General features: G+C 51.1%; 1 protein-coding gene across 1 annotated transcript; it reads right to left on the bottom strand.

Moving 5' to 3' along the window:
• Positions 1 to 40,494: 40,494 nt before the first annotated feature.
• Positions 40,495 to 96,137, bottom strand: LOC105185340 (uncharacterized). The gene is made up of 5 exons (XM_025301441.1): positions 96,120 to 96,137; positions 94,069 to 94,159; positions 93,852 to 93,893; positions 62,649 to 62,765; positions 40,495 to 40,601 (listed from the first exon to the last, which is right to left on the bottom strand). The coding sequence occupies exons 1-5, from the start codon at positions 96,135 to 96,137 to the stop codon at positions 40,495 to 40,497; spliced, it is 375 nt and encodes a 124-aa protein (XP_025157226.1).
• Between the last annotated feature and the right edge of the window lie 48,042 nt (positions 96,138 to 144,179).

The raw sequence follows: 144,179 nt of genomic DNA on the forward strand, positions 1-144,179 counted from the left end.
GAAAGAAATTTCCGACTTAAATCCGCATCGGTCACGAACCGGTCCTCCTCTTCCGGAAGCGAAGGGCGCGATCGGGCAGCAAATGAGAAATCAAAAGCAGGCCGCTATCTCGAAGACTCCGGAGCGCGAAATCGCCTTCGTACAGAAGGTCGCGATGAAGAGAACTCGCTTCTCCGCGCAGCTACTGCGCTTCCTGAAGAATACTATACGGGACCGTGCTCGGGGCTCGAATATCGGCCGATATCCCCGAAGGATCGCAAGAGCGCCAAAGCGCGCCGCGCGCCACGGCCGGCCGATTAGAGCGCGAACGGTATAGCGCGCGAAGAGAAAACAGATACAGGAGGCGCGAGCGCTCGCGCTCGCGCGCGCGCGCGCGCGCGCGCTCACCGTGGAGACGCGCTGGAGCGGATGCTGCGAAGAGGATCGCGGAGTGAGCACCGTCTCGCGTCGGGGCTGACTACCAGCCAGCCAGCCAGCCAGCCAGCCAGCCAGCCAGCCGTCCGGCCGGTCGGTCGGTCGGTCGGGGTCGCTGACTCGAACGGTCGCCGATCCGTCAGTCGATTACTCCGGGGATCTTACGTGAACATGGAAACAGGTTCTTGGAATCCGGTTCTCGATTCTACATACGACTCTAATCAACGCGGCTAGATTGCTGCATCGTATAGGAACGCCGCGCGCGCGCGCGCGCTGGCGCACTAGCGGCGCTGAACGCGCTCGGTCGCATGCGCGTTACCTCGTTATTCCCCGCGGTATAACGCGCGAGAGCGCGAGAGCGGCGAGCGCGTTTCTCGGCCGGGCCGGCCGGCCCGTTGAGATGGATTTAGGGCCGATTTCACCGCGCGCGTCGGCATCGATTTTCTTCTCTCAGCTTCGACTCCGGCTCTCTTTGTTCTCTCTTTCTTTCCGAGCGGGGATTCGACGTGACGCGGAAATCGACGGGGCTACCGGCGGCGGCGATGGCCTCGCGCTAACGGAGCTTCCGTAATAAGCGGACATCAACGGCTGAATGTCCGATGAGCTGGCGCTCTCGCGCCGGCTTAATCGGACAGTCAGGCCTACGGAGACGAAGAAATCAGCGGACAATGGATATCCGATGAAAGAACCAGCGGGTCCCTCCCCCCCCCCGCCTCAAAAGTTGGAATTTACACGAGAGCCAACACTGGATCGCCTGGCTGCGTTTTACGAACGCGTTTTACGCTACCACGAGCGTAAAGACGCCGCCGGAGCGACGTGATATCGCCTCGATATCGCCTCGACATCGCCGAACGCCGGGCGGAGAGCGATCTCTCGAGATCTCTCGGCGATAAATTCCCAGCCGGATGAAAAAAGATGTCGCCGAGCGGACCGACACGCGCGCTTCCAAGAGGCGCTCCTAATTTCAATCTGACCCCAAACGGCGATCCGGGACGAGACTTATTCCCCGACCTCCTCGCCTCCTCGCCACTTCGCGGAAGAGCGGCCTTCGCCTTCAAGTCCACGTCACGACTGTTCGAAACGCGTCGCTCGGCATCGCGATTCGCGGCCAATCGCCCGACAGCGATCGGGGTGTGGTGCGCGGCGACGGCAGCTGGCGACTTTGTTTGCACACGTGGAAACATTGTTGAGCATTTGCGTGCGCGTCTCTCCCTCCCCCCTCTCTCTCTCTCTCTCTCTCTCTGTTGGCCGCGTCGAAAGGTCCGAAACGAGTGGATCACGCCAGCCAGCGATTTTACGCGGCCGCGCCGCGCCACGCCACGCCATGGTAGCTGCCAATTATCGTTAATTGAAAGACCGAAGTGCAACGCTTCTCGCCGCGACGGCAGCTGCCGCGACGGAAACGGTCTTTCCCGGCCAATTCCGAATCCTGGAGGCGCGCACGGGACTGAGCCCGGCGGGGCCCGTCTGCGAGCGTCGTCGAGAATCGCGGAGCGAGCGCGAACGGCGCGCGTTTCACGCGCCTCCCGCGCGGCAGTTTCTTTCCCGCGGCCGCGGAGGTGTCGCGCGTATTCCTTTCGCGCCTGCGAACGCGAGGATCAACGTTACAACACCCCGCCCGCCCGCCCGCCCGCTCGCCGCGCCGCCTGTTTGCACCCGGCAAAAAACCGGAAACGCTCGCGGCTACACGGCGCGCGCGCGCGTCGCTAGCGAAGCGCGACCAATTAACGTCATTCTGACGCTTTACGATAATGCCGATTTACATTAACGCCGAGATGATACGAGACGACCGTAATTTAATCATGCATGCGTGTGCACGCTACCGACACGCGTGCTTCTCTTCTCTCTCGGCGGCCTCGCGATCGCGACGAAGAATACGCGGCCCGTCACTGTTCACGCTCGCTCGCTCGCATGTTTCTCATAACGGTTCTCGCGTATTTTCCTTTTCTTTTTCAATCGATCAAGTCGAGCATCAAATGCTCGCAATTGTACGTCGTAACTCGTGAGCCGCGCGCGCGCGCGCGCGGTTGTGACAACAGCTGAAGTGACAGTGACTGCAGTGATGAAGAGAGCTGATCAGAGGTCGCGGCACTTCCTCGACGAGTTCTCGAGACGAAATTTTCACCTAAAAATTTCACTCTTTTTTTCGACCTCAGCTGTCTAACCTCAGCATTTATGTGAATACTAGATGACCGTTAGAAATTTAATTTATATTGCAAGTAATGTTTTACCAATCGTAGGTTCAAGCGAGCCGAGTTAAGCAGTCAAGCCAAGTTAAGTTGCTAATTAAGCAGAATGAAAATGGGTTAATTAGAAAATGAAGACAGGCGGGTGTAGGCTTTGAAGTATCAGATTAACGTTGAGTGGAATATCGAGAGTAGGATCAAAATTTCGTCTCGCAATTTTTACAACGCAAATTACACGCTGAAAACAGACTGTTGAGAAATAAATTCTCCCACAATATAAGGACGCCACAGAATTGCCACAGGAAATTCAGAACACACGGAAGATTGGTAAAAAATATGTAAAACGCCAATGTTTATCTCTACCGCGTGCTGTGACAACTTTTGTCACACAACTCGCGCGATGTGCACGGAAAAAATATTGTAGTCAAAATTCGTTAAACTACATCTTTTTCTTTAAATTTCTTTCGTACGACTAGACCGTACCTGTTATAGTACAAATTGTCACAGAGGAATAACAAACACAAAACGGCAAAATATTCAAGTAATTACGATATCGTGTAAACAATTAAACACCTGCCAAACGATTATAAGCAAATGTCGTAAACAATATACCGTAATTTTAAAACTTCCACGAACCAGGATCGCAAGAATGCCGGAAGAAAAATGCCCCTCCCCCTCCCAGAAGAAACTCCCAGAGAGCAAAATCTCCGAACTGAACACATTCGCTGCTTTCCAAATTCCCGCCAGAAGAGGGAGGGGAGGGGGAGCGGGAGCGGCTTTGGCACGGCTCTTATACCGCGCGTCGTCTCCGTTAACACAATCGCGGAAACGGAACGTCCACCGCGGGAACTTTCTACACTTTCGAGAGCTCGCCGCTCGCTCGCTAGCTCGCGCGGCGAAACTCGTAAAGAACGCAGGCTCGAAAAAAGAATGGCCGGTTTATCGGTGTCAATGAGATGCGCGCGGGACCATGGTCGTCCTGGACCAAGGTCGTCCACCTGCCAGGTTATCTGTCCGGCGCGATCCAATGTCTCTCACTAGTCCGCGACTGCCTCGGAATACGCCGAGCGCGAGCGAGCGAGCGGCCCGGGCACCTCGTTACGACGTGGACGCCGGCTCCGTGCCGGCGGGCCGTCGCCGAGAATGGAGACATCATCCTCGATGATGCCGCGGAATCCGAGCGGAGGCTCTTCCTCTCGCCCGCCCGCTCGCTCGCTCGCTCGCGGTGCGTTCCGGAAACGCTCTTCACGCAACTGACGTCCGCTCATTGCTTGTAGCCGGCTATTGTAACGAGCGCTTCGCGCCGTGAAATCGGCCACGATCGAAACCCGCTAGCGGTCCGCCCATCTCGCAATATCCCGTTATCGCTGTTATCAGAACGACCGAGGACGATGAAGGCAAGAGAAGGCCCTCCCTCGCCGGGCAGGACTCGAGGAACGTTTCCGTGCGAGTGTGCGTCCTCATTCGGAATCCTTCCGCGGCAGACTCTCACGACAGGCGCGATTTTACCGAAGCGCAAAGTAAGAGGAGAAACACGTGTCAGGCCGCCATCCGCGGCCCCGAGAGCCCTCGCGCACAATATTTCCTTCGTCGCGAGATAATCCTCTTTGCGCGACAACGGAGAAAATTGCGATTAGCCCGTGCCACCAGCCGCCGCCGCCGCCGCGTATCCCCCCTGACACACATACACTGCCCTCCGCGAGATGAAAATTCGTGCCAGATCCGTGTACGAAGCGCGCGGCATGAAACGCGCCTTTGGCCGGGCCGGCCAGTGCTCGCGCAGATGTACCGGCAGGTGTTATCGCATTAACGCAATTGCGCGGTCAAAGTTGTAATTTTCACGCGCAAGCCACCGGCTTGCATCGACCAGAGAAAACGACTGCGACAGATATACAGTGGCGCCGGCGCCACAAAAGCGCACGCACTCGTGTAATATGCACGAGTAAACTTGCAGATTAGGTCAAAGTGAAGGAAAAAGTCCTGTGCCACCTCCCCCCCCTCCCTCCCTCCGTTTGGCAAAACGGGCCGCGTAAGATTCCGAGTTGTTAATTAAAAAGTTTGCGAACGATTGCGCTCTCTCGATTCCACGCCGATCTTCTTTAATTAACGACTCGGAATTTTGCGTGGTCTCTTGCAAAGCGAGAAGTTGAGGGAACTGTTTTGTTCACTTTGACGTAAGCCACAAGCACAGACGTCATTTGGCAGATGGAGCAGGCAGCAATTCACAAATCTTCGGCCAAAGGCTGAACAATGTATTAAACCCGAAAACTACGCGAACTTTGGTCGTTCTCTAAATTTTTGTCAGGATATCGACATATTCATCCTCCTTGGAGGGTAAAAGCAGAGGTAACTTAAAATTTTCAAATGTGCAAACTTCGGTGGACGTTGCTATCTTTTTTAGGATATAAACACAACCGTCACTCCATATTCAAGTTTGTGCGAGAAGAATTGTTTAAAAACATTGTTGTAGAATCTGAGAAAGATCGCGGAAAATTTTCTCTGATTTAATCGATGAGGCTTACATCACTGGCCACCTCGTATATGTGTGTGTTGGGTCTGTTCGTATTTTACATATTTTTTTCTACTTGTACATATATACAGGGTGTCAAATTTCAAACGTAACAAATCGAATATCTCGAAAACTAAATGAGATATCGAGGTCAGGTTTTTTTTAAGTTGTATTACTTTGAGGAGGACTCATTTTGATAAAATAAGTTTGGCTTTGACTGGAGATGTGAGAAGGTGAGATGAATGATATCTCTTTCTTTTTTAATGGAATCTTAATTTCTTAAACACCTACGTTTATAATCTTTGTCACGACGAATTTAATGGCTACACGCTCAAGATAATTGCGGATCAAATGATAGAAAAGAAAGATTCAGAGAAACGCAGAAAAAGAACATACTTCGATGACAATGAAAACAAAAAATAAACTTTAATTAAAACATTTTATCTTCGTATCGGCGCGGCGTAAGATATATATTCTCTTTCCACACCATGTATATAATTTTATCCTTGTTTTTATATCTAATTAATGTACACACACACACACACACACACACACACTCGGGTACGTGTGCGTGTATTACCTGTTCGCGTTTAGAGCGACATAAATTGCACGGAAGCCGGCTAATGCGGTTATCCGCGTTACTACCTAAATCATAGTACGCGCCGTGATACCGTCGATTGCTTGACGACCGTAGCTTTCCTCAGTTTTGCATTGGCGTACCCACCGGCGCCGATTAGCAGCGGACTTGGACGCTTTGCTCTACACCCGAGAAATTTACATGTTACTTTCTAAAACTCTCTCCGGTGTGCTCTTCGCTGTACTCGCACCGTAGATAATTACCGGTCGACGTAACACGAACACGTGCGCGCGCGCTCGCACTTCGGGAGGAGTTTGCAATTCGCCGATCGTCAAGATTCGCGAGACGCCGAGACCTCCTCGTGCTCGCCACGCATGCTTCGAATTTGGTCAATCAATTAAGACTCGCGAAATCGAGATCTCGCGTGCGCGCGCGCGCCGTTGTGTAGAGAAGCAGATCCAAGAAGGATCCGGCAAGTGGATCGTGTCGCGTTTCAGCGCAACCGTTTCAGCCTTTCGTCAGAGTGGAAGCGCACAAACAAGTGTAAAAACTGGAACAGCAAGGTAAACACCCCAAATCAGCCACAGTGTTCCAATTTGCGACAATTGTCTTCGCTTCCCTAATCAGCCGTGACGATGACAATCGGGACAGCGGCACCTCGTCGTTGGCAAAATTAGAAAAGCACAATCGAAACCCCGAAAGCTCAAGCTTCCCTTACTTAGCGCGCTCAGCTTAAAACACACGCGTGTTATTAATCTGTCCATTGATTTCCACGACAAAGTTACTCGCGCGCTAGGTTGAGGCAGAACCCCTCTCGCGAATTCGAGAATCGAGAAGGAAGCTGAAGAAACGAGGTGGGAAAATACGCAGCGCGATCAAACGCCCAGATACACTCGAACCCGATACCCAACGAACGGGGCAGCGACAATGGTTCGCGCCTGATACGCGCACGCTATTACTTATCAATTTACTTTCAATTGGGCCACTCGCCTAGAGCGAGCACAGTCGGTTACCCCGCTCGCGGCTCAAGAATAATCGATGGTGATTGCTCAATTACCCAAGCCTGCGCTTGCGTTTTCCTACGTAAACTTCCCGGGCCCGACGGGCTACCATCGACGTTGTTGCCGAGGGAAAAGGGAAATCAAAGGAGGCGGCTACACGCATGTCGACACATATCTCTCTCTCTCTCTCTCTCTCTCTCTCTCTCTCTCTCTCTCTCTCTCTCTCTCTCTCTCTCTCTCTCTCTCTCTCTCTCTCTTTCTCCGAGACTTGGCCGTCTTCGCGGCCGTCTTCGCGGGTCCGAACTTGCGGGTCAAGCAGCGCGGCGCGAGGCGGCACTGCTCATAAGCGCGCCTCCTGACGTCCTGTCCGCGAGGACGGGCGATTTCGTGGCCGTCGACGCAGGAGGCTTCCGACATGACCCCGGGTCGCACATAGCGCCCGAGTAAACACGCGCACGGCACACACCGGCCGTCACCGGCCGCGAGAGACGAAGCCCGCGGCGGCGTGGCGCGGCTCGACGCTGCGCCGCGCCGCGCTGCGCTACGCGTCGCCGTCGCGCTCGCGTACACATACCTGCGCGAGAGAAGACGGACAATAACAGGCGTTACCGGTGTGCGCCGCGCACAACGTGGATGTTCGCTCGGAGCTACGGAGCGTGTTGCACACGAGACCGGGAGAGCCGGAGGAGGACGGAGAAGCGAGAGCGCGAAGGAGAGACGCGGACAATCGTGATCTTTCCAGCGCGCGACAGCGCGAGGAGAAGGAGAAACACGGGAGGGCACCGAGGGCGGAGGGGGCCGAGGGGGGAAGGGGCAAGAGAGAGAGAGAGAGAGAGAGAGAGAGAGAGAGAGAGAGAGAGAGAGAGAGAGAGAGGCATCGTAGCCGTTCGAGCCGGTGGGAAAGAAGAGCCCGAAGAGTGGATCGAAGATGTAAGGAGGCCCGTGCATCACCTGTGTCGACCCACGGGTATCGCCGCTGGCGTGCCGGTGTGGAGTGGCGGGATGAAGGAAACGGGGAGAATAAAGACGGGGGGAGGGAGAAAGAGGGGGAGAGAGAGAGAGAGAGAGAGAGAAAGGGAGAGAGGATCAAGACACAGGTAGGGAGGAAAGGAGGCAAAGGGGACCCCGGTCGCAGGTAGGGGAAGCGTGGGCCTGACGTAAGGATAGACTTGGGCGAGGGGGGCGCGACGATCGAGAGGGTCGAGTGAGCCGCGGCGCTGCGTGTGTGACAAGTGAGGCCCCGGGAGGTACCAGCAACCACCACAATCGCGCGTGGACGCGCGCATATGTGGCCGTCCGTTCGCGAGCAACGGACGGAAAGCGATCGACCGACGACGACGACGATGACGACGACGACGACGACGACGACGGCGGCGACGACGACGGCGACGGCGACGGCGACGGCGACGAGGAGGACGACGGTGTGACGAGGAGAGAAGAGAAGGGGCGGCGGTCGGGGTGAGAGGGAGAGGGAGGCTTGAAACAGGCGGCGAGAGGGACAGGGTATTCTCTCTCTTGTATACCGCGAAGGTAAAGACGGCCAGGGCAGGGCGGGAGGACCTTCTGGAAGCGAGAGAGAAGCAGCGCGCGCGCGGCTGCCCTCCGGCGCTCGTCCGACGGCATTCCTTCCACCGAGCGAGTCGCCTCTTCATTCTTCTTATCGGCCTCTCTCCCTCCCGCTCCTTTGTATCGCCGGGCGTCCTCTCCTCCTCCTTCTCCGCTACTCTGACTTCTTTAAACTTCCCCTCCCGCCCTTTCCGGGCCCTTCGTCCCTGCACCCTCCTCCACCTCCTCGCTCGTTGGCCGCCCGGCCCCACCTGTCAGCCGCACTCCGGTCCCAATTTTAGCCGGGAAAGACGCCTAAACACCCGACTTTGTCACCTGCCATCTCCCTTGAACCTCGCCGCTCCTTCCCTCCCTCCCTCGCTCTCTCTTTCTCTCTCTCTCTCTCTCTCTCTCTCTCTCTCTCTCTCTCTCTCTCTCTCTCTCTCTCTCTCTCCCTCTTCTCTCCTCTTCCTCGTCGTTTGAGAGAACGACATCCGACTCGACGAAAATGACGAAAAAGAACAGAGGAAAGAGAGAGAAAGAGAAGGGGAGAGAAGAGCGAGGGGGGTATCCCTATGTCCGCTTTTCGCTCGCGCGTGAGAGAGCGCCTCCGTGTCTTGTTCTTTTTATCGTGTATGCATGCGCGCGCGGTCCGTGCCATCGATACGTCGTCCGTGTGCGCGAGTGTACGTTCAATCGGGCGCAAAGCGCCGTCGTGATACCGCGGCCGGCGCAAACAAAAGTTGCACGGCGAAAACGACCGGGAGAAGCCGGGGAGAGGCGAGGCGTGAGAAGAGTGAGGGGGAGAGGGAGAGAGGGAGGGAGGGAGGGAGGGAGGGGGAGAGAGAGAGAGAGAGAGAGAGAGAGAGAGAGAGAGAGAGAGAGACAGAGAGAAAGAGAACGAGAATATATCGCGACGCATCGTGGATGCTGAACGATAATCACTTATTACGGGAAATTTACCGATGAGACAGCACGCGACGTGGCAACATTCCAGCCGTACGCGTTAATCGTCGTGCCTGAAGCGCCTCAAAAATGTCATAAGAAACCGCCTAACGGTGAAAAACAGTACCTCGTCTCTATACGTTCGTTAGTATCGCGGCGCGTAGAAACGACGAGCGAGCGAGCGAGCGCGAGCGCGAGAGAAAGAGAGAGAGAGAGAGAGAGAGCGCACGAGCGATCGTACGCGTGAAATCCGAGCGGCGCGCGGACGAGCGAAATGAAGATTTTCATGGTACAGCGCGTCCGCGAGTGGACGCGGTATTTTCGCCGCAATTAAAAACGTCAGTAATTTCCTTAACCGACCCCCCTCGCGTGGAGAGCGCCTGCTCCTCCTCCTCCTCCTCCTCCTCCTCTCCCTCCTCTCTCGCCCTGCCGCTTCGCCGCCGCGCGCGTCTCTCCTCTCCCGAGTCGCGAGAGTCGGACTAAGTCTCACCGAGACGAGATAACATCGAGCCCGCGCGCTCGATAAGTTACGCAAAACCCCAGCCGCAGAAAATGCAAAAAACAAATGCGTTTCCGACGGCAGATCATTATACGGCGTGTTATTTATTCTTGATGATCATGAAATACCGGTTCCCCCACGGGGCACGACCGGGCGTGTACAATAATTAACGTACGATAGCAATAACGATAATTCGAGATCTCGCGCAGCATTCCGGCGCTACCGGACACGCCGCTGCGCTCCTTCATTCATCGATCTCATGGCGTTTACACGCTCCGCGTGCGCGTCTCTCTCTCTCTCTCTCTCTCTCTCTCTCTCTCTCTCTCTCTCTTTCTCTCTCTCTCTCTCTCTCGCCCGCTCTTCTCTGCCCCGACTCGCGACGGCGACGGCGACGGCGACGGCGGTGGCGGCGGCGTCTCGGCCGCCCGCCCGCGAGACTCGCTCGTGAGAGAGCGGTATCGGCGTCACGGTGGCGCGTTTCGATTCGGTATTATCTAATCGCGAGCGGCATGCCGGGGCTACCGCGCGAGATCGTACTACGCTATCCGGTCGGCGCGTGGTGTCATCGCGCGCTCCTTCTTGCACTGTGCGCGCACGTACACACACACACACACACACACATACACAATGCGAACAACGCGGAGCACGAACGCATATCCCACACGTACGCTCGAGCGCGCGCGCGCGCCGCGGGTCGTTTCCTCGGCGGATTTTTACTCGCGGCAAATAATAAATTATCGGGCCGGCCGTGCGTAATCGGCTCGGAATATAATCTGCGCATGGACAACCGTATCGCGCTGCGGTAGCAGCGGAGGCTCCCTCTTAGCCTACAATCTGTCTTACATATTCATTATGGCTGCAGGGTGAGCAGGTATTATCTTAGATGGTCGGTTTGGAACAACGTATAGCTTGTAATTTTCAGAGGGCTTCTCTCCCCCTCTCCCCCCTCTCCCCCCTCTCCCCCTCCCCTCCTTCTCTCTCTCTCTCTCTCTCTCTCTCTCGGTCGAGCTGCCTCTCTATCCTCGCTCGCGTCTCTCCCGCGCGTCATCCCGCCGTGCCCTCATCCTTCTCTCCTACACCTCTCCTCTCTCTCTCTCTCTCTCTCTCTCTCTCTGTCTCTCTCTCTGTCTCTCTGTCTCTCTGCCGACGCTCTCTGCCGACGCTCTCTGCCGACGCTCTCTGCCGTCGCAACCCTTCCGGCTTCGGCGTCGTGTACCCCGACACTCGATCTAGCCGTCGTTACCTCCGTCGTAATGACAGCGCGCGCGCGCACGCGTACGTACAAATGTACGCGCACGCCTCCGCCCGATAATATCGCGCTCTCTGGCCGTAATTGCCGCCGTGCGCGCGTCTGTCCGCTACAAAGACCGGGGTGACGATCTCGGAATTCCCGGAACCCCGACAGCGGGGCGCCTCGCTCGCCTCGCCTCGTTGAAGAATCTCCGTATTCCCCCTCGCCGTCGCCGTCGTCGTGGCGTGACGCGTCGCGCCGCGTCGCGTCGTCCGAACGCTCTCGCCATATTTATCGCATCGAGAGACACTTTGTGGCGAGACGGTCGCGACGCCGCGGTCGTCGTCGGCAGTCCTTCTCTCTCGATGCCGCGCGGATTCTCGCGAGATTTCATCCCCTGATACGAGTCGCCTCTTTCTTCTTCGCTCGCTCGCTCGCTCGCTCGCTCGCTCGCTTTCCGTCTCTCTCCAGCGAGCGCACGCGCGCTTTCTTCCGACACGCGGGATTTACCGAGCGATTCAGATATTTCTATGGAGTCCGCGGCGGGCGACGATTGGGTGGCGGAAAACGAACAGCCGTTTCCTCGGGGGCTTAAGGACGGCGATTCCCTCGAGACTTCCCGGGCAGGATTACTCTTCAATTTTCAAGCCTCGGCTGGCGCATTTTCTCGACACGACCACTCTGTGCCGGGCGTGCTCTCGTGCGCCATAGTAGCGGCACTCGGCGTATAACGCCGTGTACTTGTAGTTGCGCAGGCAGGTTAGAGAGAGGTGCGCCGCGGAGAGCAGGTGCCAGACCAAGTGAATGACTGCTGGCACATCGAGCGACGGCGACGTCGAAGGTGGCGAGGAAGAGCCGAACAAGAGAGCGAGAGAGCGAGAGAGGAAGGCTTAGCGAGAGTAGCGAGAGCGAGCCGAAGAGCGCGGCTCGTGTGAGCGGATAACGCGAGTTTGGTGAATGGGGCGAATGAAGTGAAACGCTCCAAGTCGATGGCGCGTGCAACGAGTGGGTGATACGCTTTCTAATTATCGGAATTAACTCGACGGGAACGGAAGCGGCCGTCGCGCGCCGCGCCACGTCGGCTCTCCGACGCGAGTCGTAACGCGCGATCATCCCCTCCCTCCGCGTTTCTCACGCGGAGAGACACCGCGCGTAATTCCTTACCGGTTTCTCGTACACTTTTCCCCCGTAACGACGCTAGTACGAAATGCGAAATGTCAGCAGCGTTTTTCATTTCTCCGCTTCTTATTGCGCGCGCGCGCGCGCGCTTACGGCGGCGCGGACGGATTGATTAGAAAGCACTCTGTCGTAAAAGTTCTCATTAATTTCACCGGCTGCTCGCACCCGTCTCGACGCATTTCCCCCCGCTATTTTTCATCTCAGTCGCGCGGCCACCGGACGAGTGCGCGTCCTCTGCCTCTTTTCCCTCTTTTCCTGCATTCGCCCCTTTCGCAAAGCCGCTCTTTTGACCGCATTGTTTCCGCATTGACACGATACGCCGAGAGAAAGTACCTGAAAACGCGTCTTCGGAGAAGGAAATGTCTACAGAGCGAAAAAACGTCTGCTATAGTGACGTATTTATTTGCATCGATATGCATTTTCACGCCGAGGAGAAAAAACGTGCATTCTCCCCGAGGAGGCAACTGTTTGTTCCGGTAAATTATTTATTCCAGTTTACTCGAGTAAAGGAATTCAGCCTGAAGGAGAAGTATCGCGTCGGCACCGGACGGGCAAATATCTCCTGCACATTTCCCCGTCCATTCGCGCGCAGAAACACGACGGTTCGCCCGAGACGACGATCTTCTGACGGCGAAAGTTCTCCCGCCGAGGTTAATCGATGCCGCCGGGTAGACGGCCGGGACGGCGAGCAGCCGGAATCGGGGCACACTTGTCGTACGTCAAGGCGCAGGGTGGAAAGTGCACCGGCAACAATAATCAATGGAGTTACTGCATTGGGGTGTGGCGCCCAGTACCGGCGCCTCCGACGCTGTCCGACGTACTTCGATCGTACCCCTTGCAACCTCCTCTTCCTCCTCCTCCTCGCCGCTCCCTTCTCTTCCTCTTACACCCCCCGCCATCCTCTCATTCACTCGCCACCCCTCCGGGGTAAGTCGTAGGTTGGTAGGTAGATAGGTTGGTAGGTAGGTAGGTAGGTAGGTAGGTAGGTAGCTAGGTATCGACATCCCGTCTTCTGTCTCGTCGTCCTCCCGACGCGATGCCTCCGCTCCTGCTCCGCAAATTACTGCGCGCGGAAAATATTTGCCGATCGACGACGCGGCGCGGGCGCGCTCCTAGCCCGCCAGGATTCATCGCGAGCGTTGGCTGCGCCGAGACATCCTGCCTCGACCGGCGAGTTTCCAACGCGAGTTTCGCGCCGCCGCGTCGCGCCGCGCCGGTGAAATTTTTCGGGCGAGCCGCCGCTCTCTTATCCGCCCGATTTCCCTTTCACCGTTTTTTCTTCGCACCTCCCTGCCCCCCTCCCTCCTCCTCCTCCTCCTCCTCGCGCGCGCGTTTTGAAGCGGGGTAATTACGGATCGCCGTGGCGCGCTGACGAATTCGCCGGTTTCCACGGCGAGGCCGAGGTGGCGGCGGTGGCGGCGGCGGCGGCGGCGGCGGCGGCGGCGGCGGTTTCAGCCGGTGCGCGCCTCTGGCCTCCGCCGGGACTGGTTCCGGCGAGGTGTGGAGAACGCGTGTGGGAGGAACGCGCTCGCTGGTGGACGCGGTAGCGCGAGCACAGTGCATTGCAGGCTGCAGGTGCAGCGCGCGCGCGCGCGCGCGAGCGCGCGAGCGCGACGGAGCGGTGGAGGCGAAAGAAGTAGCGTTGCGCTGGTCAGCGCTGACACGCCCGGTTGCTCATGCTTCCGGCGCCACCACCGGGACCATGCCTCGGTGGTTGTATCTCCCGAGTCCCGAGTGCGGCGCCATGGAAACCGCACGACCTGCCTTACGGCGGGGATCTATCTATCGCTCGTCTCAGGCTTGCCGCTCGACGTGACGGAGGCGGACAAAAAAGTGTAATAGCCGTGCGCGCGCGCGGCGAGCACGAGCGATCGCGAGCGATCGAGGGCTATCATTGTGAGCTGATTAACCCCGGAATTATCGTGATAAACGCGCGACACGGCTCCGTCAGCCGCGACACGCGCGCCGTGCCGTTGGTTCCTTCGCCGGGAAACGACACTCGCGTATGCCACGTCCGAGTGAGACGGCTCTCTTTCCGCAGACGGACGCCGCGGATACTTCGAGTCAAGCGGGAGTACTGATTAATGACTACTGATTAATGACTGATTAATGACTACAAAGGCCGCGAATTTCCTCGGGCGGCCGCTGACAGATTGATAACGCGCGGGCCGCGCGGGGAGACTCGAAAATGGCGAGGACGAAAGTCCGAGGACGAGAGTTCCATGGACGGCAATTGAATTTTGCCCGCGAGTTTCAGACATTTCGATCGCATCTCGCTTTCGGCGATGCTCGTCGCGCGGAGAAGAAAGGCCGGTTGGAGTCGTCCGCAGGGCGACGGTGAAGAATCCGCTCGAAAGCGAATGAGAATGAACGCGAAGCAGCCGCTCGCGCCATCGCGGAGGATTTCGCGCAGATGGCGCGGACGACTTTGTCATTATTCAACTTGCATCGCACTCGAGTCGAGTCGATCCGCGCCACGATTAGATACCGACTAGATCACTGATAATCGCTCAACAGCTTTGCGATATCCTATAGATATCAGATCGGTATCTAAATATCGAGTGCGCGCGTCGATATCGACGAAGGATCCGGTCTTTCTCGAGTCCTTCGAGACTGGGGCTCGCAAAGTCATATCATCGATGTCGACTCGCGATCACTCGCGAGTTTTTCTCAAGGCTTCCTCGCGACAAAGTGCGCGCCTTCGCTCGAGCGAACCCTCTCCTGCGTGCGTGTCTCTCTCTCTCTCTCGAGTAAACACGCGTGTTCGGCGCGTAGCGGCGGAAATAATGGCGGCAACGCGAGCGACGCACCATTTCGTCGATGATCCGCGCGCTTTCCGCATTGCGCGCGATTTATCCCGAAGGCGATTATCGCTCGGCCGAGGCGTATTTCACGACTGCTAATTGGAGATCGACACACCGCGTGCGACATTTCAAGAGTATCTCTCATCTGCCCTCCTCCCCCTCCCCCGCCCTCTCTCTCTCTCTCTCTCTCTCTCTTTCTCTCTCTCTCTCAACTACCGCGTTAATAATTTCAAGTGCAACTCGATAATTGGTACTAAGTGCTGCGCGACTTCGCCGGTGAAACTTTTTCTCCCCTTTACCCCATCCCCTCTCCTCCCCCTGCATCTCTATTCATTAAAGCCGCTAAACGCGGACGATACGTCTCGCCGGAGCGTCCGTCGCGGCGGCGGCGGCGGCGCGAGTGACGGCGACTTTTAGCAGAGTCACCGTTGTCACTGTCAAGCGCAGTCAGCGCAGTCACCGCCGCCGTCGATATTTAAAGCAGCACCGTCATCCCCCGGCTGCCGCCGTCGCCGCCGCCGCCGCCGCCGCCGCCGCCGCCGCCGCCGCCGTCGCCGCCGCTGCCGCCGGTCCACATAGCTCTCTCATTCATGCCTGCTCTCCATTCAGCTCCCCCGATCGAGAACTACCTGCGATCGCGCGCACTACCGTTCGCGGTCCTCTCCAGCGCGGGCCGGGGACCGTCGTCGCCGCTGCGCGCGTACACCGGTGCTGCATTATTTATAGACACCTCTAATCGCGCGCCGCGGGACGCGCATAGCGGTAGGAATCATTCCGACGCTCGACAATGTCTCGTCTTCGCCGGCACCGCGATTGTGCGACGTGAGATGACAAAAAGTGCCGCGGCGCGCACCGATAAAAGGAAGCGGGAGGAGAACGCGTACCCCGTCGCGCCGGTCGGTCGCGTATTCGCACGCACACAGAAAAAGAGAGAGAGAGAGAGAGAGGGGGAGCGGGGGAGGGGGAAGGGGGGGGAGAACGCGCCTTGTTCCGCGATCAGTCGCGAGAAGGGAGATAGGCTCCGCGCGGACAAACGCTCGTCCGGCTAATTAAAACGTACAAGTTCTGATCTATCGTAGCGCACGCACACGCGGACGCGCGCGCGTGTGAGGCATTCAAGCGTCCGTAACAAGCGTGTCTCGAGGCTGTTATTAAGAATTGCAACACATCGGAGAGCCGCGCGCTTATTGTCGCCGTGCGCACAGGTGGAAACTCGTTATGAGGCGCTTGTTACGCATGACGCAACGCGGCGATCCGCGGCGAGAGAATTGCGCGCGCCATTGCGCGGACACGGCCGCGCGATTCGCCCGCGATATAAAAGCTATTATCCGATGATATACATATATATATATTTTTTTTATTTATTTATATATGTGCGCGCGCGCGACCGAGCCGACTTGCGTCAGCGCGCATCGCCGCAGGATGATGTATCGTCGTTAACCGCGCGTGATGCGCGACAATGACGATTATATTATCGCCGCGCGTTCTCATTATTTCGCAACGCGTTTGTCTTTCCGCTGCACGATGTGAGAAATGCAGCCGGGCGACGTCGTGCGATTGACGCCGGGACGACCGATGATTAACGACCGCTTCTCGTCGGAGCGGCCGAAATGACAAATACGTAATGCGCGAGGGAAGAAAAATGTATTTCCCGTTGGTTTCCTCCTTCAACGGCGATTAAAGTTGTAAGATCGAGGCCGAATCCAATCGTTTCTTAATTTCGTCCAACGTCAATTGCAGATATAAGAGGCACTGAATTGTAAATTTAATTTTTATCGGAGGCACTTTTTCAGACTTCCTTGATAGTTTCAGTGTCAACAAGCACGAATTCTCTTTTTCTCTCTCTGATGGATTAGCTCGTTTTATGATCAAATCCAATCGTTTTTTAATTTCGTCCGACATCAATTGAAAAAATAAAACGCACCGGTATAAAGGTAACTTTTACCAGATCCTGCAAAGAAGTCACTGTGAGACTCCTTTGATGATTCCGGCGTAAACAAGTGCAAATTTCACGAGGATCAGCTCACCATCACCAAATCCAACCGTTCTCCTTTTTTTCGGTTTCGTTCAGTGTCGATCGGAAATAAAAAATTTATCATTATAAATGCCAGTAAGGCACCAATTAAACGTCCCAGTGGCCGAACACATCCTATAGTATCCGAGCTACTTAAAAAAAATATATATTTACTATTTATTTCAACAATAATGAATGAAAGTAATAATTATTGTAAAAATAATAATCTCTAATATTTGACGATTAGTTAGAGAAAAATATATCCAATTTGATACTTTCGTATTAAAATGAAAATTAATTAAATAAGTATACACCTATGATTTGGGGCAAAATAATGATCAATCATTAATAAATTCATTAATGAGATAACATCTATATTTATATTATTTCTCGTTAGCACATACTAATTTTCTAATTGCGGTCAGACACTGGGACAAATTATATCCGAACATTGGACCATAACCTATTTCAACTATCCGGTCACTGGTTCATTAAATGCGCTTCATTATTTGTGTAAATATTTCATCAATAATAGATATGTACATTGCTTTAAATCACTTTTTTTGTTTCTATTTAAGGGAATCTTGAGTTTTCGAATAAGTGCAAATATTCGTATCGAAACTATTCTTAATATTATATATTGTATTTTTTGTGACGACCCACGCTTAAATGTCCGGTTACTGGGGGCATTTACCGTAATGTTCCCGGGAAATCACAATACAAAGAGAGGAGTCATTTGTGCCTCCTCTGGTAGCTGCGCAGCTACCGTTAACGAGCAGAAATTTCGCGAGGATTAGCCCCCGCGATCGTCCTTTATCTCTCCGACGACCGGGAGAGAAAAGGGCAACACGCGGCGAGAGCTCCCGGCGGGAATATTCAAGTTAGAATTCAAAGCGTGCGCCGTTCCCACGTGCACTTCGGGGAGTTTTTCCGATTCACGATGAGTCGCTACTAACTCGAGCGCGCTCGGTAGCGCGCCCCGAGGATCCAGATTGCGCCGCCGCCGCCGCCGCCGCCGCCGCCCGGGGGCATTACGCCAGCACCGACGCATTGTGCGCTCGAAGAAAGAACATTTTTAGACGCGCCACTTAGGGCGCGACGGGGTGACAGGCGAACACGAATCATCCTCGAGCCCCGACATCCCCCTTTTCCATTGTCGTGGAAGACACGCTCGTTGTTCGGGGCGCTTTTAGCAGCCCGGCGCGCACCGGACGTACAAATGGCCGGCGGAGAGAAAGATAACGAAGCGTCAAAGGCCGATCGCTCGGCGCAACGCGATGACTCGTTTCCTCCTTCTCACTACAGCGACTCTCTCGGTATTCTATAACAACGACGAGAAATAACAAACGACGCGCGCCACTTTGGGGAGCGACGTTTCTTCACGCACTCTCGGGACTCAGCCTTGCGCTGATGATGCCGACTTTGCGGTCGACTCTGCTCGGAAAAGCGTGAACACACTTCGAAGCTTCGAATAGTTCAACTCGGAGACTGAGTTTCTACAAACTCCGTTCGAAAATGCCGATGCGCGCTCCTCGTGTATTAATTCTGTTCATGCGGAGTGCGATACAAGAAATTAATTACGCTCCTTCGCGTTGATATTATTCGAGTACAATTTCACAAATATCTCAGACGTTTCTTTCCAATCGAAAGAGCAAATTTAATTAATATCACCTAATCAGTTGAATTGATAATAAATAAACAGACGAGCAAACGGATGACGAAGCTTCGAATGTAACACAGGCCGCAGAGCTCCGGACGGACTTTTCGCAGCCACACGAGCACGCGTAATCAACGACGATAGGTTGTTAGCTCCCGTAACGCGGATCGGTGTAAATGATCTATTTATATGCAACGTCATGTTCGCTCTGCAGCGCGGCGCTTGATCTCGCGCGGGACAACTCGCGCGCGCGTCTCTCTCTCTCTCTCTCTTCAGAAGATAACACGACTCGTACACGGCTCGAGCGAAAGAATCGCGAAGATATCGTTCGACTGACTCGCCGCGGGAGGACTCGAGCTGCTCGCGTTTTATTGCTCAGAATGATCTGCGGCGTGATTCGGCGACGGGCGTCCGAGTGATACAACAAGGATTGTCAATTCTCCAAGGAAACCTGGCGATAAGAACGCAGTAAAACGGTTCGGCCGAGAACCACCGCCGCCGCCGTCGCCGTCGTCGCCAGCTAAAACTTCGTTTAGCATCGCATCGGGGTGAAACAAACCGGTCGCGTGCGTGTTGGCTGCGTGCGACGAGAGCGAGCGGGGCAGAGGGTCAATCTCCTCGCTCCTTCTTCTTGTTCTTCCTCCTCCTCGCCTTCTCTCTTTTCCTTCCGCGTAAGCATTTTCTGCTTCTTTTTCGTCGTCATCTTCTTCTGCGCGCGCCTAACCATCTCTTCGCTCTCTTCGCGGCGATATCCTCCTGCTGCTCCTCGGCCGTTTCTTCCCGTGCCCGCAGGACAGTCGCCATTACGCTGCACCGAAATATCAGACCGCTGCCACACCGCGAATGTATTGTCGCACGGTGGTGCGTGCTCGTCCGCGGGTCACACGCGAGCTTAGCAGCTCCCGACGAAGAACGTGACCGACGTGCGAAATATGTATTTCGATCGTCGGCGAACGAAGGTGAACGCGAAACACGTTGCTCGTTAGCCCGGTTGTTACCGTCGGAATGCCGCTTCGCTCGCGTACGCGCGGCAAAATATTGGTCGGAAACGTTCAGCGTCGCGTCGCCGGCCTTCTGCTCTTTTCACGTGCTCCGGGATGTTGAGTGTTGTATCATCGCAGATCGAGAGATCAATTTATTGTTACTGAGGAACCGGCCTAGTCCGGCCGCTTCGTACGTCCCTTTGTGCTCGCGCTCGCGCAGACTGAGGGGATTGTAATGTCGCGGAAAATGACGGCGGCCGAGTCGAAATTCCGGTTCTAACACATTAGTCTTGCAAGTTCCATCGGACTCGAAGGACCACTGGAGAATCCTGGGATATGAAATTACACGTACTAGCTATTGTCCTACCATACTGTGGTGCTTGCTCGCGATTGTCTCCTCGCCGTGTTGTTTCATATTTATAATTATTTAATATTCGATCATCTAATATTCTCCATTTAGTCATTTCCGACGCTTGACTTCAGATAGCGATATGTATTAATTGCTTAACTAACCGAGCGAATGGAGCGTGTGAGACAAACAAATGTTAGGCAATCAAATAAATATGGCGGTGGAATGGGTAGAAGAAACAACAATGGGTAAAAGAAAAAACACGTTTTAATCTCATCCCTTCCAAAGTTTTTTTCTTATTTTCCTTTGAATGGAAGGTTGGATGGAATTTTAAGGCTTTTAAAAGAGCGAGAGAGAGAGAGAGAGAGAGAGAGAGAGAGAGAGAGAGAGAGAGAGAGGGAGAGAGAGAGAGAGAGAGGAGAGAGAGAGAGAGAGAGAGAGAGAGAGAGAGAGAGAGAGAGAGAGAGAGAGAGCTGACTCTGGAAACTGTGAAAGCAATGACAGTCGTGTGTCTAATAATGCGTTGCTTTACGAGGAGATTTTCATTTACAATGGTAAGATTGTTCAGAAATGATGAAACGAGAGTAGATATACAAACAAGATTGTATCGTTCGTAATTTCTATGTTTACATTATATCGCAAGGCTGATGTACATAGTGTAAGACGAACAGAATAAATAAACAACAGGGAGAGAGTCCTTGTAGACACGACCTTTCTTCGTTTATTTACTTACTTTATATGTACACACAAAAGAGCCGAATAAATAGACGAGCGGCTCGAGGAAGTGAAAAAATAAAAAAATAAGCTAACGATAACATTAGGATGAGAAAATAATTGCGGTTTTTACGTATAAAGACGCATATATCAGTTAAAAATTATATTTATTAAATCAATCATCAAAATAAAGATAAAAAATAAATCAATCGGTTAAGTCAGTCAAATATAATAAATTAACCGGTCAAATGAATCAATTTATCAAAATAAAGACCACTGGCCTGCGCACATTTCTCTCAACGAAAAACAAATTTGTTTTCTATCCCTACAAGATAGAATTCTGGAAAAGATAACGGTAACTCTAGAAAAAATCGGCGCCAAACTTAAAATGATAAAAACCCGCAATTATTTTCGCATCAATCTAACACAATGTAGATGTCTATCCGTTAGGGTCGAGCAAGATCTGAAGACGCACTGAGTGCCAGGACATCCCGAGTCAAGTTTCCGTGTAATTACTTCACGCGATAACTGATTAAAAGTGACCAAATGGCGATCCGAGTGGGAAATGCACACACTCGAACCACAGGCGGGCAATCGGAGATCCCCGAGGGGAAACGCACGAGGAAATCACCTCAGCCTAAAGCTTACGTTTATCCAGCACCAAGAGGTACAATGGACCTCAAGAGAAATCCAGATTATACCGATCTCCCGGGAAAACGCACGGCGAGTGCGGTCTGGCGACTAAGAAAGCTTCTGAGCTTGCCCGGTGTCAAAGGGAAAACGCACGACATCGGTGTTCGGAATTAAAAGAAGTCAACTAATTGTCACGCCCTGATCTGGCGAACGAAGTAAAAAGATAAAGCTCGACCCCGGTCACACGATGGACATTATATAATAATGATTTGTAAACACTCACCAACTTTCTGCAGGACGACAGCACATTTCCCTCGGACGGCACATCTTCCTCGGACGGCACACGTCTTCCTCGGACGACACATTTTCTTCGGACGACACATTTTCCTCGGACGGCACATCTTGCTCGGACGTCTAACAACGACTAACGCACTACACCTATCGCGGCATTGTTTTTATAATCCGCGTCCTTGTCTCTACACTCTAAAGTGTAAACACACCGCTTCCCCCACCATCTTAGTCGATTACTCACCGTTATCGTTATTGTTTCTCGGCGCTCCGAATGCCCATTTCGAACTTTCATCTGATAATGTTGTCACTATTGATGATGTAAATAATAAAATTGGTATCATCAATGTGGTTGTGTTTTTCTAACAAGATCAAAAATTCGCATGGAGTGGAATTTTACGCATGGAAGCCTTTAAGGATCAATAAATATCAAATGGATTACGAAAATGTCGGCTCAAATTTCGACTCCAAATTTCGGCTACTTTCTTGTACTCGGCGAGTTCGTTGGACATCCGTTAGAAACGGAAATCTCCTGTACAACAAACTCGCTTTGAAAATGCGTGACATCCCAGCGTCCTGCGTCCTTCGTCTTGGCCTGCTTCGGCCTAGCATCCTGAGCTAGGGATGCCGATTTTAAATCGATTTAATCGAAGATCGATTAATCGGAGCCTAAAAGATCGATTTCAAGTAGATTTTCTGGAATTGAATCGATTCAAGGATCGATTTGTAAATTCTGAAAATCGCCAACATTGAGATTTTCGCCAAGATTTTTCCAGTTTCTACTAATAATATAGTCTTTCTTTTTAATTCTTTTAGTTGTAACATTCGATCTCACTCAATGGCTGCACAATGCACATTACGTTGCCTTTAAGCCGATGTCCCATGGGCGAAAATTTTCAGCGGAACAGAATGCGCCAACCAATTACAGCCACTCCATATAATAGTATACATTGTATACATGCATATGTATATAATAATAAACGTGATTTTTTATTTAACAACGTTTAAAACGTTAAAACCCTTGATTGACATTTAATCAAACTAATTAAATCCTTACTTAACACAAAGATCTTTTTCTATCTTGTTCTGGCCACACATACACACACAACCAACCAAAAGAGTACCATCTGTTTAATTTCTTTAATTCGTATTAAACTTTATATAAATTACACGAGGTCTACTTTAGAGTGTAGAAATTTGTCAGATAGTATACCTTAATGAGTGATTCACTCTACATGCATACCGATTAAAATCGATTTTCTGAAATCGATTCTTTATAAACCGACTTTTTAAAGATCGATTTGTTTCTCCGTGATTCGAATCGACCTTTAAATCGATCTGTTTGAAAAAAAAATCGGCATCCCTATTCTGACCGTTCTCTGTCGCGACTGCTATCATCCGATCAAAGACGCGCAAGTGCCAAATTAAACGCGATGAGAATAAGAGGCTAGTTGAATGCAACGAGAGCCGACAGGATATTTTCGTCACTCGAGAAAAAGGAGAACATATCGGCACGCGTGGTATATTACAAAAACATTCGGAAAACGCGACGCGCGAAGGTGCGCTTGACCATGAAGACCCGAGGGGTGTTTTAATAAAAAAAAAATAATAAACGAGATTCTTTTCTTCACAATTCGGCATTGGGGAGACAATAGCTCGCGCAGCGTTGTTTGTACCTCGGGGTTCCCCATTGGTTCCTCAAGCTTGATGAAATCCGCGGGGTTTAATTAATAACGTAAAACCACAACGTCCACTCGGCCAGGCGAGTGAAATCACACGCAAGATAAATAATCACTTGCGCGAAAAGCACCGGCGAGTCTCATGCTTCGCTCTGCCTTTCTAAACCGATTCTGAAAACTTTTAAAACGTAGTCGCGGTAAATCGATGAAATTAAATCGTCGATCGGCCGGTCTCGCGCCGGCGCACTCGGGGAATTTATCGCCATGAAATTAACGCTAGTTGAAAAAAAGGGAAAACCATTAAGAGAGAGAGAAGCTCTCACCCTCTCCTCTGTCTCTCTCTCTCTCTCTCTCTCTCTCTCTCTCTCTCTCTCTCTCTCTCTCTCTCTCTCGCTCACTCGCTCGCTCGGCCTCTTCCCATCTTACTTCCCGAGAATGGGATCCTCGCAGCACGCGCAGCGCAACCCGAAACTTTATTAACAGTCATTAACGCTCGATCGTGCGGCCGGTAATAGCTTTTAATCATCGATCGACTCTACTTATCTCCAACAATAGGCGAGGGTACCCCCGTACGGAAGAGCGCTCAGTGAACTTGGAACGTGACGTGCGACGTGCACGCCGGCCAAGGTGCGCACGTGTGCGCGGGAATCGCCGTGAAACGCTAACGTTATAATAACGGTCGTAACAACAGCAAGAAGTCGTAATTTAAATTGAGTTTCTCGCTTGTCTGCCCATAATAGCTCTATTGCACGCCACTTGAGCGAGAAAGAGAAAGCGCACGGACGATAGGAGGAGAACGGCGGCGAGCGTAAAGAGAGCAAGAGAGACGGAGGGAAAAGTGCGCTGGGCCCGGGCGGAGGCAAAGAGAGATAAAGAGAGCGAGAGAGAGAGAGAGAGAGAGAGAGAGAGAGAGAGAGAGAAGAGGGCGCAGGGGACCGAGTCGAGTGGGTGGGTGGGTGTGAGAGGTATCAGCGCCTGCGGCTGGGGCGCGTTGATCTAATTGATGGCCGGAGTTGGGGACAGAGTGAGGATATGACGCGAATCCATTGTGTGTGGCTCGTATTATTATAATATACATATATATATGCACGCGCATCCTCTCTCTCTCTCTCTCTCTCTCTCTCTCTCTCTCTCTCTCTTCCCCCGCGCGTACACATGTGCCACTGATAGCACCGCGAGTGGCGTGGCGACGAGAGCGACGAGCGAGAGCGGCGAGGGAGCGGAACAGTGAGGAAGAATAGGGACGGCGATGCCACGCTACGAATGTAACAATCCGCCGACATTGTTCGGCCGCAAGCAGTTAGGGAGCGCGGTTAGCGCGAGTCGGACACTTTGCGCGATACCGTATCGCAGTGCTATCAGTAGGTCGCGTCGCAGGGCACCGCGCCGCCCTCTCCCCCCTCCGCCGCGCCGGCGTGATCTCAAAGGAACGACCGTGACGAGGCTGACGAGTCGTCCTGATGGGAAACGTTCGCTCGGTGTGCTCCCGTTGACGCGGTTTCAGTTTGGTGAATGATTGGGTCCTCGGCCGTGCCGGTTCTCTCATCGTCCTTTGTCCTGGGACTGCGGGGAGGCAGCGCGAGCTCGCGGAGGAGCTTCGTCGCAGGAGCGGACACGTGCCGGTAAGTCGGTCTCGCGCATGTCGCGCCGGGCGCAAAAGTGACGCGAAAATTGAGCGAGATCGCGCAAGAGTGCGATTCCGCCCGAGATGGGCGGGCCTCCCGTCCTCCGGATGTGTCTCGGGTACGCCGCCCGCCCCCGCCGCCCCCGCGGCCGCCGCCGTTGCCTCCTCCATGCACAGCCCCGGCGCGGAAACTTATAATGAAGAAAATCCTCGAGACGCGAGAGCGTCTCTCTCGTCGTGCAGGAAGCGGCGATATAAAATCATTAAAGGAGCCGTGCAAGTGTTCTCCCCCTCCCGGCGTCTCTCCTGCGCGATGCACCGCGCCGCGCCGTTCTCCAGCGAGTTGATATTCCAAAGTGTCCCTCTCGTTTCAGCCGAGTGGATCCCACTTTGAGACTCGTCCCCGCGATAACATCTAACGTTTAATTGCATTCGACTCCGCCGCCGGATATAACTTTACTACCGGAAATTAACGAACTTTGACTATCGGCCCCGGCTGTACGCTAGAGAGACGGCGGGAGGGGCCGGGGCCGGGAGAAGGGAGAGAGGGAGCGAGCGAGAGAGCGTGTGCACGGGCATGGATTTAAGAGCGAGATCGCAAACGACGCGTCCGAAAATGGCATCGCGATCGTGCTCCAGTGATCGGCCGGATCATTAGCGAAATCGGGCGTGGATCGTCGCGCGATCCGATAATTAATATCTCGATCGTTAAGGTGAGAGAGGCCGGAGAGAGAGAGTTATCGCCGTTTAACGCCGCGCTCTCTCGCTCTCCCGCCTATTTCGTCTCTCTCTCTCTCTCTCTCTCTCGCTCGCTCGCTCGCTCGCAGCGACTCTCGGCCGCTTATTTCCGCGAGTCTCCGCGATCGATCATCCGGTAACGGATGCTCCTTCAATTTTAGACTTCCCGACCGCGAGGCGAGGGAGCCGAGAGAGAAAGAGAGATTAAGAGTTGCGCGCTCCCGGGCGTTAAAGCCGCGAAAGGGGGTTCGGCCGCTCATAAAAACGCGTCTATCTTGCGTCCCGAGAGAGAGAGAGAGAGAGAGAGAGAGAGAGAGAGAGAGAGAGAAGCATTAGCTCCGCGAAAAAATAGGAAAAAGGAGAAACGGGAGAGCACGTCCCGACGAGCGCGTCACTCGTCGACGGGAGCCGCGCCGGCGAGCGCGCGATATCGTTGCCGAGATCAGCGGCGGTGGCGCGCAACATGACCGCGAGCGCTGGCTCTCCGCGGCGTTCGAACTTATCGGACACCCGATGGGCACTGCCGGGGCCCGAAATAATTGCCCGCAGTGAAATATAAATGATACCAAGATTGTGGAGCGTCCGGGAGAAACGGGACGGGATGAGACGCGGACGCAGAGAGAGAGAGAGAGAGAGAGAGAGAGAGAGAGAGAGAGAGAGAGAGAGAGAGAGAGAGAGAGAGAGAGAGAAAGAGAGGACGGGTTACGCGGGCGCGCCATGGCGTCGTGGTGCGCGCGGTTCCTCGGCGGGCGGCGAGTGTGCGTGCGTTCGTCCGTCCACGTGCGTGCGTGCGTGCGTGCGTGCGTGCGTGCGTGCGTGCGTGGCCCGTCGACCGGCTACTTGGTACGCGAGACGTACGCGCACGTAATTGCGTGCCCGTCCTGAAATTATTCATCTCCCCGACCACGGCTGATCCCAGGCGCGCACCGCACCGCACCACGCACCGCACACACGGAGCCGGCCGGCCGGCCGGCCGAGCAGCCAGCCAGCCAGCTAGCCAGCACCACCGCCGGAGCCAGCCCTAGCGGTATGATAATGCATAGAAGTGCCAGTCATTATACCTATACGTACCCGGTGTATCCAGTGCCCATCCTACCTACTCGGTACGTAGATTACACCACCTCGAGCCCCCCGCCCTCTCGGCTGCCCCTCGCCGAGCCGCCCAGTGACTGCTTTGCCCCCCCATCGCGTTGCATACACACGCGTATATATACGCCGCGAACGAGCGAGCGAGCAACGCGCGCGAGTTACACCTACCTATCCACCTCCGGAGCGGTGCTCCGGACGCCGCATGTAAGCCTGGGCGCGAACGCACTTACCTCGTGTATGCCCGCCGCGTTGGGGGTATCGCGCGAGTCGCGTCGCGAGGAAAGCGGGCGAAATTGGATTTCCAGGGAGCGCTGAGGTGGTCGGGTGGTCGGGAGAGAGCGGGAATATCCCGGAACGGCCGTCGGGAGGTGAGTCGCGAGGACAATCGGCGACCGGGCCTCGGCCGCGCGGTTATGTCATCCTCAGGGACGGTCCAGCGGAGTCTCGCCGCTTCCGGTTGGGTTACCTCGCGCCTCAGCCGCGGCGTGCTTGTTTGCGCAGCACCGGGCGGAATCGCGACAGTAACAGTGCGTCTATGCATTCACCGTGTATATCGCAGTTGCGTTTGAGGGGGAAGGGGGGGCAGGCTTGTGGAGAACCCACCGGCGGAGTAGGGAGTTTCTTCTGCTGGGTTTACGTCCTACCGTATGCGCAAACGGAGCTACGTGCGAACTTGAGGCTGCTCCGCTGTCGTTGAAGAATCCCCAACAACGACACCTTTGCAGGCTGAAATTGGCGGGAAATCTGTCAAGTGTATCGAGTAATTTCTACGCAGGCGTGTTTACTTGCTTAGGTCTCGCGCCAAGTGTGATAAAAACGGAGCACATGTTTATATGAGACCTACCGGTACGAGAAGTACGAGAAGAACGGCGCGCTCGCGCCGTTAAAGATGCTTCATCAGCGCATCGTTGGGCCGAACGTGATCGACACGCTTTCGGAGCTCGCGATCTCTCCGCTCAGGATCAGCCCCTTTCCGCGACCCCTGACTTGGCGATTCTTCTCGAAACATTGCGGTCGTGATGCACAAATTACCTTGAGCCTTTATATCCTGAATTAATTTACCCGAGACCTTCTTATGAAATTGTTGTGCGATTAAACAGCTTTCGGCATATCACAAACATGAGAAACAGGAAGATAAATTTTATAACAGTTTAAGGTAGTACTTGGTAAGTAATCGACAGAAGCGTAAGGTAGGACTAAAAGGTAAGAAAAAAAAAGTGTGAGGTAAGACAAAAAGGTGAGAAAACAAAATTCGGAAATGCAAGAGCATTTATGTAGAGCGGTACTTTGAAGTGCCGTCAGAATGCGAAGGGTCAAAGGGACGGCGCGTCCTGAGCGGAAGTAGAAGGCATCATCGTAGAAGGCACTCTCCGTAGCCACGAGAGCGCATGACGATATTCCGAAGAAAATCCCGCAAATGGCCGTCCGGCTAAATCTGCCTCGTTACTCCGTCCGTAATGGGGGATAAACCCGCGGCCGGTTGGATTTCATCCCGGCGGATGAGCGCTCACGCGAATCGAGCCGAGCGCTTTATGATTAACCGAATTCAACTTTCGCGTCGAGTCGAGTCGCCCGGCCAGAGTCACGTTGTTGAGCGCCTTCCGGCGGCGGCGGCGGCGGCGGCGGCGGCGGCGGCCAGGTAGACGCGCGCAGAACGGCGTTGCTTTGCAGTCATTAAAAGTCACTTAGGATAATATCCGGTTGATTCGCTTTTAACCCGAGTACTTTTTCGAGTAATTTATCTCGTATTTTCGCGGGGGCCCTGCAGCGCCTGCGCCTGCGTGGCTGTCAAAAATGAATATTCCGGCGCCCACCCCCTCGCCGAGCGCCCCGGATGGCATTCCGAGGTTTTGCGCAACGTCGGAGGCAATTTAAATTTGCACTCGCTGCAAAGCGGCGGGGCGGCGAAGAGGAGGAGGAAGAAGCGCGTGTGTGCACGCGGGCCTCGACTCTTTCTTGCGCGCGATGAGAGCGCGCGCCGTCGGAAATCATATTAAGACGCCGTCGCTACATTGTGAACACGCGTGCGCTACATGGGCAACCTGCAAAATATCCTCTCTCTCTCTCTCTCTCTCTCTCTCTCTCTCTCTCTCTCTCTCTCTCTCTCTCTCTCTCTCTCTCTCTCTCTCTCTCTCCGACGGGCAAGATTGATGGGACGCGTTTCTCGGCGGAAACATCGAGAGTTCCGATTGTTCCGTGAATCGCCCCGAGGTGGAGGGCGGCACGGGAGGGCAGGAGAGACCCCTCAACCCCATCGTGCTCTTTCTTCTTTGCGAGAGAACGAGACGACCACGAGTAACTACGACCAACACTCTGCTATCTCGGCTATCTCGCGAAATTAACGTCGCCCTCCCTCCCTCCCTCCCTCCCTCCCTCCCTCCCCTATGCCCCTCTCTCCCCGCCCCCAAAATTATGCCGCCTCCTCGAACTCGTCGTTCATCGCGCGGAAACAAATCGCGTACCGGCAACGTCATTACGCCGATGAAAGAAACCTCGATCGCCACGGCGGGCGGGGGAGAGGGGAGGGGAGGGGGGCGTGAGGAGGGAAAGGGCGTAAAACCTTCGCGGAACGGAAGTTCGCTCGATTCGCGATATCCCGACGCCGCGCGGCGTGCCGGGCGGCCGCTCCTTTCCCTTTCTCGCGTCCGCTTTGTTTCTGGTGCCCCGAAGATAATGAGCACAATTACGGCGGGGTTTTTGTTCTAGAAATTACACAGTAGTGTGCGGATGCATGTCTGTGGCTGATTGCTACGGCCCCGCCGCCGCCGCCGCCGCCGCCGCCGCCGCTGCCGCCGCCGGACTCGCGCGATACTCTCTGCCTCCTCTCGCGCGTTTGCGTCCTTACTCGTCGGCGTGTGTGTGTGTGTGTGTGTGTGTGTGTGTGTGTGTGTATGTGTGTGCGTACCTGCGAGCCGCTCACGGAGACGCGCGAAAGCCCCGGCCGGCCGGAGGATCGCCGGCGAGATTCTCGCGTACGTGTGCAGCGAGGAAGTCGAAAGGACGACGACGACGACGACGACGACGACGAAGACGACGTGGTAGCGCGAGTCCCGAGGAGTGGGGGCAGGGACACGGAGTAAGCTCTAATTGCATTCAATAAAGCAAATAATAGCAAGCTCATTAGAGCGAAGAGAGAGATAGAGAAGGAGGGAGGGAGGGAGGGAGGGAGGGAGGGGGGAGGGAAGGAGAAAGAGAGAAGAGCTGGCGAGTTGACCGCGGCTCGTATGCCAACCTGCCTACGCTCTCGGACGAAAGAAGAAGAAGAAGAAGAAGAAGAAGAAGAAGAAGGAGCAAGAGAGGAGCAGGAGCAGGAGCAGGAGGAGACGAAGAAAAAGGAGAGGAGAACGCGCGCGCGCGGAGGGTGAGAGCGCGCAGCGCTCGAAGAGGATGGGAGAAGCCGCGGGAGAGAAGGAGGAGAGAGGACAAACCGGGCAGAAACCAGCGATCGTGCCGTCGTATCGTCGCGAGAACCACGCTCCAATGTCATTTATTGTTCGCGGCGAGCGCGCCGTTTGCCCGGAGACAGACGAGGAGAGCGAGAGAGCGAGATAAAAGAGAGAGCGAGAGCGAGAGAGAGAGAGAGAGAGAGAGCGCAGCCCTCAGTCCCTTTCCCGAGCGCTCGGCTGGCCGGCCGCTTCATATGAATGGGCCGCAGCCATGCAACCTTCGCGTCCTTCGTTAAGTATTTATCCCCGTTTATTATTATTCGGTCGTATCCCTGCGTACGCGCGCGCAATACAACCGCGCGCACAGCGTGGCGTGCATCTCTCCGCGATGCGCATCGGCGAATCGATGAGTAACGTTTCTCGCGCGCTCAACACAGCGCGTCGTTTCCCCCGCGAGCGAGCGAGCGAGCGGGCGCGCAGCGACCGGCGCTATTCCTCCCTCCCCCGGGCCCCTCTCTCCCCTGCCCGTTTGCTTGGAATTCACTCTTCCACTCGGAAATTACAATCGCGCTCGAGAGAGCGCGTTAAGACGCGGCTGTACGCTGTTGCTAACAACGCGGAGAAGAGGCTGGCTTCCCTCCTTATGCAAAATATGCCCCGGTGAAGCATCTCCCTCTCCTACCTCCCCCCCCCTCCTCCTCCTCCTCCTCCTCGTCTCCTCTGTCTCCGTCTCTCTGGGGCTTTAATGCATTTCTCAAGCGCGTACTTAATTATTGATACACAGACCCAGCGAGACGAGTCCTGGCACGACGCCGCCGAGAGGCGCGCGCGCTCGCGAGGGTCATTAGCGACGTTGTATCGAAAGCTCCGCGAGACAATTACGCGGACGTACTCCACTCGCGCGGCCGGCGATGATCGATTCGATCGTCCGCCGCGCGCATTCCGCGGAACTCGGTAGACTCGAGTCGAGTCGATCGATCGATCGATCGCTCGCTCGCTCAGTCCGCAGACTATCATCGAGCGAGGACTCGCGCGAGGATGCGGCGCGCTCGGCAGCGCTCGTGAAATCGGCGGCGGCGGCGGCGGCGGCGGCTCGCACGAGCGTCAACATTGACAAATCTGTTCCCCGCCCGGCGATCCGTCTTCCGCCGCTCTTTCACTTATTCGGCTTCGTTAAGCGCGATGTTGACCGCCGTTAATTCATCAAACCGCGCGCACACGCGCGGCGAGGACGTCGCCGGTGAGCGTTACCGTTCCCCAATTATCTCACCCTCGGCCATTTTTCCGTCTCAAGCTCCCCCCCCCTCCCCTCCCCGTTGTTGCAGTCTGTAATTATTATAGGAATACCAAATTATTATGGACGCACCTCAGCGGACAACCGTCTCTCCCTGGTCTTCCAGCGGGGCAAATCCGAAAGGTCCGGAGGAAGTGACACGTACAGCTGAGGTTACGGGTGTCCTCCTTTGGGAAGGGATTCCTTTGGGAAGAATTGTCCTTGTCCTTGGCGAGAATGTTCATGTCCTACGAGGGTGTTACCTGCCCCTCGCCACCGCATCGAAGGAGTTATTTTCTTTTTGCTCCTCAAACGTGCTGCAATAGTGACGTATTATTATAGTAACGTTTCTGTCAGTATGCTTTTAAAATAATACATATTGAAATATAATATATGTACGAAGTATACAAAATATGCAGTTGAAAATTGACGGCTTCGGAAAGATGGCAGGCGCATTGACTTTTCTTCGCTCATCAAAATTCTCGCCTCAAAAGGTCGACTTACAAATCTGGTAACTTTACGTAAAGCCCGTATCACACCGGTAACGGAGACTGAAGACCGCGAGAGCGCTAGAAAGCCGAATTCGAGCTTGACTCGTCCCCCAGTCGTCCGAGTCCCATCTTCAACGGCCTGCTGCGGTCTTTGCGCAGGGTATCCCCCGATTACGCCCAATTGGTCCGCCGAGAGCCGGCGGGCTGCGAGCCGGCGATTCCAATCGGCGCGCGGGACCACAATTTCTTTTCTGTCGCCGTTTAAGTGTAACACGGACGGGCAGAGCGGCGGGCGATTTCCGTGCCGCATCGCCCGGAGTACGGCGGGCACGCGTCTCCGCGGGCGAGGGACGCGGACGTCGGAGGAGCATCGACGAGGAGGCCTCACCGGCGCCGCCGTGAGGCCCCGATGGCGGTCGATCGAGAAGAGGCCGGAGAACGAGGAGGCTGCGGCGGAGGCGGCGGCTCGAGGGCGCGAGGGGTGACGCGCGGGGAGAGAGCGGGAGGCAGGGAGGACGCCGGCAGCCGTCCGGAGGATCGCGTCCGCCCCCGAGACGCGAGTAAACGTCGGTAAGAATGGCGATTCGGCTAATGTATTCCGCGGATGTGCGCGCTCATTATTCAGCGATAATTAATTGACGGCTATAAATAAGCGGCGCGTCCGGGCACCGCGTAAATAAATGGTTCGCGCGCTGCGCAATGGTAATGGTGACTTTGACGGACCGTTTAAACTGGAATAAAGCAGGGTAACTCGTTTCCCCCGGGCACTCCTCGGGTCCGGGTCTGCCCATCGCCCGGTAACGAATATAACTCACCTGCCACGCCGGCCACGCTCTGCAGCGCGTCCGAGAGAAGCTCTCTTTCTCTCTCTCTCTCTCTCTCTCTCTCTCTCTCTCTCTCTCTCTCTCTCTCTCTCTCTCGCGCGCGCGCGCGCGCGCGGGCCTCACAGATATTTACTCCTTCGGGACTCTTTTTCAAATCCCGCGACCCCGAGAGAACGAGCGAGAGCGAAGAGCGAAGGGCACTCCGGGCATTCCCTCGTTTCCTCTTTCAACCCCGTCCTCCTCCCTCCCCCTTCGTCCGCCGAGACTCGCTGTCTCGGACGCGCGCGGCGAATCTATCGCATTGTCTCGAGGAGACCGCACCCCGCGTTGAAGTTCCCCGTGACTCTCCTAGACTCCGATTGGAATCCTCTCAATTTGTCGCACCGACATTGTTTATTCGAGTAAGAATACCGCTCTTATCCCAGATATGGATTTCCTTGTTTAGAAACGAAAGAGAGGAACGCCACCCGAGCAAAAAATTGTTAGGGCCATCCTCACGAAGCATAAGGCCTCGATAAGCGTGAAAGTAGGACGCCTTAAAAAGGGATGCCTCATTATTACCACATCAGGTCCCGAGATGGATCTTTTAGAGATATCTTATCCATAGATTTTAAAGCAATAAGGCTTTGATCGGGAAAGCTGAGAAAAGCCTTAGAAGGATTTTTTTAGGGATGCCTTAGATTTAATAAACAAGACCCTGATAGAGGGAAAACTGTTAAGGACCTTAGAAGAATCTTTTAAAGATACTTTAGATATACAATTTTATTAGTTTTGTTAGTTGTCATATTCATTAGTTTCTCCCAAGGATTTTTCTAGTATTGCTTTTGTTTTGAAATACAGCAATCTTTAATAAAAACAGTAGCGAGATTTTTATGCATAAGAAATGTTATATTTTATTATAGTATGGTATATTAGTATAATATGCTACATTTTTAAAATAAAAAATTCTTGTTGCATACTAACAAGGTTATAAAGAAATAAAGAAATTACAGTCTAAATTTCTTGGAATGAAAAGAACGAATATCATTACTCAAGCAATAATAAAAATATTTCCTTATAAGACCCTATCAATATTGCCTTTTAAGGCCTTGTTGATATTGCCTTATAAAGCCCTTGTAATATTGCCTTATAAGGATCCGTTAAACCATTTGTTACTCAACTTGTCTTTTTATCCCTACTAGAGCCCGCGATTAATGTTAGGAAAAAATAATCAGGCCCTTACCAGAGTGCCCTATTAATTTTTTTACTCGGGTACGGAGACTCCTCGCGATTCCCCCCTCGATCGGTGCCTTCGGTATTCCTTTGTCAAACAGAACATTACATTGTTGTACCGACTACTGCATTCGATAGAATAAAATAAAAAAATAAGAAAACGCAATACAGAATGTGGAGACCAGAGAGAGAGAGAGAGAGAGAGAGAGAGAGAGAGAGAGAGAGAGAGAGAGAGAGAGAGAGAGAGAGAGAGAAATATCGAGGGAAGCTTTGGGTCCCCACTGAGAATCGCGTGCTTGAAACGCTGCGCTTCATCCAAGCGGAATCTACCTGGAGAGAAACCCGACACTCACTTAGCTGCATGAGCTGCCAGATGAGTCCTCAGGAATTTCCCTCGCGCGAAAAGTCGCCCGCGGATTCGTCCGGTGAGATCACATATCGCGTATCATTGACGCCGGAGCGACTTCGCGGCAATCTCTCGTTAGCATCTGGCACGACGCATAAAACATTTAATTACGATGCTATCGCGGGCGCGATAACGCGCGCCGTATTGTTGGCGCTCTCTCTCTCTCTCTCTCTCTCTCTCTCTGTATCTCTCTCCGCGCCCGGTAATGACCGGTGGCTTCTCTCCCCTCGTTCACGCCCACCGGCCGCGTCGTACAATGCGCGATTAATCTCACTCGTAATAAGCACCGACGAGCGCTTGTTCGACCTTTCGGTCAGCCGGGCGAGTTAGCGAGTTAGAGCGGCCGTTGATAAAGTTATAGCTCGCACGCGATTTGCGGCCGACTCGCGGCGGCGGCGGCGCACCGGAAGGATGATATAGCCCATGATACGCGATGAAAGTTGACGTTTTTATAGACGAGTATGTGGCAGCGTGAAAAATAATGTCCCTCGGTCGTATCATCAGCAGCCTCTTAAGCGGCGGCCGGCGCGCATGCCGCGCGTAATAAACGCGCGACGTGTAGTCGCAAGAGCGTGGATTATGCTCCTCCGGAGTACGACTCGTACGCAACGGGCCTTACCTTCGATATTATTACGAGCAAAAAGGAGGGAAGAGAGAGAGAGAGAGAGAGAGAGAGAGAGAGAGAGAGAGAGAGAGAGAGAGGGACGGACGGGGAGGAATGCATCCGAGCGGACGCGCGGTCGGCGAGGAGCACCGGGAGTCTCTCGCGTCAAAGTAAAGCAGCTCGCAATTTCTGCCTGGCATTATCGCGATATTTGAGAGCATTCCGAGCGACGTAGTCGTAACACAGCAGCCGCGCGCGCGTGCATCGCAGCTCGCGCCAAGGTCGCGTCGGATTAAGCGGGCGGCGGCAATGACGTACGTGTCATTGAACCAGCGACGCACCGCCGAAGCCGCTGATTCTCGAGTTCTTACGACAGGTAGCCGCGGCAGATACGCCGGGACGGCCAACAAAGTCCAGCCCCGGGGCCGTAATTGCCACGCGGCCGCGGCGCCATTATTATTTCATAGCCGGCGCGGCTCGAGTCCTCGCGCGGCCGAGGGCCTAGATGGCGATGAAAATTACAAAGTTTCCGCGCGATCGATCTCGATCGCGCGCGAGCGCGCGGCCGAGAAATCGCATCCCGTAGCCGGCGGAGAGAGCCGATCGTCGCCGCGGAATGAATATAAATCTGCGACAATGCGCTGGATTAAGGCCGAGTTCACACCAGCCACGTCTGCGCGACGCGACGCGACGCGCCGCGTCGCAAGCAGGACTCTGTCCGTTTCTCGATCCTGCTCGGTGGAGCATTCACGTCTCTCCCGTCTCCCAACTCATCGTAGCGATCGAAAGTCCCTCTTTGTTTTCATGCTTGATACGATTTTGCAAGTCGCATGAGTTTATAATCTAATTTCCTCTAATAAGCGAGACTCAAACGCCCGGCATAGGTTGATTGCCAGAATAGAAGTGACTTTAGTCTTTTTCTGGTTTTTTTCTTTTTTTTTTTTTTTAAATAAATGCAACACGGTTCTCTCGGTTTAGCGCATTGGCCCGTCACTTTTGACGTTGCGTTAAAGTGTCATTCATCTGCCATGGCGGGTTTACCTGCGTGATCTCGTGCGGCGCTTCGCGCTAATGTAACCTCATTTGCGGACGCACCCCAACCGCTCATTTCTTCGATATTAGTCGTTTCACGAATGAAAATTACGTTTATTAACGTCGGACGTCGCGCTGCCGCGGAAAACTTTATTCCGCCTAACAACACGTCATTTCGCGGTGTTTCACGACGGAGAATGTTAACACAAATTTTTGATTTATTTTTAGCCCGGAGATTTATTTTTAAATGCAATATATTTTTCCCTAATTCTAACGAGGTTCAGACAGAAGCATCTGTGCTATAGAAAAAAAAAAAAAAAAAAAAACATTTCACGAAATTCCGTTTCTCTCACGACAAGCACACGAACAAAGCATCCCGCAGAGCCAAATTTTCCCTACCGCCACACATCTCACAGCCCCGACCTATCAATCAAGCGAAACAAGAAAAGAGGAGACAATAATCGCGACAGGCGATCCGATAAACGCGGGACGAATGTTTCGCCAACAAGCATCCGATCAGCGCATCAAACGAGCGTGTCGTCGTCTCAGCGGCCATTCCGGAGAGCATTTTAAAAGAAATGTGGCCAAGGTTCGAGGACAGACTGTCGTCCGCGGGCGGCTGGTGTGAAGGCAGCCTTAACCGACGATTAATGCGCGGATGCGCGTGCGGACGACTGGGCCGCGGGTCGATTATTAGAATTCAGGAGAGCGGCGTGTCGGGCCGCTCTTTACGCGCGTGTGTGTCCCCATTCGGATGAAACATGGCGGCCGATCGAGATACCCTTGCGCGACTGGTGTTAAAGCGAAGATCATTCCGCAGTCCTTTTAATTGGCCGCGCCGCGCCGCGCCGCGCCGCGTCCGGCAAACTTTTACTGCCGCGCGCGCGCATGTCGGCCCGCCGTTTCGGCGAGAAATAATACAATGAATCGAAGCGTTATCGGACGGGATCTCGGCCGGGACACGGAATCCCGCCTAATAACCTCTTCGCCGATCGACATTGTTATGGCGCGGTCATTAGAGGCGCGTCCTCGCGGCGGCCAAAAAACGCGGGACGCGCCGTCGTTTAACGGCCCTTACGCGGCCGGGCCTCATCGGCGCGTACTTATCTCAAGGGACTTGAAAATCCGGTCGCATTAAGATATCTATCGGAACAACGGATGTGCGCCATTAAACTTTTACTTTATTTAGTGCCCGGGGAGCCTGCGCTCCGCACGGCAGTCTCCGGGAAGGTAGCGCTGCCTGCCGGCGGGCCGGCCGGCCGGCCCGCCGGCGGGTTGCAGAAAGAGAGACAGAGACGAAGAGCGGCAGAGAGGGGCGAGAGTGAAAAAGGGGAGGAAGAATGACGGCGCGCGGGCTCTGTCAGTAACCTCCGCAAATAGAATCCTTCTCTCCTCGCCGTTCCGCGATTGTTTTTCAACGTGTAATTATTATTTACGTTTGCCGCGCTAATGGCCGCTCTCCCCTCCCCCCCCCCCTCTCTCTCTCTCTCTCTCTCCCCCTATCAATTTATCCATCTATCTGTCTGTCTCTTTTCTCTATTTTTCTCGCGAGATACGACGCTTAGAATCGCTAATGCGCGTTTTACCGGCTCGACTAATTGGATCGAACGGCGATTAAACGCGCGACACGGTCGACCGGAGCCGTCGCGGTACTCGCGCGGTAGCTCGTCGGCTGCGGGGGTAACGTCCTCGGCGACCGCCGCCCCCGAGCATCCCCCGATGCCGCTCGCGAGTCCGCCGGACGAAATCGCGCAGGAACGCGCGCGCGCGATTGTTAACCGGCTTATTTCCTACGGCCGTGAGGCGAGCGCGGCGGACGCGGCGGCCTAACCAGAGAGAGAGTTACGACCCCGGAGTTCGTTATGCATGCATAGGCGCGAGCATAAAACACTGGAATCGCGCGCGCGCGCCCAGCTGCGACATTCGTCGCCGGGCTTTCCTCCGTTTCCCGCCGACGACACGGCGCTGCCGCGCCGTCGACCCTCCGACGCGCCCGTTCTCCTCCACCTTGTGGCCGAGAGGCTCCGTCCGGGCCGTGGCGGAAGCACAGAGGCGAAGGAGCCTCGCCTCGCGGCGACGACGGGCGTCGTTATTCGCGCTGATTTACTCGAGGGTTTGCCGCGGATTTACGGATCCACCCTTGCCGGCCGCACGGGCCGCGCGCGCGCGCGCGCGAGAGAGAGAGAGAGAGAGAGAGAGAGCCCTTTCTCGTTAGCCGCCCACATTATATTACCCATCGAACGGGCATACATCATTTCCTCTTTACGTAAGTATCTATAACAGCCCGAGAAACATTCGCAGCTCGCACGCTCGGCCACGCCGCGAGAGCACTCGGCGTGGGCCGGCGCGGCGCGGGTGAAGCGCTCGCGACCGCGCCGGAATTGATGTACTGCGTCCGGGGAACAATGCCTCGTACCGGCCAGACGACGTGCTGCATCGCAGCCAGGGCGGGGGGGGGGGAGGGGGGAGGAGGAGGAGGAAGAGAGCTCGTCGCGGAGGGCGCCCACGTCTCCCGAAAATGAAAGACACGAGCGACGGTGTCCGGCCATTGTGACACGCGACACGCGAGCGCTGCGTCGCGATTTACGTCGTTATATTTAGCGGCTTGATGACGAGACGGCCGCGCTGCTGTCGGCCGTTCCGTCGCCCGTATCAATTTATTAGCGTTATCGCTATCGCGCGCCGTTGTCCCGTTCGATCCCGTTCCTTCGCGCGCTGCTTGGCGCTCGTCGACGCTATATTTTTCTTTCTCTCCCTCTCCCTCTCTCTCTCTCTCTCTCTCTCTCTCTCTCTCTCTCTCTCTCTCTCTGTGTGTGTGTAGCGATATTTTTAACAACCTTTTCGGCACGAGCGTCGACTGCAGTCGACAGCCGCTCAGCGCTCACTTATCTTGTTATTAACTCTCCGTCGGTCTGTCAAGCTACGTCTGTTAAGATAGCAAGCGCGATAAGTTCGGAAAGCGCACGCACAGGAGAGACATAGCTGTGTCTCTTATTTTGATGTTGTCGATCAGATCGGGGTCTCGCGTGGTTGCTTTCCGCGATTAGAAGGACTTATTCGCGGACATTCGGCAGTAACAAGTTGCTTTTAATTGCTGGGTCAATTTCGACACGGCAATGTCCGGGAGACACGCGCGACGATTGGCGCGGCTTTTCTAACGTGATCAGCGATGCTTGTACGTCAACATAATTTCTCGCTTTTCGGTCGCAGTATTTGTAGTTCTTTCATTAAGTGGCGCAGCGCGTGAAAACGCTTCGCGCGGTAAGGTTCTCCCCATCCAAAGATGTAAAACGGACAATAAAGCGAAATCTGCATTTTGCTATCTCAACGCAACGCAATTTCCTTCACAATACATTCGTTACCACTCGGTTCAACATAGCTGGACTTTAACCATCCCGAGGACTCTTGAAATACTTTTCCAGCGATGCAGAAAAATTAATTCGTAATTCTGAAAAAATGTGTCGAAGTGAAGAATGGTCCACCCAAAAAAAACGTAATTTCAAAACAAGCGGAATTTTAGAGGATTTTATTCTTATATATACCTCAAGCAGCCTCAAGAGGATTCCTCTAAGATTAAGAGAAAAATATTATAAACAAATTATTCTTAAAGTTAGAAGGATTATTTAGTCTTTTTTTAAGAGGATTATTATTTATTCTTACTGCTTTATTCTTACTGATACTAGATAATTTTAAAAAATTATTATAATGTATAGCGAAAAGTAATATGTAATATGTATTATGGGAAAAATTTTTTCGGATGGATCGTATGAAAAAGAAGAACCAGTCATCTCTCGCTCTCTCTCTCTCTCTCTCTCTCTCTCTTTCACATCTCCGAACCGGAAACTCACAACCGTCGATGGTCGTGTTCCACGTGACCAGCAGCTCCGCGCCGAAGGGGTCAACCTCCGGGACGCGGCAGGCTGGGGGGTACCGATTGGAAATCACTCGCGCGACCCAACACCGGCGGTCTCGTCGGCGGAGTTACGCTAAATGTGGGCTCGCGGCTTCATGGCGTTCACGGTGCATTGTTACACGACCGGCGATCACGATGTTATCTGCGGGCCCGACGTTGTCATGAATTGCAAGACGCCGGCCGCCGCGAAACCGCGGGCGGAAACGGGGAGGTCGAGACGAGAGGAGGAGCTCGCGCGCGGCGCGGCCGCTTCTCCTCAGCCATCCGGTCGATTATCTCGGCGCTGCCGTCGCTCACGAGGCGGCATTGTCTCCGCTCGACCGCGGCTGCGGCCGATGCTTAATGAGACGTCCGATTGCTCCCAATTATACGTACGGCCCGCTAACGAATCGCCTCGTATAAATCTCCGGCCGCGCCATTATGTCGCGCGAAATTTATGCGCGCCGACGGAATCGCACGCGGAACCTGCGAGCATACCTCCGAATCATCGTCGTCTCGGGACCATCCCCTCCGTCATGATATCCGCCATGATTGCGCTCAAGTCGATACGCTCTCGATGAGCACTTGGAGCACCTGTGGCCGTCCGGGGCGCGCGCGCAAAGTCAACACCACGGAAGAGGAGGGGGAGGGGGAGGGGGAGGCACCACCGACTCCTCCCGGACGTTTGCTCCATTAAGCGTCTCATCAAGCGAGATCTACAACAGAAGTCGTAAAGTCGTGAGGGAATTGACGAATCGCAGTCGATTATCTCTTAAAGAGCACTCCTCATAAACTATGTTTATAGCAAAGTGCGAGAATTGATCTGTTTTGTCATAATGTCATCACTGATAGTGCGAACAAATACCTCTGGCAAGGAACATCCGTGAAGTGTGTGTCTCCGACTTCGATACGATACTTGGTATATTTGTAGAATATAAAATAAGAGACCCATATTTTCTGGTCGGCAGTGGCTCAGGTTTAAGGAGTGAAACTGCCCCTCAAAGTTCCATCCCCTTTATGCTATCTCGATAATTATTGCAGATAGGAGAAAGTGTTTTAAAAAAAAATTATACAATTTTTTATGCCGTACAATTTTTGTTTAAAAAGACCTTTTCTATCTGCAGTAATTATCGAGATAGCATAGAGGAGATGAAATTTTGGGAGGGCACTTTCATCCCTTAAATCTGAACCACTGCCGATAAAAAAATATGGATCTCTTATTTTTGGCAATTATTTATATCTTATTACTCTACAAATATGCCACCAAGTTTTGTCGAAATCCTAGATTCCACACACTTCGCGGATGTGAGTTACCTTTGAGGAGCCGCGCGCTGAAAGAGTAACTCGCGGAAGAGACGGATTGCGTTAATTAATTACCGTTACCCAAAAGATGCAATCGCGTTACGATCGCCGTTGTTAAGAAGAAAAAAAAAAGCAACATCGTCAGCAAGTATAACCTGTAACGGTAACACGAGAAACGCGTAACTCGCACCCCCGCGCACACCTCCTCATGCCAGCGAGACCAGCGAACGGCACTCGCACACTCGCGCGGCGTTCACCCCTCGCTCACCCCTCGCGGTCCAGGAAGTAGAGGATCCTCCGCGGCAACCTTCCGCCGTAACGCAGAAATTTATCGCCGGCCGCGAAAACGCGTCTTACTGCGGGAGGCGTACTCGCGGACGACAACAACGAATAGGTACTTAAGTCCTGTAAGATGTTCGGTCGGGGAACAAGCGTGGATTCTACCGGTTCTTAATAATTGCGGAGCCCGGCTCCTCTCTCTCTCTCTCTCTCCCTCCTTGCCTCTCCCTCTCTCCCTGCCTCTCTCCTTCGCTCTCACGAGGGCTTATCTCCGCTGCGAAACGCTGCGAAAGCCAGTCGGCTGCGCACGGCAATACCGGGATAGTCCTCGCATACCTCCGGCCGATACACTCCCGACGCCACGACAAAGCCAGCCAGCCGCCGGCCGAGCGCGCAGCTTCGTCCTTTCGTTTCTCCGCCTGCGATACGCAAACGCTGCGACAAGTAGAAACAAAACGCCGCGCGATTGCTCCGCGTCGCGAGAGCACGTCGACTCGCGCGGCGGCCCGCTCCTTGTCTCCACACGCGAGCCGCGTCGTCGTTGCGCGTTGCGCAATCCGCGAATGTTCCCTCAAACCGTTACGCACAAGCGCCGCGCGGTAACCGCTCGTTAATCACTCGTAAGTGGCTATTAATAGACAACTCATTAATAGCCCCCGACGGGACGAACTATTATCCTGTTGACCGGCCGGCCGGTCGGCCGGTCGGCCGAGCGAAAATTACCGCCGCGATCATGTTATTTCCTATCGCGCGAGCGAGCCAACAGTTACATGTCACGATCTCATTAGTCGCCTATCAATTAGACAAAGCGCGCCGTGACGAACTATCAATATCCCCGGCGAGTAATCCCGCTGCGTGGGACAGACGGAATCGACAGTATGGTATTTTTATCCCGCTCCGCGGCGCGCGCGCGGGGGTCTAATCGCGTCAGTCACGAGACGGAGGACCTTTTAACCGTGAAGTCGTCCTCTCCGCTCGGAGGGAACGAGACGGAGCGATCTATCCGAGGACGCGGAAGACGGCTGAAGAAGAAAGAGTCGCCGGGCAGGCGGGGGAGAGACGGTCGACGCGAGACGGAAAGAGAGAAAGAGAAACACCCGGAGAAAGACAGCGACTACGAGAAAGAGAGAGAGAGAGAGGAGAGGAGAGAGGGAGGGAGAGAGAGAGAGAGAGAGAGAGAGAGAGAGAGAGAGAGAGAGAGAGAGAGAGGGAGAGAGAGAGAGCAGGAGACACGAGACGAGAGCAGAGGAGTTACGAGAGAGTCCTGGTCCGCTTGACAGTGAGGTGTCGGGTGGTCGGAGCCCGGCTTGCTGTCAGCTTGTCAGCCTGTCAGCCCACGCACGTTGGCACCGTGGCGACCGGCCTCGTGTGGATTCACACACCGACACCTCGCGCCGCAGCCGCACACACGTCGGACGCGCATTGTTACATACGCGCGCGCACGAGCTGTTCCGTATGCGCTTGGAGTCGCGGGATGCGACGACGCGATTCGCGGAGAGAGAGAGAGAAAGAGAGAGAGAGAGAGAGAGAGAGAGAGAGAGAGAGAGAGAGAGAGAGAGAGAGAGAGAGAGAGAGAGACAGCCGTGGCCGGTCATTAGTCGCGGCACCGTCTCGCGCGTCTGTCAATCTCGCGGCCGGGCCGCGATTCGTCGCAAGAGTGCCCCTCGCGCTTTTTCTCTCTCTCTCTCTCTCTCTCTCTCTCTCTCTCTCTCTCGTCTTGCTTTGTCCCCGCGGTGGAGACCGCAGAGAGTCGCGCCTGCCTAATAAATCGCCTAATAAGTCGCCTAATAAGCCGCTCGGACGAAAAAAGCTCCATCTCTCTCTCTCTCTCTCTCTCTCTCTCTCTCTCTCTCTCTTTCTCTCTCTTTCTGACATTCTAATATTTATGATTATACATATGTTTAGAAACATTAAATGATATTTTCGTATTTTATATTTTATATCAATTTTTTCCAACACTTGAGGCAGGAGAATAGTACGGAGAGAAAAATATTTAGTCGGATGAATCACGTTTTTGGTAAAAAAGAAATCAACAATTTAGAAATTCTGTCTGGAAATGCCAGAACTCTGTGTTTAAATTAGCCAGAGATCTCTCGATACCTTGGATCGAATTCTGACAGCTTGAGCAGCCGGAATTTCATAGTCATTCGTATCTCTCCAGAAAGTTATTTCACTCGACTAAACATTTTCTCTCTCCGTATATTTCCTCCTCTCTTTTATCCTCTCTCGACGTGATACGCGCGGAAACACCCAGCGAAAAGAAACTCTCCCGTCGGCGTCTCGTGCTCGCGGACACAACTGATAGGCTACGCGTCCGGTGCGATCGCGCGTGTCAATCATCGACACGGCGACGGTGGTCCATTCTGTTCGGCGGCTCTTAACGAGCCTTCCGCGCCGAGAACGAGAGAGAGAGAGAGAGAGAGAGAGAGAGAGAGAGAGAGAGAGAGAGAGACAGGTGCTGGCGCGGCCGATGCCCTTAGGAAATCGGAGGTGAAGGGACACCGTGTGTGTCCGCGAGGAAACGCAATCACTCTGAATGGACTCGATCGTACGAGCGCGATAACCGGCTGGCACCGGGGTCGAGGGATTAGATGATTCTTACGATTGGAATTCTGCCCGGCGGCGAGTAAGCGACGCGATTGTAGATAACGATTAACGGGGAGAGCGCCGAGAGATCGATCGGCTCGAGCTTACTCAATTTTACACGCAAAATCTCCGATTTTGCGCGACCCGTCTCACTGCTGAGTCGCCAGCATCGACGTACAATTTAATTAGCCTTCAAGTCCTTATTAGCGTCAAAGCGATGAAGGGTTTGATATTTTAGGCTTTCGCACGATTTGCTGAAACGTTTGAGAAACTTGAACGCGGCTTCCCGGTGTTGCGGTGCCGCGTCCAAGGATTTGTCTCTGAAGCTTCGTGAGCCGCGATGTGCTCACGAAACGTCGAAAACAAATTCGTGGAAGAACGACACCAAGCTGCGAACCAGGTCAAAGGACGCATAATGGATATCGGGAAGACGTAGCACCCGAGAAAGAAATATTCTATTTGTAAAATAATTTTTCCCATAGTCTCATATTCTGAGTGAGATACCTTTTACAGAAGAAGGATAATATGTTTGTTCTTTTGACTATGTTTCACACAATTGGTTATGACGGACATCCTTGTAGCTATTGGCTCCAGTTCTACTTGTCGTAGAACTGGAGCCAAAAGTACACCTATATATACATATTACTTTTCGCTACATACATTATAATAATTTTCTCAAATTAACCAGTGTAACCGGTAAGAATAAAGTACAGTAAGAATAAATAATAATCCTCTTAAAAAAGGGATTTATTAATCTGCGTACAAGAGGAAATTTATATTAAAATCAATAAGATTTGCATTACACATGATATGACATATAATCCCTCTAACTTTAAGAATAATGTGTTTATAATATTGTTCTCTTAATCTTAGAGGAATTCTCTTGAGGAATCCGTATATAATAATAAAGTCCTCAAACATTTTAAAATGATTCCGCTTGTTCTGAAATTACTATTCCTCTCTGAGCAAGCAATGTTTGTCAGAGCCATCGCAAAAGTCCCGTGCCACCTCCAGTTGGCGAAGAGTCGGATTTTTTCGCAGGTATATCCCAGCCGAGTAAGACCGGCAATGCGGCGTCGCAATGTTCGCGTTGGCGAACCGTTGGTAGTCCGCGCCGTCAGGAAAAATCGGCCGCACGCAGCGGACGCGGACTTTCGAGCGCGTTGGAGCCCGCGGCCGCGAGCGGCAGGCTCGGCAAAAACCGGCGGCGGTGTCGTGGTTGTATGTGCACACATTGTGCGCCCCGGCCGGTGAAAATTAATATCGCGCTCGCGGCCCCGCGCTATCGACCGATCTACGTGCGCCTTTTCATTGTGCGTAATCGCGCGCGCGCGCGCGATCCAGTTTTCCAATGGCTCGACCTGGCTGCGCGCGCGCGCTCTGACGTCAGTCGCGTTATTTCCATTTTTAATGCAACCGGTTCCCCGGCACCGTGCCGCGTCGCACCGAAATGCAGCAAGGCAAGGAAAGAAGCTTGCGCTTGCCGGCCGGCTTGCACGGTGCGCCGCTAATGCTCCGAGGCTGGACTGCACTTTCATTACAATTATCGTCCGTTGCTACCGGCCGAATGGTTACGCGCTACTGTACTTCGGAAAGTATATAATTTGTCCGTAGAGAGGGAGGAGTCCATAGCGCGCGCGCGCGCGCGCGCGCGGGAGCGCGAAAAACGTTTACTTACGATATAGCGAAACGGTATATTTAGGGGAACGCTCCGTAATGATAAAGACCCGCGCGCGCGCGCGCGCGCGAGATTGTCTCGAAGATGAGCGCGCGGAACTGCGGCAGGCGAGCGCAATTATCGATAGTATATCTCGATGATATCGGAGTCGACGCGTTATCATGTAGCGCGCACGGCGCAAAAAGGAGCGCAAGACGCGCTCGCGAGTCGCGCGAGTCTTGCGGCATTCCAGCCGGCCCCGGCGATTCCGGCCATTACGCGAGATTTTCTGCCATTAAGGCTCAATCTTGCGTGGAATGGAGGAAGAGGTGCGCGTTACGCCTCCGCGTGGCGGATTTTTCGCGGGTCCCTCCAAAGTTGCCATTAATTTGCCGCGATTGCGCACGCCGCTCGGCCAATTAATGACGCCCGCGGTAATTAACAGCTACGCCAGTACCGGCCGTCGCGCGCGATTCTGCTCGGCTCGGCTCAGCTCAGCTCGGCTCGCCTCGCCTCGCCTCGCCTCGGCTCATCGCCCGTCGTGACCGCGTATCGTCCGCTGGACCGAGGAGAAAGGAAAAGAGATAGATAGATAGATAGATAGATAGATAGATAGATAGATGGATGGCTAGATAGATGGATAGATAGATAGAGAAGAGAGGGGAGGAGGGGGGGGGGAGAGAACGTCGTCGCCGCAAGTGCTTTCCGTCTGCGCGATTCCCGTTGTTTGCACGTATTATCGCGCCGCGGAGATCTCGCGCGCTCCGCGCGCGCGTACGTCCGCCTGATCCGCGGGGATTCCGAGTCGCGGGGTTCACGCGCACCCCCGAACGTATTATTATCCGGTAACCCATCTTAATTGACCTCACCCTAGGCACGAATCGCCGGTAATCGGCGCGATTAAATCGGCCGATCGAGCCGGCGCGCGAGCTACGTATATGATAATTCAGCGGGTACCCGAAGCCGAAGCGGTCAATGGTCGCGCACCTGTTCTCTAAACTTCCACTCGCCGCCACCTTCTCTCTTCTTCACTCCGTCTCTCCTTCTCCCCGTGTGTCTTCGGCTTTCTCACTCGCGCTGCGTCCTCGCTTGCACGTTGTACGCGTACGGTCGTTCCTCTTCTTCTTCTTCTTCTTCTGCTTCTCCTGCTTCTTCTTCTTCTTCTTCTTCTTCTTCTTCTTCTTCTCCTTCTTCTTTTTCTTCTTCAGCATCCTCCGACAGCCTCTCTTCCTCCGTCGGGTCAAGGCACGTCTAGGCTGTTGGGAGGCCGTTTACCCCTTAGCCCGCTACACAATACGTCCGCAGCCCCGCTTCTCTCTCTCTCTCTCTCTCTCTCTCTCTCTCTCTCTCTCTCTCTCTCTCTCTCTCCCGGCCACTCGGCTGTTGGCGTATCGCTGATAATCTCGTTTCGTCATTACGCGATCGCGGATGCGCGATAAGAGACGAGCGCGCGGTGCCGCATGAGGCAATCGATATCCGAGCAAAGTGCATGCTCGCTTCATCCTTCGCCGGCCGATTGAAAAGTGCGAATACCGCTGAGAGAGAGAGAGAGAGAGAGAGAGAGAGAGAGAGAGAGAGAGAGAGAGAGACTAAATGCCACCCGTGTGCGCCGCGCGCGATCCTTGCGCGCACCCCTCCGCTCTTCTCACTTTTCTCTCCCTCTTGAGAGGGTGGGGGTGGGGGGGGGAGGAAGGACGACAATGATCCGACGGCCCGCGCGGACACGGTAAAGTCAGGCGTCCCCGGGAATAACGTTAGAAAGCGATAAGTGCGGGCAAGCGGTCGCACGACGGCGCCGAGTCACTCGAAGAGACTACCGCGCAACGCACGACTCGCCGGACGATTTGTCAAAGCCGGCCGGCCGGCCGGCCGGCCGACTCGTTACGTAACGCTACTCGCATTATAGATAGATCTTACAATGCACGACAAGCGCGGCGCGATACGCGCCGATCTCGGCGATACGGCGATCGCGAGTATCGATGACCTTTCGAGCGGCATTCGACGGATCTAGCCGGCGGATTTACATCGATACCGCGTGTAGTTGTGACGTCTCGCGTCACGCGGCTCTGAACAATCGCGGAACAAGGCGTGGGGCGTTTTTACGCGACGCGCGGCGAACATTGCAACGCTCCAGCCCCGCGTCGGTGTGAGCGCGCGCGCGCGCGCGCGCGCGGCGATTAACATGTCGCGATAGGCACGTTAACAACGTCACCGCGCGACGTAGCCGCATACTTGTTGCGAGAAAGCAATCAAATCGTACGCGACTTCGGCGAGGCGTACGAGCACGATTAATTATCCTTGTCGAACGGTTTTCACCGATGCATCGTCCGCCTGCGAAGATTAATTGCCTCGAAAGCGACTTTCTGGCGACAAACGGCGCGAGCGACGTCGTTAACGCGCCGCCGCCGCCGCCGCCGCCGCCGCCGCCGCGAGACGGCGGGGAAGATCCTCGTCACGCCACGTCAAATCCTCCCCCCGGCTACGGCCCTGCCTGACAATGAGCGAGACCCGAGCGACGATCAATTATCAATCAACTGCGAAACACTCGCGCTGTGAATTCATCGTTATAATTGTATCCCTCCGTGGCGGAGGGGGAGCACGCGCGGATTGGAGTCGGTGTCGGCAATTGATGTATCCGAGGCGCGCTTCGCGAGCTGTAATTGCACGTTTGCGCGTTGAAGAGTTCCGAAGCTTCCGACTCCTCCATCCGACGGTTTCGCGGCAGGATTAATTTCGAGGATCGCGTCAAAGGAGCTTCGAGCATTCGGACGTCGCAGTAATATTAATCTTTATTCACGGAAGGAACAATATACCACGATAAAACGACAAGATAAAACGACGGATCAAGTGGAGAAATACGAAGGAGGTTGAAAGAAACGAAGCCACCAATCTAAGCGCGAAGTACAGGTTCGCTTTGAGAGCGAACGCTGTTGAAAGGATCGACGTAATTAGCATCGCCGCGGTACTCGACTTTCGGAAATTTTCGCAGCGATTACGCACAAAGCGCGATGCAGTATATATACTCTCCTAATTCTCCAGAAACATTCAACTGGACAAGCTCGAGTACGACCGAATAGCCTAAAGACCCGAATTAGCTCCTAGATCAATCCGCCCCCCCCCCCCGCCCCTCTTCGGGAATATTCGCACCTGGAGCTTCCGAATAAATCAGTCAGGTGGCAAAATCGGATCTTTCTCTTGAAATGAAATTTCCTTCCTCAAACACAAAGCCTCAGATATCCTCCTCAGCTCCCAAGCAACAGCGCCGAGATTCAGATCACCAGATGCTCATCATCTGCGCAGCGCGCGCGCTCGGTAATTATATCGATACGCATATTCCGCCATTAAGCGCGCGCACCACCCCACGCGCACACACACGCGCGCAATCGAATCGAATCGACTTCGCGTACTCGCTTTCATAAATACACGCGCGCGTATAAAATCGCGCGCGCGAGCTTTATTCGGGAGCCGGCATGCGGCCGGCTATATCAATTTGTAGACGCGTGTGCGCTCACGCACGCACGCACGCACGCACGCACGCACGCACGCACGCACGCGTGTAGCCTCGCTCGCAGGTAGGACTCGTGCGCGCACGCGAGAGAAACACCTACACGATACCGTCCGGTTCCTCGCTCGCTCGCTTGCTCGCGCTCACGCTCACGCGCGGATCCGGGGAGCCCCTTGTAGTCCCGGATCCCTCCCGCCCCTTGGCCTCCCTCCGCGGCCGCATGCGTTATAATCTCGATATCCCATATATCCACGTACAAGACATGCCTCCCATTTTAAATATACCATCGTGTAATTCATAATAAATGACTTATAAATGCAATGTACTTTTTGTGTCGGGGCATCGCGCGCCCGTTGTGCGAGCGACCGCATCTCGGGCCCACCTTCCCCTCCCCCTCCTCCCCTGCCCGTCCCGCCATCGCCGCCGCCGCCGCCGCCGCCACCGCCGCCGCCGCCGCCGCTGCGCCGCGCCGCCGCCGTGTGTCCGCGGTGGAGATACGCACACGCGGTGGTAGCACGCATGCCACAGCCAAGCCACCGATACCCCGATGATCCCGGGATCCTTGCGCGCGTCTGTGTTCCTTGCTTTATTATGTGTAACGCGCATTATACGACGGCCTCGCAGCGGCGCGGCGCGGCGCGGCGCGGCCCGGCGCGTCCCCGACGTCGCTGATTTAGATAAATCGGAGACGGCCGTGGCGGAGGTCAGCCCGCGCGTACCTCATCGCGGCGCACCGGTCGCGTTTCCGAGAGTCGCGCGGCGTTAAATCTCGCTGCTGTGCCGGAGGCGCGCCTCGTCTCTCCCCTCGTCTCGCCTCGTCTCGCCTCGTCTTGCCCGCGCAATTTCAGCCGGCGAGTCCGCCGCTCGGCTCTCCCACGGAGCCGGACGTCCGACGCCGGACGGCGACTCCGATTCGTGCCGAGCCTCCGTCAAAGGACGCCCGTCAAAGGACACTGTCTCGCGCGCGTCGGAATGTTCTCTCGGGGGACCGCCAGCACCGAGAGTCCTTCTGCGCACAACCGTTCCTATTAAGAAGAGAAAATGATATGCAGAGGCCCGTGCGCGCCTCCGTTGAACTTTGGTCTCGGTGACAATGTCGCGACTCGTGCGTCTGACTCTCTCTCTCTCTCTCTCTCTCTCTCTCTCTCTCCAGAGAGAGAGAGAGAGAGAGAGAGAGAGAGAGAGAGAGAGAGAGAGAGACAGAGAGAGGCCGAAGGACATTTACGTGAAATACGAGGATATTGCCGCTTGGCGCGCACAAGCCGAGCTCCTAGTCGGCGATCCGGCCGCGACGTATCCTGCAGTTTGCTGCGTTTATTAAACATCTAACAAGTGCGCGGCTAAACGAATCGCGCACGGGAGGAGGCGCAGGCCAGATTCTCGTCCCTCCCTGGACCCCCCTCGGCCATTCATGCCGATGCTTAACGCGCACGAATTACCACGGCGGAGAGAATAAGAGGGAGGGGGGGAACGAGAGGGAGAGAGAGAAAGAGAGAGAGAGAGAGAGAGAGAGAGAGAGAGAGAGAGAGAGAGAGAGAGAGAGAGCCGGTCCAACGGACGTTTGTATTTCTCGCGTCCGGTTTCTCGCGCGAGTCCAGGACGCGCGCGCGACGCTGCGTGACCGAAGCCCGCGCGTGGTAAAAGAGACGCGGCGAGATTTATCGAAACCCGATGCGGCGAACGCGCCGATATATGTCCCGGACCTCGACGCTCGAAAACGCTCTCCGAAGAATCGTTCCATACTGAAAATAAAGGAGCTCCGTCTCTCCGCCTGGCCGCGCTCTCGTCGACGACGCGCCCGGTGTGCCCATGTACGTGCGCAGAACGCGCGCGCGCGCGCGCGCGCGCGAGAGAGAGAGGGAGAGAGCGCGCGTAGCAGCAGGGGTGCGATTAATCGTCGTAAGCAATCGCTTATATCCTGGAATTTTAATTCGCAGTCAGTTAAGCGCGCTTGTAGCCGCTAGGAACGAACAAAACGTCCTCGTCGTCCGCGTATATTGCGAAAAGCGAGATTCGAGCTCGCGCCGCAGGCTCGAGAAGCTTCTCCGAGATACACCTAGGCGCGCGCGTATATACGTGCATCTGCCTGCCTGCCTGCCTGCCTGCCTGCCTGCCTACATCTACTCGCCAGATACCTACGTTTGAGAGATCCAGCTAGCTCTCGCCTCTCCCGGCCGGCACCTGCGCTCGCGCTCGCTGACGCGACGAAGCGGTCGTACCGGTCGGTCGGTTGTAAAAGTGTCAACGGCCACGTACACCGGCTTAACTCGGGGGGCGAGCGGAAGGGGGGGGGGACACCGGCGCGATAACGCCCGTAATAACGCATCTCTCGCGCGATTTTCGAAGGTGCTAACGACGTCGAGTGAGCGAGAGGAGATAGAGAGAGAGAGAGTGAGAGAGAGAGAGAGAGAGAGAGAGAGAGAGAGAGAGAGAGAGAGAGAGAGAGAGAGCGAGAGGGGGAAAGAGAGAGAGAGGGACAGCCTCATCAATGAGGTCCGATATCGGAGCGGGGCGTGTTGCCCCGCGCTGTCCGGCCGCTCCTCCTCGTCCTCGTGATCGCCTTGGTCGATCGCTTCGTCGTCCTCCTCCTCCTCTTTCTCCTCCTCGTCCTCCTACTCACGTGACACACGACTCGCGAAATGCACGCACGATACCGGCGCGGTGTATCTCGCATTATAATAGGTGGGACGCGCCCGCGCGCTCATATCGCGGTAAGACGGCGCGTCCTGCGCAGCGGGGCGCCCCGCTAAATAATGCAATAACGTAAGAATTATGGCAACTTAATGATACTTTATGTATAATTATGCGCCCGTGCGTTGCGGGGCTCGCGGATGCCGACTCCCCCGCCGCCCCTCTCCGTTTCGGACGGATGCGGGTGGTAGGTCCGCGAAGGACTCGTTTGCTCCTTCGGACCGTGAGCGGTTATTCGATGTGTTCTCCTTCGCCCTTCTCCCCCGTCCCCGCCCGGATCCGCGTAAATGTACCGCGCTTCCGTATCGTAAAATGGGAAATCCTAACGCTGGAAGGGAATAGAGAGAGATCGTCCTGCGGCGGGGGTGATTTTTCGCGCGAGCGACACGCGCGGAAAATGCATGCTAACGTTACTTGTTACACAAGTGTTGCTCACAAGTGTTGGAAAAGTTCGTAAACCCGCGAGTTCGTCCCTCTCAAAAGTTCAGCAGGATTTACTCGTGAGGCAAGTAAACTGTGGGAAATCAGGAGGGCAGGGAAGTCGAGCGCGGAGTGAATCTCCGATTCACGGGAGGATAATACGTTTGACACATCCCAGTTTTGTTGTCATTAAAATTAAACCTTTTCTCAGGTATTAATCAAGGCTGCGAAAAATATACCGCCTCGGCCAGAAGTCGAATCCGGACTTTCCTAGCCCGAGATACATTCCGAGTCGCGGAGCGTTCAACACTTTTCGCGATTATCGCGATTTCGATTCAGATCGAAGCCAAAGTTTCATTCTTTTTCCTACTTTTTCTCGCAGTATAAGTTTTATAATATTCCTGAAGAGAGCATGAGAGAGAGAGAGAGAGAGAGAGAGAGAGAGAGAGAGAGAGAGAGAGAAAGAGAGAGAGAGACAGAGAAAGAGAGAGGGTTCTTGACGCGAGCTTTCCTCGGACTCGCGACGGGTTTTGTTTTAAGAGCAAATATTCTTCTGTTCTGGGGACAAACTCCAGCGAGAGGAAGGAAAGTAAACTGGGTGATCGCGTCTGCCGACATTTTCCTCTGCGCATCGGGAGACACGAGCGATCGTAAGTAAGGGCGTCGGAGAGAGATCCCAGATTCCGAAAGCAGCGCACGGCTCGCCGCTCACGTGGTTTACGGCGAGCCGGAATAATGATCGTGCAATTACGCGTAATGAAACAATATTGCTTTACCGCCTGGTAGAATGCCGCGGCGGTTTATTAATTTTTATGAGATAATTTCGAGAGCGAGAGCGGGCGGACGCGCGAGCGCGCACACTCGTGCGTTTAATATCTTCCTCGCGAATCCATATAATTTGCCGCCTATCTCGGCTACCACATATTACAAAGTCTCAAATATGTACACGCGAGGACGAAAGGGGGCTTGGCGCGAGTGTGTCACGCAATGTAACGAGTGGCCGCCCTTCGAGGCTTTGACGAGTCCGCTGACTTTGTGCGCCTTTTCACGCGAAAGGAAGGCGCCGGGAGCGGTTAATTTAAAACATGTTATATGCAAAGTGGCAATGGTCCCCGCTGTCGCGACCATCACTGTCGATTGCCTTAAATATCCGTCGATGCGTGTTGGCCGGATTCAAAGGATCGGTCTCTTTATCCCCGTCGTCGAGGCGAAAAAGGCGGGAGAAAAGGGGAAACAAGAAGAAGAGGAAAACGCGAGGTAAACCCGCGAATACTTTATCGCTCGCCCGCCCGCCCACGTCCGCGCGTTAATAAATCTTCGAAACGTCCGATGCATCGCGCCGGAGAGCCGCCGCGGCGGCGGCGACGCAGAGGAAAAAACGAACACGGCTAATCGCGAAATTAACGGCTGCTCGCACCTGCGGAGGAGATTTGCAATGCAATCGGCGCCGTCGGTACCGCGTCTCGGAGCGACCCGACCCGATGGCAGCCGACCTCTGACTCGGCAAACATATTGATTTATTAAAGTGCACGTATGCACACGTACACATTACCACGCCGGGTGTATCCCGCCCGCCACTGGCAGTGCCGGCTAATAGGCGGTTATTTTCTTAATAGATTTCCGTTGCCCAAAGAAATATTTAACCGGTGCAGCATCGCGCCGGCGCCGCCGCCGCCGCCGCGCTTGAAATTGAAATTGCAGCTTGTCCGCGGTTACAAAGTCCGGCTTATTTGCGGGCGCAGAGCAGCCCCGGTCCGCGACGATAACGGCCCCGGTCGCGCCTCGAAAATCCGCTCGCCGCGAAGTCGCGCAGCGATGAGAGCGCAGCGATCGCCGACGCCGAGAATCGAGCGCTCCCGTCGTCAAAATTCAACACCACCGCCCGACCGTCTCGCACCGCCCCGGCTTCCTGTCGAGACGCAACACGGACCGCATTTCATTGCACCCCGCGCCCCGTCGCCGCTCGGACGCATCGGAAAACGAACTCGTGAGACGCGATCTGAAGCGCAAGATCTATAAAGTATCTTATTAGACTCGGACGCTCCACGCCGACTCGGAGGACGTCGGGCGGGCTCGCGAGGGGACGAGATCGGGGGTGAGCGAGCCTACGAGGAAGAGAGAGAGAGAGAGAGAGAGAGAGAGAGAGAGAGAATAAGGTTGGTAATTTATAATGTGTAATATGTAAAGTGGTAATGGACGGCCGGTTGTAGCGGTTCGATGCAAGCTGGGACTTGAGGTTGAAAGAGAGTCTCGAGGCAGGCGAGCAGGCAGGCAACTGGCCGCGAAGATGTTGCGAGGGGGCACCGTGGGGCGAAAGAGCGGGAGGGGTCCCTCAGGGGCGTCGAATGGGGTACTCGGCCCCGAGAGCGTAACGATGGGGGATGAAGGAGCGACGGAGACGACCTGAACGCGAGGCGCGACGAAGAGCGAGAGAAAGCGCCAGCTACAAGCGGGTAGGACGAAGGGAAAGAGAGAGAGAGAGAGTGAGAGAGAGAGAAAGGGAGAGAAAGTGAGAGGGGGAAAGGGGAGAGAGAGAGAGAGAGAGAGCATCTCGGAGAGCCGCCACTGCTTGCGTGTCGAGCCTTAATGAATGCAAACCACGATCCGGAGGCAGCCCGCTCGACCTGTTGTTTTCCAGTCCAGATAGCCTATAATTTTTATTGTCACGGGAGAAATAGCAGCCTGATGGAGGCACGGCTTATCTCGGTCCTCGTTTTGCGTCCCAGCCATGTTCCGTACGTTTTGTTGCCCTCTCCTTAGCCCTCGCACCACTGTCCTGCCTGCTTCACCCTCGCTGTCGGCCTTTCCCTCCAGCATGTTGCTCCTCTCCGCGCGCTTTCTCACCCTTCCTTCCTTCCTACCTATCTACCTACCTACCTACCTACCTACCTACCTACCTACCTACCTACCTACCTACCTACCTACCTACCTACCTATCTACCTACCTACCTACCTACCTACCTACCCACCTACCTACCTACCCACCTACCTACCTACCTACCTACCTACCTCCGGCTCTCCCGCCGTGTCCGCGATTGCGATTCCCCCGTCTCATTTTCGATCCTCCTCGATCGACGCCACCGGACGTTACGCACGCACGGCGAATACGAGATAGCGTATCGCGTGCTCTCGCGCCGGAAAGCGCGCGAGGATGCGAGGATGCGCCGCGCAAATATATCTCGCGCGTACGCAGGACAGCGTGTGAATTCGAGCGGCCGATTTCCCGCGGCGATTTCCCGCATGAGAATCGGCGTCTCGAATGAGACGCTTTATCGTACGAGAAATCGCGAGAGAGCGCGCCGGAGGATGGGCCCGGTCGAAAAACCTGTCCGCGAGCAACGGACACGCTCCGATGACAAGATGAAGACGACAGGGTGACAAATATCCGCCGGTCGCCGCGACCGGTCACTTGTACGAAGAGAGAGATAGGGAGACGTCGACGGCGCGGCGGCGGCGGAGGGGCGAGGGAGGGGCGAGGGGCCTATCGCCTCGCTCCGAAGGCGCGCGTAATCGTTTCCGAGGAATCGCATCGGGGAAGATCCGATGAAGACACGTCAGATCGCCCATAACGATTATCCGCCGGCGAGCCGGATCGTTGGCCGCGTGCGGTGTACAAGCAGCCTTGTTATACGCGGGGAGATGCGCCGGCTGCTGCATTGTCGGGTATGCCGGTGGTACACAAATGGTTTCACGGAATCATACGGTGGCGAATGACGGTGCTGATAATGACGACTTGCAGCGAGTACACGAGTGAAATAAATGGCGGCCTGCGAGCGCAGCCGCTTTTTCAGGGAATTCGATATTCACGCGCGACCGCGAAGACGCACCAAGACAGATTTGCGATGCGCAACGCAACGCCGAGACCGAGCCGTGTAATTCGGGGAGAACTGGTTCGTTCGCTCCGTCGCGATTTAAACTGGATTACGAGAACGCACGTCGTGGACTGCGCGGAATACGCACGGAGGCCGCGTCGCCGCGAATCGCGGATTCATTAATAATTCGGAGAAAATGAGTTCGTTCTAATGTTGCTGAATTTTTCCCGTCGGACTGAACGAGAATTGGGTTGTGGGAAAAAAGAGAGAGAAAATATCGTTCCTAGGAGAAGCTGTTACTCGCTTTACCTTCTTTTCTTTTGAGTGCTATTTGCTCCTTCAACAAGGAATATTCTCTTAATTGTACTCTTAATTTTCTAACTGCTTATATAATTTTATTTTACTTATTTATTCGTATTTAACGCTTTATACGAAGCACGAATCTGACTTCGATGACGCGACAAGCGAATATCGCGGACGATTCTCAATTAAAGTCGCAGTGGAAAGGTTAAGACGTAGACGCGACAAATCTTGGGAAGCTTCTACCACCGTGCTTCTCTTTCCAACATTACAAAAGCATATCGTAAAAAACAGAAAATTTATACACACACACACACACACATATATATATATTTACGATTTTTGTCTGAATTTAATAATCTCGAGGATTTTAATTGAAAATCCTCGATCGTAATGTCAAATTCACCGAGCAGGCAATTCAGAACGTAAGGTAAACGTCCAAATGGCCGAACACGTCCTAGTATCCAACTGCTTTGAGAAAAAAAAATATTTACTATTTATTTTAATAATAATGAATGAAAGTAATAATTATTGTAAAAAAAAGTTGCAATATTTGACGATTAGTTGGAAAAAAATATACCCAATTTGATACTTTTGAAATAAAAATTAATTAAATAAGTATGCACTCATGATTTGGCAACATAATGGTCAATCGTTGACAAATTCATTAAGAGACAGCGTCTATATTCATATTATTTCCCGTTTGCACATACTAATTTTCTAATTTTCTAGTCAGACATTGGGGCAAATTTTATCCGAACATTGGACCGTAATCTGTTCCAACTGTCCAGTCACTGGTACATTAATGCGCTTCATTATTTGTGCAACTATTTCATCAACAACAGATATATACATTGGTTTAAATTATTTTTTTTCTATTTAAGAGAATCTTAAGTTTTTGAATAAATGCAAATATTTACGCCCAAACTATTCTTAATATTGCACGTTGCATCTTTTGTGCCGACCTGCGCTTAAACACGTCCGGTTACTTGGGACATTTACCTTACTTTGAGCTAGTTTGATACTTGCGACGAGAACGCACGACGCAGAGAGTCGTGCCGGTGCGTGTATAAACTCGTGAAATGCTCGAAACAAGCAACATTCACTCGAGTGCGGTACACATTTTGCCGCGCGTGCAGCTGCTTTCTACGCAATCGATCGCCCTCAATTATCTCAGCCGAGTTTCGACGCGACTGAGCAACGGCCCGGCGAGTATCTTCGCTCTTCGCGGAGACGCCGTCGCTCGTCACATCGAGAGACTTTCCGCCCGGTTTGGCTCTCTCGCATACATAGGCACCTTCTTTTTCCATGCACCGCACACACCGTTAGCGGCGTTAGCGAGGCGCTTGCTCGAATTTTTACCAGCTGCGCCGTACGTGACGCTCCGCACACCCATTGTAACCGATCGCCACATCGGACCGCCGCTTCCGTGGGGCATCCGAACTCACCACGTCATTTGTACAACTCCCGCCATTTGGATATAATGGAATCCTTCCGAGGTCCGCGCGCGCGAACACGAAGCGAGCCCGACGTAAGTATCTTTTAGACCAGGTTCTAGCACATGTGTGCTCGCGCGCGTGCAAAGTCCATTCCGCCGAGATCGGCGTCATCATCATCATTATCGTCATCATCGTCGGCTTTCCACGCGTGTGCGCGCCTTCTCCTTCTCTTTCCTTCTCTCTCTCTCTCTCTCTCTCTCTCTCTCTCTCTCCTCTCTCTCTCTCTCTCTCTCTCTCTCTCCCTCTCTCCCTCTCCATCTCTCCTTTTCCTTCTCCGCAGCCCGCCTCGTTCTCTCTCTCTCTCTCTCTCTCTCTCTCTCTCTCTCTCTCTCTCCTTCCCTCTTTCTGCCGACGCGGCAACATGAAATTCCAGCGGGCGAACGGTATAGCGACCGCAGGGCAATCAGCGTTAACAATGTTTTATTGTTACGTCACGGATCGGGTTGGTTGTACACGTACACGTACGAGACGAACGGACAGGCGTGCATTAAAGCTTATCATAACGGTTTGCCGTTAAGTCGCCGTCAGAGCGAGCCCGCAGAGTAGTTCGCGCAGAGGAAAGAAAAAGGCGGCTCGAAAGTTGGACCCGACGCGCGCGCGTTGCAGGACTGAGCACAATGTTCCGCGCGTTGGGATTGACCGGCCCCAGTCGTCTCGCGGATGTGTGTATATATATATGCCTGTACGCGAATATCCACCGAGTGGCCGAGAGCAGGTCGCGGACACGCTCGATTAAAGCTGACCGCGCCCGCGCTCGCGTCCACGAAAATAAGGCGCGCATTCCCGGAGCGACGGAAAACTATTAATCTTCCGAGGCAACAAACGGCAACGCATATCTACCGGCATGCAGGATGCGCGCGACGCGAAGGTCCTTGCCTCTGCGCCTTTGCCGGCTCGAGTTAATCGCCGTCGCGATTTCGCGCGATTTTCCAACGGGGGATGCGGCGAGCGCGAATATCTAACGCTAACGAGTCAACACACACACACACACACACACACACACACAGAGAGAGAGAGAGAGAGAGAGAGAGAGAGAGAGAGAAAGAGAGAGATTTTTATGAATGCGCAATTATAAAGAATAGAGAGCGTTTATGGCGAAATATATACAAAGTTCGCGCAATTATGCATGATTACAGTTAATAATTACTCCGTGTAATTATAACTTCGTACGATTGCATATATTCATGCATGTCGTGCAATTTTCAGGCAACGGAGAAACGAAACGTACGTCTGTACTTTCGTGTCGTTCTGATTTCACAATTTTTGCCGTCCGTCACGTGTGCATTGTGTCTCGCGAAATTAATACGACGGCACGATCAGTACAATCGCGTCTGAAAAATCCACGATTAATCCGCGATATTTTGCACGTACACAGAAATAAATGTGTTTTTTGTTCCCTTCTTCCGCTGAAACTCGGCGTGCGAGAAGAGCGCTGCGCAAAAGATCCTGCAGAGGATCGAGAAGTTCGTTGCTCATCCTCTCTCTCTTTCTCTCTCTCTCTCTCTCTCTCTGTCTCTCGCACACAGAGGCTAATGTATGCCGCGCGAGATGAGCAGAGGTGCGGGTAGGGAAAGGTGGGGGAGTCGATGTATAAGGGTAAAGGTGTAACGGGACCCCCGAGGATCTACGTATTCATCATGCGCGACCTTAAGCGAGAAAAAAGTGACAACCAATTTATAACCGAGATAATTACAATATCAAGTGCCGGGCTTTTAATATATGCTTAATAACCGATAATGAGCGTATTGGCGGGTCGTTGAACGTACGCCTCTCTCTCTCTCTCTCTCTCTCTCTCTCTCTCTCTCTCTCTCTCTCTCTCTCTCTCTCTCTCGGGGCCTCTCTCGCAGATTTCGTTTACGGGACGAGAACGATATTTCCCGTTCTCCTCCCCCCCCCTCCTTCCCGCGCCGATGCGTGAGCGAAATAAATTCCGCGATGCATGTGCCAGGTATTTCGCGCGCGCGCAGGATAATGCCGGACAATGCGAGAGAGGCGAGAGACGGTAATGGCGTAATTCACACGAGCGAGCCCGAACCGCCGAACGAGCGATCCCACGGCGGAGAACTAATTGGCAAACATTGACGGGCGATATGTTGTGGCGTGTGAAGTGGCATAGTGTCCGAAGTGACCTGTGTTGACAGGCGGACCTGCGCCGTCCTCGACTACGGCATTTCCCGGCAAAAGCCTGGCCGTTTCCACTCGAGCCGCGGCCGGAGAGATGCGCGATTTGCGAAATTGTGCGCCGCGAGATACGATCTCTCTCGACTCCTCGACCGGCGGAAAAGCCGCGTTCCGATATTTCTGGTAGTTCGGTATTTCTGAAATCGACTGCTCCAAAGTTTTTCAGGTCGCTCCATTCAGCGGCGGGCTTTGAAATTCGAAATTCAAGGTGGCGGACGCGGTAATGCGCGGTCGACTTAAGACTGAAAAGAATGTTAAAGCTGAAACGTTGTATCTTGAGATTTTTGAGGCCGCGCTTTTCAACGCGGTGGATCTTAGAGACAAAAATTCAAAACGACGAGTAATCTTGCAATAACATAGATAAAAAGGAACAAAATGTTTTCCGCATATTATATAACTTATTCTAAACGATGCTTATTCGTTATCTCGCTACTTCACCGATTTCACATAAAAATATTGTGCACTTCTGCTAATTTCACTTCCTCTCATAACAAATGTCTATAGTTTTATTCTTAATGAGATGAAATTAGGATTTTTGTCGTTGTTTTATTTCATGCATTATTTTGAGTTTGAAAATTTTCGACCCTGTGTCTGTAAATTATAGAAATTGCTAAACGCAAAATCTTAACGACATTGCTTAACCTTGGAATACCCATTTTCCGCCAGCTTTTGCGAAATCCAGCTTGTTAACCACAACTTTAAGAACCACGATGATTGTAACGTCGCAGTTTTGTATCGAAAACGCGATTTCATCATCGCTATCACGATTTTTAATCGCGATTCTTTGCGCTTGCAAATACGACTTTGAGCGGCGCGCGATTGGCTGAAGCGCAGGCGATTCTGCCACAGAAAAATCCAATTGTACGTCGCGCTGCGTGCGATTCAAGACAGGAAAATCAGAATGCTCGGTGCAACGTATCGCAAAGTAGCACATCTCCAATCACGTTGCCATCGGAGAGTTACGCACCGTCAGTTTTATTCCGGGGACGATCGGCCGCGCAAGAGTTCTTAATTACTCGCGATCGCCTTTTTGTCGCGACCGTTAATTGATCGCGCGGCCGTGAAATTTCCACGCTCAAAGCAAGCCGGGGATCCTCCTCCCTCTCTCTCTCTCTCTCTCTCTCTCTCTCTCTCTCTCGCGCGCGCGCGCGCATGCTCGCATATCTATTTATAATCTTCCGTCGCGCGGTCGTCGTTCCTCCGCCTACGTGGCAGTTCGAAGTAAGTTGCCCTAATATCGAAAGGAAATTCGATCAGCGTTTCGTATCGGCGCGCCGCCGTCGCCGCGGGAAAGCATTTATTTGCATAGGCGGCGAGAGCGCCATCAGCAAAGGATTTCTGTAATCCCATGCAAATTGTTAAAGTTGAGCCATTAGCGAAAATTAATGCGATTTTCTTGCGAGGCGCGCGCGCGCGTGCCTGCCTGCGTGCGCGTACACGGCTGAATATAATATTGATGGCTTTGACACACGAATGGGGAGGGGTAGAGGGAGAAGGCGAGAGCAGGAGGAAAGAATGTTCGATCGGGGTGCGAGCGACGGCAGGGGTTCGTTCTCTCGCACGTCCCTCGTTTATTATTAAATTATCGCCGCGGAATCGTAAGCAGGTGGCGTGTGCGTGCGTATGTGTGAAAGAGAGAGAGAGAGAGAGAATCTTCAAGCGTAAGCATTCGCATTTGTTTCCGTACGTCGCATGCGCATTATGCGAGATAGTCGCGAGGGTAAACAGAAGTCGTTACTCTCGCCGCTTACCGCGGCGACACGCAGCGTCGAGTGTCGAAGTTATCGTTATATCCTAATTTCGTCGCGTTTTACTGCGCGTCGGGCGCGATACGATCGCGATACGCGTTACTACGGGCCCAGTCGTTTGATTACCTCGTTCTCAGCGGCCGAGCATTTTTATGCCGCAATGGTCGCTTTCCGCGCGCGCGCGCGCGCGCGCGCGTCCGGCAGAGAAACGCCTTAATGCCGGGCGTTGAGCAACGTGTACCTTATTAAAATGTTGCGTGGGAATGTATACCTTCGTGTATCAATATTTCTCCAGCAGGGATCAGGCACGCTGCTGCAGAGACGCGCGCTCGTTTTTCCACTCGTTTTCCGCTACCTGTATCCCGCAGAATGTCGCGAGAACAATCTCCTCAGGTGCATACAGGTGCGTCTCGCAGCGTCTCGCGGCAAGAAGACGAACGCAGCCTTCGCGCGGCGAGATCGGCGCCGCCGCCACATTGGAACAACGAAAAAACGATGTCGCGCTTGGAAATGATCGTGGCTTGTAGCCACTACCGATCATTTCTCCAACAGCGCGGCAGCCAAATAAATCGCATCGATTTCGAGGACACACTTTACAAGCGCCCGCCGTCTGAAAGCTCTAAATCACTTCTCGCGCCGATTTTTCCGACAACTCATATCGACAACTCCGGCCGTGTCGGCCGTGTTCCGCTACGAAAATATCACGTCGCCGATTAGATACGACAGCCGCCAACCGGTGGCTTAACCAGAAAAATACTCACTCGCGGGCGCGAACGTATTAACCTTTTCGCGATCGTTGTAAAGCGGACGATTTCTACTGGGACAACCATATGTCCCAGTTTTCGGTCGTAAAAGGTTATGTGCGCGAGTATCGAAGTCTATTAAATTACCTTCCAGTCGAGAGCCTGCCTGGTCCGGACCGGGGATCCTCCGCTGCAGCATTCGCGTTCGTCGAGAAACTGCACCTCCCCGGAATCGCACCTGCAGCTGTGCGGCCTTCGTCAGATCTGAAACAAAAGAGCGATTCTCTGATTAGTCGCGCAGTTACACGGCACCAACGTGTGGAGAGTGCGGGAATTCGAGATAGCGAAAACGATGAAAATCGAATTTCCACCCCGAATAGGAAAATTAATAAGGCTCTGGTAAAGGCCTAATTATTTTTCCCTAACATTAATCGGAGTTTCTATCCCTACTAGGGTACTAGTAGGACAAGGGCCCTACAAGATATGTAACAAATGGTTTAACGGGTCCTTATAAGGCAATATTAATAGGGCCTTATAAGGAAATATTTTTATTATTGCTTGAGTAAAAATATTCGTTCTCTTTATTCCAAAAAATTAAGACTGTAATTTCTTCATTTCTTTATAACCTTGTTAGTTACCACAAAAATGTTTATTTTAAAAATATAGCATACTTTACAATAAAATATAGCATTCTTTACACATAAAAATTCTGCTACTGTTTTTATTAAAATTTGCTGCATTTGAAAATGAAAGCAGTACTAGAAAAATCCTTGGAAAAGACTAATGAATATGACGACTAATAAAACTAATAAAAATTTGTTTTTAATTGCGATATAATTAAAAAATCTTTAAAAAAACCAGATAGAGCGTACTTATTAAAACAATACAAAAGTATGACAATTTTATTACACGCATCAGATCTTATTAATTTTCTATAACAAACCTTGATTTTATATATTTAAAGCATCCTTAAAAGATCTTTCTACGGCCCACATCAGTTTTCCACATTAAAGCGTTTTTCCGTAAAATCTAAGGCATCCCTAAAAAGTCCTCATCAAAGTTTTCCTTATCAAAGTCTTATTTCGTAAAATTTAAAGTATCCATAAAAGATCTATCCCAGCGCCTGACAGTGGTAATAATGAGGCTTCCCTTTGTAGGGCATCCTACAATTTTTGGCCCTAACCTAATTTTTTGCTCGAGCCACCCTCAAGATCTGAGCGAACGCAGCCACTGCGCTCTAAATGCAGGTGCGTTATTTCGGCTCTGAGACACTTCCTGTACGTCTCTCGCCGTTAGACGTATTAGCTCATGTATAACTCGTCGTCTGTAAGCGTATTAAATAACGTGACTCGAAACAGAGCGAGAAAGAGCTCACAGGCGAAGCAATTGCGAAGCAACGTAACGCGAGTGAAATCGCGCGATTCGGAAAAGTCGGGAAATCTACCGACGGAGCCTCGCATCGGTGATTTGTCACACCACAATCGCTCGGCAATCGCTCGCATACGTGTGTTATCGGCGTCTCGACGCCACGCGTCCTTCAGCCGGCAAGACACGCCTCGCGGCGTCGCATTACATTCGCCGTTCATTAATTTAACATTCCCCGCATCGTGATATTATCGTTACGCATTATCTTATAAATATACATAATTTCTACCTGACGCTCGAGCGTCCCGTCCAGAATGTCCATCGCGATAAGCGGCGCTCGAGCTTGAGCGTCGGCTCGGGGGGGTTTCCTCGCGATTCCGCGTTGACGGCGTCCTCGCGACGAGGAAATCGCGTGACCGCGGCGAAAGTGAGAGCGAGTAAGGCGACCGAGTAAGTTTCGTTAATCGCAAGCACGCCGCGCGTTTCATCCGCCGCCGCGGCCGCGTTGCGGCCCGCCGACGTCACGCGGCACGTCGCCGCGCGGATACTATCAATCATCCGTTTTAATTGCTAGACAAATGGACGTATTAGGTACGTGTCTCGGGAATATAAATAGTACCTCGGGCTCTCTCTCTCTCTCTCTCTCTCTCTCGGGCGCGCTTAATATTCTATTAGCTTAGCCGCGTCTCCCGCTCTCCACCTTGCCGCTCCCTCCCTTCTCTCGTACCCGAGTTTACCAGTTAGTTTAGTGCCTGGTAGAGAAGAGAGAGAGAGAGAGAGGGAGGGAGGGCGAGAAAGAGAGAGAGAGAGAGAGAGAGAGAGAGAGAGAGGTGGTCTTGCACAACCCAGCAAGTACAATAGCTTCGTTCAGTAGCTTTTTTTGTCCAGCGTCTTCCCGTCCGGCCGGCCGGCCGGCTCGTCGAATCCAGGAATCTTTATGAAAGGCATAAACGGCTATCTTCCCTAACGGTATCGTCGGAAATGGTATTCATAATTATACAGTTGCGACACACGCATTATTTGTTCGGAATTGTAATGGCCACGAGAGAGTTCTCTCCTTCGGCTGAATGAGCCTGCGAGCGGTATAAAACGTTAATCGCCGCGCGCCACGGAAAGATGTCTTTTACGACCGATTATAAATCGTCGCTTTCTCACCGCGTTACTCCCGTCGTCCAGTCCAGTCGTCGGAATAATTATATCCTGCAGCACGAACGGGTTAATAGTCGGACACGATGATAAACCGATGGCCGTTGATTGATCTTAACAAGCGGCTATTGTGATATCTCCTAGGAATGTTGGCGAATCGCCCGGCGGAATTTCCTCATTAAACGGCGTGATTACGAAATTCAATTCAACGCGACTCACGCACGCACGCACGCACGCACGCACGCACGCACGCACGCACGCGGGACGAGCTCGTAAGAGTTCGCTACGTGAGAATTCGCCGCGCGCTGCTACAAGCTCGTTTTCCGTGACGCGTCTCGGGTAAAACGGCACGCATGTATCTGCGCTTCGCGTCGTCGAGTGTCGTCATGATGTGATTGTTTCCCTCTTTCTCTCCTGATCTCGCGACCTCGCCGAGTCACGCTCTCGCCGCCGCGTCTCCCGCAGCGAAAAGTTTCGCTGGGAAAGTGGAGCGCGGCCACTCAAATTCGAGAAAACCGAATGGATCAGAAAACATTTCCTCCTTCCCGCCGAGTTTTCCATCTGATTCCTATTCTTCCCAGGCAACGGAAAATTCAGTTGCACCGACGGGACTGTTCTCTCTCTCTCTCTCTCTCTCTCTCTCTCTCTCTCTCTCTCTCTCTCTCTCTCTCTCTCTCTCTCTCTCTCTCTCTCTCTCTCTCTCTCTCTCTCTCTCTCTCTCTCTCTCTCTCTTTCTCTCTCTCGCTCTCGGCGAATTTTCCGCTCTGAATCGCCGAGCGAAGTACTTTCGCTGAAAATCGAAGGCTGCTCGATCGAGACACTCGCTCCGGCGACTTCGCGAGCGGCGGTATTCTCGCTAACAAGCGCTTCGGCTGAAAACACCGCCACTTCTCGCTCCGGCGCGAGATTCCGCTCCGAGAAACTTTGGGGAGGGGCAAGAGAAGCGCGCCCTTTTGTCTCCATCGCGACTTATTATCCTCCCTCGAACTTGACTTGCTCGTTGCGTCATCGTCGTCTCGCTTATCGACGAGACGCCAGCGCGACCGCAGACGCAGGGAAGGAGAGAGAGAGAGAGCGAGAGAGAGAGAGAGAGAGAGAGAGAGAGAGAGAGAGAGAGAGAGAGAGAGAGACACACGAGTCTCGAAATGAGAATGCGTCATTGTTGCCGAAAACCATTTGGGATCCAGCTGGAAGCAAATATACCTGCAGTGTTTCCGAGAACGAGGCTAATAACAGTGCACCTCTTCGTCTTTCATCGCCATCACGGCGCTAATGCACGCGTGCAAAGCTGCGCCGCTGACGACAAGCAGTCGTGCCTTTCTCGCCCTGATATCATCGGTCCGGCAATTTTGTTGTCGATCGAACCCGACGTCATTACCGACCCTGCCGGCCGAATTGCCGCGTCGAAAACGCTCGGCGTGAAAGAGTTGCGCTTCCTCTCGCAAATAATGCAGGTTCGTTGGCCGGCTGCCGACGTTCTTTCCTCTCTGTCTCGTCCGTTCTCGCCTCTCTTCCCCCCTTCGGCACCCCTTCTCGCGCCATCCCTCGTTGTCGTTGTCTCTCTCTCTCTCTCTCTCTCTCTCTCTCTCTCTCTCTCTCTCTCTCTCTCTCTCTCTCTCCCCCCCCCCCCCCCCCCCCCCCCCCCCTCTCTCTCTCTCTCTCTCTCTCTGTCTGTCTGTCTCTCCCTCCTTCTCGCTCCACTCGCGCGACCCGTCGCTCCGACTTGGTCTCCGCGCCGGAGAACAGCCGAGTTTTTGTCGCCCCATTGTCAGACCAGGGTTGCTGCCTCTTCTGCCTGTTCATTGTGCGAATTCATCAACGTATTCATTCATTCCGCCGGTATTGTCTCACAACTGTTCTCTCTCGCGCAAAGTCCGTTCCCCCGTCGCCGTTTCTTCCCGCCGCCGCCGCTGATCGCCACTTCGTCGTTATGTCGCGCATTAATAGTGGAGTAACCTTCTCTCTCTCTCTCTCTCTCTCCCTCGCGCGCGCGCGCCCAGCGACGCGGAGGAATAGAGGAAAGGACAAAGAGCAAGATTCGGATTACCGGAAGAATAATGAGACGCGGGTGAGCGCGTGGCGTGCGGGATAAAAGTCGCACTTCGGCCATCGTGTATGAGTCAATGCCACTCGGCGAGATCGCGACACATCGTCGTCGTCGTCGTCGTCGTCGTCGTCGTCGTCGTCGTCGACGGCAGGAGGAGCGTTTTGAACTACGCACCTTCGATTTATCCTTCAATTTGTCATCGTCGAAACGACATTGTCCCGCTTTACTCAATAACCTGCCCTGCTCCTCCCGCTCCCTCCACCACGCCGCGCCGGCCGGAATCCCTCGGCGTTTTCGCGCCGCCGCGCGTAGGTAGCTGCGTAACGACGTCCGACGACAACTTCCTGGGGCGAAGTTCGCCGCCCCGCGGTAGCGACGCCGGCTCCTACGTACGTCGGCTCGTGCGAAGGGCCCGAGCACCGACGCTCGGAGGGTGTGTAGGCGGGAGAGAGCGGCAACAATCGCATTTCCCGAGCGGAGAATTATCGAGCCCACGCAATATCGCTGCGGATATTGTTTTCGCGCTGCGAGGCGGCGCGCGTTTAGGGTGCCGTGCCGACGACAATAGCGCGAAACACGGTCGCGTGTGACACGGGCGGGCGAGGGGGGAGAGGAGGCAGGGTAAACGAGAATCTGAGAGAGACAGAGAGAGAGAGAGAGAGAGAGAGAGAGAGAGAGAGAGAAAGTAAGAGAGCGCAAAAGGGCTGCTCGCAGGAGAGCGAGAAGGACGACGCGCGGAGCCGAGGAAAGCAAGAGCGAGAGGGAGAGAGGAAACCGCCTGTGCGGCGGTGGGTCGAAGGGTCGCGTTATTGTCGTCGCGGTGCGAGGCATTCTCTCGCAACTAGCAGTCAATCAGCGCTCGCACGCGGCAGTAGTGCCGCGCTCGTTCAGTCAGTCAGTCAGTCAGTCAGCTTGCTTGCTTGCCTGCCTGCCTGCCTGCCTGCCAAGCCGCCAGGCCAGCAGCCAGACGCGAGCCCAAGTAGTCTCGATGCTTGCCGACCTACCGAGCATGGAAATACAATTACCACACCGGGAACACTATGCCTCGCAGCGCAGCGCCATTACGACCAGCAAGCACGGCCCCGCCGCCGCCGCCGCCGCCGCCGCCGCCGCCGCCGCCTCTCCGCTCGTAATGACGCCTGATTGTATAACGCCGGTGTGGGGGGATATTGGGTTAAATAAACAATATTAAATCCGCAAACGGGATTCGCGTCCCCCGCTCCAAGCACCACCACTACCACCACCACCACAAAGATGACGACGACGTCGACGTCGATGTCGCCGACGACGAGACTCGCGAGAAGAGGGTGAATTCTTACGCTCGCGACTCGCTAAGCCGCCAAGCCGCGAAGCGTTAGCGGTCGGGGCGCAACGAGAGCCTCCCCTCGATCTGCAGCCTGAGAAGAGATCGAAGAAGCGCGCCGCGGTGATTTATGAGAGAGAGCGCGCGCGATTTTCGCGCGCGCGACTGAAAAATGTCGCGTTTTCTTCCCACTCCTCATCATCCGCGCTCTCGAGCGTGTAGCGTGATTAGCGGCAATCACTTAGCAGCGGCGTCAATTCCCGCGCAGCCGGTTAATTCACGGCTCACGGCGGAGCAACGCGGAGAAGAAGAAGCGTCTCGTTCCACACGAGTGCGGACGCGGTCGCGGCCGATTCCTCGCGGGGGAAATGTCGCCGTAAACGCGCCGCGCCGGCTTATCGCGCGCGCCGCGCGAACTCGCCAGCACACCTCGGGGCTCTCGCTGCTGTGTGCGTAAATTGTTGCTAATCGAAGGTCCCCGCCCGGCCGCTTTTACGGCCCGCCAGAGAGATTTAACGTCGGATGCACTTAGGCCACGATTCAATTAGAAAACACATCGGGGCCGCGCGTAGTAAAGATAATGGCGGCGACGGCCGCGTATTCTCTCGCGCGCGAGGCGAATCGCCTCGTCGGCTCCGAATGCGCGACGATGAACATTCGCGGGAACTCGCGCCGTCCTCTTCGGCGCTCGGCTTGCACCATCGCTTGCTTCATCATCGTCGTTTTTCCGATCGATTCTCACTCGCCAATCTAATCGCGCGAATGTCTCCTCGCAACGAGACCCCGAGTAGAAAAATTAATAGGGCCTCTGGTAAATGGGCCTGATTATTTTTCTCTAACATTAAGGGGACTGGAGGGTCAGATTACTGAAAAATCGTGCTTGTTTTTTCATAATATTTTGTGACGAAAAGTGAATGAAAAGTGCAGGAATGAAAATTTTTGATATATTTATGTAACATATGAAGAGTAGAAAAATGTTGTTCATTAACAAATATTCATATAAATATACCACGTCCACTTAAATTTTAAACGCATTTCTTTCGAAATTTTATTGTTCAACTTTTTGCAGTGATTTCTCCGAAACTGAGCTTCGTATCGATTCGAAATTTTAAAGCAATAATATTTGTTCATCTGGCTCTCAGGTGAACCATGGACAACTCCGTCAAAATATTTCATTTCGGGATATTAATTTTTTTTATTGCAAAAGAACTGAGAAATTTGAATTTTTTCCTAATAATAGTTGCCATTTTGTTAATTTTGTTCGATTTTTTTTTCTAGTGGTTCGCCGGATAATGATAAACCTCCTCAAGATTTCTAGCTAAAATTCGCTCTGATCGGACCACCGAGAGCCGAGATATCACTGCAAAAACGACAACTTGAAAAAAAAAAGCAGAGCATATTTCAGCTATATATATCGTATATTTATATGAATATTTGTTAATAAACAAAATTTTTCTACTCTTCACATGTTGTATAAATATACCTAAAATTTTCATTCTCGCACATTTATTCAGTTCATCGCAAAATATTGTCAAAAAGAAGCACGATTTTTCAGCAATCTGACCCCCCAAAGTCCTCTTAATCGGGCTCTAGTAAAGATAGAAATAAGACAAGGGCCTTACAAGATGTATAACAAATTGCTTAATGGACCCTTATAAGGCGATATTATAAGGGCTTTATAAGGCATAATAATCAAGTCAACAGGGCCTTATAAGACAATAGTAACAGGGGTTTTATGAGGAAATATTTTTATTATTGCTTGAGTAAAAATATTCGTTCCTTTCATTCCAAGAAATTTAGACTATAATTTCTTTATTTCTTTATAACCTTGTTAGTATGCAACAAGAATTTTTTATTTTAAAAATGTAGCATATTTTACGATAAAATATATAGTATTCTTTACACATAAAATTCCTGCTACTGTTTTCATTAAAGTTTGCTGCATTTCAGAACGAAGGCAATATTAGAAAAATCCTTGGAAGAGACCAATGAATATGGACCAACTAATAAAACTAATAAAATTTGCTTTTAATTGCGGTATAATAGAGAAATCTTTGAAAGGACCGGATGGAGCGTACTTACTAAAACAATACTAAACTACGACAATTTTATTACTCGCTTCAGATCTCATTAACTTTCTATAAACTTCAAAACTTGATTTCGTATATCTAAAGCATCCTTCTAAGGTCCACATCCGTTTGCCGTGTTAAAGCGTTATTTCGTAAAATCTAAAGTATCCTTAAAAATTCTTCCAAGGCCCTTATCAGTTTCCCTCGATCAAAGCCTTATTTCGTAAAATCTAAAGTATCCCTAAAAGATCCACCTCGAGGCCTGATGTGGCAATAATGAGGCATCCCACTTTCAGCCTTATCGGGGCCTTCAGCTTCATAAGAATGGCCCTAGCAATTTTTTACTCGGGACGTCGCTTCCCGCCTGCGATATTGCCGCCGCGCGAGGACCACGGCTAACGTTCACGGCCTAACCAGGATATGCATCGCAAGCGCGACGTCCTCTGGTAACATCACGATCAACATTGCTATCAATACCGGGAAGAGTCTCGTAACTCGCGCAGCTGCCCGCGGAGCGTATTATTTACGCGAGGCTCCGGGCACCGCGCGATTACGTTAGCGCGCAGGGAAACAAAAACGCGTCCAAGGACAACCCTTCATTTGCCTCATCCCTGGTGAGCGCGGCTGACCGGGTCCTGTAACTCATACGCGCGCCGAAAGAAACCGCGCGGCTCATCGCGCTCGGGTGCAACAGATGTTTGCGCAGCGCGCGCTCTCTCCGTAAACATCATCCTACCGTCTCTCACCGGAGTGGTGAGGATATATCGGAAAAGCGAGAGCGAGCGACGTGCGAGCCACGGCGGAAAGAAGAGCGCCGCGTCTCGTGATCGGCACACACACACACACACCTGAAGACCGTGGGCCGCCCTTTTTCTCCGCGACACGCTATAACGCAGCGCAATCTCGCAGTCGCGGCACGAAGTCGGTCGAGGCAGATTTGGGACAGGCGGTCTAATTATCGCCGACATTATTAACCTCGATGGTAACGGGCTGCGCGCCGAAGATGAAGGCTGGGTGAATGCTTGTCGGGGGCGGAGGAGGGTAGGACGAAAAGACGATAGATGGTTGCTCGGAGACGACGTCGAGCCAAGGAGCGTTCAAACAGGGGCAAGGAGAAGGAAGCCCAGAGGCTGCCGGCTTCGGCTATAGACGCCGCATTATGTCTTCGTCCGCCTTGCAACGCACCGTGTGACGTGACGTGAGTGTTCCAGACAACCTAATTACATCACACAACATAGCACACCGTCTCTCTCTCTCTCTCTCTCTCTCTCTCTCTCTCTCTCTCTCTCTCTCTCTCTCTCTCTCTCTCTCTCTCTCTCTCTCTCTCGCGAGCGCGCCGCCTCGCCCGCGTGCACACAGCCACCTTATAAACCACCTTTCCTCCGGGCTCCCGCTCCCCGACCGGCATCCAATCGTCTCGCGACACCCTCTAACCGACGTCTCTCCTCGGATGAAACACTCGCGAGCTGTATAACGCGTCAGCCAGACAGGGACGCGGCGCGGCATTCCGAATTCCGAGACGTTGTCGCAGCTCGTGCTCGCACGCGAGCTCGCAGAGTTCCCGGCCCGAGGATGCGAAAAGAATTGTTGCTCAAGTGAAACTGCCATCTTCAGTTCCTTTCGTACAGTCGCCTGTTGTTTCACGTTGTTATTCACTTGTCGGAACGATGGATTGATTTTTCTACGCCACCAAGACGGTATTCCGAGAGATGTTGTCTTAACTCTTCTATCCTGACGGCATTCAAAAGTAGCGCAAAAGTATGTTTTTGAATTTTTTTCTGTGTCTTATTTTATATTGGTGCTTGTAAATACCGTCTTAGAATTTAATCATTACATTGTAATGAAATTTATCTTCCTATTCTTTATGTTTATAATATATGCCGAAAGCTATTTAATTACACAAAAGTTTAATAAGGTCTCAGATAAAATTAATTCCGGACATAAAAGGTTAGGATAGTTTAATCACTGAAAATCGCTCCTCTTCATCGCTAGGAAATTCTTTCCACGCGAAGCGGACGATATTCTTCTACTTTGAAAATAAAGAATGAATCCCTGCCCTGCCTTAGTTCTTAATGGTTATTTTTTATTTGCAAAATTGAAGATTCGCGTGGCCGCCAACGATGAAAAAGTAGTCTTCGCAGCTGTGTTAACCCTTAAACACTGAGACGGCGGTGAAAATTCATCCGATGAAATTTTTCAACTATTGCCACTAGATATGTTCATAAATAGTTATAGCTCATATATATTGAAAAAAATTATAGAAAAAATTATAGGTGAAAATTCAGTCGTCCTAGTAATAGGAGGAGACAAAGACATCCTAATGTTCAAGGGTTAAGGATAGGACAATTCAGGATATTTAATAGTACAAATATATATAAAATAACTCATCGTCCTGTAGAAAATGCGTTGAAACAAAAAGCGATTATATTGCAAAATGAAAATAGTCCTTTCGTCTTGTCATCATTTTTATATGGTCTCGGTCTGGAAACTTTTGCATCTTACTACGTGTGCATAAACTACGCCCTCTTGCGGCAAGTTTGAAGACAAGATACGAGAAGGCAGTGTTCCTCTTCCACAGACATGCTATCTTCATTTAGCTTCCTCCAGTAAGAGTCAAGTTAGACGAAGGTAGAATGTCTGTGGTATCCTTTGCAGAATAGCTCAGGACTTTTCTTCTTCGCTCGACCTAATCTACGAGCTAGTTTACCCATCACTCTTCTTTAACCCTTTAACGCCCGACCTTTTTATGTTTTCAGAATAAAATTTGAGCTTTCTTGAACTGAGACTATAAGTAGTGATAACCAAGAAAAGAGTATCAAAATTTTATATTGGTTTTTTTATCGCTATTTTTATCGTTCGTTTTTTGTTTATTGTAAATATGACTTGGATTCTAAATGCATATACGAAATGAGCAACCTATACAGAGAAAAATGAAGGGTAATCTATACGACAACTCTGATAGTCAGCTTGACATTTTTTGAGCTGAAATTTTACTATATTTGTGAGTGAAGTTTATCATTCAGAGCGTCAAACTTACTATTTCAGAAGAATATCTTACAGATCACCACTTTGATGGTCAATCGTCCCTTCATTTTTCGCCGCATAAAAAACTGCAAGTCACCAGGTTTCACGAAAATAGGTTGATTTCTGATTGGTTTTTGTGCCCACTATATTGGATTCACCATTTTGAGTTTCCGTATTCTTTTAATTTCACATTTTGCATCTGAGAAAGCTTCCGAATGTATGAAATTATACCAGATACCAATCTATTTGTTTATAGTGCACTTCTAAATCTCAGTAACAATGCTAACTATGCCTACTTGAAATTTGACAAAACATGTTGTCATTAAAACTGAGCTGAAAACAGACTAAACCGAATCTACATACAATCTATATACCATTTTTTAGAAGAACAATTCACCTTTACAGTGGTGCGAAGAAAACGAAAATATCTCCTCTTCTGACCAAGTTATGGATTCTTAAATGCGTTTCCGGTAGCTACAGTTAGCCGGTAGGCCTTAAAGGGTTAACTAACGACTCAAAATTTCGCGCGGTTTCATTCGCGCAGAATTGCGAGGAGTTTTCTCCTCAGTCTGACCTGATCTACACGTACACGAGTAGACTTTCATACATCATCGTCAGACACTCCGTGTGCGAGTTTACCATCCGAATACAGCCCGCGTGGTGGTGAACAGGTTGGCTCGAAATCGATAAAAGACGAGGACGGTACGCATCGGATCGCACATTACGAGACACGACGACAAAGCGGCGACTCGGGGCAGCGAACTGCGTCCGCTGTTTCGCGCGTCACGTGCGGAACCCGATCGTCGTGAATGGGGCGACCCCGGGCGAATGGGACGCCGCGCGTATCCTCGGCAACAAACATCGCGCATAACGAGCAACCATGCAGAAAATAAACACGCGGCTATTATGGCTACACACGCGCGACAAGGGGCGTGAATGAGCGCCATTCATCACGCGAATGATGAAAGTGCATCGCGTCGCTGGCCAACAAGGCGCCATGCCCTTTCGTTGCACTTTCGCCCGTCTATCTAATTGTAAATCGAGTCAAGGGCGTCCGCGATAGGCTTGAATCTTGGCCGACGTAAGTTATCGCCGACGTTATCCGGCGCTCGTAATGCAGTCAACGCTATGGGAAAGTACGTCTGCCCGCCGCTCGAAATCGTTTAATACCGCTACGGTGTGTACACGGAGAAAGAGAGAGAGAGAGAGAGGGAGGGAGGGAGGGAAGGAGGGAGAGAGAGAGAGAGAGAGAGAGAGAGAGAGAGAACCCGCGTTCCAGCTCTTAGCGGTCGCCAATTAACAGCTCGAACATCCAAAGGATCGCGAGGAAGACGCATACACAGCGGTTATCTTCCACGCCTTTTACATTCTTGCTCGGCCTTATCAGCCGTATGGTTTATTGCAGGCGATAAATTAATACCCTTTCCTCGGCTGACGATTTGGCCTATCGAGCGCGTTTCGAGCCGTCTCCTCGAAAGTACCGATAGAGGAGAAGTATAATTAGTCGGCTAGCAGCTGCATGATATCGGATAAGATTGTGCGGTTTCTCTCGATTATCCTCATCGATTAATATACGCCGATTGTTCGTTCAAACGTGGGATCGATCACTCATCGATGACGGAATAAATACAACGCTACCCCTGTGGTGAAATATTAGGTCTAGTAAGTATCGTTCGCGGCTCAAGGAGCGTTACTAGACACGAGAAGCAGTGATTTCTATGTTTACATTATATCGCAGGGCTGACTTGTTCATAGTGTGAGACGAATAGAATAAATAAACAACAGGAAGGCAGTCCTTATAGACATTATCTTCCTTCTTTTATTAATTTGCCTTATGTGTACATATAAAAGAGCCGAGTAAATAGACGGGCGGCTCGAGGGAGTGAGAAAAAATTAAAAGATAAGCTAATGATAATATTAGGATGGTGCAAAAATAATTGCGGTTTTTACGTACCGAGTATAAAGACGCATATCAGTTAAAAATTATGTTTATTAATCAAAATAAAGACCATTGGCCTGCGCACATTTTTCCCAACGGAAAATAACTTTGTTTACTCGTACAAGATATAATTCTGGAAAAGATAACGGTAACCAGAAAAATCGGCGCCAAATTGAAAATGATAAAAACCGCAATTCAACCCCGAATCAAGTTTCCGTGTAATTTTACCTCACGCGATAACTGATTAAAAATTACCAAATGGCGATCTGGGCGGGAAATGCACACGCTCGAACCGTGATTGGGCGGTCGGAGATCCCCGAGGGAAAACACGAGGAAATCAACATATCCCAGCCTAAAGCTCACGATTATCCAAGATGTACAATGGACATCAAGGGAAAACGCACGAAATGTCCCTCTCAACTGCTGATTCAAGTCAATCCAGATTATACCGATCTCCCGGGAAAACGCACGGCGAGTCCGGTCTGGCGACCAAGAAAGCTACTGAGCTTGACCAGCGGTGTCGAAGAGAAAACGCACGACGACGTCGATGTTCGGTATTAAAAGAGGTCAACTAATTGTCACGCCCTGATCTGGCGAACGAAGTAAAAAAAACAAAACTCGACCCCGGTTACACGATGGTCATTAGAAGGTGATGATTTGCAACACTCACCAACCTTCCGCAGAAACGACGATGGCACACGCACATCTTCCTCGAACGTCCAACAACCAACTCGCTACACCTACCGCGATGTTGTTTTTATAATCCGCGTCCTTGTCTCTACACTCTAAAGTGTAAACACACCGCTTTCCCCACCATTTTGCTCGATCTCACCGTTATCGTTATTGTTTTTCGGCGCTCCGAATGCCCTTCGGATTTCCATCCGCAAGACTCATACTTCGTACGGCATAAATGGTTAGGTATTAGAAGCGAGAATAACTTCAACATCTTTATCATACCTACGCGTTTTTCTTCGGAAGTACGCGCAGCAATAGATCAACGGTTTTGTCGTTGACAGTATTCTTTAGGGAAGAGGGACACAAAGAGAACGAACGAAGGGAAAAAAATATTTGTCTCACAGGATTTTCATACATAATCCATTTTTCGTCACCAGTTACGATTTTGTGCAGAAAAATCTTTTTTTGTTGTCTGGCGAACAAGATGACACGTGATCAATCGGCGATCTTTGTTATCGATGATTAACTTCCCTCCTTTCGGTATCTTCCTCATACGATGTGAACGATCGCAAATAGCTTTCTGCCTTACTCCCAGCTTTTCCCAGCAAGTTCCGGTTGTGTTTGTGCCGTATTCTTAATCAGTACATTCTGCAACTCCTCGTCTTCAAATTTTTTTCCCTCACCGGAGCGCGGCTGATCACGAAGATTAAAATCACCATTTCGAGAACGTTCAAACCAGTTTCGGCACGTGCGATCGGTCGCAGCATCTTCACCAGCGTTTTTGTTCAAATGAAATGCGAAATGCATCGCGTGTCGAATATGCTCTTTGTTGATAGCCATCGGGATTGTTCCGATTGTTCGAAGTTATATGCATCAAACGCCAAACCAGGTGTCATTTTGAGAAGTTAAATAGCCCAACACTTTAAAGCCACAGAAAAGCGGGAGAATATTCCAATTTTCAAATTTTGCTCCGAGCTATGTGAATTTCATCACAGACAAGTAAGACCTAATATGTAGTTTAGTTGTTGTATACCCCTCCCCCTCCCTACTACCCCATCGTTAGCGGTGTATTAAAATTATTATTAATTACAGGTAAAATTGTTATTTCACGAGGCTCTTCGAAGAGCCTGATAACTGAAGTAGTCACGAGGCGCGTCACACGTATCGATCGGCTGCCAAGCGTGGGTCCGATTTCTGCCGTCTTCCGCGTTTTATCCATCGGCCGACTTGCTCGTCCAGCCGGTGGAGAAGCGAGCGTTGCATACTGCGAAATGAATAGCGACGTCAGACGCAAATTTACTGCCTCGTGGCTGGACAAGGCGCGAGCTGCAATTTCCAGGAGGGTGAGAAGCCCACGACGCGCGATCGAGCGATCAGTAACGATAAGTGGAACGTGACCTCGTGATGTAACCCAGCTGAGTAGAATGCGATTAGCGCGTCGCGCGATTACGTCGAGCCGCACGGGGGGATGGGAGGAGGGGCGGGGAGGGAGGGCGACGCACCACCGGCCGTTGTCAACCGTCGGGCTGAAATCGGCCGATTAACGCGCTGATCGATGCGCGCCATCGATGGCGTGCCATAAATATCACGAAACGTGTACGCGCGCGCGAGCGCCATTATAAATGCGCTTCGATTACGCGGCGTCGGAGAAATTATCCGTCCGTGGGCCGTCCGTGATAGCGAGACGCGCGACGATTGAGAAGTAACCGGCTGAAACGTGTATCCATCACTCCCAGCACGTATCCGATTACCTGTATCTAAGCAAAATTATGAATGCCAGCGTAAATCGTCTCCTATTAATACAGTCGGCTGATCTACGAGCTTGCGCGCCGCTCCTCGGCAACTCTTTTGCGTTTTCATGTTTCACGGTCGCCACCGGGTAGCAGCATCCCGCTCTCGCCACCCACCCCGCCCCCTCTGCTCTGCGCCTTTATATCGCCTCGTAATTAATGCGTATCGCGCACGGATAAAGTGCATTAGTAGCCGTCGCGTTTATGGTCGTAATTTATAGCCCAATGACGCATTATGATAACGCATCGTACCTATGTTGCCGCGACGGATCGGCGCGATTGCGCCCGCCGTTAGCGTCGTCCGGGGCGGCCGAAAGAATGTACGACGAGAGAGAGAGAGAGAGAGAGAGAGAGAGAGAGAGAGAGAGAGAGAGAGAGAGAGCGTCATATGCGAAACATCATCGCGGGCCCGACATGTTTTTCGACGTGTGAATCAAGCCCGTTTCAAAAAACGATCTATTCTAACGAGCAGCGAGGCCTGCGTTAACAGCCATTACGTGAGAGACGCGGCTCTCCCTCTCTCTCTCTCTCTCTCTCTCTCTCTCTCTCGCGGGAGATACTCGAGTCTAAATTTAGAATTGGACTCGAGTCGCCGGGTTGAATCGTGATATATGCGACGTTGCATTCGGGACGTCGCGATTCCGCTCAAACGTTCGGGTCTGACCGCGAAAGGAAATGTGAGTATCTCACTTGAGACGTGTTTCGAGCAACGACTATTAATAAGGGCCCGCGGCTCATATTAATGGTCGTCGCTCGCCAGAGCCCAGAGAGATACTCAGATCTCAATCTGAGGTTAGATGTGAGAGTCTCCCGGCGGAAGCATGGTCGAAAATGTGAGATGCTCGGGTCCGACTTTCGATCCGAATCTGAATGTGTCGCGTGAGACGAGCCTCAAGTGACGACTATCGGCGCAACATTGTATCGCGAGGATGACGACGTCGCGGAGCAGGCGATTCGATTCGGACCGAAGATGGAAAAGTAAAGCGGAATAGCGACGAGCGATGACTAATGGCGAGTGGAAGCTTAATTATGCACGCACCATCGCAATAGTACCCGCGCGCTTACGCAATACTGATAAATATCGACTTTTTTGCGGGATATGAAGCTGTATAAAAGGCAGCTAATGGCGGCGAGTTTCGTCTCATAAGGAGGTCTGTAAAATTTGCGACTTAAATGGTTGGTTCTGGGTTAGTAAAAACATTGCAGAGTGTGTAACGTTTCCTCTATGCTGCAAAACACTTTGTATGTGTGTGTGTGTGTGTTATGTTCCACACGGAGGAAAAAGTTTGTGTGACTGATTTTCTCTATGGGGCTCGCCTTTGCTAAACAAAAACTCGACGATGGGAACGGAATATGAAAAAAGAGTGGTTAATTTTTATTAAGTATTATTTTTTAAATTAGAAGGGTTATATATTACATAATTATATAATGCAAATCTTATTGATTTTAATATAAATTTCCTCTTATACCTAGATTATTCAATCTTTTTTTTTTAAGAGCATTATTATTTATTCCTACTATACTTTATTCTCACTGGTTATACTGGTTAATTTGAAAAAATTATTATAACGTGTAGCCGAAAGTAATATATATATATATATATATATAGATATGTACTTCTGGCTCCAATTCTACGATAAATAGGCACGAATGAAATAAGATCATTATGACAAATAAATTTCCAATCAGTTTTGTTATGAATTTCATAGCTACAAAAATGTTCATTACAATCAATTGTATGAAACATAGTTAAAAGAAAGAATATATTATTCAACTTCTTGCAATAGATTATAAACTGTATTTGACCAAATATGGGTGAATTATCTTCGTTATATGTTACAACAACACGCATACCTTTTTTAAAAAGCGTTCTAAATATTCTGAGCCATGAGCATATGATTATTTTTTCATTCATGTTTGGAGGTAGAGCGTGACTGAACAAAAGAAGCCGACACTCAAATCAACATATTCCTCTTCGTATAAGAAAATTAATTGATATAAGAGGAAATCCTCTCTGAAGTAAGAGGAAAACAGTTGGAATAATATCTAATAAATTTTAGACGAATGGTTCACTTTAATCGCTTTGTCTAAAGAGGAATCCTCTTTCCGTAAAAGACTTCGCTTAGAATATAAGATGGAAAAAATCACTTTACAAATTGAATATCTTTTTTGGGGTGAAAGATTCCTGTAGAAGATTCTATTCTCTCTCTCTCTCTCTCTCTTTCTCGCTCAGTCGAACATCCTCAATTATCCCGGTCGTGTTTTAAGGCTTAATCACCGGCGATCTCCTTCTTCGGAAAAAAATACATTATGCGAGAACAAAAATGCCTATCGGTTCACTTCGATTCGTCAACGTCCTTTGAAAAAAAATGAGAGTCATCGTCGTGAGAACTCGAGTCATTTTCACGAGAAATTACAAACCGGTCGTTTCATAGCGCTTGGTGGCTTCTGTGTTGAAGCAGCCTAATGCTCAGACGAATGTTTTCGATCGGGATATCGACAGAGATACCGTAAATTCGCCATTACCGTAAAGGTAACGACGTCTGCTCGAGCGGAACGAGTGTTCCCGAACGGATGATTGCGCGGCGGCGCGAAATCATCGAGAATCACGTCTCGACGCTCTCTCGGTGCGCAAGAGTCGCTTCCTGCGATTAAACCCGCGATCGATCTAGCGCTAGAGAAATTAAGCGATCGTTCGGACTTTCGTGATTTCCTTTATGCAAATTTCCTTAATGCACGCGCCCGGGCCTTCTGAAATTATTCATGTTGCGTGCGTTATTAAATTTACGTTCACGCGCGCGAGCGCGCGTCTCCCTTTCCTCGTAATTATCCCAATATTAATCTCGGCGCAAAAGAGCGCTCGCGTAGGCACGACTCCGGCCGAATCGCACCGCTGCGGCGCGAGATATCCGGAACAGCGCAACCTGTTCCCGCAACACGTTTGGCCGGCGGGTAACGCAGCCCGTTACTTTGCTTACCTTAATAAAGAAGTGCGCGGCACGAAGCGGCGAAATATGTCGCCCGATATAAAAGCTACGTGATAGCGCGACGTGCACGCCGCATGCCAGCGAGCGAACGAATCGATGCGCGTTCCCGGGATCTCTCAATCGTATCGCCGTATAAGCGGCGAGCAGCGCGCGCGCGCGCGCGCGCGGGATAACGCATTATTGGAGAAAAAATCACCCCCTCTAAATAGATTTTAATGAAGCACTCGACACGCGCGTCCAAAAGCGGCGCCATGTCCCACGGCAATCGCCAAGAAAGTAGCGCGTTGCGCGTCACGTACGTTTTCGCGGCCGCCGCAGCGGCGGCGACAGCGGCGATAATTACTCTATCCTCGCCTTGCGTCCTCGTGAAATATTTTTCACGCGGAAAATCGTCCCAAATGGGACGGCGCCCTGCTTCTCCCTTTCTCGCTCTCCTACCATATCTCTCTTTCTCTCTCGTCCTGCGCCGCTGCCTCGGCCCTGCTCTCTATCTCCGTCCGCCGCGCGCGGCGGCGGCGGCGGCGGCGGGCGGCGGTACAACGCTCCTAACATGGTAAACTCTCCCGCGGGTGATCGATGTTCCTCCAGGCCGGCGCGTGTATATATCTCCGTGCGTCACATTCCGCGAGATCCGTCGATCGGTGTGCGCGGAATATAATATGTAGCGCCGCGATCCCGTATCGGCGCCCGGCCGGTTTGAGTCGCGGCCGCTCCGCTCCGCCGCTCCGCCGCTCCGCCGCCGCCGCAAGAAATTACACGACGACGCTGCCATTCCTGAATCAGGCCGCACGACGGTAGCCGCACGTCCCGACAGTTTGATTAATAGCCTTAATTAAGATATTTAATTGCTTTTATTTTTATTTCCTGCGCCGGGCTTGTACATAATGGCGTCGTCGCGACAGCGCGCCTCGGCTAGGGCACGTCGGCGGTGTCCGAGGAGCAGGGGGAGATCGGGCGACAAGGAGCGAGCCGGGGGGAACCTGGAGGACAAGAGGGGACACGACGACGACGAGGGCTCCTCTGTATTCCCAGAGGCGCCCGCAGAAAACAGCGTGATCTCGAGGAACACGTCATAAGCCTCGTGCAGTGCCAACACACTCGCATTAACACACACACACACACGCATGCCCGTCCGTCCGCGCGATCTCGCCGTCGCGGCGACGTTAACAATTAGTCCTGAATTGTGCCCGAGCCGAAGTTTTGCGATCCTGTTTTCGACCGCAATGTTCCACTTGACGGCAATTTGATACTCTGAAGCCTATTCTGATTGTGTCTAAGCTAACAGCTTCGTTGGGACGCCCTCTGAGGAACCCGCGAGTGACAAATTGTGTCACTCGAGTAGGACCTTTATTTTTCTTTATAAATTCAATCTCCATCAGTCATCTAGAATCTATAAATGTTAGACGGTATTCGGTTCGAAAATAGGGTAGAAGTGTCAATTTGATTATATTTAAATCCACAACAACTTGCACACACAGAGATGCTCTCTTAAGAACCCGCAAGCGGAAAATTGTGCGTTTCCATTCTGCTATTTTGAGACGTCGGACAGGATTTTAGTTTTTTGTACAAATAAAATCTCCACTATAGTAATCTAGAATTTATAGATTGACAGTTGAGCGAAAAAGTAGAACCAAAAACTTCGACTCGGGTGTTTCCTTCAACGTTAGCAGGGAGCGCGGCGTGAGAATGATGGACCTCGTCGAGCTCCAAGCGGACAGAGTCGCCGCCGTCCATTAAGCGAAATCTACGATAGAAGTCGCTACAATCTACAATCTACATACAATCAAAGTCCCAAACCGTAATGTCGTAAGAAAATCGGCCAATCGCGGCCAATCATTGTCCTTGCGACCGAAGGATAATCGATCGCGATCGGTCAATTTTCTTCGGACCTTACGATTTAGAACCTTACGGCTTTTATTGTAGACTCCGCTGCAGATTCTCGCGCGATGATCAACAACTTCTCACATACACACGCATGACGCATCCAACGGGGCTATAATTCGCCGGCTGCGCGCACGTAGACCTGCGGAAAGGGTGGCGACTGATAACGTCCTGAGCCCTTGATCCGACGTCTGGCGACGGTCGTGGCTTGGGACAATACGGGTAATCACGTATGAAGGAATCGGTGATTGTTTCATTTTCGCGCGCGCGCGCGCGCGCGCGCCGAGAGGGAAGCGGGGGCGGCCTGTCCGAGGCGCCATGAGGGAGCGAGACGGACCAACCTCCGTCCAGGGGGAAGCCAGGGATCTGTCTGTGTTTCTTGTCCTTGTCGCTTATCCCTTTCGGACGGTCACCTTCGGCTACTTCGGCCGCGCACGTACGAGATGCGGCGCGGCAAGACGAAGCAACGAGCGAGCGAATGAACGGACAGACGGACGTGCCAACTCGTGCTCGTGCGGCTCAACCGGGGTGGCTTCAGGGGTGGCTCCGTAGGAGTCGTGGATGAGCGAGTCGTGAGGCTTGCGAGCCCGGCGAGTACGTGTGTATCTCTGGGGTGCGGAGGAAACGCGCGCTCCAGCCTGGTGCGACGGCGGCGGGGGCGGAGGAGGGTCGAGGGAGGAGGCGGCGAGATGTGGATGGAGCAGCTCTCTCAGAATGGAACAATCAGCCGAGAATCAAGCGACCACTTGTTCCATATGCAGGGACGAGACGGACGCCGGTCGCGCTCCTCCAAGTACTCCGCTTTCGGCGCCGGGCCCCGGACACAATGGGGACCGTGACAATTATTGCAATTATCGCCGAAACTCCCGGAGAGAACGCGAAAGCGGCAAGGATATACACCCGGCGTTAAACCGCGCCATTTCGATGCAAATCTAAGCTCGCTCGCTCGCGTTCCGCTCAAACGCGCCGTGATGTCTCTCTCTCTCTCTCTCTCTCTCTCTCTCTCTTCCCTCTCCCCCCCCCTCTCTCTCTCTCTCTCTCTCTCTCTCTCTTTCTCTTTCTCTCTGAGCCACTTTCTCCGCCATGGGCAGTCCTTGCGCATCCACGCACGCACGCACGCATCTCGCGGTGACAATGAACGCGCAATCTCGGGCGGTTAAGGAGCGCGAGGGAAAGCGCGACGCCGGTGTTATTCCGTGGGTAACAACTCGAGCGAAAAATTATTATCCTCATGAAGCATAAGGCCCTCATGAAGATAAGGCTGAAAGTAGGGTGCCCTAAAAAGGATGCCTCATTATTGTTACCACATCAGATCCCGAGATGGATCTTTTAGGGATAGCTTGGATTTTACGGAAATAAGGCTTTGATAAGGAAAGCTGATGATGGCTTTGGAATTGGATTTTTTAGGAATGCCTTAGATTTAATAAATAAGGCTTTGATAGGGAAAGCTGAGAAAAGTCTTGGGAGGATTTTTTTAGGGATGCCTTAGGTTTTACGAAATAACACTTTAACATGGAAAATTGATGTGGGCCTTAGAAGGATCTTTTAAGAGAAAGAGAGAGAGAGAGAGAGAGAGAGAGAGAGAGAGAGAGAGAGAGAGAGAGAGGGAGGGAGAGAGAGAGAGAGAATGCTTTTCTAGATGTACAAAATCAAGTTTTGTTGTAGAAAATTAATAAGATTTAAAGCGTGCAATAAAATTGTCATAGTATTGTTTTAGTAGGTACGCTCTATTTGGTTCTTTTAAAGATTTCTTAATTACACAGCAATTAAAAACGAATTTTATTAGTTTCATTAGTTGCCATATTCATTAGTCTCTTCCAAGGATTTTTCTAGCATTGCCTTCGTTTTGAAATGCAGCAAACTTTAATAAAAAACAGTGGCAGGATTTTTATGTGTAAAGAAAAAGCTATATTTTATCGTAAAGTATGCTATAATTTTTAAATAAAAAATTTTTATCGTATAACAATGTTATAAAGAAGTAAAGAGATTACAGTCTAAATTTCTTGGAATGAAAAGAACGAATATTGCCTCATAAAATCCCTGTTAATATTTCCTTACGAGGCACTCACAATATTGCCTTATAAGGACCCGTTGAACCATTTGTTACACGTCCTTGTAGGGCCTTTATCTTTCTATCCCTACTAGAGCCCGACTAACGTTAGGCAAAAATAATCAGGTCCTTATCAGAGGATTCCAATTAATTTTCCTACTCGGGAAACGCTCAATCACTAGCAAGATGGAACCCAGAGTCTGACGAGTCGAAGATGTCGACGTGTCGCGTGCCGAATTTCGAACGCGACATTGCGGATTGTAATATAGCCGCGGATACGGCTGCAAACTGGTTTGCAGATATTGCGAACATTGGGAAACGACGTGATGTGTAGGACTGTGGATAATTATACGCGATTAGCCAGCCGGCTCGGAACGATTGACACTCGATCCGTCAGCGGACAGTGTCGCGCTAATGGAAAATGTCTGACACGGCGTGACTCGCTGCGCGAAACTGCCGCTCGCAGCCGCGGAACGAACGAGCGTCGCACGCGTTGATTGCGTTTTCAATTCCGCCCCGTCGCCGCGAGTTTCGCGAGCGCGCGAGCGCGAGAACCGCGCCGACCACCGCCGCCGTCATCAACAACGCGTGCCGAAACTACAAAGCGCAGAAAGAGAGACGAGAGACCACGTCGCGATACAAAGAAGAAAATTTCTAAAGAGCACTCGTCGACGACGGTGCGCGCGTATAATGTCGTCGTCGTCGCGGGTGCACGCGCGATCGCGACGCGACTAACGATGGTTGGTCTCCGAGCATTGCGGGAGAAAGGAAAGAATAAAGAGGAAGAGAGCAGCGAAGGAGACAGAGAGACAGAGGGAGAGAGAGGGAGAGACAGAGGGCGAGAGACAGAGAGAGAGAGAGAGAGAGAGCCGATAGATAACGCGCATACGAACCCCGCGCATAAATGACAATGCCGGCTGCCGGTGGTGCTGATAAAGTGTCGCGCGCGCCTCTGTTTCTCCCGTCCGCCCTTCTAACAACTCTCTCTCCTCCCACCCCCCCCTCTCTCTCTCTCTCTCTCTCGGTAGGACCTCATCGTCGAGAAGGGGACGGCGGGCGAACGATCTCTCGCGCTCTCACAGCTTCGCGCGGAGGGCGCCGCAGCCACCCCTCGTGGCGGTTATTGTTGCGGTTAGCGGTAACCCTCCGACGACGAAGTTAATTGGGCAACGATTGTGCGCCGGATGCGCTGCTTTTCTTCCTCCCCGTCGGAGAGAGCAGGGCACGTTGACCCCTGTGAGCGACGAAAGTCTCGTTACGAGAACAAAGCTCTCGCGCGGCCTCTCCTCCTCGGCAGCTCGACTAAACGCCGCGGAAGCTCTCTCTCGATTTTATTTCTTTTTCTCTTTCTCGCTCTTCCTTCCTCTCGCCGACGACGACTCGTCTCGTCGTGCCGGTCGATCCGGTGACAGTTTCAAATTCGTTTCAAGTCTCCCGGTGATTTTTATCTCAACGATCGGTCGTTTTCTTTTCTCCTTCACGTTCGTTTCACATTGTCGCTCGCGACGTATCGCTCCTTTTTCTCCTTCAGCCTCGTTTTATAGCGCTTAATGATTTTTAACTCGACAACCGACCGTCTTCTCCTCCTCCTCCTCCTCCTCCTCCTTCGGCCCGGTAAAGAGATTGAGAGGCGTAAGAAATTAGAGACGACGAGGGTTAGATTCTCATTTCCGTCTTCGCTCGTTTCGACGTGATACAAAACCGCTAGGGATCCGAAAAAGAAGAACGAAAGGGCGGCGATCCATCATACGCGGGGAAAATATCGTAACGAGAATTGCAACGAAATTTTTGTAATCTTGGACCATACAGAGGTACGGACCGAAAGTGCTGTTAAATTTGTTTAAAAGTGGTCTTACCGCGCGCGATATTACAATCGGAACTCGAAAGTCTTATCTCATCTCGTTTAGTTTCTCCGCTCTTCGCTTATTGTTCTGCGTTAATTCGTATTACAATGTCGTTATAGTTCAGCTTCGCAAGAAGAGATATAATTTTAACGTGCAATTTTTACTATAATATTTCATACCTGTTTAATACTTTATAAATTTTTATTTCCTTTTGCTGGGCGATAATAACTTAAAAGAAACGCAGCCGCCAGCTGATTTCAGCTGAATTACGACGCGAAGGTATAAACACGACTCGTGCGATTTCTTTAACCCACCGTCGTGTCGTAGAATGGGCAATTTTCTCATTATTTCTCTCTTCAGACGATTCTGCTTTCATCGAGCATCATTGAGATGACAGACCCGGCACTGAAGCACGCGGAAAACAGTGACGGACAAATCGACAGGTACTGGCAATAGCAGGACGGATGAGAAGCCTCGAGGCCCCTGAACGTATCTATTGGACTCGCAGAGAGTCAACACTTTCTTTCTCGGGCAGTTTCTCCCGCTGTGCGCGTCTCAGACGCTCGCGTCCGGCGATCAATACCGTGCTGGCCGGCATCGATTTTGCGCGTAATTGCATCCACTTGGGCGTTCTCGCACAGAAACCCAGTGACATTGACGTTAGCCCCCGGGCTGCGGCTGGCCCACCCCTTATAGGCCGGTAACACTAACGTTCCCCTCGGCAAGAATACTCAATGGGAACTGACCTTGCCCACGCGCGAGGCCGTTGCAATTGCCGAGGATAACGGTGGGCGCGCCAAATTCGCCGGTCCCTCCAGGGACGCGCAGGAAAACGCCTGATGACAGCTTTATTAATCGACGCGAATTAATTCGCGCAGATCGCGTCTGAGAATCGGCTGGAGATGTGCGCGTTTCGGTAGTCCTTCCGCTTCCATCCACGGGATCGATTGCTTTGTGAAGCGTGTGAGAAAAAGATAGACATTTATTTACATTCCGAATAAAGGCGTAGGCGTCTGTTTTTAGGGATTCCTTTAAACATTCTCTCTTCGCCGCTAAATCGCACAGCGAGTCACTTGCTTTAATTCAAACAAATAATTGTCCATATAACTCCGACTCCAATATTAATTTTTCGACCCGTGTTTATTAAGATTCTTTCCTCCATTTTGTCCTGGACCTCTTTTCTTAAACACCCTGTATATATATATATATATATATATCTGTCAAACGGTATGTTTTTCGTCTCGTCTCGGCCACGGTGTTTAACCGGCAAAGTCGCACTTCCGGCGGCTCGATCGGGGACAACGATGCTCGGTCGTGTTTCGGCGACGTGAAGGCGATTCCGCGATGTCCTGTCGAAGCTCGCTTATTCCTTCTCACACGTGGAAAATTCGACGCCGAGTAGAGACGATTCGAAGTCACAGCGTAATTACGCACACGTCGTAGGGAACTCTACGCCGCACAAAAAGCAATCTCGACGAGGAAACGAGTGGCTTAATTTTATCGGGAAAAAATAATAACGTAAAACAGTCGTCTGTCAAGTGCCGGCTGACTGCGCCGCGAGAGCCCGCCCCCCTCCCCTCCCCCCACCCCACCCCGTCACGCTTCCGGCCCATAATGAGATTTTGTACTCGTTCCTAACGAAATAAATATTCTCCGTCTCTCGTTGTACATATACAGAGTCTCTGAAAAGAGAGATTCAGGATTTTAAAGACGGATGGTACTCACAAAATGGAAAAACGTCCTAATAAACGTGGGTCGAAAAATTAATATTGTCCGAGTTATGGTTATTTGTAATTTGGAATTAAAGCAAGCAACTTGTGTGTGCTCGCTTCTGCTACACGGCCATATATTTAAAATGTATTTATACCATTTTTTTATTAGAGTGATTATACACGATTCATTCTTACCGTACTATGAAAACTTTGCGATGGTTCTCTGCGACTCACGAGGACACGTGACTGACAATTGCATTGCGAAGCGTGTGGGAAAAAGATAGACATTTATTTACATTCCGAATAAAGGCGTAGGCGTCTGTTTTTAGGGATTCCTTTAAATATTCTCTCTTCGCCGCTAAATCGCACAGCGAGTCACTTGCTTTAATTCAAACAAATAATTGTCCATATAACTCCGACTCCAATATTAATTTTTCGACCCGTGTTTATTAAGATTCTTTCCTCCATTTTGTCCTGGACCTCTTTTCTTAAACACCCTGTATATATATATATATATATATCTGTCAAACGGTATGTTTTTCGTCTCGTCTCGGCCACGGTGTTTAACCGGCAAAGTCGCACTTCCGGCGGCTCGATCGGGGACAACGATGCTCGGTCGTGTTTCGGCGAGGCGAGGTGAATTACTCTGCGAGATAGGAAGGGTGCATAACAGCTAAACGGACAATCGCCGACGCATCCGGACAGATCGCGGCTATGATGCGCCGGTACATGGAAAGACAGAGAGAGAGAGAGAGAGAGAGAGAGAGAGGGGGGAGGGGGAGAGGGGGAGAGGGGGAGAGAGAGGCCGATGGGCCGCGCGGAGAAGAACGGAGAGAGGAGAGACGTGTCCCTCTCAGCGGGCAGCAGCTCGTTACTCGCGAGCCGCGGCTCGTCTTCTCGTGGGATCGCGTCTGCGGCTACCAGACACGATTGTACTACACGAAGACGCAGCGACGTGAACCTGGCGCCCGTCTCGAACGAAAAAGGAAAGGAGGAAACTTCTCAATGCGGTTTATCCGTGTGTATGCACGCAGTTACTTCGTCTCTGCGAGTTTTGTGCCGCGCCTCTCGTTTCGTGAGCGCTCCGAGGGACCAAAGAGTGACGGGACGATAAAAAAAAAGTAGACAATGCCGACGACTGAACAGAAGATCGTATGCGATATTACCGACCCTGAAAGGTACCGAGTGCCGAAAACGGCCTTAAAAATATCAAAGCCTACACAGTGATTGTGCTGAATCGTCCCGCTAACGTACGTTCGACAATATTCAAGGTCTCGCAAGCGAGCGCGTTGCCGTCACGGTAACTTTAATGTCAATGCAGAACCAATTTCTGCTCCGAAAAAAAGCATTTCCGAGAAACACTTGCCTCTGCTCCTCCACGTTTACGTCGTGCTTTTTCCCCATCGACTACTCTACAACCCAATCTCAATTTCTATTCTAATCTCTTCCGATCAAATGATCGTTCTAATTAACCAATCACCCCTAATCCAACCATCTCAGTCGGATGCTAAAAAATACCAAGCCGAACGCGATCACCGGACGGCCCCGGACGGCCGAATGTCAACCGCGGCTGCGGCGCCGGGGAGAAGGTCGTCGCGGGTAGATCCTGCGGCAGCGAGGATCCGCGCGCGAACATGGCCGAGTTGTCGACCGAGAATCGCCGCGACGCTTTCGTATTTTCCCCGCGACTTAACTCCTCCTTAATATTTCACAACGAATTTATACGACGCTCCCGTAGCGACCTCGAGCCGCGGGAGTAAAGCGAGAGAGAGAGAGAGAGAGAGAGAGAGAGAGAGAGAGAGAGAGAGAGAGAGAGAGAGAGAGAGAGAGAGAAGAGAGAGAGGAGAGAGAGAGAGAGAGAGAAACGCCTGGCTCCTGCTGCTCGCCTCAGCGCGTTGATGGCGCAGGAGGCCCCGCGGCGCGACGCCTCCGACGCAAATCCTGGAACACGCGTCTCGCGAGCGCGCGCGCATAAAGAGTTCGCCGGCTAATATCGCGGTGGCACGCAAGCACACACACGCACACACACGCACACACAAATACGCATACACGGCATACACGCACCGTCGCCGCCGCCGCCGCCGCCGCCGCCGTATTGTTCGCCGTCCGGGGGCCCGGCGGGCCGCTAATTGCGCATTGTACAGCATTGTTGCTCTCGGCCGGTTAACTCCTATCGACCTGCTATCTTCATATAAAGTAACGCAAAACAACATAATTAATTGCCAGTCTCGCGAGCATTGTTAGACGATAAATAACGCGACGGGACCTGCGTCCAATTAAAATATTCAGCAAGACAAACAACAATGGGACGACCCTCCCTCGGTCGTGCGCGCTTCTCGGACTCGCGCTTCTTTCCTTCCTATCCGCGCGCTCGGCTGGCTGGCGGCCCGCCGCCGTGCTCGGACGGTCTCTCGACGGTCTTTTCTTCTTCTCCCCCCTTCTCCTCCTCCTCCTCGGCGGGTCCCGCGGTGGTTAAACCGCGCAGGTGGAAGAGATACGAGCCTGTAGCCGCGATCCTCGCGCAAAAAACGAAACGTGATATCGCGTGCGGCGTAATCACTGTTATGCCCGTATTGTTGTTGCGGAGCCCGGCCGGCGGGCGGGAGGGGGTGAGGGGGGAGAGGTCTTCTTTTTGCACACGCACGCACGTGTATGCGTGTGTGCGCGCGCGTACGATCGGCGCGGAATGTGGGACGGCGGGCTTTTCCGTCGCGGGCTCTCGCGATAGCTCGGCGGGACTTTTCTGCGTCGCCCACATCGCCTGGTCGGACAACAACGAGGATCGAACCAGCCGCCCGGCTGCGGCCGGTGAGAACGCGTGAACGGCGGCGCGTCGTTGCGTTCTCCGTGGGCACGGCGATTTCCCCGTTGTCTGGGAAAATCGCCGCTGCCGATGCCTCTAATTATACGCGCGGCCGATGCTGAAGTGCATCAAGCGCGCGCGCGCGTGTGTGTGTGTGTGTGTGCGCGCCCGCTCTCTTCGCGAGCATTCTCACCACGGGAAATTCCCGTTTCCCGACCGTGTAATTATGTAATTGAATAAACGCCGTCGCGCGTACGTGTGCACTTTTGCGAGATGCTGGCTGCCCTGTCGGTTGTCCCCCTTTCTCTCTCTCTCTCTCTCTCTCTCTCTCTCTGTCTCGAGCCCGATCGTCGTCGAGCAACGTCCGCGCGTGTGCGATTCGAGACAGCGGGCGATCTTCGAAACGACGATTATTGTCGGAGCGAGCCGCGTTTAGCGATAATTAATTCGCACGAGGCGTCCGGGGGGGGGGGGAGAGGGGGAATTTTGCGCACGATGTTTCGACGTCTCGATTACTTCGTCGGCTGCCCGCCGACACCCGCTTTCTAATACGCAACGAACGGGCCTTTTTTGTCCGCGTGCGATTCCGAGTGAAACTCGAATCGCGGCCGATAAGTGCGCGCCGATACGCACCGCTTCGTCGCGTTGGCTTGCGTAAGGCACCTCGCTCTTGTTTTGACCCACGACGCATGTCGGGCGGGACATTTTTACGAATTCGAGAGCAATCTCTGCGCCGTGTCTTCTGACCAAGCCGCCGTGACGAGATTGAGATTAGTTTCATTCATTCTGTCGCCGTGGCCTCCGGTAAGAACATGCTTTATCCTTTCCGCTTTGCTCTTTTCTTTTCTACTTCAACAACGGTATCTGCTAATGGCGGTACCGACGTAACGAAGGGGAACACACTCTCAACGGATCAATCTGGAGACTCGTACAGCGCACTGATGAGGATACACGCTGTATCGCGATTTTCGCAGGGCAGAGCGTCGAGGAGAAATTAAGACACGTAGGGGTAGATTCGCAAAACGCTTTGTTTATGTATAAATAAAGTGGAAGAGAAATGGGCACGCGCGTCAACTCGCTGTGTGAGACGAATATAGTTTAGCGCAATGTCACAAATGGCAGAGAGAGAGAGAGAGAGAGAGAGAGAGAGAGAGAGGGGGGAGAGAGAGAGAGAGAGAGAGAGGAGAGAGAGAGAGGGGGGGAGAGAGAGAGAGAGAGAGAGAGAGAGCGAGCGAGCAACCTTTACCAGGGCGTTTTTCCCATCAAAAAATCGCAGCAATTGGCCGGTGGACAATTTGACCGTTGAAATTCTGCAAAATCTACGGACGCGGCCCGGTCTCCTTATTTATCAAGTGCTACGCCTATCGGAGGCTTGATCTCAAGATTTTATTTTCGATCTAAAAACTGTCTCGTGGCTATTTATTCTGGAGGATTAATGGAGATTTAACTAATGTAGAAACTAACGTTCTACTCGGTGCTTATAAATGACAAAGCTGTGAATTAAGAGGGGATTTGCATGCGGAGTAGCTCGTTTTCAAGGCTATTTTTACGAATTTTTTTCAATAAAACCGGTAGGATCAATGGACTTGAAATTTTCACAGTGTATTCATTAATGTTCAAAGTATACAATTAATTTGTCACTATCTGTATGGAAAGTATACATAAAACTTTAAACGCGTTTATCTGGGAACACCATTTCCTTAAACTGTCGACACGATTACGCAAAAACTACTGAACCGAATAACTTGAAATTTTTACACAATATATAGTAGACATGTAGTTTTCGGCCCTACCTCGAGCACGGTTATATTTTATTTTATTCATTTTTTTAAACATGATCGATTTTATTGACATTATGATTTATCTTGACGATTCATGAAAACGCACCCGTGAGTCGCGTGTAAACAAACATCGCGAGGAAAAAAAAACAGCGTTCGGTTTCGCGGATAACTGCGCTTTGTCGAAAAACGAGCTCCTTGTTTCGCGTGAATTCTGACTTGCGGCGGCAACGATAAATATATGTATTGAATTTCGAGCGGAATCGCATCACGCAAATCCGTCACGTGTGAAAAATTTCGTTTCGTCCCGAAACGGGCGATTTCCGAAATGCGTCAAAATATACAAGCTCCGCGTTTGTTTTCTCTGTGACTTTGCGATGACCGCTGAATTTATCGCGGGCAGAATAATCACAAACTCCGCGTATCGTGACGCTATTTTAATGCGCGATTTTAATACGCGATTTTCTGCTCAAAATAATTGGACATTCGGTGAATTGAACAAAGGATATCAAGGATTGACGTCTTTAAGAAATATTCGACAGCTCAGATAGTTGGTAAACAAGACGATTATATCGAGCAGTCTATTTCAATGGATGACGTAAACACGTACAAGTGAAATTTCAACACACTGAGAGAAAAGCGTTTGATATTTCCAACTATAATTGCGTGATAAAATATTTGTAATTGGGAAAAACCGGTGTCTCTAGCAAACATTTTATTATTGTTTTCACTATTGCGCTATTGTAATATATTCTACTGTGATCTTCACGTTGGAAAAGAATATTACTGGTTCTAAAACTGACTGCGATTTAATAAGATCGATCGACTACTTCTCTCAGTGTGGACGCAAAGCTAGGTAAAAATCGCAATGACTTAGGTGACTTCGCAAACACCCACCACCTCAAAACTTCAAATCATTTTCATTTCTCGGACTCACCGATTACCGGGAACTCAGGATCGGCCACGATTTGCCGCAACTCTGCAACAAAAACATGACATCGTCGATTAGTTATGGCGATCAACAGCCCGATAAGAAAAATACGCGAATTTGCGCTATTTTGCGAAAGTTGTAACCGAGCGATTTTTAGATCGATTCTATCGCAAAGTTTCGGATCGCACAGAGCGAAATGCACATGGCAAACGCATAAACCTACCTTCAAGTCGATCCTGCTCGGCCCGAACCGGGTCCTCCGGTACAGCAGCCGCATCCACCAAAACTGTGTCGTCCAGGAGAAGCCGCACCCACTAAGCTCTCTACCATATCTGAAACGAAAAGAGAGCATTCCGATTAATTATATGCAGAGAAAGAGGCAGAGGGACAGAGAAAGAGAGAAAGAGAGATTCAGAATAGTGTATCTTTCACTTGAAATTATGAAAACGATGAGAGGATTTTAAATGTTGCTTACCCTCAAGATTCAAGGATGTGGCCGCTGCTCAAGAAAACACTAATCCGCGGGATAATCGCGCGCGCGAAATACCTCAACGCGTTTCACGACCGAAAAGATCGGGAATCACGCGCGACAACGTCCGATCCGTTTCCGTTCGCGTCAAGGACTGTTATGGCTGCTATGGTAATTGCTCTTATATACGTATGTTGTTATTTCCGAGGTCACGCGACCTTGAGCCGACGAGAGCGCTGTGTCGCGCTAGACTCGTGCCCATATTGACTCAACGTTCTTCGTGTCACAATACTAACACTGCACATTAATTTGTAGCGTTTAATTCCCCCTTAACGCTGCAAGCGCCGGCGATTAACGCGACCTACTTCTCCGCGACCGGAGCGGTCGCAGGTTCCTGAATGAGCGCGTTGTGCAGAGGCAAAAATGTGTATTTTCGTCCATTTTAATTTGACTCAATGTCGAGAGCGTCGTTGAATAAATCGTCGGGTAATTTTTGCGAGGAATCACAAACCGGTCAATTTTCGTGCATTTGCTCAAAATCGCGAAGAGACAATCTCTATACGATAATAGCAGCCGCTCGCAGCGATCGGCTGCGATATTTCTTGAAATATGAGAAACTTGCGTCTGCGACAATTGGCCGGTGGAAAATTTGATCGCCGAAATTCTGCAAAATCTTCGGTTTACTTATTTATCAAGCTACGCCTATCGGAGGTTTGATCCCAAGACTATTTTCGACCTAAAAAAAATTTTCGACCTGTCTCGTGGCTATTTATTCTGAAGGATTAATCGAGATTTATCTAATGTAGAAACTAAAGTTTCACTCGACGCTTGTAAATGACAAAGTTGTAGATTAAGGGGGGGATTTACATGCGGAGCAGCCCGTTTTCAAGGCTATTTTTACGAATCTTTTTAACAGAAACCGGTAGGATCAATGGACTTGAAATTTTCACAGTGTATTCATTAATGTTCAAAGTATAAAATAAATTTGTTACTATCTATATGGAAAATATACATAAAACTTTAAACGCGTTTATCTAGAAACACCATTTCCTTAACACGATTACGCAAAAACTACTGAACCAAATAACTTGAAATTTTTACACAATATACTGTGGACATGTAATTCTCGCCCCTATCTCGAGCATAGTTATATTTTATTTTAGTCATTCTTTTAAACATGATTACAAATCGAAAAAAAGTTTCATTTTCGATAATCTTTTGTTGCACAGTCATTATTTTTCCAAACTTGGCTTCACTGCCTTCATTTTGGTACGGGCTATAATGATAACCGTATATTTAAAAAATTTTTCTCACTTTTTGGTTTCAGAGTGGTGAGAGACTCGGAATTATGTCGACAGCAAACATAGAGCTCGCAAACGGATGACTGCATTTTCATCTAGAATTACAAATTGGATCGGTCCTTGTGATTCAATAAAATTTATTTTATACTTTGGACATTAATGAATACACTGCGAAAATTTCAAGTCCATTGATCTTACCGTTTCTGTTGAACAAAAATTCGTAAAAATAGTATTGAAAACGGCCTTCGGCCGTGTAATTTCCCCTTAATATGAGCCTCGGGGCGAAAAATCAGTGTCAAATGGAACGAACATCGAGGTCGAAGGCAGACTGAAAATTCCTCGGGACGATGATGGCCGTTCGCGCCGCGCTAACAGCCCCTCGTTGCGTCCGCGGCCCCTGTGTGAGCAGCGGCGGTCTGCTCTCTCTCTCTCTCTCTCTCTCTCTCTCTCTCTCTCTCTCGAGCGCGATACGCATGCCGGCGACTTATATCAGCAAGAAATTGCCTTCAGGAAACAAGGCATTCTGCATTCTCGCACGCTCTAACGACGTGGGCATCTTTCGAGAGACGAGAGCTCGGGCGCCTCCATCTCGTCCGGATGTACGAAGTAGCGGCGCGGCGCGGCGCGCCGCGCTGCGCCGCGCCGCGCGAGTGAACGCGCTCTCGTGCGCGCGTATGCACGTACGTCCATTATCACACATTAGAGGAAGCTGAGACGTTCGCGGTCAGCCGCGGATAATGTAAATCCGCTCGCTCTCGAGCATTGTAATGCGCGCGCTACGAGAGACCGCTCCGCGCACTTTCCCTCTCCCGCATCACGCGGACGCATCGCATGAATTTGCTCTCTCTCTCTCTCTCTCTCTCTCTCCCTCTGTCGCTTCTCCTTCTTCTTCCTCTCCCCCCCCTCTCTCTCTCTCTCTCTCTCTCATCGAGTCGTTCTTTCGCAAATCTCGCGAGCCCGCACTTTCCCTCTTTGTCTTCGTCTTCTCCGCCGACCCTTCGCGCCTCCACTTCTTCCGCCGTTCTTTCTCCTCGCCATCTCCGGTCTTTATCCCGCGCCGACTCCCTCCTGCCGCCTTCTCTCTTCTTCGTTTCTTCATCTTATCTACGCGCGCTTTACTCTCCTCCTCCTCCTCCTCCTCCTCCCCCTCGGCGCCGAGCGTCTCTCTTCCGCTCGCCGACTGAGCGCGTTATTTATTGCCAGCAGCGGCGACCACGGCCGCAAAACTTCAAGCACGCGCGCGCGTGTAACTTTCTGCGTGCGGCTTTTTACAGCGGGCATTACAATACGCGGGCGAGCGCGGGCATATGCGCATTATACTGTCCGCGTGATTCATTACCGGTCCGATCCTCCGGCTGGCCTCTTGAGAAAATACGGAAACTATAATTGCGCGAGACTTATGACGGGCCGACAAGCGCGAGCTGGTTCCCCGGATAATGCGGACGCGGCGCTCGCGACCGCCGCGAGATCGTATCGCTCGATCACTTCATTCGGCCATACCTCATCCCTTCGTGCCCGTTTTGTCGCCCCCGCCCTTGCCCCCATCCCTCTCTTTCTCATCATCATCATTCATGAGATTCAACGCGCACAGTTAGGCAGATCGCGCCTTGAAACATCGAGGAACCTGAACGCTGCGAACTTTTCCGAGGGGGGACTGAAGAGGGCATGGTCGAGGTATTGGACGTGATCGGGCCGAGTTGTAGCGAGCTTCTTTTCCTCCAAACCAGAAGCCATCTTGTTCATCGGACGTGTCCTGCCGCTCCCTGCGCGCTGATTCGCTCATACCGACTATCGCGAACTTTGCGAGACAACGCATGATCCCTCTCTGCAGTTTCAGCCGCTCTGCTTGCGCACGATGGCTGTGTGAAGAATTTCTAAACACTCTGTATATATAGAACGTTCCAAGGAGACAAGAAGACTACACCTGAAAAGAACGGTCTGCGCGCCATAGGCACGCATTCGATTCTTCACGAGCTTCGCTTCTATCGAAGAGAGACGGACGAAGAGGGATGCGCCTTTGCGAACAGTAGAAGAGGGATGTATCTGTCCTTCATATCTGGTCTTCAAATCTCTCTCTCTCTCTCTCTCTCTCTCTCTCTCTCTCTCTCGTGCGAGGACTCGGTCTATGGACGGTATTCACAGTTCGATCTCATATTTAAGATGGTCTCAAGTTCATCTTCAGACGATCCACGCAGAGTCTGAGGATGAACTTGAGACGGTCTTAGAAGTAGAAAATCCGACTATGAATGCCGTTCCATGTACGCGTGTTAACGATCGGGCCGATGATCCGAGAAACCGTAACTTTCCCATTGCCGCGAATCAGTACAGCCCTCTCGTCTAGATTAGCAGTACACGCCGAAGGAACGAGGAGAGCTCTCGATTACACGGAACGCGGTTGGATCAGTGCAAGGCACATCTGTCGCGTTAACATTGGATGAAAAGTCAAACACCCAACGATCACGTGACAGACGCGATCGCCGTCGAGCGATTTCCGAATGATCTCGGACTGCCGAATTGTCCGAGACAAAACGAGCTTAGTTTTTGGTCGTAAGTCTAACAACAACAATACAAGAAGAGGCTGACGATATTTGTACCTCTTGATTCAGAGATACTTTTTCACGGATTAGTCTTGCATTAAATCCAGCTTAGATTTAAGCTACCTGTAGGGGTAGTCTATGGTTGGTTTAACCTTTCAACCGCTACAGAGTGAGACGCTTAAAACGGGCCACCTGAATAACTTTGAAAATATGCGAGATGGGAAAAAATGTTAAATACAGAAGTTGTAGAGTTTCAAGTGACGCGTCACATAACAGTACTGACACGGCCTTGAACGGCGTCATCAAGGTTACGGAAAGGTCACCTTGAATTTTTTCATTGGACCTCCATTTCTTTTTGCATCACCTTTTCCTGCCGATTAATTTGCCGACAACTTTTGTCTGAGACATTTTTCTACTCGCTTAATATTTTTTCGAGATATTTAAGGAAAACGGCAACTTTTTCCATATTTGGCTTACGATATCTCGGCAACTGTTTGTCGGCAAAAAAGTGGTATTTTTTTACCCCATTTGGTCAAGAATACGCTGTTACAACAGTGCCCTAACTCTGTTAGCTCGATGACCTTTGAAAATCTCCAAATCACGAAACTCTGACGCAAATGAGCCTCACTGTGTAAAAGCGGCCGTTCAACGGCCAGCTTCTGACCCGAAATCAGCAAGTCGATGAAATCTCCTGAACTGGAGACACTTTATCCCTCTCCGACGGGGCGGATCGCCGCGGCTGCGGCTGGCCGCAGAGGAGGAGAAAAAAGTACATCGTTCCCGCGCGCGTCACTTATAATCTCAATCACGCTCATTACGCCGAGTTGCGTCGCGATGCTTCATCGGTGACCCACTTCCCGGCGGCCGACGCTTCGCCTGTGCTTTAGCGGCGCGAGGAAAAAAAGACGCGGGAGAAAGAGACGTCTCAAGGACCCGCGAGAGCGACTTCCGCGCTTGGAATTTCCCTAAACGTCTTCGAGTTAGAGGCAGCGGCCTTCTAATGACACGCGCGCGCGCGACTTCTAATGACAGCTCCGCGGATTACGTTTCGCGCCGCACCTGTCTCTCGGTCAGGCCCGAGAGAGAGAGAGAGAGAGAGAGAGAGAGAGAGAGAGAGAGAGAGAGAGAGAGAGAGAGAGAGAGAGCCCGGCTCCTCAGCGTGACAGCGGTACACACACATCTGTTTCGGTCGCGGTCGCGGCCGCGGCGTGAAGAATGAAAACGTATATTTCCAACGTCGCCGAGCGACACAAATAAATGACTTGTATCTAGGCGCGCTTAGGCGCATCCGCGACTTATGGACGTAATCATTATTGATACGTAAGAGAGTGCGCGCCATGGGCACCGCGCGATTAATAACGCTCGGCTATATATGGCAGTAATAAGAGCCGACGTGATATAATAGCTCGGTAATAGCTTTCCCATTCTTCTTCCTTGCTCGCGCCTCCTCCGGCTCCCCTTAATTGAATCCCTCTCCGGGCGAGGCGTCTCTCACGTCTATCCGGAAAGCGCGACCTACGGCATCCTCGTCCTCGACTCGTCCGGTTGTCAACAATAATCGGCGACGATCGGCTCGTTGTTACGAGCATTTCCACGCGTCGCTTTCCTTTCATTTCGCGCCGCGCCGATTCATGCGCGCTCGCGAGACGCCCGCATGCCCCGCGCTCGGATAGGAGGACAGGGGCCCGATCTCCTTTTTCCTTTCTCTCGTCCCTCCGTCCTCCCCGCGCCCTCCCCTTGACAGGCCCCGACGTCGGGATCGTCTCTCTTGCTCGTTCGCTCGCGCGCGGTGCACATGCGTACGCCTCGAATCGCCCGTCTACCTGTTCGCCTCCTTCTTTCTTACTTTCTCGGCCGACCTCTCTCGCTCTCCTCCTCCCCCCCCCCTCCGCCCTTCTCTCTTTCTCTCCCTTTTCCTCTCATTCGCTCTGTCTCGCTCTTCCTCTCGCTAGAATCATCAACATTGCAGTCAGGTGCCGCTACTTACACAACCCGGTGGATTCCATCTCCGGCTTCTCCTCCCCTCCACCCCCCCCGCCCCTCCACCCCTCTCTCTCTTTCTCTCGCGTGCGAACGCGAAGAGAATCGAAGCGAGCACGCACGGCGCTCTCGGACAACGACAGAGCACATACAGCAGATACAGCAGAAGCGGTTTCTATTTTCTGCCATCTCTCGCGCGGTGTTGCGCGCGCGTGTGCGTGTGCGTGTGCGTGTGCGATGGCACGGAGCGGCGGCCGATTTCATCGAGGCGGCCGCGTGTATGTCGATTTATAGTATCGCGGCCCATTAGAGATAATTGTTGTTGGCCGGAACCGAGCGCGATGCAAAGTCGTTTTTCCCGCGCGCGCGCGCGGTTCGGACACGCGGCTGTTTTATTACGTGCGAAATTTTTCTCCGGCGCGGCCTCTCCGCGCGCACGCACGCACGCACGCACGCACGCACGCACGCACGCATACGCATGCGTGTGATAGCTCGGTCGGGCCCGGTCGGCTCGCGTCTCCGCCTCAACGAGCTAGTTTTATAGTGGTCGCCGTAAACGCGCGCGCCGATCGCCGGGAGGACCCGGTTAATTGGAATGTTGCTCGCGCGATTAAACTATTAAAATAAAATGCCGACGCGCAGAGAAAGAGAGAGGGAGGGAGGGAGGGAGAAAGAGAGAGAGAGAGAGAGAGAGAGACGGTGTCGGCTCGGGGAACTTCTTCTTGCGCCTTCGCCTCCGCAATGCGCCGCGCGACACTCGCACGTGGTGATGGTGAACAGCTCGAACCTCCTCGGGAGGGGCTCTCCCTCTCGCGAGCGGAATGTTCAATCGAGGCCCTGTTCCGTTGTCTCGAACGGGGACTGAGGGGGAGGGAGGTGGGAAACGCGTCGCGCGCGCGGAAAATCCTCCGCGGTTGTTTTCCCACTCCGCTCCGCGCCGTGGCGCGTCGATCATCAATTAGCAATTCTCGGGCGCTTTGCGGCTCTCGCTTTGCGCCTCTTCTCCTTCCTTTTGCCGTTCTCGTCCGTTTTTTTTCTTTTGCCAGCGCGCGGCTGTGCCTACGCGGTTGTGCCGGCCACATCGCGGCGATTCTATGGTATCAAGAACGGGGAAATGCAAATTGCCGTATCGCGGTCGATTTCCTCCTCGCTGCGCGCTGTGCTTCTTTTTCATAAACGAGCAGCAGCTTTTCGCTTGCGCGAGCACGGCTACCGCGATATAACGCCCCGACGAGATCGGTAATCGGTCTCTCCGCCGGTTATGGCGCAGGTATTAATCTTATGCAATTCATCTCGTTGAGCTAGTCTGGCTTATTAATCCTAATAACGACAGTGCGATTCACTTTTCGAGATTCCGCCTCGCTCGGAAGGCAGCCTTAGCCTAGCCGGCCGAGGCAGGTTGAGCGCGCTCTGCCGTTCTCGTCGGCGGATGAAAAATCCCCGCGCGCGCGCTCCATTTCGTTGTGTTTTCGATAATACCGTAAAGCGTGTGCGCGCGCGCGCGCGCGCGCGCACACCTGTATATCTCTATAAAACTTGCAAAAGCGTAACGAATCAGCGCGCTCGCTCGTACGAGATAGGCGGCCCGGCATGCCTGCGAAACGTGGAAGAAGAGGAAACAGGTGCAATTACAGAAGGGAGATGTAAAGATAAGCAACAATCTTATATAGCGGCCGCGTATTATTTTATAAAATAATATCGCCGGGCACGGCATCAACGCGCACGAACGCGCACGAACGCGCGCGCGCGCGCGCAGCAACGGAGTCTCTCCGCAGTTGAGCGCAGGCGAGCTTTCGTTAAAAACGACCGGACTAATAAACACTAACGTAACGTGTAACGTAACAACGTATGAAATACGACTTCCTGGCGACTCGCCTCTGAAACGCGCCCGTGATCGTCAACTTTCGGTAAGTGCACGCGCGTAGATGAAAGAGATCGCGCAGTGCAAATAAATACGCGGCTGCCGTGTATTTTTGCTTAATCTCGCCGCACTTCATATCGCCGTTGTGTTTAGTCCTGCGCCGCACGCGCAGAAAAGCGAGCCTCGCGCTCGACGCGGCAGAGCACAATTCGGCCGATTGTCCAGCCGACAATATTTTATTTTATTTTATTTTACTTTATTTATTAATAATATACGGGGGTCTGGATCTTTTGGTGTACAATAATTAAGACAGTAGTTCAACGAGTAAGAAGATTGTTATGAAATAGAAAGAGGCGAGAAGAGGGAAGAAAGAAAGAAAGAAGGAAAAACATTTTTCCTCTCATCTCAATATTTCAATCAATCATCGAAATTACTCGATCGTCAGTTAATGACCAAAATGAGACGCTGTCGCGACGGAATTGCTCGCAGCGCTGCGATTCGAATAAATCTCGTCGATTTCCCCGTCGAATAGCAACGTTGCCGGAGATAACGCTCGAGATAAGGGGAGACTTCGAGTTGTTGAATCGAGAAGATTTCCTCCTGCGATCCGCCTGCGGTTGAGCGGCCGCAAAAATTCTCAGCGATTCGACCGACCGACCGACCGATGAAATCAATTATTAACCGACGCGCGATATCGATCAATCCGCGGCAATCGGGGCGCAGCGATCGCGGTACGCAGTCGCGATTTACTCGATGTTAATCTGGACCATTCACTTCCCGTCAGGTCGAAGTTTCGCAATCGATTAATGATAGCCGGCGCTACTGGGCCGGTAGCGATCTCGGCGATTAGCCCGCGCGAACTTCCGCGATAATGGCGCGTCGATCTGAGAACTCAACGCGGGAATTGACTGCGAACGCTCTCGTAAACGACTCTCGCGCGAGATTTCCGCGCGCGGGACACGCGCGATTGCCGCGGCGCGAGCGAGCGCAAGCAGAACATCCGCGGTGCGTTTTAATATCGCGGGATTCTCGCGATCCTGCGCGCGAGTTAACCAAAACGTTAACTCGCGCGCTCGTCCACGAGAATGCCCCGAGAGCGCGCGAGCAGGCTTTCGCGTTCTCAGCTCGCAAAAATGCGCATATTAAAGCGGGACGCGCTCTCGCTCGCGCTCGCGCGCTCGCGGTTTACACTTTCAGCGGGATAAAACAGCTTCCGCGCATCTGCCGGCCGTTTAAAGGCGACTGACAGTAATATTCGAGTGGCCGTAGAGAGAAAGTGGCCGTTTCCTATTTTCCCCGGTCGCACTTCAAAAGACCAGGCGCGAACGAGCGAGAGCGGCGTCCTCGAGCTCCGCGCGCCGCCACTCCCGGCCATGTGGCGAGATTTTAGTGTAACAATTCTCTTAAACCGACCGGGGCTTTTTAACGGCGGCTTTAACGCGCGCGCGCGCGCGCGCGCGCGAGCCGCGGTTGTAAAGGGGCGCGCGTCGATTGATTGATATTCGGAGCGCGTCTGTCTCGGGCCGAAAAAAGATCTCAACGTCGTCTCTCTGCCTGTAGAAGCGCGTCTTCCGCTCGCTTCCCGCTCGAGGAGGAAGATCGCGGGAGATGCTCGCTCGCTCGCTCGCGCGCGACGAGTGATGCACTCCACGCGCTTTCTTTGCCCGCGCGTAAACGCGCGCAACGCGGCGGTGTCGTCACGGATTCTTCTCGGCGGAGCGAGGAGCCTCCTCGGGGCCGCCATTCGAGGAGGAAAGTTTCCGAAACGAATTCCTCTAATCGGGTCAGCCTGTTTTCAAGATAATGTCCTCTCCGCCGGCCGCTTAATGGAACGCGACGGCGGGCTTTCGAAACTTTTTGTCGACGGCCTGGCCGAGCGTCCTCCGGCCGGCCGTTCTCCTTTGTGTGTTATTCTAATCCGACTTGATTTTACGTCGTAGTAGGCGTCGGGCAGCGAGAGCAACCTCCGGACGGAGGAGATCGTCTCCTCCTCCTCCTCCTCCTCCTCCTCCTCCTTCTCTTTCTTCTCCCGTCGAGAGCGTGGATCGTCTCGCGAGTTGCGTGAGAATTCGCATAACAGCGACGTTGCATCATCAGCCATCTCGCGACCATATACGCTTCTTCTTCTTCTTCTTCGTTGCCGCTGCTAGCTTCCTACATCTCCCGTGATAACGTTCTTATAAGGCTTGATCTTCTACAAACTCGATGATCGCGCGCGCGCGGCCGACCGGCCAACGGTGAACGCGCGACGTGCGTCGCGGGGTTAAGGGAGTCATCGAACCTGTTACAAATCCGAAGCGGGATCGTTCTCGCGCGCTCGTCCTCAGCCGCGTCGTACTCTACTTTCAAGATATCGTATCGTGTTCGTGCCGGGGACATCGGTCGATGAGACGCGCGCGCGTGTGTGTGTGTGTGTGTGTGTGTGTGTGTGTATGTGTGTGTGTTATCTCACGCTGTCTCCAGATTAGCGTAACATCTGCCCCGAGAGAGCACAATCGCGTCGCGTTGTCGGCGTTCCACGGCAGCCGGGTCGAAATTTTTACCTGGCATCTTTTTTATAGACTTGAAAAAGTCCTACGAGCGCCTCCAAGTGGCGAAAATTGCTATTTGCTATTCAACAATTTGCTATTCGTAAAAATTTTCCCTTTCGAAAAAAAATCCTTCCTCTTCCAAATTCTTTTCCTTTTTTAAATGGTAGATTGAATGCAATCGGAACGAGTGTGTTGACACGGCGAGTGGAAATTTTAATTTCACTTTCTAACGTCGAGAACGCGCAATTCATCACTTGGGTAGGTTCCTGAAGAATCTTGGCAGATTAAGGGCGATCAAAATAGGTTGATATAGCCGGAGTGAAAATTTCAAGTTCAACTTCGACCTTGAACTGCCTAACGTCTGCCTATCCTGAAGGAGTGTAACGGAGATTTAATTTGCGTAGAAACTAAAGTCCTCCTCAGCGCCTCCAGGAAGACGCAAATTTGCCACTACAGACGAACGTCCTTAAGGGGACTGGAGGATCAGATTACTGAAAAATCGTGCTTTTGATCGTGTTTTTGATAATGATTTTGTGACGAACTGAATAAATGTGCAAGAATGAAAATTTTACATATATTTATATAACATATGAAGAGTAGAAAAATTTTGTTCTTAAACAAATACTCATATAAATATATGTCCACTTAAATTTTAAACGCGTTTTTCTCGAAATTTTATTGTTCAACTTTTTGCAGTGATTTCTTCGAAACTGAGCTTCGTATCGATTCGAAATTTTAAAGCAATAATATTTGTTCATGTGGCTCTCAGGTGAAGCATGGACAACTCCGTCAAAATATTTCATTTCGAGATATTAATTTTTTTATCGCGAAAGAACTGAGAAATTTGAAATTTTTCCTAATAATAGTTGCCATTTTGTTAATTTTGTTCAATTTTTTTTCTAGTGGTTCGCCGGATAATGATAAACCTCCTCAAGATTTCTAGCTAAAATTCGCTCTGATCGGACCACCGAGAGCCGAGATATTATTGTAAAAACGATAACTTGAGAAAGAAAAAAGAAGAATATATTTCAGCTATATATATCGTATATTTATACGAGCATTTGTTAACAAACAAAATTTCTCTACTCTTTATATGTTGTATAACTGTGCCTAAAATTTTCATCCTCGCACATTTATTCAGTTCATCGCAAAATATTGTCAAAAACAAGCACGATTTTTCAGCAATCTGACCCTCCCTTTAAGGACCAAGTCCCTTTAAGGGCGATCAAAATAGATTGATATAGCCGAAATGAAAATTTCAAGTTCAACCTCGACCTGAACTGCCCAACATCTATACATTCTGAAGGAGTGTAACGGAGATTTAATTTACGTAGAAACTAAAGTCCTCCTCAGCGCCTCCGGGAAGGCGCAAATTTGCCACTACAGACGAACGTCCTTAAAGAGACTTGTCTAGAAGGCAAAACTACACGTTACATAAACAATCCCGTCAAATAAGTCGACATCGACTCGAGAGCATGAAAAATCGGAATGCGCCGAGTGGTCGATAGCAGGATGAAGATTTCGACTCGGGCTTCGAAGCTACTCCCCACAGTCGGCGCAAGGAGCGCCGCGTGAGAGAGAGAGAGAGAGAGAGAGAGAGAGAGAGAGAGAGAGAGAGAGAGAGAGAGAGAGAGAGAGAGAGAGAGAGAGAGAGAGAGAACGCGCGCGAAGGATATCTGGCAGGCGCATTTCCACGGCCGGGCAGTAAAGCCGGCTCTCTAACAGTGGCGCACGAAAGTAAATGTTATAACAAACACGGTGAGCAGAGGCCACGACGCCCCGCTATTTAACATTATTTAGTTTGCTTTGTGGACGTTTAAACAGTGCCTGCCTACTTTTTGTATGGATATTTGATGCGGCCGAGCCGCTAGAGCGCCCGAGCGCGCGCGTGTATATATACACGAGGTCGCCGTGTTTGTTTTCTAGGTGGCGGTAGGCGAAGCAAGAGCAGAGAATAGTCAAATCGCGCGCGGACTTTCGCAACACCTCGTCGGCGAGAGCGGAGTCTCCCGGAGTGTGCGGGAACGTGCGTGTAAAATTGTCCCCCCGGTATATGTCGGAGAACGCAAGCAAAGAACGGAAGCATTATTATCCAGCAGCGGCTGGATTGCGCGACGCTAATGAAATCGATTTCGAAAGAAGTCGCGCCGCGCCGGCGAGAGCGAGCGCGCATGCGTAATGTATTTTCCCAATGCAGTCGCGCGTGTCTCGCTGTCTCTCTTTCTCTCCCTGTCGAATAATTAGCTGTTTTTTCTTTCTTTTTTTTATGGAATATCAGCGCACAAGCACACACACACACACACACACACACACACACGCACGCACATGCGAGTAACGTGGACGGGAGCACGTATCGCATTTAACGAAACGAAACTTGTTTTCCTTTTTGGTATGGTTCCCGGCCATCAGCGACCGGATGTGAAGTCAGTTCAGGACGATAAAATGGCGGCTAATTGCCGCGCGTAGTGTAAGGAAAACTGAGAGGGAAAATCTCGACACATGCGATGCGACGCATCGCGTTGACATTGTCGCCCTCTCGCAGAGAAATCTATCGCCGACTACATCTTCCTGCGGCTTTTATCGCCTCTTCAACAGATTCCCCATGATTGAAAACGGAACTTTTAATTAAGTGTCAAGTTGTATCATGTCATACTATTCTGTACTCAATGCCGACGATGCCTCGGGTCTATTTGCTCGCGCTTGCTTAGGCTGCAAATCGTTTCACAATGCGTCGCGGCGGTAGGAAATGTTGTCAGTAGCCGGCACTCTTGCATTAGAATATTAATTAAGAAATACAATTATAGAGACACAAGAGATGTAAGTAACAATTGAAATTAATAAAGCAAATGTCTCAGTAACCGGACGTTTAAGCGTAGGTCGTCACAAAAGATACAATATGTAATATTAAGAATAGTTTTGATATCAATATTTGCATTTGTTCGAAAACTTAAGATTCCCTCAAATAGAGAAAAATGATTTAAACCACTATGTACATCTATTATTGATGAAATATTTACACACAAGTAATGAAGCGCATTAACCCTTTCACTCATGTATTTTATTTCTCGATGGAATTTTTTGAAATGTGGTATTTAAGTATTTTCGGGGTCGCAGATTACGAATTAGAAGTCAAAATTGTAAAATTCGAAATAGCCGATCCAATATGGCGGACCAATAATTAAAAAATGTTTTTAATTTTTATGAAAATCAGTACCCGGGGGTTTTTCGGATCGTTGATTACGAATCAGAAGTCAGAATTGTAAAATAAAATAAAATAGAAGAAAATTAAAAAAAAACAAAACTAAAATAAAAAATAAAAATACTATATAAATAATAAAAAAACTAAAATAAAAAATAAAAAAAAATAAAACAAAATAAAAGAAAATAAAAAAAATTAACTAGAAGAACTAGAACCTCGCCACGTCCTCGTCGTTAGTTCTGGGTAGCGCCAAGAGCGAGATTAGGAATGATAATTACAAGTGTACATGCAGCAAATTCTATTCTCTTATAAGCACTTCAGTTTTCTAAAATTTTGATCGAACATGTCGCAGCCAAACATCCTGCAAAACATATTGCAGAATAATGCAACCATTTTATTATTTTTTGTCCATTTTGGTAACGCCATCTTGAATTTTCAGTATTCGAAAATGTTGACGTCAGGTTTGGATGCAGCGACCAAAAAAAAATCCAGAAAAATTCCAAAATAATGGGACTATTTTTTGGTCAACCATACTGGTACCGTTATCTTGCATTTCAGAAAAATTTGAAAATTTTGACCTCAGAGCAGGATTCAGTGACTCCAAAAACCTCCTGAACACTATTATAAGAGATATTTTAAACTATTTATTTGGATTTATAGTAGAAAATATTAACTTTTCCATTTTCTTTCAAAGATTAGTAATTTATAGTAAGAAAACGAAGCTGCGAAAAAATCTGAAATAATTCTGAGAAATACTTTAGGGTGTCCTAAATAAGTGTCTAAATTGACGTTCCGATATTGATGATGGTTTAGTGGAAAATGCATTTCTCCTATAAAAAGCACAGATTTTGAACATTTGTTTATTTATAGCAATTATGCAAATGAAAATTTGTAGTTGCCTATTTCCTTTCTATTACATTTCTACATATACCAAGGACTGCATAAAAACAGAAACACCTGTATTTTACGCCAAGAAATTGGTTAAGATAATTAAAAACTGCGCGGAAAAAGGTGGGACGCTGAGCGTCCCACCATGACGCAAAGCCATTAACGTACCAGTGGCCGAATAGTTGAAATAAGTTACGGCCCAATGTTACGGATATAATTTGTTCCAGCGTTTGACCGCAATTAGAAAATTAGCGTATGCTAACGGATAAATAATATAAATATAGATGCTATCTCTTAATGAATTTACTAACGACTGACCATTATTTTGCCAAGCATAGGTGCATACTTATTAATTTTCATTTTAACACAAAAGTTATTACAGTGGATATACATTTTTTCCAACTAATCGTCAAATATTGGAGTTTTTTTTTTTTTACAATAATTATTACTTTCATTCATTATTGTTAAAACGAATAGTAAATTTTTTTTTCCAAAATGGTCGGACACTGAGACGTGTCCGGCTGTATTGGAAAGTTTATCTTACATCATCACGGTAAAATTCGCGCAAAAGCGTCGATCGAGAGAACTTTATACGGCGCTGCTTTCATTCAAATTTTTATTTTGAGCAAACTTCTGAATTCGCCAGCAAAAACTTTTATACAATAGACTTTTACTCGCTGGCGTCTAAAATTTAAAGGAGGCGGGGCGTCTAGTAGCCGCTGCGACACAGTTGGACCTGTTTAACTTTGACCGGACTAACCGCGTCTTCTAAGTTCAGAATAAAAATCGAGCGCGCTGGAAGACGTTTTTACCAGCGAATTCGAGAAGCTCGCTCAGAGCGAATAAAAGCAGCATCCTGCGAGGCTGCCGGTTTACCGGCTGCCGTGTCACGTGCAGCTGAGGCGAGTCCCCTACCGCAGACTTGAATAAATCGATTCGTTCATTATCTATCCCCTATCAGTCTCGAAATCTCATCGATAAGAAGGAAGGAACAAGGCGAGTTTTCCGAGCAAATTACAGCAGGCGACAGCAGCGCGGCGAGCGATAAGCTGGCGCGGCCGGGATGCAAATGAGACACACGTCGAAGATATTCAGGATATCTCGCGCGCGCGCGCGCGCGCGCGATATCGCGGATTCAGCGCGACGGTGTGTCACGGGGCGCCGCGCCGGCACAAAGGTCACGGGCGTTCGCTTTTCTGTTCGCTCCGAGAGCGGCGATTCCCTTCCGATTTCGGCCGATAGCGGCGCGCATTTTTCTCGCTGGGCGGGCGGGGGCCGTCGCCCGCGCGCGGCGCGAGATTTACACGCGTATTAAATTACACGCGACTTCGTGACACGCAAAGGAGCCCCTTCCTGGGTGGAGCAGCGCGCGGCTTGGCGCGGCGCGGCGCGGCGCGGCGCGGCGGACAAGGCGCGTATCTCGTGTAAGAGAGCCGCGCGACTGCTCGTCGGAGCATAGAAATCAAGATAGAAAGCTCGTATATACCTGCAGACGGTGGAGACAAATGGTTGTGACGTACGGCGGTGGATTCCCCCGGCGCGCGGGACTCCCGCTTAAATCACACTCGGAATATTTACGGTACGGCGCGGTATCACGTTTCAATATATCTTATTGTGGCCGCGTGGCCCCGCTCGCACGCGCGCGAGCGCGCGCGTCCGCGTAAAGGAAACGTGTTTATGTAACGCCCGGTATGTCATATTCCAATGTATCAAGCGCGGGCAGGCGCGGCACCGAATTAACGGCGGCCGCGTTAGATTTATCGTCCTGCGCTTTGTTAGTTAATGAGAGAGCCTGTATCGTTCCATTGTGGCGCGTCACGCCGCCCGATACAAATGGTCCCGCTCCGGTGACACCGCTTATTCTCCCCGTGAGAAGCGAACGATTCCGCCGGTTACGTCTCAATGTCATAAATCTGTGATTACCGCTCGCGAGCGCGAGTCGTAGTCAGTCGCGCGAAATTAACGAGCGGCGGAACGCGTTTCTTACGATTTGCTCTTGTCCGCTCTATTCGCGCGCGCGCGCGCGCGGAGAGACTTCCGCGTCTCCTCGCGTTAATTCTGGAAGCGCGAGCTTGCCGGGGCCGGCGCGCGATCGTTTCCACAATGCGCGCCGGGGGCCCCCTAGCGGGCCCCGGGACATTCCGTTACGTCCGACTCTTTTTCCCCTTCGTACTTGCGCGTCTTTGAGCGCGAAAACGAGTCGACTTCTCTACGATGTCCGGCGAGCGTCTCGAGCGGAACACTCGCGGATACGAATGGTGCCATTAACCCTCTGCGCATTCGGTGATATTTTATCGCATCTCGCGCGCCTCAAGGCTCTCGCTCTCTCTCTCTCTCTCTCTCTCTCTCTCTCTCTCGCTCTCTCGCTCTCTCTCTCTCCCTCTCTCTCTCTCTCTCTCTCTCTCTCTCTCTCTCTCTCTCTCTCTCTCTCTCTCTCTCTCTCTCTCTCTCTCTCTCTCTCCCTTTCTAACAGACTCCGATGTGCCAACGCGAGCTTCCGGGTGAAAAAGTTTGCTTTCTTCCACGAGATTCGTCAGTTACCTGCGTCGTCCGTTGTTTCAGCCGCGCGCAAAAACTTGCCGGGATACTCCTCACCCGAAAAAAAAAATATTCTATTTGTAAAGTGTTTTTTTCCTCATCTAGTCTCATATTCTGAGCGAAGCCTTTTACAGAAAGAGGATTCCTCTTTCGATCAAGCGATTGAAATGAACCTAACCATTCATCTGAAATTTATTAGACATTATTCCAACTGTTTTCCTCTTACTTCAAAAGGATTTTCTCTTATGTCAATTAATTTCCTTCTTATATGAAGAAGAACGCTTCAACGTCGGCGTTTTTCTTCTTCCATCTACTCACATAGAGATACTCTCTCTTTATCTCTCTGTATATATGACGATCGTTGCTGCATTTATTTTATGGACGTTTAGAGCAAAGGAGAAAAAAAGAAAGATTGCTATTCAGTCTATGTTATTTATCTTGTTTCGTCGTGAACGAAGCTCGAGAATTTTTGCAGAAAATTAACTTATGCCCAGTTGCACCAACATTATTTTGGTTTCAAGTGAGACTTAAATGTATCTCTGTCTTTATTTATTTAGTAAGAAAGAGAAAGACAGACTTATGTTTAAGTCTCACTTAAAACCAAAATAATGTTGGTGCAACTGGGCCTAAGACACACTGACCCATATTTCAGTGTAAGTACATACATATATCCATTTATTATATCGCGTTGCATATCACATTAAATGTCATTTAGAGTATTTAAAATTACAGATTTATGTTTCTCCTACTTTTTCAGCAGAAAGTAACAAAAAATTTAACTAAAGCTTTTCCGGACAGTTTCATAATAATGTTCTCTCCTTTCTTTATAAAGGAACGCATAACCAGTAAGAATAAATAATATTCCTCTTGAAAAAGAATTAAATGATCTGTGTGTAAGAGGAAATTTATATTAAAATCAGTAAGATTTGCGCGCATTATACATACAACATATAATCCCTCTAACTTTAAGAATAATGTGTTTATAATATGTTCCTCTTAATTTTAGAGGAATCCTTTTGAGACCATATATAAGAGTAAAATCCTCTAAAATTTAAATAATTTCGCTTATTCTGAAGTTACTTTTTTTTGAGTGCCGGATGCAGCGTAGGTCGCGCTTACAATTTCCAGTTCGCTCCTATAAGAGTAAGATATACACCGACAAAATTGTATTCTTATTTTAAGAATTTCCCACTTATGTTTGGGATAATTTCTTCTAAAATAGGCACCAAAAACATTTTCTCAACTTGAGAGGAGAATCTTCTTAAGAATGTGTTGGTACTAGATATTCTTAAGAAATAATCTTAACGGATATTCTTAATGTATGTAAATATTAATACAACCACATACGATAGATCAAAGTAAGTAAAAGCCAACGCTGCTGTCAGATCACAACTTTAAAATGAAATTAAAAAATGTAGTGTCGCAGAAAATTAAGGGGGGGGGGGGGGGAATTAATTTAATATTAAAAATTAGGAATCAGAGTCTGCTCGGGACACGGGAAGTTGATTCACCGTGTATACACTTTCTGCGTCGAACTGATTCTAATTCCCAATTTGTAATATTTAATTAATCGATCTCTTGCACTATTAATCCTCTTGTAATGCTTCTTCATCTTTTAATGCAATTTTAAAGTTGCAATCCGATTTCAATGTTGGTTTTTATATGCCTTCGATCTATTGCATATAATTATACTGCGAAAGCTGTAGAGAGTTTGAGATAAAAGAAAAGCACACTTTTGCATAGAGGCGTGATGCATAACGCATAAGGAAATGAACTAATCAATCTTTCATTTCAAACGTGGCGATAGAAATGAGGATTCTGATTGGTGCCTTTCCTTATTGTGTGTTATGCCTTTATGTAAGATGTACGTGTGCCTCCTTCTTAATGACCGATCGCGACGACTTGTTTCTTGCTAAGTGCAGTTATTTTAAAAGAGTATATTCTTAATCTTAGTATGTATTCTAGACATATCGGTAAAAAGAAGAAAACATTCTTATAGATTAAGAATATTTGTTAAGAAAGCTTAAAAAGTATAAAACTTTCTTATATTAGGTTGGCAACTAAGTGATTGCGGATTTTAAATAAGAATGAAAATTCAAAATTTTAAATTTGCCTTTTTACATTTTTTTCAATGCATGTATGCGATTCATTGAGCTTCTCTGCAATATCACGTGTTGTGCTATGACGATCTGAATCGATATGGGTCTCATCGACTTCAACTGGACGGCCAGATCGTTGAGCATTTTTCAATGAAAAATCACCAGAACGCAATCTGGCAAACCAATTTTGACACTGCCTTTCTTTCAAGGCTTCATTCCCATATACGGCACATAACTTCTTGTGTGCTTGCGATGCGTTCTTGCCTTTTCGGAAATAATACAATAAAATATGTCTCAAGTGCACGTCTTGCTCTTCCATTTTTAAATTGGGATAAAAACGAAACTAAACAACTAATCGATATAATTTTTGTACTAAATGAAAGGTAGAAGTCCAAACAATAAGAAAAAAATATAGGTTAGGTACTTTGAACACGTTAACGAAACAAAAGAAAGTGTAAAATCCACCTGTCGACAAAATCCGCAATCACTTAGTTGCCAACCCAATATTAAGAATATAATGTTTTCGGTGTAGGATGTACGAGCAACATGGGAGCGTGTCCCTATAGATATGACCTTTCTTCTTTCGATTTATTTACTTTGTGCACAGAGCCGAGTGAATAGAATAGAATAGAGCAACTCGAGGTGGTAAACACAAAAAACCATAGGTAACGTAACGATAATATATAATTCAGACGCCCGTCGGCGGAGGTCGGGCGGGATACGAAGACGCACCGAGTGCTGGGAACACCTTCGAATCAGGCTTTCGCGCAATTACCTTATGCGATAATTGATCAAAAACAGCGTTTCGAATGAGAATGCGCACACTCGAACCGCTGGCCGGGTTAGTCGGAGATCTCCAAGGGAAAGCGCACGAGAAAATCACCAACGTATCCCAGCCTAAAGTTCACCATCCAGCAGCAAGAGATACAATCAAGGACATCAAGGGAATGCGCACGGCGAGCCCGGTCTGGCGATCAAGAAACCATCTGAATCGGACCGGTGTCGAAGGGGAAATGCACGACGACACCGGTATTCGGATTCAAGAGAAATCAACTAATTGTGTAGGGGAACAATGCTCGACTCCGGTCACCCGTGGAATATTAGAAAACAATGATTTGATTGTCACTCACCAACCTTCTGCACGAGTGGCGATGGCACGTCTACTTCGGGGGTTCAATAGCGACTGAGACTAACTCTGACGCGAAACAACGTCGCGACGATCGTTTTTATGATCCGCGTCTCTGTCTTCCAAACGTAAACACATCGGTCTCCAAGGCCATTGACCTCATTGTGATCGTTATTGTTTTTCAACGCTCCGAACGCCCATTTTGGATTTTCATATGCAATATTCACACGATATGAACGGTTAGGTTACTAAAAGCAAGAATCGATTCAATACTTTTATTACAATTATATGCTTTTCTTCATAGCTGTACACAACAACAGATCGACGGCACTCTTTAGAAAGGAGGGGGGAGGGGCCGGAGAGAAAAGGAAAAAAGGGCGAACAAGCAAAGGAAAAGAAGAAAAAGAATATTTGCCTCACACCCCCCTAAACTTGCTTATCCAATCGCGATACCGATTTGGGCTTTTATTTTTTAATTTCGTCATGACGTCAGGTAAGAAAGCCCGTTTTACACCAACCGGTGTATTTTCGATAAAACAAAATGTAAAAAATTACTTTGAATGCGAGGCAAAGCCGAGAACAAATATTGGGAGAGCCGAGAGTCTCCACTTCCAGCAACGCTTCCAACTTGAATCCCACACCTTGATAAGTCAGGCCAGGTGCCAATTAGACCTCGAGGAAGCTCTGCGCGTAAATGGAACGTAAATGAGGAAGAATGCACAGAAGCTGAACCCGATCAAGATCCGAGCTTTCCTCAAAGCCACAGGCCTCCGAGGGCGACGGTTCGCAGGGTGTTGGGGTGCATCGGAGAGCCAACACAGGCGGGTCTCAACACCGCCGCCGCCGCCGCCGCCGCCGCCGCCGGTGGAAGTCTAACGAGACAATCTCAAGCGAGCCCCGGCATAAATCGGACCGAAAGTCTAAAAAAGGTCGCGCGATCGTTACTCGGGCACGAAAGCCGCGCGCGCGGGAAAGGAGGCGCGCGACACACGTCTCCGCTGAATTGGCAACTTGGAAGCGCGCTTCCTTTCTCAGTGGAGCGCGCGCGTGCGAGCGCACGTCACCAAGCTTTTACGAGCGACGTTATACCGTGCTACCGTAAACGGGGTGCCGGCGAGCCCATTTTCGCGTTACGCAAAGCCTCATTAGACATCCTATTCTCGGACGTGCGTTTTAATCGAGCCGCGCTCGTTTCCCGGCCGCTCGCGAGAGCCGAGGTGCAACGTCCTTTAGACCGCGGGCTCTCTTCGCGTACAGGTATTCTCGCGCTCTCTCTCTCTCTCTCTCTCACTCTCTTTCTCTTCAAGAGAGCCGGCCCCTCCCGCTCCGCGCCTGCTCCTCCTCCCCCGTCTCTAGATTCATGGCCCGTTTCAGGCGCTGGCCTGGACCGACGAGACGAGCGAGAGAAGCGAGAAGGGACCTACTTTCTACCTATCGCGTAGTTGGTCTACCGGTGGTAGGTTGGCGCACACCGCGAGACTCCAGCAGCATCCGGCAGCGCCCGGAGCGCAGCATCACTCTCGCTTGCGCGCCGTGAGATGAGATGAGATGAGATCAGATGAGAGATTTCTCTCTCTCTCTCTCTCTCTCTCTCCCTCTCCCTCTCCCTCTCCCTCTCTCTCTCTCTCTCTCTCTCTCTCTCTCTCTTTCCGTCCTTCTTTCTCTTTGCCAAGCCCAGGTGTCCATTGTGCTTTTCGACGCGACGTGGACGACGACGCTCGTGAGCCGAGGCTCGTCCGATGACTCGGCCGAGCAATCGCGGCGATTCCGAAGCGACGGGAACGCGGAGAGAGGACCGCGCGCGCGGCGACGTGAGAGATCGCCAGCGCGCTCGCTCCCCCAGCGTGTTTCCGATTTACGGGCAGCCTCGCGGCCGCGCGGAGACAGCCACGATGGCGGCACGATGGCAGGATGTAAAGCGCATTGTGCAATGGGCGAGCGCGCGCGTCCACGTGGTGGTGAGGGACGGTGACTGGTTGCCCACTCAGCGCCGCCGCCGCCGAGATTTCACGTTCGATTATCGCGAGCATTGTCGAGGGGAAAGCCGCGCGTGAGGACGTTATGCGCGGCCCACGCGAAGAACGTGGAGGTGAACCTGCCTAATTAGCTGCAGGTTCCAGCTGAAGATGGAATATCTCCAATATGCGAGTTTCTTAACGGTCAACTCCGTCGTCTTCGATTAGCTTGTGGTCGGCCGGTCGTTCCGTTGGAAGCGATCAGTCGCGTTTGATCGGCCGGTTCGGTTAAGCGCAGGTGGTGAGATCGGCCGAAAGTGGGAGATTCAAAATCATCGCAATCTCTTACGTTTTCGGAACTTCGTTTCTCTCGTGAAGGAAAGGCCCGGTTCTACGGACTGAACGGGAGTCTCGTTCGTTCAGGCAAACTTCTTTTCTTCGTCCGTCTGTAGAATTAACGTACTCGCACAGATTTTCTCCGAGACGTGATTGAAAACGCTTCTTTCCCAAACGAATCAAGCCGCGATCTTAAGCGGGCAACCTAAACGGATTTCACATTCGTCTCACCCAGGATTTCCCAAAATGTCCTCCCGCCGTGTCGAGGTTTCGCGTTTCAAATTAATAATTTTACTCGATATATTTGCAATGTGTCATATTGACACATCGCATGCGGGAAACGTACTTTTACGCTTTTCGCAGTCTGTCACTAGAGCGCGGGTCACGTAAAAGTACGTATTTAGTAGATTTGTGCTGATATCGTATAAATACGATGGGCATTGTAAGTGTGTATGGTGTTTGTGTTGCTAGGCAACGATTTCCATTGTTTCTTTTTAGAAGTTCAGTTTGTCGAGTTACTTTTTTTTCAATAAATAGTAAAAAATTAAAAATTGTCTATTTTCCTTTCATTTTTAGCTCACTATTCTGTATTTACTTAGTAAAAAGAAATGTTTCTTTTTTTTTCTTAATAATCGTAGAGCATATATTCAAGTGTAAAATAAAAAAAAGTTTCGTTGAGAAGAACGAAGTACACAGAGAGAACGATTTAGTTGAATCTAACAGATGCTCTATTTGGAATAGTCGAAATCAATTTTTTGATTGATCGAACAAAATTTTGTTTGACGCAACAAAAACATTTCGTTGGAACTAAGCCGCAACAAAATATTTTTGTTGCGTCAAACAAAACTTCGTTCGATCAATCAAAAAATTGATTTGGACTATTCCAAATAAGCGTTTGTTAAATTCAACTAAATCGTTCTCTCCGTGTAGTTATCGATTTGTTGCGATTTTACTGAATGACCAAACTCCCGCGAAATTCACGAAAGAACGCCCGCTACACGCGTAAGTCCGCGGCGAAATATACCCGCATGCAATGTGCTGCGGGTCTGGGAAGATCCTGGCAAATTTTTACGCAGAACCTCCGTGTCTCGTGAAATTCTGCCCTAAAGATTCGACAAGTATTCCCAGAAATTCTAAACAATCCCAAAGATCTACATCGGGAAGAGAAATCCCTCCTCGAGTCGTAGAACCGCCGAAACGCGTCGCGCACAGAGCGGCACTCGTCGGCGGGACACGCCAACGTCGAGCGAAGGGAAAGTCCCACGAGAAGCGGGTTCGCCGTCGAAGACCGACCGGCCGGCTGACAGACGGAAAACCGCGGAAGTAAAAGGAGATCAAACGCGAGAAGCGAGGCGTCGAGCGCGCGTTCCGCTTCAATTTGCGCGTTTTCGCATGGGTAATCGCGTCTCTTATCCCGCCATTAGCCGGCAGCGGTGACAATATCGCAATGCCATGTTTCCCGCGAACGAAAGAAAGAGGAAAGACGGGGAGGGGGGGAAGGGGGGGGGAAGGGGAGGAGAGTCAGAAACGGAATCAAATGACATTAACGGGACCTGACCGGCCGAGCGATTTGCGCAATCTTCCGTCTCACCCGCGGCCGTTGCCGATTTGTCCCTAATGAGTCCACGAATCCACAAGCCAGCAGCGTCCCCGTCGTCGTCGAGCGACGCTCGTACGCGTCGTAAACACGCAGTAGGCGCGGAATCTGTCGAGTGCAAAGTATCAGCGTCAACGCTGGATACGTTTACCTGCGGTCGCGTGCGTGCGTGAGCGAGCATACGCGCGCATACACGGGCGCTCGGCCGGCCGAAGCGTCAATGTTAACTGCGCTCGGTTGATAGAAAACCGTCGGCGTGCCTGCCTCGGCCACAAAAGCCATTTCAGCGACCACAATGCGCGCTGAAAACACGCACGACGTTATACGCGCGTATCCGCGGCCGTTTAGACGCACGCAATATACGCTTACCTGCGCGAGCGAGCGAGCGCGAACGAGCGCGCGCGCGCGCCGCCGCAGAGGCGGGGAAAAAGGAGCCCCGGAGAAAAGTAGCCGCGTAACCGCACTTATTAAGACGTCGTTGGTTGGGCGGAATTTTAAGTGCCTGCCTTAACGTAGCGGTCGAGCACGAGCGGATAGATTACCCCGCCGCGTCGAGCTTTACCGTAAGAAGCTGCGATTTTTTCCTGCCGGGCGCTGATCGCCCGGCGAAACCGACCGGCCGCCTGGACGACGGCCGGAGGGGTGCGAAAGTCGCGACGGGGTGGAGCAAAGAGGAGGCGCGATTTCAAGGTCGACCCGACCGAGACGAAGCTTGAACCAGGGCGAGGAGTGTTCTCCTCGGGGCAGCTTCTCGGGGTCGCGACTCTAGCGGGGAACTCTCAGCCGAAGAGCATGTTGGAATTTGGAACCTCGAGCGGAAGGCTGAGACCCTCGCAGCAGCCATCTCGCGTGACTCTCGCGACCGGACTCCGCGGAATCAACCGCGAATCACGGCCGCTCGCGAGGCCATCGAGCTCCCGTCGGCCGAGCGAGAGGACGAGGAATAAAGGATTGACCGGACCCCGGAGTCGTCGCAAACAAATGGCGTAAATTGAATCGCGGCCGACGCCGACGGTTCGGCAACGAGACGAGATCCGCGTGTAGGAGAGAGAGAGAGAGAGACAGAGAGAGAGAGGAGGGCGAGAAGGGGTATATTCGCGCTGCGTCTCGGTGAATGCCGGTCTCTGTCGCGTCGCTCGGCAGGGTTGCGCGGCTGGTGCAATCGGGGCGACGGAGAGAGGTAGAAGGAGCGCAGCGCCAAGTCCTGTCGGCGGGAGCGAGGAAGATCGACGGCGGGCGCGAGGGAGGCAGCAAGAGAGAGAGAGAGAGAGAGAGAGAGAGAGAGAGAGAGAGAGAGAGGGAGAGAGAGAGAGAGAGAGAGGGAGAGGGAGAGGGACCAAAGCGCTTCATGGTAGCTCACATCAAAGAGTCGGCCTTAATAGAAAGCCTTAGAGGCGTTTGTTCGAGTCTCCTCATCTGGCTAAATATTCCTGACTGAGGAGATATCGGCGGGCCAAGATACACAGCACGGTGCGGATCTTACGTATAGAACAAACAGCCCGGGCCCCAGGATTACGCTTCCGTTTCGTGCCTTCTGGGTAACGACCGCGTTCGCATAAGTTTCCGCGAGTTTCCGCAATCTGCGTGTACACATATCGAGTCGTTGACTCCGACGTAATAACCAATGGGCGCGCTCCTCTCTCCAGGCGCCGCGCGCGCGGCGGCGGCGGCACACGCGTGTGTGCGCGCGAGGGCGAGGGCAAGGGCGAGGGCGAGGGCGAGGGTGAGGGTGAAGGTGAGGGCAAGGGAGGGAAGCCGACGCTGCACTCTCGCGCGCCACATGCTCGCAGGATACACACGCCACGAAGAATCAGCCCGCCCCGGCCGTCGACAGACGCCGGAATTCGACTAATTAATATCCGGTAGTCTGATCGACTAAAACTTGCAGAGATTTTGAGCGACGAAGGAAGGAAGGAAGGAAGGAAGGAAGGAAGGAAGGAAGGAAGGAAGGAAGGAAGGAAGGAAGGAAGGAAGGCAGGCAGGCAGGCAGGCGCAGGCAGGAGTGGAGTGCGCCTGACGGAAGTTTGAATACGATTCCTTGGCATCAATTGGAACGACGACGTCGAGAAACGGCATTGGAGACATCGACGTCGTCGTCTCGTACATCGAAAGCGCCGAAGATATCGGAAATTGGTTATTCCGCTCCGCGAGGGCCCGAATTTCCGATCGATCGTCTCATCTCGTCGCTCGTCCACCGCCGCGCGCTTTTTCTCCCGCACTTCACCAGCCTCCCCGTGCTTTTTCTCCTCCTCTCTTATACTCCTCTTCGCACAAGTCGGACACCGCCTCGTTCGTTTGTCTCGCGCTAGCGCGTCGCTGCGCGCGGAAAAACGCTCGACCGCAAAGTTACCGTCTTGATTCGCCGATAGACCGAGAGAGAAGAAAAAAGAGGATGTAATTAAAGGGTATCCACGCGCACGCGCGCGCGCGATCCAATTTCCAGCAACGCGGTGACGTTTCGCCGCACAAGCGTATAATTAACCTTCGATCGGCTATCAGCCGTATTTGCTAAGTAAGTCATTAAAAAAGAAAAACGAAAGCAAAGCAGGCGCTCTCTCTCTCTCTCTCTCTCTCTCTCTCTCCGCATGCGTGCGCGCGCGGCCGCCGATTAATACCTGCGGATATACAACCGCGAAACCATACGCGCGTTTGATTGATTTAAACAGTCCCCCTTATCCTCTGACAGATACAAATGAATCGGATGCGCCCGTTACTAAGCGCCGCACAGATGTAATCCTTTAAAGGGATATTCGGCCTGCGATTCGCTTCGGTTAAGCTATACAAATAGACGTGGGATGTTCGCAATCAGTGTTGGTCTCTCTCTCTCTCTCTCTCTCTTTCTCTCTCTCTCTCTCTCTCTCTCTCTCTCTCTCTCTCTCTCATCTATCTGCACGCTGGGGTGGGCCGAGCGGCTATTTATAAATGAGTCCTCACGCAGAACACACCCTTTGACGAATCAGCAATCTTCCGTTATTATTCCGCCATTCAGGCGCACGCCGTCCCGAGCACACGCACTAACACTCACACGTACACACACGCGCGCGCGCGGGTTCATCATACGGACTCCCGAAATTACGTCCGAATGTAATACTTTGAAGCGATATCACGTTCGCATTATGCCCGCGGACAGACCCGCGTTCGCGATTATTAATACCCAGCCGGCCAGCCAGCCAGCTAGCCACCCCCACCGGCCGATATGATACGTCGCGTTCGAGAGAGAGAGAGAGAGAGAGAGAGAGAGAGAGAGAGAGAGAGAGAGAAGAACGGCCGCAACAGCAGCAGCAGCGACAACAGCAATAGCCGTGTCGTTTCCGCGTTAAAGATAGAGAGAGAGAGAGAGAGAGAGAGAGAGAGAGAGAGAGAGAGAGAGTATTCCGCAAAAGCCCTTCCGGCCGCGGAGCGTAGCCGGCAAATAGCGTCGCGCGTCAACAAATAGGTCAATCTCGCGCGAGCGACCTCGCTCGCTCTGCGAGATGCAAGCCGCTAATTACTGCCGGCCCGGAGCGAGAGCGAGGCCTTTAATTTGAATATCAACGGAGGGAGCAACATTATGCTCAACAATTATTCAGGCACGACGAGAGGGCGGGCTCATGAATTAACAAGATCTATCAGTACCTTCTCTCCTGCCGACCATCCCCGACACTCTACCATAGCCCCCCCCCCCTCTCTCTCTCTCTCTCTCTCTCTCTCTCTCGCTCTCTTTCTCTCTCTGTCTGTCGTCGTCCCCCTCCCCCTCCCGCCCACCCCGGCCGACCGACGAGCTCTCACGGAGCGAGCTGGTGCTGCGAATCATCGTACCAAACGACCTCGGTAACGACGAAGCATCCGCCGTTTGTTTGTACGCTTACTTTGCCAGTTCGCCCACCCGCCTTCCCTCTGTCTCTCTTCCTCTCCTTCTCTCGCAACCCGCACCCCGTCGCTCCTCGCTCTCTTTTCCGGTGCTCTCCTACGCCGAGTCTTCCGGCATTGTTTAAATACAATTTTGTCGTTTACTAATTAATGCGCCGTACATCAAAGAAGATGTTTATTGGTTCATGTGATACTAAAGAGACGGTAACGAAGAGGTAACTCGCTAAGGGAGCGGTTGAAGGAGCCTGGAAGGGTGGCCCGGGCACTGGTTTGAGAAGCGGTGAACGCCCATGAAAATATCTATATAGACACGGGAAAAGTATTCCCTCTCTCTCTCTCTCTCTCTCTCTCTCTCTGCTCTGCTCTCGCTCTCTCCTCCTCCTCCTCGTTCTCCTCTTCCACCTCGCTCTCGTCTCTGTCCGCCTTGTATCCGCCTTGCCGGCTCACCTCCTCCATCTCCCTCTTCTCCCCCTCCTCCTCCTCGTCCTCCTCGTCCTCCTCCTTCTCCTCCACCGCCATTCGCTTCTCGTTTCTCTCAGCTTCCCTCTTGTTCCGTGTTGCTCGTCGCTCTTCTCCTCGACAAACGACGGTAACCACCCACAGACTCATCAACTAACTCTGTTCCAGAGTTACCGGACGACCTCTCCCCCCCCTCCTCCGCCTCCGTCCTTTTCTCTCTTTCTCCTTCCGCCGGCTGTGTCTCGGGCTTTACGAACTACGCGACATCGCAGCGCGCCACCGAATCAGTCGTAGTTAGCCGCGTAGTTTTCGCCCTCAAACGGAAAGCGGGATACAAACATCCTCACGAACGACGACGGCGACGGCGACGGCGACGGTGACGGCGATAACGGTAGCGGGCGACGAAGGCAACCGTGAAAATCAGTCGAGTTGTTCGATCGCGTGATTCGCACAGTCTCTTTGCTCTCTCAAGTCTGATTGGATAATCCCCGTATTTGGGGATCATACTGTGTGTGTGTAAGCCTTTTCGCTCCTCTCCAGCGAGTTTTCGCCGCGCACATTGACGGAACAAGAGAGTCGTCGCCTCTCCTGTCGCTCACCTTATCGACATTTCCAGGTTTATTCAGCCGCCGCGACTCGAGAGAGAGAGAGAGAGAGAGAGAGAGAGAGAGAGAGAGAGAGAGAGATGGAGGGATTGTGATTCCGTTGTAGTGGCGTGGGGCAGTCTTGTGTTTTTCGATTAATCTACCTTTCGACATGTACGAGGAAATTCCTCCTCAAAGACCGTAAAAGTCGTCGGAGAAACAGCCCGGACCGTAGGGATTAATTACGAGCAGATTGCGCGAGAGGAACATGCCCCGGGACTTTGTGGGGGGGGGGTTTGCTCGTCGTTTTCGTCATTTTGTGCATTCATACTCGCTGGAAGAGCTGAGAGATGGGTGTGTAACAATATTACACGACACGGGTGAAAGAGCGGATTACAAAATGCAATCTTTCGTAATGGGCGAGAATGACGGGAGGCAACACTTTGGTAATAGCGGAGAAGGGAAGGAAATGCGGGATAATGAATGCAGGATCATAGCGCGGCGGTGGCGATGGTAACGTGGAGGTACAAAGGCGGCTTAGAAAGCACGATGGAACAAAAGCGCATCGTGATTGATCAGGGCTCTAGATATAGCCTGTTGATACCGTCATTCGAACCTATCCATACAGCTCCCTGGTCAAACGAGAACGTAGCAAAAGAAGCGAGGGAGGGAACGAAAGTGGACCCAGATAGCGAGATAGCGAGAGAGAGAGAGAGAGAGAGAGAGAGAGAGAGAGAGAGAGAGAGAGAGAGAGAGAGAGAGAGAGAGAGAGAAAGAGGGGAAAGGAAGGAGAGAACGAAAGAAAGGGGACGAGAGAAAGACACAGGAGAGAAAGAGAGGGATAAAATGAGAAAATCGACCGGTCGAAAGAAGAAGTGGAAATTGAAATTTTAAGGAAGACGTCCTACCGCGTCTCGGATGAGGCATCGAGAGGCCTGAAGATTAATAAAAATGCCAATCGCTTCTCGGTCTCCTCTTAATGGCCTGTTTGCGCAAGATTGCCGCTCGTCGATTGCATACGATTTATGTCTCCAATAAACAAATCCCGAAAGCGTTTTGGGATTAGGAGAGGGATAAACAGGGGGCGGGAGCGGCGGAGTGGCGGTGGGCTCGACGACGCACGAGAAAGTGAGATGTAAAGCCGAAGCGACGAGGGTCAGGGAGACTGTGGGTCGTCCATGTGATAATGTTGTGCTCCGCCGACCGAACGAAAAACGGCACTGAGGGTCTCTCTCTCTCTCTCTCTCTCTCTCTCTCTCTCTCTCTCTCTCCGCGTCCAACGCGGGACGCATTATGCTCGACAGGACGGGAGGAGGCGCGCGCGTTGGCCGTTCCGTGCCCTTCCTGTGTCAATAGGCTCGATTTCCCTTTCAAGTTGTCAACTCTTTTTGTGTGCCCGCCAAATTGTCGCCGGCGGTGCGCCTCTGTGGAGGCGCAGCAGCCGTGCCCGACGGGAGAAAGAGACGGAAGGCGAGGGGGGGACGAGAGAAAAACAGGGAGATAAATTAACATTATTGTTGTGATAAAGACGGGGGTGGCGAGCCCACCCAGACCGGCCTGCGCGCCCCCCCGCGGGAGCCGAAGCTAGGTAAACAATTCCACTTGATGATCGGCTCGTTTGATGTCGCCTGATTACCCTGCGCAAACAATCGTCGATTCTCTCCGCCCGGAATATCGGGATATTTTCTTCGGCCATCCGTCCCGATCTCCGGGCCATCGCGTCGCGTCCGCGTCGGCAGACGCGTCTCCCCCATGTCCAATGCGCTCGTTTGTCGCACACGGCGACAAAGAAATCTCAACGACGAGGACTACGTGGAAATGAAAAGAGACACGAGCGCGCCTCGCACTCATACACATGAGTCTGAATCGCGCTGCTCCTCGTCCTTGTGAGCGACGCGCGCGCGCGCGTTTCCCGCCAACGTCGCGGCCGCAAAACGCACGGGGACGGGGGGGGGGGGGCTTTGGAAATTTCTCAACACCCAAAAAAAATATTCTATTTGTAAAGTGATCTTTCCCATAGTCTCATATTCTAAGCGAAGCCTTTTACAAAAAAAGGATTCCTCTTTCGGTAAAGTGATTAAAGCAGAAGCATTCGTCTAAAATTTATTAGATATTATTTCAACCATTTTCCTCTTTTATTTCAAGAGGATTCCCTTTTATATCGATTAATTTCCCTTTTATATGAAGAGGAATACGTTGATCTCTGAATGTCGACTCCTTTTGTTTAGTCGTGCTCTACTTCAAGACATGAACACGAAAAATAACTATATGCTCATGGATCAGAATATAGTATATTTCGAACGCTTTTTAAAAAATTTCTTTAAATACGTGTTGCTGTAACATATAACGAAGATAATTTATCTATATTTGGTCAAATACAGGTCTAATGTATTTGCAAAAAGTTGAATATAATATATTCTTTCTTTTAACTATATTCCATACAATTGGTTTTGATGAACATCTTTCTAGCTAAGAAGCTTTATAACGAAACTGATTGCATATTTATTTGTTATGATGATCCTATTTCATTCGTGCCTACTTATTGCAGAACTGGAGCCAAAAATACATCTATACATATATTACTTCTCACCGTACATTATAAGAATTTTTTTCAAATCAACTAGTATAATCAGTAAGAATAAAGTACAGTAAGAATGGATAATAATCATCTTAAAAAAGATTAAATAATCTGTGTACAAGAGGAAATTTATATTGAAATCAATCAGTTTTGCATTATATATATAACATATGATCCCTCTAAGTTTAAAAACAATGTGTTCATAATATTTTCCTCTTAATCTTAGAGTAATTCTCGTGAGGCTATACATAAGAATAAATTCCTCTAAACTTCAAATGATTCCGCTTGTTCTAAAATTACTCTTTTTTGGGTGCAGTTACTTTTCGCCGTATATTATAATTTTTTCCATATAACCCGTAAGAATAAAGTACAATAGGAATGAATAGTAATCCTCTTAAAAGAAGATTAAATAATCTGCGTACAAGAGGAAATTTATATTAAAATCAATAAAATTTGCATTATACATACAACATATAATCTCCCTCTAACTTTAAGAATAATGTGTTTATAATATTTTCCTCTTAATCCTCTTGAGGCCGTAAGAATAAAATCCTCTAAAATTTAGATGATTCCGCTTATTTTTAAATTACTTTTTTTCTTTTTTAGCGAACCGACGTTCTTGCGCAGAGAGAGAGAGAGAGAGAGAGAGAGAGAGAGAGAGAGAGACGCCTTTATTGTTAATCCGGAGTAAACGGGCACGAGCCCGCCGACTACCCTCGTTCGTCTCATCTCCTCTCTCACCTGGCTGCGAACTATACACGCGCGTGTTTGTTGCGTTTGCGACGCGCCGACTCGACGTAAGAAATCCGCCGCCGGCCGGCGCCGCGATCTCGTAACGGTGACCGGCGCGCGAGCAGCGAACGCTCTCTCTCTCCCGAAGCGGCCGTCGGATGTGATCAATCTTATTAATTAACACTCCGTGTCCCCCGAGTCATCGAGCCACGCTCTGGCCTCACTCTTTCTCTCACTCGTTCGCCTGCCATGTCCTACTCCTGCCTTCCGCCCTATTTGACGACGCCAGACATTACGACGATTTTTCCGCTCGGGTCACGATCACAGGGAAAGAAACCACATGCTATTCTGGAAGTCCTTCGACTTCGATAGCTCGCGGAGCACCCTCGAGACCCTCGCCGAGTCTTGCCGCGTGCTCACTTACCCGCGCGTCCTTAATTAGAGTGGCCGGCTCTCGCCCGCCTCGAATATCCGACTTGTGAGCGAGCGGCCGTCGTTGGTCTTCACGACGTAGCACAATAGGCGGCGACGGGCAATCATAAAGAGAGAGAGAGAGAGAGAGAGAGAGAGAGAGAGAGAGAGAGGTTTGCCGTTTTTTCTTTCACGCGCGCGCGCGCGCGCACTCGCATAATCTGAATAAAATATACGATCGAATCGATGATAGATAGAAAGGACAATGCCCTTTTCATCGCGAGCGGAGGGACGCGAAATAGAGCGCGAGCGGCGGGCGGAGACGGGGGCCGGGAGGGGGAGGGGGAGGGGGAGGGGGAGGCGAGAGGGCGAGGAGGAGCACTCTGACTTTCAGCGAGTCGACAAAGAGGCTCCTTCTATGCAAATTAAATGCTGTTTCCATAACCATTCGTCCGTTCCATTGAGTGAGGTTCGGTTCTTTGTCATCAAGGTAAAGGGAACTTTCACAAGGGGCCCACGTTCGCTCGTTCGCTTCAACCAACCAACCAACCAACCAACCAACCAACCAGTTAACCAACCACCCAGCCCAGCCACCCAGCCGCCACCCATCCGCAAACTACCCCTCCGATTTCAATCACCGAAAGCGCGCCGCGCCGGCACGCTCCTCTCTCTCTCTCTCTCTCTCTCTCTCTCTCTCTCTCTCTCTCTCTCTCTCTCTCTGTGTGTGCTACTAATAAAAAAAGAAAACGAAGTTTCCTTCTCACTCGTCGATCTTCACGTCGCCGCGTCGGTCTCTCTCCCTCTCTCTGCCTTGTTCGCTCTCTCTCTCTCTCTCTCTCTCTCTCTCTCTCTCTCTCTCTCTCTCTCTCTCTCTCTCTCTCTCTCTCTCTCTTCGTCCCTCCCCACTTGCACTCTCGACGAGGTGAGACGAACGCTTCGAAGAGCGCTCCTCGAAATTGGTTCGTTACGATCGCTCGCGCCTAAGGATCCCGTTTTGCTTATCACCCGAGACTCGCCTATTTCGATGCCGGCGAGATACGTTTGGGATTTTACGCGCGACGAGACACGCACACAACACACACCGGCGGGCTCGCGCGAGACCCCGAGTGGCGGTGGCTTAGAGAGAAATCTCGCGACTTAACGATCCACTAAATTATCGCTCACGCTGACTCTGGCCGGCAGGTGACCCTATCAAGCGCCATTAAATCCGGAGCCGGGATAGTTAATACTCATTAACGGTACGCTATAATGCGCGGAGCGCAGCGAGGCGGAAGGGAAATTAGAGCAACGACATTATAAACTTTCCAAATTAAATAATGCGCTCTGCCCCGTGCGTCGGCGTATTAAACGACTACGTAATGCGCCCGTGGATTATTTATACGACGTGCAGACGGAAGTGTTCTATATCTCGTTCGTTCTATATCTCGAGATTCCCCGTCGGCTCTTCAAGTTCGACGGACCTCTGCAGGTTTAACGTGGAAACGAAATCCCGGCTCTCGGTAATAGACTAAGTCCGGGACAGATGGGCGCATAGTTTTCTTTAATTGGAAATAATCGTCGTCTGTATTATTGCAAGAAATGATGATGATCGACAACATACTAACACGCTCGGTAGAGGATAATGTTTAACGTACAGAAGAATTTTTGAAGAAGAAAAATTCATGAGACGCCGATAATAACGAGGTATTAAAAATATTCCGTGAGGGGGATAGATGGTCATATGCGAAGAGATAGTTGGCGCATGACTGTAACAATGTGGAAATTTGCATATCTTAATTAATTTTTTTTGGTATTTTACATCCTTTTGTTAATTATTAATAAAATAAAACATTTCCATAAGTTTCTTATAGAAACCAAGAACAACATTGGAAATAAGGCTGAAAAGGGGCAACGCAGAAAAAGCCTCCGTGGGAAAGACATTGTCTATTAAAGACAGAAAAGAGAAAGAAATCTATTCGGCATTTTTTAACGAGACAAGAAGTTGTTTAAAACCCACCGAAGTTTTTAACGTTAGGTAGGCCAGGGAAAAATGATAGTCGAACAGATATCGGACCGACGTCCTTTTGTCACAGCTTTCTCTCAATGCGACGAAGATGAGACATTTCCCAGTCAGTCGCACGAGCGAGAGGAGAATTTAGTAAAAATGTAGAAGCTCCGAGCGTCAAGCTGGACGAAAGTAAGAGCGCCACGTCGAAACAATTCACCAGCCTCGCGATGATCGTGGCGAGGAGTCGTCGCCGCGCGTTTCTCCCGACGATCGCGGAGGCGACTTTTTAGACGCGCCACGAGAGAGTGAAAGTAAGAAGGGGGGAGGGTGCGGGTAAATAAGTAATACATATGTATCTCCCGGAATGACGTTCGAAACACGTCCATGCTCGCTCGCGCGGTCGTTATTCTCGCGTTTGACTCGGTGCTCGCCGACGTTTACGAGTTCGGGACACCGGGCAAGCACTCGGCGCGTTGAACCCTCGCCATTAATAATCTCCGCGAGTCAACGAGAGGGCAGCCATTTCGCGCCGAGCGCGAGGGATCGGCTGGCTCTCGTGTGCGTAACGAAGGCCGCGGGAATCGTCCCGGCCGATTTCGCCAGTGATTCGACTCGACTCGGCAGCGCGCGCGCGCGCGCTGCGCCGATAGCGATGAAATTACGCCCGGCACAAAGAGCGCCGGCGGCGGCTGCGCGCGGTAATGATGCTGCGCATTTACGTTAAGAAAGCACACGCCACGGCGGCGGCGGCCTCCGCTCTGCCTCCGCGCCGCCGACGGAACAGAAGCACAGGAGCGCGCGGCGCTCCTGCCTCCTGCCTGCGTATCTCGCCGCGAGAGTCGCCTACACGCGCGTGATGTGCGCGCGTCAGGTGTTACTCCGCACACGTCGTTTGCGCGACGCCAGCCGGGCAGGACGAGGAAGGACGCGCGTCCGCCTCGGCAGCTCTTGACCCGCGCGCACCCTCGCGCGCGTTACACGCTTCGTATCGGGAGTGTCGAAGCCCGCAACCAAGCGGTTTTTGTCGAGTCGCGCATACCTTTTCCATTCGCCGAAATGATTGATACAAAGTCTCTCTCTCTCTCTCTCTCTCTCTCTCTCTCTCTCTCTCTCTCTCTCTCTCTTTTTCTCCTCCCCTTGTCTCAGGAGAGAGAGAGAGTGAGAGAGAGAGAGAGAGAGAGAGAGAGAGAGAGAGAGAGAGAGAGAGAGAGAGAGAGAGAGAGAGAGAGAGAGAGAGAAAGGACAATGCGCGCGATAAATATCCGTCCGTTAGACCGGATGGTCGATAAGGACGTTCCGACGAGCGCTACCGGCCAGCAATTAATGAGCGGCGGCTGATTAAGGAGAAGAGGAGGCTGCGGCTGACGGAGGAATATGAGCGGAGCGGGAGGACGAGAGGGGGAGGAGCAGGGTGCGAGGAACAAAGGTGGATAGAGCGGAGCCTCGTTAAGTTTCTATCACCTGGGCGCACACCCGCGGAGGAGCGAGGCCCACAGGACGACGAAGGACAAAGCGCGGCTCGACTCGCTGACGGACGTCCGAGGACTATGAAGCGGAAACGTATTTAACCTCTCACCTACATCGCATTAACGCCGCGCTACGGCCCCGGTCTTTTTTTACGGTACCCACTTGTGCTCTCCCTCTGTGGGCTTTGTGTGTGTTGGTACCAACAGCACGCAACTGCATCGAACGTTTTTACGATACACCGCCGGCGAGGAGAAGTCGTTTCGCCCGGGAGTGCAGCGTCGGCATCTCGGAGGTCCTCGCGGAGGACAATGGAATTGGGGCACGCCAACGGAGATACTCGGGCTTTTCGGTCACCCCGAGCTCTTTGGCGGAAAGCACTACACGATTTTCTATTTCTTCCTTCGGAGGATTCGCGCTCATCATTGACGATGAGGAGATCCACCGAGAGTTGCGAAACCGTTCGACCGACCTCTTGGGAAAAATGTTGAATTCACCCAAAAAAAAGTATCCTATTTGTAAAGTGATTTTTCGCATAGTCTCATATTCTAAGCGAAAAGCTTTTACAGAAAAAGGATTCCTCTTTTGATAAAGCGATTGAAGTGAACCAGTCATCTAAAATTTATTAGATATTATTCCAACTGTTTTCCTCTTATTTCAGAGAGGATTTCCTCTTATATAAATTAATTTTCCTCTTACATAAAGAAGAATATGTTGATTTGAATATCGGCTTCTTTTGTCCAGTTGTGCTCTATTTCCAGACATGAACGAAAAAATAACCATATGGGTCAGAATATTTGGAACGCTTTTTAAAAAAGATACGTGTGTTGTAACATATAACGAAGATAATTTACCCAAATTTGGTCAAGTACAACTTATAATCTATTGCAAGAAGTTGAATAACATATTCTTTCTTTTAACTATATTTCATACAATTGGTTCTGATGAACATCTTTGTAGCTATGAAGTTCACAACAGAATTGATTGGAAATTTATTTGTTATGATGCTCTTATTTCATTCGTACTTATTGTAGAACTGGAGCCGCATTTATATATATATATTACTCTTCGTTATACATTATAATGATTTTTTCAAATTAACTTGTATAACCAGTAAGAATAAAGTACAGTAAGAATGAATAATAATCCTCGTAAAAAAAGATTAAGTGATCTGTGCACAAGAGGAAATTTATATTAAAATCAATAGGATTTGCATTATACATACAACATATAATCCCTCTAACTTTAAGAATAATATGTTTATATTTTCCTCTTAATCTTAGAGGAATCCTCTTGCCATATATAAGAACAAAATCCCCCAAAATTTATACGATTCCGCTTGTTCTGCAATTTTTGGGATTTCTTTCGGGTGTTATGAAACATCGATCAAACGGGCGCGCTGTGCGAGTCTGCAAAATTTTATTTACACGGGGGGATCCAGAGAGAGAGAGAGAGAGAGAGAGAGAGAGAGGGGGCAGAGGGAGAGCTCTCGGCCTGTGTTCGGAATAGTTCTAGGACGAGATAAAGGAGGACGATGCGAGCCGGAGCGGAATGGCTCCATCACAAGGAGGAGAGCGCGTTGCGGAAGACGATCGTGTGGAAATTGAAGAAAATTACGGCTGCCAGTCGGCGGCGCTTGATTTATATTTGCACGTTCCCTTAGCTCGCGGCTCGTTCCCCGGCTCGGCTCGGTGGTCGGCCGGTCGAATAGCCGCGCGAGCGAGGCTGTTACGCGCCTGAAGACGTTATTAGGCACGCGGCGCGTTATGCTCGTCAAACCGTGCGGTTAAGCCGCACCGAACCCCGGCTGTAATCTTACGAGCGCGCGCGCGCGCGCGCGTCTGCTTGAATAGAATATCGGTTACCGCGATATGATTCTTCGCTCAACTAGCCGCGCTCTCTCCGTCGCGACAACGAAGTGCGCGCGCGATCTGACCGCGCCGGCTCGGAAATCTTACGCGCCGGGGCCCCAACAATGCGAGGACGTGGCTGACAACGCAGACCGCAAAAGATGACGACTCCACGGGAAAACACGAGCCGAGCACTGAGCGATGAAACGATCAATCTTCCGCTCGCGACTCCTCGCTCGCTCCCGCTCTCTCACTCGAGCGTGCACGACGACATTGACGCGCATTGACGAGGGGAAATGTGGTCAACGTCATTGAAGTTATTTTTTCGACCTCCCCCCCCTCCCCTCCCCACCGCCGCCCCCGACTCGTCGGGCAACTCTTGTTTCGCTCCGACCTGCGATAATTCCCTCCGCGTGTTCTGTACGCGGTTGCAGCTGAGAAAGAAGAACAATTCACGCGAAATAATCGTCGCGAGAGCGTTGCGAGCCAAACCGCCGCGCCGCGCCGGCCGTAATCGAGGCGCGAGTTCGACGTTTCGTTTTTCAGCGTCGCCGCGCGGCGTGCCGGCGCGCTCGGCATGTAAATCCGAGGCTCGCTTGAGACCCCGGCCAAAGTGGCTGTCGCGCAAAAAGCGCCGTCGTAACAATATCCGCGCGAGACGCGACTGCCTGCGTTGCTAGTTAGCGAGGCGTTTCATTAGGCAGATAAGGCAATCAAGCACGGCCCGCCGCTCCAACGCGTGGAATCGCGTGCGTGCGTGAGCGTGAGCGTGAGCGTGAGCGTGAGCGTGAGCGCACGCCTACCGGTAAGTCAACGAGTACTTAACGTTACTCGCGCATACGCCGCGCTTCGCCAAGTACCTACTCTAATAAGCCGCATTAAGACGCAGTCCGTCAGTTTGTGGTGTTCGCGATGCTCACCGCGAGAGCACGAAATGCTCATCTCAAAGCGAAGCGGACAGCGTTTCGCTCCTTCTCCCTCGCTTTTCCTCCCTCTCTCTCTCTCTCTCTCTCTCTCTCTCCCTCTCCGTCGCTCTTTCCGGAGCACACAGTGGAAATAAAGTCGGCATTACGAGCGGCGCGCGGCGGCATCACGGCGAGGGAAACGCGCGTTCGCGGCTAATACGCACGTTATTCGAAATTCCTGCAGGCTCCGCCGTGCTCCAACGTGCCGGCAAAAAGCGCGCGCCCTGATGCAGCGCGCAGCGTTTTATGCAATTCCGTCCGATACGCTCTCGGTCTTTACTTTAATTAGCCCCGATACGGGAGTCCGGGGTCCGGGGTAGCGATTCGAAAGAGCCGGCGCGCGTTTGGAAGATAGCGCTCGCCGGTCGTTCTTCTCAAAGTGCCGGGCGCGCATTGCGTCTCGTTAAGCCGGGGATAAAAATTGCATCAGCCGCGTAGTCGTCGTCGTCGTCGTCGTCGTCGTCGTCCCCGTCGCTCCCCCGGGCGCGGTATACACGGCGGGAACGCGGATTATAAACGCTCAAATGTATCGGCTCTCCACCTGCTCTCGCAGCCGAGCCGGACGAGCGGGGATGGCTTCGCGTCGCCGTCGTCGGCCGCGCGCGACGGAGCGCCGTTTAAACCGTCGACGACGTCGTCCTTTGTGACTCCTTATTAGGGGACGCGCACCGCGAATCGGTAGCTAGCGCGCTTATCCCGCTAGCAAATGGATCTCGCCCGCATTCAGGATTGTCTCGATATCTCTCGCGCGGCCCACGTGAACGGCTCGCCGAGAGAGAGAGAGACAGAGAGAGAGAGAGAGAGAGAGAGAGAGAGAGAGAGAGAGAGAGAGAGAGAGAGAGAGAGACTTCGGGAGCGCATTACGCACACCCTACGTCTCGTCCTCTCGACGTGCCGACGGACAAAGACGGACACACACACACATAGAGAGAGAGAGAGAGAGAGAGAGAGGAGGGGGAGAGGAGGGGGGAGAGGGAGTCGCAGCCGGGTACCTGCTCTCGTATGTCCTACGTAAAAGATTCAACGGGCCCGCGCCCTTTACGAGTACATTCCGGCGTGCGCGCGCGGACGTTGCGTGCGAACGATCGGGGCGCCAGTTATATCTCGGAGAGAGCGCGCTCTTAATGTTACATGTGTTTGCGCGCGCGCGTTTCGTCCGGTCGCAGTCTCGTTAAAACGCTCCGATATATAATATCGCTATTCGAGCTCTCTCGTCTCGTCCCGCTTCGCGGGAGCAGCGCCAGCCCGGCCCGGAGAAGAGCGTCGTCTGGTCGAATGGGCGAATTTTCCGCCGAGGGTGTGAACGCGATCGGCTGAACTTGTGAGATTTCAGTCTCAGCCGCCGAGAGCGGCTCCGTCCGTCCGGTTAGCTCGAGTTGCCTTCCGCCGCTCTCATCCTCCTCGGGATCTCTCCGAATCGTTCATATTTCACCGATTGGAGATTGCCTCGTCCGACAAGCGAGCGTTTATAACCGAGCGCTCGCGCGCGTTAAGGGAGGCGAACGGCAAAACACCGAGTACGACCGCGTGAATAATGCACTCCATTCATAATGTAGCCCGCAAATTCGCGTGCTTATGAGCTCCAGGTGCTGTACTAATAATACTTGATCCATTTATCGAGAGAGTGATCCCCGCGCGCGCACGTGTATGTGTGTGTGTGTCGCGAGCGCGCGGCGGCACGCTCGCCGAGCAAATTCGCGTGGTCGTTCTGCGTGGCGAGGCGACCGTAAAACCACGCGCGTAGCTGAGACCACCAGAACGAAGGCCGACATCGACGAATAAATCTCCCGATCGACTAGCAGCTGCTCATTCGTCGCTGCGCCTCCGCACGCGAGCGAGCGAACGAGCGAGCGTGCGTTCGCGTTTACACTCGCCTCTACATTTAATATCATAAATTATGAACCGTCCGGCGGACGGAGCTACCACCAGCGAACCGGACGATCCGGGGATTGCTGGAGCGTAATTAAGCGTGAAACGCGTCGGGTTCTCGGCGCCGCGGCGACAGGTCGCTGCTAGGCGCGAAAAATGCGAGCCTTAGCGGCGCGCTCTCCGGGAAAAGCGCGCACGGCTAAATGCCACGGCGAGTGTCCAACGCGAATCTGCCTGAGACGAGGTCGCCGCGATGGAGCGATTTGCGCTTTCGAGCTACTTTCGAGCCACGTCAGCCGCGGGCAAGGTCGAGAAAGCACGCGCGCCTCCTTCGCGCTATCTCCGTCGGCGTCCGCGTCCCGCCTTTCCGGTTTACCGCTGCTCGAGGTGTAATCGCGAGCGGATTGACCTTGTCGCGTTATCGAGGAGTTTTCGGGAGAAAACGGTCGCGAGGATCCGGCAATGAGGAGCAGCGGGGTTGCGTGGGCCGACGACGTTCGCCGTTTCGCAAGCAGCGCGTGGGTCGACGGGGGGGAAATGAACCGAGTAGAAAAATTAATATTTAGGTCGTAAAAGGTTATGTGCGTAAACATCGAAGTCTATTAAATTACCTGCCAGCCGAGAGCCTGCCTGGTCCGGACCGGGGATCCTCCGCTGCAGCATTCGCGTCCGTCGAGAAACTGCACCTTCCCGGAATCGCATCAGCTGTGCGGCCTTCGTCGGATCTGAAACAAAAGAGCGATTTTATGATCAGTCGCACAGTTAGACGACACCAACGTGCGGAGGGTATACGGGAATTCGAGGTAGCGAAAACGATGAAAAGCGAAACTTCCCGAATGGAAAAATTAATAAGGCTCTGGTAAGGGTCAGGATTATTTTTCCCTAACATTAATCGGGCTCCAGTAGGGATAGAAAGTCAAGGGCTCTACAAGATGTGTAACAAATAGTTTAACGGGTCCTTATAAAACAATATTATGAGGGTTTATAAGACAATATCAACAAGGCCTTAATAGGGGCTTACAAGAAAATATTTTTATTATTGCTTGAGTAAAAATATTCCTTCTTTTCATACCAAGAAATTTAGATTGTAATTTCTTTGTTTCTTTATAACCTTGTTAGTATGTAAGAATTTTTTATTTTAAAAATATAGCATACTTTACAATATAAAATATAGCATTCTTTACACATGAAAATTCTGCCACTGTATTTATTAAGATTTGTTGCATTTCAAAACGAAGGTAATACTAGAAAAATCCTTGGAAGAGACCAATGAATATGACAACTAATAAAATGAATAAAATTTGTTTTTAATCGCGGTATAATTAAGAAATCTTCAAAAGAACCAGATAGAGCGTACCTACTGAAACAATATTAAACTATGACCATTTTATTACACGCATCAGATCTTATTAATTTTCTATGACAAAACTTGATTTTGTACATCTAAAACATCCTCTTGAGAGATCCTTCTAAGGCCCATATCTATTTTCCATGTCAGAGCGTTATTTCGTAAAATCTAAAGCATCCTTACAAATTCTTCTAAGGACCTTATCAATTTCCCTCTATCGAAGCCGTATTTCTAAAAGCTAAAGTATCGCTGAAAGATCCATCTCGGGCCCTAATGTGGTAATAATGAGGCATCCCTTTTTAGAGCATCCTACTTTCAGCCTTATCGGGATCTTATGCTTCATGAGGATGGTCCTAGCAATTTTTTGCTCGGGGATTCTTTGGAAGATTAAAGGCGCAGAGAGATCGGCAAAATGAATCATCGGATGGAAGAATGAAACACGAAATAAAAGAAATAATTATCTGGTAAATCGAAAATATACAGGCGAGGGCAGAAAAGTAAAGTACTACCTGTTACCGTCGCTAAAATATGCGAGAGAACGCGAGTATGAGACAGATCCTTTGTGCTGTCGTACGTGCACTGATGAAGAAGGAAAATTTTGAAAAATCGAAAACACAGGAAGGAGGGGGTCGGGACGAATGAAATGTTACTTGTCGCTCAAGATACGTGAAAGGATATAAACGGCCGTCGATAGTCGTCGCTCGTGTCGAGAGCATAAGTCGAAGAAGGAACTCGTAAGACTGCATATACGCGCTTCAAATAGCACTCGAGAGGTTAAGAGAGAGAGAGAGAGAGAGAGAGAGAGAGAGAGAGAGTCGCACAAGTAGTAATTTGTTAGACGATCGTCACAGCGAGCTCCGCTGTGACACTCGGCGGGTGTAATTTTCTCGTTGAATATCGAAACGCCGTCGAACAGCCCTCCGGTCACATTTGGCGAAAGTAACACGCGTTATCGGCCCGCAATCTGGCGGTTCGCGCGCAACTGGCCGCTTCCGCAAATACTGTAATTAGACGCGCGGATCGGCTTCATCCTACTTTAACTTAGAAAACATCGCGCGAGAGCGCAGAGACCGCTTAATATGCAGAGATCGCGTCTGCCGAACGCGCTATAATTACCTCACGTACTTCGTCGTTCGTTCGTTAGGCGCAAAGAAGAGGAGGGAAAACGGACAGGGAGAAAGAAAAACGAGAGAAAGAGAGAGAGAGAGAGAGAGAGAGAGAGAGGGACGCTCGCTTCGACGGACGGACAGTCGGCCTCCCCCCCTCCCCCCGCCCCGGCGCGATGCGCCGCATAGTTATTACAGGAAATTCCCGATAACGTTGTTATCGAGAAAACGACGGCCGTGACAGTTCTGGCCGTTCTGCTTCGCGCGAGCGAAGCGGATCCGCCGCTTTCAGCCGAAGAAGCGAGTAGGCCGCGCCAATTTCACAATTGGCCGCGCTCCGAGAGAGCGCGCGAGTCACGAACGCGAGGTGTCGATTCGACTTCTTTTCGCGCGCGCGCGCGCCATCACGCCGGCTCGATAGATGGATCGGTAAATCACGCCTCGCACGACACACGTAGGCAATTAACGGGTATCTACGGGCGATTAGGAGCGTTAAGGATTACAAGCGCCTCCGATCACGCTCCACCGTGTTGCCGTGAAGTCGACGCGTGGGTGTACGCGGCCAATAAGCGAGGACCCCGCGCGTCCGACAGGCTCGTTTATTTTCACGTCGATATATTTCGCAAGCCGCAATGCCGTTGTCACCGCGCAGGATATGCTCGTGCGCGTGTGTGTGTGTATGTGTGTGTGTGCGCGCGGTATTCTCTTTCCGGATTGTTCTCGATGTCGAGGAGAAAAGGAAAATTGGGCATTTGATCGATTGAAGCGTCAGCTAACAAAATTATCGGCAAGTCGATAGTCAAAGTTGATCGGTCAACAGCAGATTTCAAAAGCCAACGAATAAATAAATAAATAGATAAATAAAAGTCAAAATTAATCCACCGTCGTACACGTCGGGAGAAAAGTGTTCGCATCGGCGACGATATAATCGCACGGTGAAAAGAAATTATTATAATCAGGAGAATCGTTTTTGCGTAAAGTGAGCGTTATTATATCTTCACAACGATAACCGCGTACGAATAGCGTAGCCACCATGTTTCCGTTAAAACGACACAAGATACAGTCGGGGCTAAAATTAACTCAGCAATTATCGCTGTTGCAACTGCAATTCCAACAACATGAACCATTTCTCCTTAAATACTAGGATGGGTGAAAATTCACCCGATGATATTTTTTAACTGTTACCACACTGAGAGAAAAGTATATGATATTTGGAACGCTAATGACATAGTAACCAAATTATAGTCCGAAATATCATATTTATAGTAAGTATTACCATAATATCGGTAATAATTACGATACAGGCATAGTATAACCAACCATATAATATTTTTACTAAGAATTATAGTAAGAATTATTGTATGGACACAAATATAAAATGGTTGGTAAAGTAACTCTTTCATATAGTCAATATTATCAGAATATTTGCTAAATGATGACAGATGTAACTATATGAATATTAAATCTCACTGTACTTGTGAATTTGAAATTACCATATGTGTGGTAAAAGTAACTAAACAATTATTTAAGACAATCATTGGCTATATATTTGTGTTTATTCTACTATATTTTGCAGGTTCCACAAACTATAAAAATATGGTTGACGCCAAAATGAACTATAAAATATAGTGAGAATTATAGTTAATTCAACTATATTTCTCTATCAGTGCACTAGCTAGCAGTGTCCTGCTAGGATTCATAATATCCATAAATATTTCTAGTGTTCGTGGAAACTCAAACGAAAGAAATGAAAAATTACGGATGAAAATTCACCAGACCTATATAACAGGAGGCAACAAAAATATCCTAGTATTTAAAAGTACGAACGAGCCAGTCCATACTGATAGCGGGATTTACAATAAAGATCATAAAGTCCCGAGTCATAAGGTCGCAAGAGAATTGACGAATCACAATCGATTATCCTTCGATCGACAAGGCAGATAGATAATCAACTGCGATGGGAAAGATTTCCTCACGACGTTACGACTTGGGGCCTTGCGGCTTCTATTGTAGCCTCCGCTTCAGAAGCGTCGGGGAAGTCACCGTCGCCGCGCGAGGAGGAGCCGCACCGGTCTGGCCGATGCGAAAATTCTCTCAATTCCGATCGACCGCGTTGCGCGGCGCGGAAGCGCTTGTTTTAGCATGACGCGGCAAGCGGAGACCGCAGAGAGTTAATGCGGACACATTGCGGCCGCGCGCGGCCACTCTCGGCACTTCTTTTCTTGCGCTCTCGCTGGATTATCCCGCGGCGCCATATTTCGCTTGGCCACGTCCGGCGCTGGCTCCGTATCCAAGGATCTCATTCCGCCGATTCCTTCGTTTCCCATTCGCGGCCGGACAGCACAAAGTGAGCGCGCATAAAAGCGCGACCTTCCACCACTAGGCGCTTCCTCCTCGTCGCCCGACCCGTCTCGGCCCGCGGAGGAGAGCCGCCTCCGTGTGTCTGCGTGTACACGTGTGTGCGTGTGCGTACATGCATGAGCGCACATATATATTTCTTCCTGATCTGGAAAACAATACGCTAAGCGTGGATTTATACGCACCGCGGACCGAGGCAATAACTTACGCGCGAAACGCTGCCTCTTCTTTGGCGTTTCCCCGGACGTGTGTCCCCCTCGTCTCATCCCTCCTTTTCTCTCTCTCTCTCTCTCTCTCTCTCTCTCTCTCTCTCTCACTCTCTCACTCTCTCTCTCTCTCTCTCTCTCTCTCTCTCTCTCTCTCTCTCGCCCACTCGCTCTCTTTCTCTGTCTAAGACGCGACGGAAATGGCTTCCCATTTCTTTCTCCCACGTCTCCCGCGCGGCGCCAACTTCTCCTCCTTTCTCTCGTAAATGAGAGAACCAGAGCGGGTTTCCGTCATTTCCGCGCCGATTATGCGTCTTTCCCAAAGACGCGCTTTCGAGTTTCGGAAAGCGCAACGCTCCGAGCGCGCTCGCGTTGAATCGCTCGTGTTGAATTATGGTGAACGTTTTATGAACGTTTTGGGATGAATTGTTGCGCGATGTACGCGTCTATCCGCGGGAGATCCTCCGAAGTCCTCGAGGAAACTTCATGGCTGTTGTCTGAGTTAACTTGAGGGAGAGAGAGGGAGGGAGGGAGAGAGAGAGAGAGAGAGAGAGAGAGGCAGAAAACGATACGTCCCACGAGATGGGACATTTTAAACGTATTACGCGAAATCGCATACAAGAATCGCTTCCTCTCCGGAGGCGCTCTTTCAGACATAAATTCCGATTATTGGAGTTGTTTATGCCGGAGACGCTCTCGGCGAACGGCAACGCGATAAATCTCGACGCGTGTATTCCGGCCTGAAGAATGTAGTTTCCCCGACAAGCGTCGATTTGTCAAGAAGGGCTTCGAATACCTCTCAATGGCAACAAGCGGAAAGCTCACCCTTCGCGGCATTCCGGTGCCACAATGCCGTGAATGCGCGCGTTCCTTATACCAGTGTCAGCGAAACGCCGCTCGAGATACCCCCGCGAGGACCGGCAGGGAACGGAGGGTTGTAGGGCAGAAGAGACGGGGGGAGGGCGCGGAGGGAGGAAGTAGAATAGAATACGATCCGTTCCCGCTTTCCTACCAATGCGCGCGCGATCGGGGAGGAAGCCTGCAAAATTTACTTACCTACGGCCCGCTCTTTCTTCGCCGGACCCTTCAAAGCGGATAACTGTATTACGTTACATTGTGCTCTCTCTCTCTCTCTCTCTCTCTCTCTGCACGGTACCTGTGGGGTATCACCTGATTTCTTGTTGTCGGCCCGACGATAAAACGCGCGGTCCGCCAGCGGAGTAGCCGGCTTCCCCCGCTTCCCGCAGAATTGCGCATTTCGCCACCTCGCGCCCCTCCGACCGATTCTCCAACTCGAATACGTGTATATCTTTCTCGTTTTGATACTTCAACGAGGACGCGCATACGAGATTTTCCCGTGAGCCCTTGCAGGCTTCGGATACGCTACGCGTAGATTAGCTAAAAATCAGACACGTATCTTCGACGTGCGCTCTCTTGCACGTTTAGGGGCTGAAACGATCCGCCGAGAGTCGTTCACCCTCAGAAAAGTATTCTATTTGTAGAGTGATTTTTTCCATAATCTCGTATTCTAAGCGAAGCCTTTTTGCAGAAAAAGGATTCCTCTTTCGATAAAACGATTAAAGTGACCGTTCATCTAAAATTGATTAGATATTATTCTGTAGATATTTTCCTCTTATTTCAGAAAGGATTTCCCTCTTGTATCAATTAATTTCTCTTATATGAAGAGGGATATGTTGATTTGAACGTCGGCTTTTTTTGTCCATATTTTCAGACATAAACAAAAAAATAATGATATGTCCATGGCTCAGAATATTTGGGACGCCTTTCAAAAAAGATATGTGTGTTGCTGTAACATATAACGATGATAATTTGGTCCCCCATGGTAAACCCATATTTGGTCAAATACAGTTTATAATCTATTGCAAAAAGTTGAATAATATATTTTTTCTTTTAACTATGTTTCATACAATTAATTATGATGAACATCTTTGTAGCTGTAAAATCGTTGTAGCTGTAACAAAACTGATTGGAAATTTATTTGTTATGATGATCGTATTTCATTCGTGCCTACTTATTGCAGTAGAACTGGAGCCAAAAGTATTAATACATCTATATATGTATATTACTTTTCGCTATACGTTATAATAATTTTTTTCAAATTAACTGGTACAACCAGTAAGAATAAAATACAATAAGAATAAATAATAATCCTCTTGAAAAAGATTAAATAATCTGTGCACAAGAGGAAATTTATATTAAAATCAATAAGATTTGCATTGTACATATAACATATAATCTCTCTAACTTCAAGAACAATGTGTTTATAATATTTTCCTCTTAATCTTAGTGGAATCCTCTTGAGGCCGTATATAAGAATAAAATCCTCTAAAATTCAGATGATTCCGCTTGTTCCGAAATTACTTTTTTTGTATGTTTGAGAAGATTCTTCGCGAGTGGACATTTCGGAAACCGCGGGATGTACATATACAGTGAGAGAAGAATTGTCCAAAAAATAAAAGATACTTCATGATGGACATCAACCACACATTATTAACGCCCGCCGTATATTCTGCATCCTTTGGGTGTTTTTTCTCTCGGCAGGATTTTTCGGGTAATTTTGCGGCGCTTAATATACTTGAAAATTTCCTATTTAAACTCGTAGAAAATGCCATACGAGATAGTTGAGAGAGAGAGAGAGAGAGAGAGAGAGAGAGAGAGAGAGAGAGAGAGAGAGAGAGAGAGAGAGAGAAGTTGAGAGAAATAACATTTCTCTAATTTGCACAGTTATTAAGAGCATCAAATATCAGCAGGTTTTTCTCTCTCAAACATCTCCCTCGGGCTTCTCGCGCATTCGAGGGCATCGCTCGCGACGAGCTACGTTGTTTCGGCCACTAAGGAAGCACGAAGAAGACATCTCTCAATTTCAGCCGCTCTGCAGCGCGTCGAAAGTTTCCGCAAGCCGGGGGTGAGGGACATCTCCGTGTTTCCTCGTCGCCGACGCTCCCGTCGTAAATCCGGCACATCTCCGGATATTCTTTCCCGTCGACCGCCGGTCGCGATCGAACGCGAGCGCCGCGTGTCGTCGCGTGCACACACATGCACGCACACACACACACACACACACACACACGCTCTGCATCGACATTTACCGGTCATTAATTGCGCGTCAAATCAACCGTTCCCTAACAGAGACGTACACGATCGGCCGTCGCGATCTGCGCCGATGACTGCGAACGGGCGGACGGATCCATTACGTGTCATTGTCTCCGCGAGACCTGTCATCCGACTTTCTCCCATCTCCGATTGCCAATGGCGGCGGCGGGATCACCGGCGGGATCACACGGTGTGTGCACGTCCGCATAAATCCCGGCGTGGATTTATCGCGCCCGTCGATCGTGCATAATGGGTTGAACGACCTCGACTTTATCTTGGGACTTGAACCTCAGGAGAGCGCGAACAATCGATCTCGCGCGCCGGATCCCGCGCGCGGGCGCGCGCGCCCGCCGGAGAAGGACGAGCGTCCATTATAGTCGGCGGATAGCCGTGCGTGCGAAAGGTCACGACTGCCGTCGCTTCGCGATCGGCGTTTTTACACTTTCTAATGCCTCGATCTCCGGCGATCTCTCGCCGTGCGGGGCTAACGATAGCGAGCGATCCCCTCCGGCTTGGCCGCCGCCGCCGCCGTCGTCGCCGTCGCCGTCGCCGCCGCCGCCGCCATGGATCCGTAATCGCTTCATCGTACGTCATTATGGGCGAGAATCTCCCGACACACTTCCGGTATCGTTCGTTATCGACGACGACCGTTCCACCGGCGCGGCCGCGACGATCCTCCCGGGCTCGGGCGTGCGAAAACGCACGCGACACGACAGGACTCGCTCGCAGGACACTAACGAGCCCCGACAATTTAATGGTGTAATGTCGTTACGCCCTCCGGGGAGGCATTGCACCGCGACGACGAGAGAGAGAGAGAGATATAATAGGACTGGCGCTAATTAATAATTAATAACCCGGATCCAAATTAAATGGCTTTAAGGGTCGAAGGGTGGTCGCCGATACGGGGCGATGAATGCCGCGGCGCGTGGTGTATCGGAAATGGCATTGGGGTGCTTCGGAGGGGCGAGCGACCCCGGCAGGGGCGGGGGCACAGAGGGCGGGGGGCGGAACGAGTGGAACGAGTGACGGGGGAGAGA

This window comes from Harpegnathos saltator, unplaced genomic scaffold (assembly GCF_003227715.2).
Source record: "Harpegnathos saltator strain DR-91 unplaced genomic scaffold, Hsal_v8.6 scaffold418, whole genome shotgun sequence".
Lineage (NCBI taxonomy): Eukaryota > Metazoa > Arthropoda > Insecta > Hymenoptera > Formicidae > Harpegnathos > Harpegnathos saltator.

Bases quoted from the DNA above. Each gene is read 5' to 3' on its own strand.
- LOC105185340 (XM_025301441.1), bottom strand. The intron at 62,766-93,851 runs GTGAGTCCGAGA...CTTTTGTTTCAG, and splicing joins TCCTGAGTTCCCGGTAATCG to ATCTGACGAAGGCCGCACAG. The intron at 40,602-62,648 runs GTAATTTAATAG...ATGACAAAACAG, and splicing joins GGCAGGCTCTCGACTGGAAG to ATCAATTCTCGCACTTTGCT.